This window comes from Bos taurus, chromosome 7 (genome assembly GCF_002263795.3).
Source record: "Bos taurus isolate L1 Dominette 01449 registration number 42190680 breed Hereford chromosome 7, ARS-UCD2.0, whole genome shotgun sequence".
Classification (NCBI taxonomy): domain Eukaryota; kingdom Metazoa; phylum Chordata; class Mammalia; order Artiodactyla; family Bovidae; genus Bos; species Bos taurus.
This window is the reverse complement of record NC_037334.1, coordinates 71,320,270-71,456,876: the sequence shown is the minus strand read 5'-3', so window position 1 is coordinate 71,456,876 and position 136,607 is coordinate 71,320,270. Positions and strand designations below refer to the sequence as shown.

Sequence of the window (136,607 nt, the reverse complement as noted above, 5' to 3'; positions counted from 1 at the left end):
TGTTGGAATTTTCAATAGTATTTCTCCTGCAATTGAGATCTAATCTTACTGCATTGTGGTCAGAAAAGATGCTTGGAATGATTTCAATTTTTTTGAATTTACCAAGGCTAGATTTATGGCCTAGGATGTGATCTATCCTGGAGAAGGTTCCGTGTGCTCTTGAGAAAAAGGTGAAATTCATTGTTTTGAGATAAAATGTCCTATAGATATCAATTAGGTCTAACTGGTCTATTGTATCATTTAAAGTTTGTGTTTCCTTGTTAATTTTCTGTTTAGTTGATCTATCCATAGGTGTGAGTGGGGTATTAAAGTCTCCCACTATTATTGTGTTATTGTTAATTTCTCCTTTCATACTTGTTAGCATTTGTCTTACATATTGCGGAGCTCCTATGTTGGGTGCATATATATTTATAATTGTTATATCTTCTTCTTGGATTGATCCTTTGGTCATTATGTAGTGACCTTCTTTGTCTCAACATATAGTATTAAGAACAGCAGAATTGCTGCGCTGCTGGGAAAATGCAGGTGAGCTGGGTGGTGGTGGTGGGTGGAAATCTGCCTACTCAACTGCTTCTGTTACCTCTTCCTTTGGTTTTTAAGGAATCCTAGAGGTCTGATAACTACAGGGCTAGGTGATCTCTAAGGGACTTTCCAGTCTAGAATTCAATCAATTTTAATTTCTTTTTACAAAACAGCCACATTCTCCTTTTCTCTAGCACTTCCCTAACCATAACCTTCATCACTCCATGTGCACATACCTTCTCTCTGCATACAGGGAAGAAGAAAATGGGCTGTTTATGTGTGTATTTGCTGAGTGAATCTTCTGTATTAGATAGCCAAGATTACTGATAAGACTTAAAGAGCCACAGTAACTCTAGTAGAACCTCCTCCTGCAGGTGCAAAGCTTGAGCCCTCTCCAGGCCACCTATGGCCACTGGTCAGGCTTTTCAGGGCCTCATGGCCCTGAAGTGGAATTACAGAAACACTGGAAGTTCTGAAAGTCCCTAGTCCCTAGAGCCCATGTTTAGACATCCTAAGGATAAACTGCTTCTCTGAGAGCATCATGTGCCATACAGATAGATGTATAATCTGATACTTAAAGGTGTACAAGAGGTACCATCATTTCTATTTACCCACATTCCTTTTTCAAAGAATCTCCCCTTCCTTTTAAACATACTCTTGGAAGTTTTGCTAAAGAGGTACTAAAGGATGCATGTTTGTACTTGATGATCTCTCCCTGTTGCCTACTAGCCTTTGCTGACTGGCCTAGAATTAGTCACCTGACTCAAGTATGACCAATCAGTTCTTCTCTACTGAGACACAGACTCCCTGTTACTTATGCTGATGGACATGGAGCTATATGGGAATATGGCTATGGGACAGTCATCATGCTGGACCATGAGCAATAGTGGAAACCAGCATGCCAAGAAGAGAACATAGTAGATACAAAAAGTGAAAGTACAGATTAGAGAACATGAGGAAGCAGAGAGAGGGGGTGGTAGGTGCTCTCTGATATTGTTCTCATTCCACAAGTCCCTTTAATACTTTCATATTTAGCTTACTTTAGAGTCCTTTGGATGCTTCCTTTAAACCTGAATTTTCAGTTGAACTAGTCAGAATAGGCACACTGGCAATGGAAAATCCTTAATTAAGATAAAAATCTTAATGAAAAAAGTCATGGTACCATCTACCCTGAAAGGGCTTGTTTTATTTACTCAACTGATATTTACTTAACCAAATTGTGTCAGTACTGTGCATACCAGCATGATGGATACAGTGATGAACAAATATTTAGAGATTCAAAATTATCTCAAGTGTGGAATGATTGAAGGAAACACTGGTGAGGAAACAGTTTGACAGTGGTCATCCTTTGTTTGAAGGGAAGTGATAGGAAGAAGAATTAGACTTTGTTGGCCCAGAGGGCAAAAGAGTTGACAGGCAGAAATGAGATGAAGGTTGATGGGGATTCAATACAGGAGAGAACTTTCCAGCAGTTTGGCACTGTCTATAGATAGAACAGTTCGTCTAGAAAGTTGAGTTCTCTACCAAGGGGCCAAATGACACCAGTTTTAAGGAATTTTATAGGGTTGATGCAAATATTAGATGAAAGTTTAGATGCTGCTGCTGCTGCTAAGTCACTTCAGTCGTGTCCGACTCTGTGCGACCCCATAGATGGCAGCCCACTAGGCTCCCCACTTCCTGGGATTCTCCAGGCAAGAACACTGGAGTGGGTTGCCATTTCCTTCTCCAATGCATGAAAGTGAAAAGAGAAAGTGAAGTCGCTCAGTCGTGTCTGACTCTTAGCGACCCCAAGGACTGCAGCCTACCAGGCTCCTCCGTCCATGGGATTTCCCAGGCAAGAGTACTGGAGTGGGGTGCCATTGCCTTCTCCGGAAAGTTTAGATGAGAGGACCTCTAAGATTCGGCCCCAAAGTTCCAGGTTCTTATTTTACCTTGGACCTTTATGGTTTGCATGATTTCAGGTAAGTTATCTAACTTCTTTGAGGTTGTTTTCTCATTTTTGTGATGTTGTTGTTGTGAGAAATAAATGATGTGGCACTTGGTAAAGATCTAGTACTGAGAAGGAACTTGGTAATTGTTTTCTTGATTCTCCTCTGCCACAGGTGAGGTTTTTTCTTGAAATACTTTCTCAACTGTCACTGCCAATTCAGGGATCTTATTTGTTTTAAGCAGCTATAGTTAAGATGATATAGCTATGTCTTGTTCTCCTTGCTTAGCATAGGGCTGTGCACAAAGAAGGGCCTTAATAAATACTAGTAGATGTGACTTAATACGGAGGCTTAGCTAACAGTCCTTATGGCAAAATTTATGTGAGAATTCATGTTCTTTTTTATCCTTTAAAATTAAATACCAAGTCACAAATAGATATAGTATACACACAGAATTCCATGCACAGATATGCATGCATGCACCCAGACTGCACCTAAACAAATGCATACAGCATGCAGACAAGCATGGCCATGCACACTCACTCACACAGTCAGGCACAGACTTTCACTTCCCCCTCCCTATAATCAAGAAGATGGAAGAAGAATCTGCCTGTGGAATGAGTCACAGAGGCGATTGGGATAAAGGGCAGGATTCAGCATCCCTGGGGAATCTTTATTTATAGCCCTGGCTTCTGGAGAGGGGGCTGAAATCATTCCTAAGGAGCTTCAGTGATGGAGAGCGATAAGATAACCAAGAGATGTCATTCCCACCACTGTACTCTCTTAGAGGCAGGTGCCTGTTGCTGCTGGAGCCCACAGAAGTGCTGTGTCACTCAAAGGCTTGTTGTCCACCGGGAGGAGTTGAGCTGACTGTGTTCTAGCTGGGCCATAGGCAGTCACTGGGCCCTTTTTCCTGGTGCACAGACAATCTCTATGCTAATCTGAGCAAATCCTCCCAGCTCCAAACAAACAGAAGCCTCTCTGAGCCTGTAGAAGCCTCTGATCACAGAGGATGCAGTTTAGATTCAAAATGATACAGCCTAATCCACTCACCCAATGGTCCTGCACCTGTCAACACTGTGGTTTCATAATGGGCAGAGCAAGTTCATGGGGGCAAATGCAACACCAGACTCAACCTGCCCTCCCAAGGGCCAGGGAAGGATAAGGAGAGGCAGCTGGCTTTTTGCTGGGCTTTGAGGGACACTGGCAAAGTCCAATGGGAGAGGTGGGCAGGGAGTTCTTTGAGTGCAGACTCTGTCTCATCTCCTGTTGCACTTGAAGCACCCAGAACACTCCTGACAGAGGCAGTATCTAGAAGATTTTATCTAGAAGATCTTAGCTGACAACTGGATACATGCAGGATCTCTTCAGTTTCCTGGTGTATGAGGATGCCAGTTATGGTTCTTGGGTAAGAAATATGCTAGAAAGGAAAGAATATTTTCTAGGGAGTCAGGAAGACCAGGGCTCCAATCCTGTCTCTTCTCCTAGAGGACCTGGGGCAGGTCACCTAAGCTCTTCAATCTTCAGTTTTCTCATCTGTAAAATGGTAACTCACTGATATTGACTATGTTTGGGGGCTATGCTAAGGATTAGAGATGGTACAAGTATGTTACTTATGTGCCCCCTGAGAGAGATGAATTTGAATATGAAGCAGTCAGTAGTACTTTAGTTGAACTAATTGGTCAGATTGTACCTGGCAGAACAGGGACCGCCAAAGTTGTCTGGGACTGTTTGTTCTATGGGCCCCTTACTTCTGAGCCCTCTGTATGGCCCAGAGTCCTGCTTTGAGTGTGGGTTCCCCTCTTAGCTCCCATGGCTCTCAGTTGGCTTACGTGTGAGCCTAAGCCTTTGCTCCTAGCTGAGGTGGGCAATCCCTTGGACTAGATACCTGTTGTCCAAGTGCAGACCCTATGTTCTTCCCTCATATGCTCTTTTTCTTCGTCCCTTACCCTCACATTGGCTCCTGTTCCTGAATGTGGCATAAGTAAGAGCTGTTGCTCACCTACGAACTCTTGATTCAAGTGGGTCCTTCTGGGCCTGCTGGTCCTGACCTCCCCAACATGTCAGGATTGCCTGAGACTAGCCTGGTGTTTGGTCCTGCCAGTTTCCATCTTTGATTCCCAGGCCTAGTTCAGTCTTGTAGTCCTGATGGGACAAAGTTGAAGAGCCCTGGACCTGTTCTTCCAGAATATAGAGAACCCAATCCAGAATTTGAGCCTTGAAGGTTTTCCCAGGGAAAGTCAGAGGGCAACAGAGAGCAGGAAGTGAGTCCAGGGAGAGAAGGAAGAAGCAGGAAGTGGAAGGGAGTCACATTAATGGTATAGTGCCCAAGCTTATCCATGAGACGAAGAGTAGTCACTCCAGCCACCATTAAAAAAAACACTGAAAGAATAACATAGTGATTACTGAAAGCCCAGGCTTTGGAACCAGACAGACCTGAGCTTGAAACCTGGCTCTGTCACTTGCTACCTTGGGCAAGTTGCACCATCTTTCTGAGTTTGGGATCTCTCACTTGTAAAATGGGGTCAGTAATGATACCTGCCTCTTAGGGCTGTTGAGAGCATTAAATGAGACAATGGATGTAAAGTTCTTAGCACACTGCCTGGCATGCAGCAGGCAGTCAATAAGATGGTGGCTGTGATGAGAGACTTGTTCTTTGATCCCATCACTGGTGGCTGCTCAGGGTCATCAGCAGTATCTGATGAGGCAGTGGGTTTGAAGGTATTCAGAAGCCTGGAGAGCATGATGTCAATATAAAGTATAGAAATAATTATTTTATTTCTCAGTTTTTGAAATTTGCTAACTGATGTGCTATTGGACATGGATTGGGCATCTGGCAAATAGTGCATGAAGGACTCCCACGACTAGGCTCCTAGTCTGATATTTTAATATGCAGTGGGATGGAAAGGGCTTTGACAGGGTCTTCCTATTGTCCTGGGGCCTTCTAGGACCATCAACATTGCTCAGTCCTTCCAGTTTAGCAGAGTAGGTTATAAGAGGAGAGGGTACATAGGACCAGGAGCTGAAGTTTTACTTGCTAACCATTTCCCAGAGCCTGGGACTCTGAGGATGCCTGGAACTGAGTGAGCCAAGGAAGAGGTGACAAGGGACCAGGCAACAAGCCCTGATTTATGACCTGAGGCTCTAATTCCAGAAGCCACATCATCAGTTCCTTTGGGAAAGAGCTTTAGCCAGATGAACTGTCCTTCCAGCTGCAGGACTGAGTCCCAGGCCTGCTCCCAAGGGCAATGGGGTTTTACACACCCTTCAGTTCAGTTCAGTTCAGTCGCTCAGTCGTGTCCGACTCTTTGTGACCCCATGAGTTGCAGCACACCAGGCCTCCCTGTCCATCACCAACTCCCGGAGTTCACTCAGACTCATGTCCATCGAGTCGGTGATGCCATCCAGCCATCTCATCCTCTGTCGTCCCCTTCTCCTCCTGCCCCCAATCCCTCCCAGCATCAGAGCCTTTTCTCTTCACGTGAGGTGGCCAAAGTACTGGAGTTTCAGCTTTAGCATCATTCCTTCCAAAGAACACCCAGGGCTGATCTCCTTTAGAATGGACTGGTTGGATCTCCTTGCAGTCCAAGGGGCTCTCAAGAGTCTTCTCCAACACCACAGTTCAAAAGCATCAATTCTTCAGCACTCAGCTTTCTTCACAATCCAACTCTCACATCCATACATGACCACTGGAAAAGCCACAGCCTTGACTAGACAGACCTTTGCTGGCAGAGTAATGTCTCTGCTTTTGAATATGCTATCTAGGTTGGTCATAACTTTCCTTCCAAGGAGTAAGCGTCTTTTAATTTCATGGCTGCAGTCACCATCTGCAGTGATTTTTGGAGCCCCAAAAAATAAAGTCTGACACTGTTTCCACTGTTTCCCCATCTATTTCCCATGAAGTGATGGGACCAGATGCCATGATCTTCGTTTTCTGAATGTTGAGCTTTAAGCCAACTTTTTCATTCTCCTCTTTCACTTTCATCAAGAGGTTTTTTAGTTCCTCTTCACTTTCTTCCATAAGGGTGGTATCATCTGCATATCTGAGGTTATTGATATTTCTCCCGGCAATCTTGATTCCAGCTTGTGCTTCTTCCAGCCCAGCGTTTCTCATGATGTCCTCTGCATATAAGTTAAATAAGCAGGGTGACAATATACAGCCTTGACGAACTCCTTTTCCTATTTGGAACCAGTCTGTTGTTCCATGTCCAGTTCTAACTGTTGCTTCCTGACCTGCATATAGGTTTCTCAAGAGGCAGGTCAGGTGTTCTGGTATTCCTATCTCTTTCAGAATTTTCCACAGTTTATTGTGATCCACACAGTCAAAGGCTTTGTCATAGTCAATAAAGCAGAACTAGGGGAAAGAAAACCTGGAGAGCAAATTCTAGATGAGGTCAGGATGGGAATCAACCCTCCCAATGGCCAGCAGAATATCTGAAACAAAAATGCCAGGCTCCTAACTGTGGAAAGGGGTGATAGAATTCATAACAAGATGATCTTACTGTCAGCTAGGCAAATAAGAAGGGGCAATGGTCCTTCACTTTGTATTCCATCCTTATCTTACAACTCCTACAGATGCCACAGGGGCTGATTCTGCTCAGCCATATTTTAGGTCTTTCCCAGCATCCCAGCTGACATGGAGCCATCTTAGTAGAATCTTGGGATGTCCTGTACGGCCACATCTTTCACAGGTGGTAGGTTTTACAAACACCTACATTCTTCCCTTCTTTTTCGCAGAACTGTGTGGGTAGCGATGTACAAAGTGGACCCTTCTACTAGATATAGGGATGAACCATGTTTGGGCTCATTCAAACATGATAATCCCATTCTCATTTGCTAACCATTAGGTTAGCAGTGGTCATGTGGTCTTGCTCCCACCAATGAGACCTGTGGCAAAGTCTTCTGCAATCTTCTGGAAAGAGTTTTGTCTTTGATGAGAGACATGAGAAACTCTAGTCTCTCTTTTCTTTCCTTTCTATGTCATTCAGTGAGGATGTGGTATTTGGAGCTGTGGCAACCATATTGTCACCATGAGGAGAGAGCAACAAACACTTCAGACAACCTGTCCCAGAGCCTTGAAATTGTTGAGCAACTGATCTAACTCTGCCTCTGCCAACTTGCCAATTTCTGTTAAAGCATTAAAAGTCTTTACTGTTTAAGCAACTTTTAGTCAGTATGTTGTTATATATGTATATGTATCCCAAAGCATTTTAACATACATACATCATGGATACATACATTTTAACATACAATACATACTATTGTATAAATAGTACCTCTTCTCATTTGACCTCCTCTCTTTCCTCTCTGTTCCCTGCCTTAACCCAAGAGACTCAGACTTGGTTGCCTGTAGGAGCCATATAGAAAGGTGAAACAGGCCCTGTGTAAGAGAAGCAAATTGGAGAGTGAGGATTTCTTGTAAAGTGGCTGGGGTCGGTTAACCAGCTCTAGCTGGTAGTGGCCATCAGCAATTCTAGCATGATGTGGTAAGATAATTTTATTTTTCAAGAGAAATCAGAAAACTATATTTTTATGTGTAACTTCACCATTTTATATGTACATTTAAATTTTAAAGAAAGATACTGCATGGACTAAACCAACACATCTGAGAACTAGTCTAGAGGTCTCACATTGTGTCTTGGCTTTGGCCCCCAGATTATATCTCTTCATTGGTTTGATCTCAAGTGTGGGTTGTGAGTGACTGCTTTCTGATTTTGCTGTTGGATGGGGTTGTGTTTGTGGCTTGAAAGATACAGAGATGGGAGATAGAGGATGGGGGAAGTGACAGCAAATGCCATAACCGTTGTCTGCCATCAACACACTACATTTACAAGACCGCAAACCTTCGCCCTGCAGGATGAACTTCCTCTTTTTATACCACTTGTGATTTTACTAAAAGGGTCACTGTCATTCTCTCTACTAAGCCCCATTACCAGAGACCCCCTTCTCTTATCCACACACCACTATGGTTCAGGCTGTAAGGATGGGAGTGAGGAGAATCTGTCCTACCAAACAGTCAAGAGGCTAATAAGGTTAGGGAGTTGGATGCAACCTCCTAGGAAGTTGCCATCCTATATGATATCATTAGTGCTGTGGAGACACAAATTTTATCTGGGAGTAAGCCTCCTCAGTCCCACTTAGCCCAGTAAGTTCTCAGTTCTTTTTAGGAAAAACATATCCCATGGAAAATCCAAAGACATTGTTTGCAGAAAGAGGCTTGCATTGAAGTATCATTCCTCTTCCACGCTAAGAGCATTTTGGGGGTGGGTGGATGTGTTCAAACACATCCTCCAAGCAAAAGTTATGGACATTTTAGACCCTTGCTAAACTAACCTGAGGACTCTCCTCCCCCAAGGCAAGTCCAGAGTTCTTGGGTCTGGTCATGCAAGTGTTGCATGACCCAGGAAGGTGGCTTAATTTAAGTCTACAGGCTATAAAATTGGAAATCTTTGTGTTTTTCTTTAGGTCACCAAATTAAAAATTTTCCAGGGTGCCTCTGTCGAAAGGCATCAGAAAAGAGCTAGCATGGATTTCATGTGGTGCATTGTACACAGCCCAGTGATGCCCTTCGGTGACAGGAGAGGATGAGTCACCACCAGCTTTGGGGATTGAGAAGAAATGTCAATGAAGCCATGAATAATAGGTGCTGTACTGACACCTAAGAAAGTTAAGGGCAGGAATTAGTTGGCAGGGAAGAAAACAGTGTGTGTGGGAGGTTAGCTAGAGTCCTACAGAGCTTCTGCAGCTCACTACCATTTGATTGGAGAGCCAAGAAAAAAGGAAATTTCTTTCATTTTAAAGGAAAAATATGGGTGTTTTGGAGAGAGGGCTCCTTCTTAAAGGTCAGAGAGGCGGACTTGATGTCTTCTAGAATTCTCTTCATCATGGCTGAGAGGGCTGGCAGTCAGAAACCAATGAATTTAAGCACACCTTCAAGCATTTTGCAGAAAGGCAAAGTCCAATCTTGGCCACTTCCAGGCAGACTCTAACATGCAGAAGTGCTAAGGGATGCTAGAGTGGGTTTCAGTCCCTGCCATCAAGACAGTAAGGGATTCTGAAGGCACTTCCTACCCTCTGCAAAGGAAAAAAGCCATGAGGTTAAAGAGCTGGGGGTTGTGCTTCTATAGAAGTTCTGATCAAATGCTTTCCTGGTGATTCATTCTGGAAGGACCAGCAAAGGATGAACACGAAGAAAATGGCCAAGTGCCTCCCCATCTGAGAGTTGTTTCAATTGCTTGTCAGTCTCAATCAGAACAATCTCAGTGAGGGCAGATTTAGAAGCCTGTAGACAGTCTAAGAGGAAAGTAGGTGACATTACCCCTATTGCTTCCACTATAATGGATGTTTCTGCACCATCAACTAGTATGTGTAGATTGAGGGGTTATGGGCCAAGGTGAGAACAATAACAACAGAAATCATCACAGGTTGAGTTCTGTAAAAGCTGGTACAGAGACAGGGTTGGTGTAAGGGACCAACACCTGTGGAAAGGAGATGGACCAACACCTCGGGATTGGGCAGTGGGAGAGGTAGAACTCTGATGTTCATTTGTGTTGTTCTGCTGCACTGTGTCCAAAAAAACCCAGCCTTTATCAGTTACTGGACATGGGCTGCCAGGGAAGGGCACAACTTTGGGCAAGGTGGCTCTCTGTAGCTGAGACAGTCCTGCTTGAGCTGATAGCATTCACAGCAGTGGGCATGGCAAGTCCTTCCATGAAGTGAGAAATGAAGCAGTATATTTCTGTGTCCTTCAAAAAATTAAAATCTCGAATCCAGAGAAGGTCATCTTAAAACAGCCTCTCAGAACCCTAAGCTGCCTCTGTGCTTAGTTGCTCAGTCGTATACAACTTTTTGTAACCCCATGGACTGTAGCCCACCAGGCTCCTCTCTCCATGGGGATTCTCCAGATAAGAATCCACTGAAGTGGGTCACCATGCCCACCTTCAGGGGATCTTTACAACCCAGGGATCAAACCCAGGTCTTTCACATTGCAGGCAGATTCTTTACCATCTGAACCACCAGGGAAGCCCAAGAATACTGGAGGGGGTAGCCTATCCCTTCTCCAGGTGATTTTCCCAACCCAGGAATTGAACTTGGGTCTCCCGCATTGCTGGTGGATTCTTTACCAGCTGAGCTACAAGGGAAGCCCCCAACCTGCCTCTGGAGCAAGGAAATTGGACAAAACAACTGAAATGCCCATGATGGTAGAGAGATCAGACCATGGCAAGAACTCAGGATTTGGATTCAGATAGACTTGGACTCAAAATCCATACTAATACTTACTAGCTATGTGACTCTGGGCAACTAACAACTTTTGCTGAGTTCCATGACCTGCTCTATAAAATGGGGATAATAATACATGTTGGTCCTGGGCCTGTGTGTCCTCACATCCATGCCTTTTCCTCCCTCCCCTGTTCTATGTCTCAGGAACTGATTTCTGCAAGCTGTTGTTTCCATGCCTCTGTGGCAGCTAGCTTCTAGCTGGGTTTGGCCAATGGTGAGGGCATCTGGTCCCATCATTTCATGGGGAATAGATGGGGAAACAGTGGAAACAGTGTCAGGCTTTATTTTTCTGGGCTCCAAAATCACTGCAGATGGTGACTGCAGCCATGAAATTAAAAGACGCTTACTCCTTGGAAGGAAAGTTATGACCAACCTAGATAGCATATTCAAAAGCAGAGACATTACTCTGCCAGCAAAGGTCTGTCTAGTCAAGGCTGTGGCTTTTCCAGTGGTCATGTATGGATGTGAGAGTTGGATTGTGAAGAAAGCTGAGTGCTGAAGAATTGATGCTTTTGAACTGTGGTGTTGGAGAAGACTCTTGAGAGCCCCTTGGACTGCAAGGAGATCCAACCAGTCCATTCTAAAGGAGATCAGCCCTGGGTGTTCTTTGGAAGGAATGATGCTAAAGCTGAAACTCCAGTACTTTGGCCACCTCACGTGAAGAGAAAAGGCTCTGATGCTGGGAGGGATTGGGGGCAGGAGGAGAAGGGGACGACAGAGGATGAGATGGCTGGATGGCATCACCGACTCGATGGACATGAGTTTGAGTGAACTCCGGGAGTTGGTGATGGACAGGGAGGCCTGGTGTGGGTCAGGGCCACATTCATGGGGTCGCAAAGAGTCGGACACGACTGAGCGACTGAACTGAACTGAACTGAATATACATGTTTCATTTGCTATTCTCTCAAATCATCCCACCCTCACCTTCTACAGAGTCCAAAAGTCTGTTCTTTACATCTGTGTCTCTTATGCTGTCTCGTATATAGGGTTCTCATTACCATGTTTCTAAATTCCATATATATATGTTAATATACTGTATTAGTGTTTTTCTTTCTGGCTTACTTCACTCTGTATAATAGGCTCCAGTTTCATCCACCTCATTAGAACTGATTCAAATGCATTCTTTTTAATAGTTGAGTAATATTCCATTGTGTATATGTACCACAGCTTTCTTATCCATTCATCTGCTGATGGACATCTAGGTTGCTTCCTTGTCCTGGCTATTATAAACAGTGCTGCGATGAACATTGGGGTACATGTGTCTCTTTCAATTCTGGTTTCCTCGGTGTGTATGCTCAGCAGTGGTATTTCTGGGTCATATGGCAGTTCTATTTCCAGTTTTTTAAGGAATCTCCACACTGTTCTCCATAGTGGCTGTACTAGTTTGCATTCCCACCAACAGTGTAAGAGGGTTCCCTTTTCTCCACACCCTCTCCAGCATTTATTGTTTGTATATTTTTTGATAGCAGCCACTCTGACTGGCATAAGGTGGTATCTCATAGTGGTTTTGATTTGCATTTCTCTGATAATGAGTGATGTTGAGCATCTTTTCATATGTTTGTTAGCCATCTGTATGTTTAGTTCTTTGGCCCATTTTTTTATTGGGTCGTTTATTATTCTGGAATTGAGCTGTAGGAACTGCTTGTATATTTTTGAGATTAGTTGTTTGTCAGTTGCTTCATTTGCTATTATTTTCTCCCATTCTGAAGGCTGTCTTTTCACCTTGCTTATAGTATCCTTCGTTGTGCAAAAGCTTTTAAGTTTAATTAGGTCCCATTTGTTTATTTTTGCTTTTATTTCCATTGCTCTAGGAGGTGGGTCATAGAGGATCCTGCTGTGATTTATGTCAGAGAGTGTTTTGCTTATGTTTTCCTCTAGGAGTTTTATAGTTTCTGGTCTTACTTTTAGATCTTTAATCTGTTTTGAGTTTATTTTTGTGTATGGTGTTAGAAAGTGTTCTAGTTTCATTCTTTTACAAGTGGTTGACCAGTTTTCCCAGCACCACTTGTTAAGGAGGTAGTCTTTTCTCCATTGTATATTCTTGCCTCCTTTGTCAAAGATAAATTGTCCATAGGTGTGTGGATTTATCTGGGTTTTCTATTTTGTTTCATTGATCTATATTTCTGTCTTTGTGCCATTACCATACTGTCTTGGTGACTGTAGCTTTGTAGTATAGTCTAAAGTCAGGCAGATTGATTCCTCCAGTTCCATTCTTCTTTCTCAATATTGCTTTGGCTTTTCAAGGTTTTTTTGTATTTCCATATAAATTGTGAAATTATTTGCTCTAGTTCTCTGAAAAATACCATTGGTAGCTTGATACGGATTGCATTGAATTTATAGATTGCTTGAGGTAGTATACTCATTTTCACTATATTGATTCTTCCGATCCATGAACATGGTATATTTCTCCATCTATTTGTGTCATCTTTGGTTTCTTTCATCAGTGTTTTATAGTTTTCTATATATAGGTCTTTTGTTTCCTTCAGATCAGATCAGATCAGTCGCTCAGTCGTGTCTGACTCTTTGCGATCCCATGAATTGCAGCACGCCAGGCCTCCCTGTCCATCACCAACTCCCGGAGTTCATTCAGACTCACGTCCATTGAGTCAGTGATGCCATCCAGCCATCTCATACTCTGTCGTCCCCTTCTCCTCCTGCCTCCAATCCCTCCCAGCATCAGAGTCTTTTCTCTTCACATGAGGTGGCCAAAGTACTGGAGTTTCAGCTTTAGCATCAGTCCTTCCAAAGAACACCCAGGGCTGATCTCCTTTAGAATGGACTGGTTGGATCTCCTTGCAGCCCAAGGGACTCTCAAGAGTCTTCTCCAATACCACAGTTCAAAAGCATCAATTCTTCGGCACTCAGCTTTCTTCACAGTCCAACTCTCACATCCATACATGACCACTGGAAAAGCCACAGCCTTGACTAGACAGACCTTTGTTGGCAGAGTAATGTCTCTGCTTTTGAATATGCTATCTAGGTTGGTCATAACTTTCCTTCCAAGGAGTAAGCGTCTTTTAATTTCATGGCTGCAGTCACCATCTGCAGTGATTTTGGATCCCAGAAAAATAAAGTCTGACACTGTTTCCACTGTTTCCCCATCTATTTCCCATGAAGTGATGGGACCAGATGCCATGATCTTCGTTTTCTGAATGTTGAGCTTTAAGCCAACTTTTCACTTTCCACTTTCACTTTCATCAAGAGGATTTTGAGTTCCTCTTCACTTTCTGTCATAAGGGTGGTATCATCTGCATATCTGAGGTTATTGATATTTCTCCCGGCAATCTTGATTCCAGCTTGTGTTCCTTCCAGTCCAGCATTTCTCATGATGTACTCTGCATATAATTTAAATAAGCAGGGTGACAATATACAGCCTTGACGTACTCCTTTTCCTATTTGGAACCAGTCTGTCGTTCCATGTCCAGTTTTAACTGTTGCTTCCTGACCTGCATACAAATTTCTCAAGAGGCAGATCAGGTGGTCTGGTATTCCCATGTCTTTCAGAATTTTCCACAGTTTATTGTGATCCAAACAGTCAAAGGCTTTGGCATAGTCAATAAAGCAGAAATAGATGTTTTTCTGGAACTCTCTTGCTTTTTCCATGATCCAGCGGATGTTGGCAATTTGATCTCTGGTTCCTCTTCCTTTTCTAAAACCAGCTTGAACATCAGGAAGTTCATGGTTCACATATTGCTGAAGCCTGGCTTGGAGAATTTTGAGCATTACTTTACTAGCGTGTGAGATGAGTGTTTCCTTAGGTAGATTTATTCCTAAGTATTTTATTCTTTTCATTGCAATGGTGAATGGAATTGTTTCCTTAATTTCTCTTTCTGTGTTTTCATTGTTAGTGTATAGGAATGCAAGGGGTTTCTGTGTGTTAATTTTATATCCTGCAACTTTACTATATTCATTGATTAGATCTAGTAATTTTCTGGTGGAGTCTTGGGGGTTTTCTTTGTAGAGGATCATGTCATCTGCAAACAATGAGTTTTACTTCTTCTTTACCAATCTAGATTCCTTTTATTTCTTTTTCTTCTCTGATTGCTGTGGCTAAAACTTCCAAAACTGTGTTGAATAGTAGTGGTGAGAGTGGGCCCCCTTGTCTTGTTCCTGACTTTAGGGAAATGCTTTCAATTTTTCACCATTGAGGATAATGTTTGCTGTGGGTTTATCATATATGGCTTTTATGATGTTGAGGTATGTTCCTTCTATGCCTGCTTTCTGCAGGGTTTTTTTTTTTTTATCATAAATGATGTTAAATTTTGTCAAAGGCTTTCTCTGTATCTATTGAGATAATCATATGGTTTTTATATTTCAATTTGTTAATGTCATGTATCACATTGATTGATTTGCAAATACTGAAGAATCCTTGCATCCCTGGGATAAAGCCCACTTGGTCATGATGTGTGATCTTTTTAATATGTTGTTAGATTCTGTCTGCTAGGATTTTGTTAAGGATTTTTGCATCTATGTTCATCAGTGATATTGGCCTGTAGTTTTTCTTTATTGTGGCACCTTTGTTAGGTTTTGGTATTAGGGTGATGGTGGCCTCATAGAATGAGTTTGGAAGTTCACCTTCCTCTGCAATTTTCTGGAAGAGTTTGAGTAGGACAGGTGTTAGCTCTTCTCTAAATTTTTGGTAGAATTCAGCTGTGAAGCCGTCTGGACCTGGGCTTTTGTTTGCTGGAAGATTTCTGATTACAGTTTTGATTTCCATGCTTGTGATCGGTCTGTTAAGATTTTCTATTTCTTCCTGGTTCAATTTTGGAAAGTTGTACTTTTCTAAGAATTTGTCCATTTCTTCGAAGTTGTCCATTTTATTGGCATGTGGTTGCTGATAGTAGTCTCTTATGATCCTTTGTATTTCTGTGTTGTCTGTTGTGATTTCTCCATTTTCATTTCTAATTTTGTTGATTTGATTCTTCTCCCTTTTTTTTCTTGATGAGTTTGGCTAGTGGTTTGTCTATTTTATTTATGTTCTCAAAGAACCAGCTTTTGGCTTTGTTGATTTTTGCTATGGTCTCCTTTGTTTCTTTTTCATTTACTTCTGCACTAATTTTTATGATTTCTTTCCTTCTACTAACACTGGTGTTCTTCATTTCTCCTTTTTCTAGTTGCTTTAGGTGTAGAGTTAGGTTATTTATTTGATTTTTCTCTTGTTTCTTGAGGTAAGCTTGTATTGCTATGAACTTTCCCCTTGCTGCTGCTGCTGCTGCTAAGTCGCTTCAGTCGTGTCTGACTCTGTGTGACCCCATAGACGGCAGCCCACCAGGCTCCGCTGTCCCTGGGATTCTCCAGGCACGAACACTGGAGTGGGTTGCCATTTCCTTCTCCAGTGCGTGAAAGTGAAAAGTGAAAAGGAAGTCGCTCAGTCGTGTCTGACTCTTTGCGACCCCATGGACTGCAACCTACCAGGCTACTCTGTCTATGGGATTTTCCAGGCAAGAGTACTGAAGTGGGGTGCCATCGACTTCTCTGGAACCTTCCCTTTAGCACTGCTTTTACTGAATCTCATAGGTTTTGGGTTGTTGTGTTTTCATTTTCGTTCATTTCTATGCATATTTTGATTTCTCTTTTGATTTATTCTGTGATTTGTTGATTGTTCAGAAGTGTGTTGTTTAGCCTCCATATGTTTGTATTTTTAATAGTTTTTTTTTTTCCTGTAGTTGACATCTAATTTTACTGCATTGTAATCAGAAAAGAGGCTTGAAACGATTTCAAATTTTTGGAATTTACCAAGGCTAGATTTATGGCCCAGGATGTGATCTATCCTGGAGAAGGTTCCATGAGCACTTGAGAAAAAGGTGTAATTCATTGTTTTGGGGTGAAATGTCATATAGATATCAATTACGTCTAACTGGTCCATTGTATCATTTAAAGTTTGTGTTTCCTTGCTAATTTTCCAACATAGCACTGTAAAGGAAGCTCACAGATTCATCGGATGTTCAACTGAAGCCAACAGTAAATGACTTCAAGACTAGAGGAAACACTGGCTCTACTGGATTTCTTGAGAGATGGTATGTCATTCTCCAGAAGGGTTCCTCCTGAAGGGATTTTCAAGGAATGTTGACTATCATCTAGTTGTGATTTTTTCATCTAATCATGCTTTATGCACTGATTTTAGAACCCAAATGTTGAGTAAGATTTGATTCCTTTAAATTCACTTTGCTTAGAATTTTCTGGCATGCTTCAACAGTGGCTCGGCTGGTAAAGAATCCACCTGCAATTTGGGAGACGGGTTCAATTCCTGGGTTGGGAAGATCCCCTGGAGAAGGAAAAGGCTACCCTCTCCTGTATTCTGGTCTAGAGAATTCCATGGACTATATAGTCCATGGGGTTGCAAAGAGTTAGACACAACTGAGTGGCTTTCGCTTTTGCTTTCAACATACCACTTTTTCCAAACAATTCTCCCTTATCCCTCATCTGTGCTGAATTTCTAGTTTCTTAAAATTTGCATAACATTTCCCTCCATCTCCCTGATGTATCTTCACTTACAGGAATTTGTGCTCATATCAGGCTCCCTTGTGGCTCAGCTGGTAAAGAATCTGCTCGCAATGCAGGAGACCTGGGTTTTTTCCTTGGGTTGGGAAGATCCCCTGGGAGAAGGGAAAGGCTACCCACTCCAGTATTCTGGCCTGGAGAATTCCATGGACTATATAGTCCATGGGGTAGCGAAGAGTCAGACTGTGTGACTCACACAACTGTGTGAGTTTCACTTTCACTTTTCAGGCTCCCTTACAGGAGCTCCTTAGGATTGGAATCTACATATCTTTGAATCCTTCGATAGAGATGGATGAATAGATGTATGTATGATGGATGGATAGACTGATGAATTTATAGATTCAGAGAAAAATCAAATGGGAATAGCCAAAGCAAAGAGAACCTGTTTACACTAAGGTGAAGCTTGATACACAAATTCGACTCAGATGGACAAGTGACTTCATACCCTAGCATATAGCTGGTTTTCTTAGCTGACTTAAAATAAGGCCAGGCATTTGGCACCCCTTTAAATTACTGGTGCTTGGATATGTCTTTATTATAACAGGTTCTCAAAGAACTCTTCCCTGCACCTCCCAGTCTAAATGAGTTCCCATCTCCTCTCTTGTATGCTATCATAGCATCCTCTTTTTTTTTTTTTTTCTTCATAGCAATTGTCATAGTTTGAAACTGTATTTGTATTTTTTTACTTTTTGTCTAATATCTTTTGTACCCTACTGGATGACATTACACTCAAGAAAGGTAGGATTCATGTCTGTTTTCCTAACCCTAGTGATTTAGTGTCTAGCTCAATGCCTAACATATACTACTATGGTTAACAATGTTTGCTATTGATTGACTGTGTATTGTGTGTCAGACACTGTTCAAAAGTGTTTTACACAAATCATCTCCTTTCATCTTCATAGCAACTCTATGAGCAGAAACTATTACTATTCCCATTTATATATGAGGAAACTAAGATACAGCAAAGCTAACCTCCCCAGAGTCTCATAGCTAGGAAGTGGCAGAGTTGAGATTTAAACCCAGCCATGCTGGTCCCAAAGTCAGAACCAGTCACTAAATATTTATTGGGTAAATGAATGAACCATGATAAATATTCCTATATATGGTGGGACTTTGGGATTCAGAACTGGGAGAACATTTATACATTTTCTGGCCTGACCCTGTGGAAATGTCTCCTACAGCAACTCTGAGAAGTAGTTCTCCAGATCCTTCTGAAATGCTCTGGTACTGGGGACTCACTAACTTTTCCAGTGGGGCAACTCTAACTATTGGGATGTTCTTCCTTACACAAAGCTGAGATTCACTTCTGTGGAACTTCTACCTGTGGATATTTGTTCTGCCCTAAGTAATTTAAAAGAGTTTTAGTCCCTCCCACATAGCTCGGATAGGAATTTTGAATTAGATGACAGCTTCTGACCCAGAAATAGCTCCAGCTTCTCCCCAAACCATAGGGTATTCAGTACTGGTATCTCTATTAAACTGTGGTGTTCATGTATGGACACAAGGCTTCCAGTGCATGCCAAGTGCAGGGTGGGATTATTCATCTTTTGTATTTCTGGGGATTGGTGTGTTGCTTGTTGAACTGAAATTGGGTGATTTCATAGCAGTAATAAAAATCTCTTTATTTTATAGTTGAAAAATTACCAAACAGTTTTATATGTTCAATTTCAGTTGATTTTCTCTGCAATGTGATACTTTATTTCTGTTTTATTTTGAATCAAAGGTTTAAGGATATTAGTGCTACAAAGAGTGTGAGAGGTACTCTGAGGTCGAAAGAGAATGAGTGGCTTACCTAATGTCAAGCTAGTAATGAAATTAAGATTCCTTTTAAAATTATACTTTTTGGAAGCTTTGTCCTTCTTATCATGATCTTTCATAAACCTGGTGTATTTCCCCTCTTTTGGTTCTTTTCAACATGTTAATTATGGTCAAAATTGTATTGGCGATGAACGTCCTTTAACTGGAGCTGTGGGAACTGATAATTAGAGGAATTTGGCACAGGGATGTTGTGCCCACACAGTTGTGACATCTACTGAATATTAGTCTAAATGTTTCCTCAGGCAATGTAATGTCTAGGCTTATACTTCTGTGTCACCCACAGACTGCATAGGCATCAGGTAGAATTTCAGCCATAAAACTTTGAAGAGTTCTACCAACCAAATCATTTCTGAGTATAGCAATACTACTTCAGTAGGATCCAAGATCTTTACTTTCAAGACTGAAACACTGCTGGAAACACACAACTTTCAACACTGATTACCAACTCCATGTGGGAACTTCCCAAGACCATTTGTCCAAATCCTACTCATTTTTCATGCCTCCCTCAACTTCTATCTGCTCTGACTAGTCTTTCTCAATCCTCTGAACTAGAGTGAAACTTTCTCTCCCATGTACCACCCTAGTCTTTGTATCACTCCAATGAAAGGTATCCAAGTCTGCCTTATATTGTGTATGTTTTCCTGTTTCATTCAGCAATCAGTATTGAGTTTTATTTTTGCCCTCCATTTATTATTATTGTTAGCCATGTGCCAAGCCAAGAACATTAGTTGTCCTGCCTTTTTTCCCTTTATTTCATTTACTCCTTGCAGTGACCCTATGAGATAAATGTTTAGGACACCATGATATTATAGATGAGGAAACTGAAGTTTGGACACTGTCATTTTCCTAAGATTTCATAGTAAGTTTATGCTAGAGATTAGTTTTTGAGTTCTTAAAGGACAGGAACAGAGTTATGATTCTTTATTCCTCCCAGTCCCCAGCATAGTGTTTTGTATACAGTAGGTGTTTAATGACTTTTCTTTCTGTTGCTTATTGCACAGACCCAGAAACCATCACAGCATGTGGTACCACAGAATCAAAGCCAGGTGGATATGTAAGGCATTGGATGAGGTGAAATCAATCCTGACATTTGCACTGAGATATTATGATAGGAACTCTCTGCTACTTTTCAACACGTGACCACAGGAGACACTGAAAATAAAGGGCAGTAGTCTACAGTTTTGATTTCAGTCTTGGGTGGAATAAAAGGCAGAAAATTCTTACTATCTTACTATCTTACTATTCTGACTATCTTACTAGTTAGTCCAAAAATCCTTTCTAAGAAGAGATTCACCTTGGTAAGGAAAAAAAAAGTAACCTTGACAAGTCCTCTTACAATAGAAGCTGGATATATAGTATAACTGTGCCTGAACAAAGAGGAAGGGCATATTTGTTGCTCTGGGAAGGGAGTAGGACATACGAGACAGAGACAGAGAAGGGGTAGTAGAACCAGCAAGATAGTGAATCAGCTGTGCTGGGTTGGGCATGATATAACTATGCTCCATAACTGTGTGATGTCTAGTCAATTCTTGGAAGCTAGCAAATGATTTGTACAGTTTTCTCTTGGAAAATGGGGGAAAGACTGTGCCTTGGGACATGAGAGTAGAATGGTAGCAGTGAATCAAACAATAAGATTCTCAGCATCAGGAAACAGCCAAGATCTCGAGGATGGTTTAAGGCTGAGGAACTGGGAGTTCAAGGCAATGTCACTGAGATCTCAAAAGTTTTTGGGTCAAGCGTCTGTCATTTGGTAATGTAGCCACAAGTGGTCACATGACTAATTTGAATTCAATTGGACAAAGTGTAAACAGACAGTTTTCAAGGACTAACCAGGCACTGTGCCAGACTGGACATCTTCTGTGGACTAACAGGAAGAAATTGTAAAATTGACCTCTGGGAGTGCTTCCCTCAGTTGTTCTGCTGAGAATTCTCTCTCAGTTCTGCTGGTTACTCATTGGTTCCTAAGATAATTAACCCAGATTATTCTTCTAAGAGAAAGGACCTCAGTCTGGGAGCTTTCTGTCCCTCACTTTTCCCCATCAAAATGTGTCCTTTAGAAGCTAAAGGACTTCTTTGAGAGTGTTCTAAGCTTAGACTTGGGGGACCTATGACAAAATCTCTGCCCCAGAGCTTTCTAGCTGTTTGACTCAGGGCAAAGCATTTCACTCTGGGGAGTTGTATTCACTTTAACTCGTCTCTCTATAATGATTTTTACCTATCTGTCACCCCATACACTGTGAGGGTATGCGAGCAGCGTTATCTTGTCTGTATCTTTAGCCCACCTTATATATAGTGCTTGATGGTCAGTAATATTTGTTGTAGAAATGAATTAATGAATGAGCACATAAGTCCTTGCTACTTCAGTGACGCTTGAGTGAGCTAATGAATATGAAAGAAGTTTTAAAGAACCCCATTACTTGCTTGTTTATTAGAAATCTCATAACAGATAGCTGCCACATTGGAAATACTAAAGTTAAACCATTTTATTTAAGGCAATAATATTTGAAAGTTAGCTTTATGGGTTACCTCTGCTGGGGGGCTACTTGTGTCTATGCATGTGGATTTAGGGGAAAAGTATATTTTAGGAAAGGAATTTAATTAACGCAGTAATTAGGGACAGCAGTGATGGGCATATGGAAAAAGAGATTTTTGGACAAGGAGCAGGCTTTCTTGGTTTCTTCAAACAGGAAATAAAATCTGCCAGCTCCAATTGTCTCCACAAATGCCATTACTATAGCATCTTTTCTAAGACTCCTGGAAAAATGCAGTACAGTTGTGACAGGCTATGTCTTTAACTCACTCTCCATTTAAAATGAAGCAAAAGAAGCCCCAAACAAATGACCAAGCCACATAGTGACTGTGGGAATTAGCGATCATCATGGGCTGTGAACCATACAAATTACGTTTTTTCTTTGGGTTTCATACAAAAAAACTTCTCACATTTCAAACTGTGACTGTTTTGCACAAGTGATTTTTTTTTTTTTTTCCTGGAGCACCATGAATGATTTATGATATTCTAATGCCGCATCCCACAAGATTACATAAAGAGAGAGAAAAACAAGAGATTGAGCCAAAGTTTATAAAAAGAATTTTTTTAAAAAGTAGATTTCATCTTGGCTTCAGTCAGATAACATTTTTTACTCACTGAAAGTGCTTGCTCATTTCAAAGTGCACCCTATTTATGCAAGGATCCCCCCACCGATTTCCTCTCACTGTGACCAGCACACTACCATCAACTTTATGTTTGGTTCCCAGCACTGTCCTGTAATGTCCATTTGCCTCCATTCCTCCCTTTCTTCCCCAAAGTGAACTTAGAAGTTGGACTGTATAAAAAGCCTCATTAGGTTGGTTGATGATTCGACAAAAACACTGATGGGAATAATATCTACCCGGCTTGTCACTTCCTTAATTTTGAGCTAATAGAATTTCAGAGTTTGCAGGGGACTGGGACCATCTATTTCTACCTGTTATGTGACAGATAAAGAAACTGATGACAAGAGAGCTGAAGTGACTTACCTGAGGCCACACAGTGAGAGGAGCTCAAGCAGAGAGATGGTGTAATTCAACCTCAGGGTAGTGTGGTCTGTGCATATTGACCAAAAACTCTTATCTCCTTATTCAAGTTGTAACATTGGATATTACTTTTAAACTACAGGGAATTTGGAATTCCTGTTGCTGACTAGCTTGTGAAGCCAGAGTCAGACTAGGGAAGGTGAAAAGGCTTGTGTTGAGGGTTGGGTAGCAGGCTGGGTGGGGTGGGATGGCTCACCAGAGTGGACAGAAGTGGCCAGATCATGGGGATGAGAGCTTGTTTGAAACCTGAGGTCTGGTCAGTGGGTCTCTATACAGTATCCGATTTCAGGGGTAGGTGTAAGATGATCACCTGCAGTTGAGACCAATGTGAGGAGCTAAGGTATGAGAGAGGGCAAGACAGTTGAAATGAGTGGTCAGAGTGTGGGCTATGATGGAGTACTGGGGCCACCAGGTGGGACAAAGGCCAACCATTGACTTATGGGAGTAGGATTGAATCATAAAAAGTTTAAAGTCAAAGACAGAACAGTGGGTGGACTATGACTCCACATATACATAAATCTGTCTAGACCACTGGAATGGAGGGTACCATACATATATTTTCCTGGTTAAGAGCATGGATTTATGAGTCGAAAATCCTGATCTGCTTTTTAACTCTGCCTATTATCAGCTGTATGGTTCAGGGCAAGTCACTTAGCCCCTCTATGCCTTAGTTTTCCCAATAATAGAATAAAACCTACTTTATCAATTTGCTGTTCTAAGATAATGTGTGTAAGACACATAGCACAGTGTCTGGCACATAGTAAAAGTATAAAAAATGGTTGCTATGTATTTTTAAGACATGTTTTTTGAAATAAAATAAACCTGGAGTTGAAACCTAGCTCTGTCACTTGTTAGCTGTGTGCTCTTGGGCAAGGCACAAATTCTCTGAGCCTCAGTTTCCAACCTATAAAATGGGGATAATAATTTGCCACATTGTGGGGATGTTGTAAAAATCAGGTGAGGTAAGATAAGTGGCTCAGCCCAGTGGATTCAAAGAAGGGTAGTTCTAGGGAACTGGAAGCAGCAGGATGAAGTTAAAATGTCAGGTGACAGAGGCAGAGAAATGAAAGGAAGCATGCTCATAAAAATGTTGACAGTGATTTTTATTTTCTTCTTTGTTAGCATCTGTGCTACTTAAAAAAAATTGTGTTTACAGTTAGCCTGTTTTATTGAAAAAGAAAAGAATGGCTAGTAAATAGAAAACTTCAAATCAACAAAACTAAAAGCTACTGCTTGCTTTACAATGTTCTAGTGCTAATATGAAGTAGATAAAGCCAAAGAAAGATAAGTTTAGGCTGCAACAGATATAGGCTTATGTCTAGAGAGTCCTCTCTTAGGTGGAAACCACTGTAGCTGTTTTGGATCAAAATAGCCTCTTTTTTTTTTTTTTCCCAAATCACCTTATCAAGTTAAGTATTTAGAGGTTGTAGACATGATCATAGACAGTAGCAGAGAGATCCTGACTTTTAGTCAATTTGTGTACTGAACTGCAGAATTTTAGAACTGGAAATAATTTCAACCTTGCCAAGAGGCAAGTTTTTGATGACTTTCTCCCTGTCCTAGGCCTTAAGAGGGGTCTAAGAACCCTCTGAGGAGGCTGCTGCAGTGGTATTGCTGCCAAATGATGCTTAATCTCCATCACTCATTTTAATTTTGAACTCTGAACTGCATCACCCTCATTCCAGTAACATCACCTTCTCTCAAAGATGCAGTTTGTTTAGAACAAAGAAATGAATTCAACTTTGCAGGATGGAAAAATATTATACAGAAATTATTAGAGAATAGTGTATTGCATTTCTATACACTAATTATGAATTATCTGGAAGAGAAATTTTTTTAAAATCCCATTTACAATTGCACCAAAAAGAACAAAGCACCTAGGAAAAAACCTGACCAAAAATGTAAAAGACTTATATTCTAAACACTGTAAGACACTGATGAAAGAAACTGAAGATTATACAAACAAATGGAAAGATACATCATGCTCATGGATTGGAGGAATTAATATTGTTACAGTGGCCATACCATCCAGGGAAATCTACAAATTCAGTGCAATCCTTATCAAAATACCAAAAATATTTTGCACAGAACTATGCCAAGTAATTAAAAAATCTGTATAGAAACACAAAAGACCCTGCATGCCAAAGCAATCTTGAGAAAGAACATAGCTAGAGGTATCATGCTCCCTGATTTCAAACTATGCAACAAAGCTACAATAATCAAAATATAATGGTACTGGCACAAAAACAGACGCAGTGATCAATGGAACAGAATAGAGAGCCCAGAAATAAACCCATGCTTATATGGGCAGTTAATTCACAACAAAGGTGATAAAAATAAACAGTGGGGAAAATACAACCTCTTTAATAAGTGGTGCTGAGAAAACTGGACTGCTACATGCAAAAGAAGCAAACTGAGCTACTTTCTCACGCCACAAAAAAAATAACCTCAAAATGAATTAAAGACTTAAACAAAAGACCCCAAACCATAAAATTTCTAAAAGAAAACATAAGCAGGCTGTTCTTTGATATCAGTCATAGCAATATTGTTTTGGATCTGTCTCCTCAGGCAAGGGAAATGAAAACAAAAATAAGCAAATGGGACTACATCAAACTAAAAAGCTTTTGCACAGTGAAGGAAATGGTCAACAAAATAAAAAGGCAGCTTACTGAACGGGAAAAGATATTTGCAAAAGATATGTCTGATAAGGGGTTAATATCCAAAATATATAAACAGCTTATGCAACTGAATTGGAGAAGGCAGTGGCACCCCACTCCAGTACTGTTGCCTGGAAAATCCCATGGACGGAGGAGCCTGGTGGGCTGCAGTCCTTGGGGTCACTAAGGGTCGGACATGACTGAGTGACTTCACTTTCACGCATTGGAGAAGGAAATGGCAACCCACTCCAGTGTTCTTGCCTGGAGAATCCCAGGGACGAAGAAACCTGGTGGGCTGCCGTCCCTGGGGTCGCACAGAGTTGGACACGACTGAAGCAACTTAGCAGCAGCAGCAGCATGCAACTGAATACCAAAACAAACAACCTGATTTAAAAACGGGCAGAGCAACAGAACATACATTATTTCAAAGAAGAGATACTGATGGCCAACAGATTCATGAAAAGATGCTTAGCATCACTAATCATAAAGGGAAATGCAAATCAAAACCACAATGAGATATAATTTTACATCTGTTAGAATGGTTATCATTGAAAAGATCATAAATAACAAGAGTGGGTGAGGATGTGGAGAAAAGAGAAACTTTGTGTGGTATTGTTGATTGGTGCAATCACTATGGAAAACAGTATGAAGGTTCCTCAAAAAATTAAAAATACTGAACTATCATATGATCCAGCAGTTTCACTTCTGGGTATTTACCTGATGAAAACACAAACACTAATTTAAAAAGATATATGCATGTCAATGTTCATAGCAGAATTATTTACAATAGCCAAGATATGCAAGTAACCTTTGTGTTCATCATAGATGAATGGATATATACCCACATATATATATATGTATGCACACAATGGAATGTTATTTGACCATCAAAAAGAAATCTCGCTATTCACTACTAATGGATAAATCTAGAGGGTATTATGCTAAGTGAAAAAAAGTTAGAGAAAGACAAATACTAAGTGATCTCACTTATATGTGGACTATAAAAAACAAAACAAACAATACAAAATGAAAACAGACTCAGAAACAGAGAAAAAATGGGTGGTGTTGCAGAGGAGAGGGATGTGGGAGAGGAGAAATAGGTGAAGGGGACTAAGAGGTACAAACCTCTAGTTTTAAAATAAAAAAGCCACAGGGATGTAATATGCATAAAGAATAAAGCATATGGTCAAAAATATGGTAATAAATTTGAATGGGGCAGATAGTTAGACTTGTGATCATTTCATAATGTATGCAAATATCAAATTAACATGTAGTATACTTGAAACTAACAAAATCGTATGTCAACAATATTTCAATTAAAAAAAAGAATGTAGTTTGTCCAGCATGCTTATGTTTGTACCATTTGGAAGATCTCTGAAGGTCAAAAAATCATCTTTTAATGCTCAACATCACTCATTATCAGAGAAATGCAAATCAAAACCACTATGAGATACCATTTCACACCAGTCAGAATGGCTGCAATCCAAAAGTCTACAAATAATAAATGCTGGAGAGGGTGTGGAGAAAAGGGAACCCTCTTACACTGTTGGTGGGAATGCAAACTAGTACAGCCACTATGGAGAACAGTGTGGAGATTCCTTAAAAAACTGGAAATAGAACTGCCTTATGATCCAGCAATCCCACTGCTGGGCATACACACTGAGGAAACCAGAAGGGAAAGAGACACGTGTACCCCAGTGTTCATCGCAGCACTGTTTATAATAGCCAGGACATGGAAACAACCTAGATGTCCAAAAAAAAAATCATCTTTTAAAAAAAGTCCCAGTTTTTCCCTTAGAGGGGAGATTCATTCATATATTCATATAATCTTTCCTTCAACAAATATCTGATGAGAGTTTATATGCCAGAGACAGAACTAAACAAACAAACAGACATAAAGAAAGAATGAAAAGAAAAAGCACAGCTAAAGGAAAAAAGATTTTATCTAAAATTAGTATAGAAAAAAGGCACTAGACAACGAATTAGGAAATACTGCTATTTTGGTCACAGATATTCTATAAATAACTGTGAGATTTTAGGCAAGTCGCTTCTCCTTCTTTGGGACTCAAATTTTCATCAGTGAAAATGAGGAGTTTGGCAAGTTGCCTCAGTTGGAATGATCCATTGAGCTCTCCTCTTAGGAGAATAGACAGAGATGAAGAGCTAATTTCCTCTGGGGTTCACACTAAACCATTCCTTATTATTTCTTTTCTCTTTCTTGTCAGCAGAGGGAAGTTCCAGTTAGGGTGCTCCAGCGAGACTAAGGTGGAGGGATTTCCCTCTTGCACTGATAAAACTGGTAGGTAGCCCTGGCTGCCTCACCTGGTTTTCAGACTGATATCAAGACTGGAAGGAAAGCAGTTGAACTGGGAGTTTTCAGTGCTGGCAGCAAGAAACCTAGCTGAGTGGGTGCCAGAGGAGTGGGCGCCACGCACAGATCCAAATGTTGCCACAGGAAATCCAAGAACTCCTGGAAGTCAAGGCTGAAATCTTCCCTTCCCACATCTCAATCTCTTTCTCTCTGTCCAAACTGCGAGTTCATTCCAGTTTAGTGGCCTCAGACTTGGCCTTCTAGCAGGAAATTGTGTTTGAAAGTTCTTCAGGATTTTTTGCTCAATACACCTTCCTAGGAATGAGAAGATCCAATTCTACATGGGGGTTTAGAGTCTGGATGTCCAAGATGACAGTCTTTCTGGCAGATGTGGAAAGCAGATTCAGGTGATGGCAACAACCGAAGGTGCTGACATCCCCCTTGGTTGCTAACATCCTCCTTGGCTGCTAACATCCCCCTTGGCTGCTAACATTTGGTTCTGAAGTGATGGGACGAGAATGACAACAGATTTAATCACTTGTGTTCTTGGAGACTGATGAGGTGTCATGACTTAGTGACAGACGGTTTTCTCTTCCTCTGCCAGTCTTGGGGGAAGAGCATCCCAGCTCTCGGCAAGGGCTTCCCAGGTGCTTCCAGGGAGGATCCCACTGACACTGAGCCAATGCTCAGGGTTGTGCCTACCCGTATCGACCCAAAGACTCTGGGACTGTGGCTCCTAGCACTAAGGTCAGCAGAGACCCGGCACCTCAACTGTCTCATGAGTAAAATGGAAGGAATTAAATTAGGGCTTCTCACCGTGGACGCTGAGGCACACTGGATGTTCCTCACAGCTGTCTGTGTGTTGTGAGAGGAGGTGATGGAGCTTCAGTCCTTAAATCAGACAACTTCATTTTAATCTCATTTACACTCTGAACTTTGCTTATAAAATTTCCTTTGAAGAAAATGTCCTCCTTAAAATTTTCTTCATAAAACCAACAGAATAAATGCATTTGTGTAATTTTGTTTTGAGCACCAGCTATATGCCAGGCACTGCTGGAGGCACTGGGGAATCCAGCTAATCGGCCACTATCAGTATCAGTAAGTGCCCCGCTCCTACCCTCAGATTCCTCTTGCTCACCAGCTTCTTACTGCTTGCACCTGTGACTTTGCCTGGATGCTCTCTCAGACTGCATGCTCAGTCTACAAGCAAGGTAGTCTGGGTTCTGATATCTGCAGGAGTAGCCTTTAATTCACAGATGGGAATTGGTAGAAGATACCCTTTGGTGCGGAGCAAACTGAGGCATGCTTTCCATGTTGTCCCAGAGGTCTCCATGGGGAATATGACTCAGTTGCTCACTTACACACCTCGCCTTGGCTGCCTTCCTTTCCATCTTACTTCACTGATTAGGGAAGTAAGCACCCTATGGGTGCTGCTTTGAATCACCTCCCAAATGAAGCACTTGCCCTTGTGTCCTTGACCCAGAGGCTGCCCTGGGAAAAGGGGATCCCAACCTGTCCTTGTGAAGCTTACAACTGTATGTGTGCATCATGTTTATTAGATAGTGGCAGAGGACCCTGTAGTTCGAGTCTAGTCAAGGATACAGAGCCAAGACCTGAATCTGCCTTTGACTGGGGTGAGCCCCAGTCAGCCTTTTAACCAACCTTCTGATTGCAGGTTTCCCTGGAGGCTCAGATGGTAAAAGAGTCTGCCTGCAATTCAGGAGACCTGAGTTCAATTCCTGGATCAAGAAGATTCCCTGGAGAAGAGAATGGCTATCCACTCCAGTATTCTTGCTGGAGAATCCCATGGAAAGAGGAGTCTGGTGGGCTACAGTCCCTGGAGTTGCATAAAATTGAACACGACTGAGCGACTAATACTTTCACTTCTGATTGAACTGCTAACTATTGACTGAGTGTCAAGTATAAGATGGTCTTGCACTGGGCTCTGGGACCAGGAGACAGGGAGCCAAGTGCTGGATGTGGAATTGCACCTTTAATATCTTCCCTTTAAGATCCACTGTAATTCTCTTGATTTAGAAATATGAGAGATATTCATAGTCTGGTAAGAAAAGGAAAGACTTACTCATGGCCAAGTTTGAGAATAAAAGAGTGGCAACAAGAGATAAAGTTTCTTTGGGTTGTATTACAGTTCACAGGTACAAGAAAGATAACATATTAAACAATATTAATTACACCCACATCTGTGTATATATACACACACACTACCTCCTAAAACTGGAGAATAAGTGCACTGGTAGCAAATGAGTACCTGTCTTAGACTTTGGAGACAGAGAGGCTTGGTTCCTTAAGCAGGCTGGTCTGCAGAGCACATCTGATTAGGGGCAGAGTGACACTCTCTAAAGCGCAGACCTAGAAGTCTTTGCAGCCAAAGATGGAGAAGCTCTATACAGTCAGCAAAAACAAGACTGGAGCTGACTGTGGCTCAGATCATGAACTCCTTATTGCCAAATTCAGACTTAAATTGAAGAAACTAGGGAAAACCAGTAGACCATTCAGGTATGACCTAAATCAAATTCCTCATGATTATACAGTGGAAGTGAGAAATAGATTTAAGGGACTAGATCTGATAGATAGAATGCCTCATGAACTATGGATGGAGGTTCATGACACTGTACAGGAGATAGGGATCAAGACCATCCCCATGGAAAAGAAATGCAAAAAAGCAAAATGGCTGTCTGAGGAGGCCTTACAAATAGCTGTGAAAAGAAGAGAAGTGAAAAGCAAAGGAGAAAAGAAAAGATATAAGCATCTGAATGCAGAGTTCCAAAGAATAGCAAGGAGAGATAAGAAAGCCTTAGATAAGAAAGCCTTCCTCAGTGATCAATGCAAAGAAATAGAGGAAAACAATAGAATGGGAAAGACTAGACATCTCTTAAAGAAAATTAGAGATACCAAAGGAACATTTCATGCAAAGATGGGCTCGATAAAGGACAGAAGTGGTATGGACCTAATAGAAGCAGAAGATATTAAGAAGAGGTGGCAAGAATACACAGAAGAACTATACAAAAAAGATCTTCATGACCCAGATAATCACAATGGTGTGATCACTCACCTAGAGCCAGATATCTTGGAATGTGAAGTCAAGTGGGCCTTAGAAAGCATCACTATGAACAAAGCTAGTGGAGGTGATGGAATTTCATTTGAGCTATTCCAAATCCTGAAAGATGATGCTGTGAAAGTGCTGCATTTAATATGCCAGCAAATTTGGAAAACTCAGCAGTGCCACAGGACTGGAAAAGGTCAGTTTTCATTCCAATCCCAAAGAAAGGCAATGCCAAAGAATGCTCAAACTACCGCACAATTGCAGTCATCTCACACACTAGTAAATTAGTGCTCAAAATTCTCCAAGCCAGGAGGCTTCAACAGTACATGAACTGTGAAATTCCAGATGTTCAAGCTGGTTTTAGAAAAGGCAGAGGAAGCAGAGATCAAATTGCCAATGTCCGCTGGATCATGGAAAAAGTAAGAGAGTTCCAGAAAAACATCTATTTCTGCTTTATTGACTATGCCAAAGCCTTTGACTGTGTGGATCACAATAAACTGTGGAAAATTCTGAAAGAGATAGGAATACCAGAACACCTGACCTGCCTCTTGAGAAACCTATATGCAGGTCAGGAAGCAACAGTTAGAACTGGACATGGAACAACAGACTGGTTCCAAATAGGAAAAGGAGTACGTCAAGGCTGTATATTGTCACCCTGCTTATTTAACTTCTATGCAGAATACATCATGAGAAATGCTGGGCTGGAAGAAGCACAAGCTGGAATCAAGATTGCCGGGAGAAATATCAATAACCTCAGATATGCAGATGATACCACCCTTATGGAAGAAAGTGAAGAGGAACTAAAAAGTCTCCTGATGAAAGTGAAAGAAGAGAGTGAAAAAGTTGGCCTAAAGCTCAACATTCAGAAAACGAAGATCATGGCATCTGGTCCCATCACTTCATGGGAAATAGATGGGGAAACAGTGGCTGACTCTATTTTTCTGGGCTCCAAAATCACTGCAGATGGTGATTGCAGCCATGAAATTAAAAGACGCTTACTCCTTGGAAGGAAAATTATGACCAACCTAGATAGCATATTCAAAAGCAGAGACATTACTTTGCCAACAAAGGTCCGTCTCGTCAAGGCTATGGTTTTTCCAGTAGTCATGTATGGATGTGAGAGTTGGACTGTGAAGAAATCTGAGTGCCAAAGAATTGATGCTTTTGAACTGTGGTGTTGGAGAAGACTCTTGAGAGTCCCTTGGACTGCAAGGAGATCCAACCAGTCCATCCTAAAGGAGATCAGCCCTGGGATTTCTTTGGAAGGAATGATGCTAAAGCTGAAACTCCAGTACTTTGGCCACCTGATGCGAAGAGTTGACTCATTGGAAAAGACTCTGATGCTGGGAAGGATTGGGGGCAGGAGGAGAAGGGGATGACAGAGGACGAGATGGCTTGATGGCATCACCGACTCGATGGACATGAGTTTGAGTGAAATCCGGGAGTTGGTGATGGACAGGGAGGCCTGGTGTGCCGCGATTCATGGGGTTGCAAAGAGTGGGACACGACTGAGTGACTGAACTGAACTGAGAAGTCAGGGGGTATTGCACTACAAAGTTCAGTGTCAGCAGCAGAATGGTTCAGTCTAGAACTATTTGCTTCTTAGTTCTTTCAGTATTTACCAGTTAAATTCCACTGGGCGAAGACCTATTGACTTAATAGGGTGAGGCTCCAAAGAGCATTTTTTTCCACTGAGTTCCAAAGAGCCTTGGACCTTCATTACACACAGGGTGCTGTATTTGACTGTCTTCTCTGCAATCACCTTGGCTCATGGCCTTAGGTGATTAAGTTGTATGTTTCATCAGCTCAGAAAGGCAGGCAAGCTATTTTGTGAGAAACTTTGCTAAGCTGCAGGAGAGTATGAAGGTTTGTTGCCTGGCACTCAAACAATCGGTCTGTTTGTTAGTGCAAATAAAACGGGTCAATTCATTTAAAGAAAACAAAGGATGAGGCAGGTTGTGTGGCATGATGCAGACAAAACCACTGGCTGACGGAGAAGTCTTCATCCTTCACAGGCGGCCCAGCCACGTGCAATCTCAGACACTCTATAATTATACTTGGTCAATTTTTTTTCCTTTTTATTTTGAATAAAACAACTTCTGGATTCAACAGCTCAGATCCCAGTTGGCTGGGAAGGATCTGTTTTCTTTTCTTGGCTCCCCCACCTCTCTCCTGTCATCAAGATTATGAATTATCATGTGGCTGGTGGCTGGGGCAGAAGATGGGTGGCTGGTTTGGTTGGAGAGAGGCTTCGAAGCCTGTTTCCTCAGCTCAAATTCCAAGTCCCAGCTGAGCTGAGGCTGTGCCTCCAGGCCAGGAAGCTGTTCCTTTTATTTCCCAGTAGATCCAGGAAGAGGCTGGCTCAGTTGCTAAACAACTCAGAGCTCCCGCCAAGGGGGCAGGGGTGCTGGTGGGTGCCTGCTGTGTGAGGCCCAGAATCTCCTGAGGATTTGGATGAACCCCTTGTAGAGCTCAGCTTGGCTTAACAGTTCCCTCAGCCTTCAGAGACTAGGCCCAAATACCAGGCCCATGCTTCTTCATCATTTGGCTCCTCAGTGACCAGCTTAGTCCAGTCCCTCATTTGGTAGACAGCGAGGAGGCACTGGCTCTCCACACTGGCGGTGTGGTCAGGACCGAAAGCTGGCTCTCCTGCCTTCCCATCAGGCTCTCAGCTGATCCAGAGAAGGAGGCATAACATCTAAGGAAACTAGGGTCTAAAGTGAGCACGTAAGAAAAAAAGTTGTGTGTGGTCAAAATTTTTCTTGACCATCTCTTTGAAGGACTTGCCTTGGCTGGAGACTGATGAAGTCAAAACACAGTCATTTTTCTCCCAATATTGGACCTGACTGCTGCTGCTTCTCAAATGATATAGCTGGCTTACGGTCAGGTTAAATGAAAAATCATGTTTATAATTACTCTCTACATGCTATAGTAATGATGCTACGAAGGGCATGTGGCTACAACAACATAGTCTGTTTGATGCTCTCCCTGGGGTCCAAAGTCAGTGGGAAGGACAGGTGGGACCACCTGTACTATTGTATTATCTATTTGTTTTGATTGTTTGAACATTAGCTGAACTGTGTAATTTTCATGTGGGAGCAGAGTGAGTCCACTGTACACCTCTGTCTTGTCATCTTGAGCTGTGTACTTAATTCTCTATTTCTTTCCTTATACGTAAAATGGGAATAATAAATACTTACCTTATACGGTCCTTGAGAGATTCAAATGAGAAAATGTGTATAGAGTGCATAGAATGTGGGAGACTAAAAAAAAACAAAAAAAACCCCCCAAACACTCAATAACTGCAGGTTTGAGAATGCACGTGATGATAAGCTAGTGATACTTTAATGGTGCTTCAGGGGGTTAGACACTGTACATGCCCAGAATCCTTCTAATTTGGGACTTCATGCCTTCTTTTTTTTTCTTTTCTCCTCACTTCCTCCCTATCTCCTTTAATTTGGCTTGGTTTGCTCTTCCATTATTTTGAAAATAGAAGCCAAAGTACAGGAATATAAGGTGTAGATCCCAGGCACAAGGTACATAATGCATATTAATATTTAAGTGAGATTCTCTATATCCCTGGATGTGAGATAGTATTTTCTTAGCCCATGTCTCAGAGTAGAAGCATATAGGGCTGATGTAACTTTGATCTGATTAAAGACAGAATAGTTGCACTGGGGATAGTAATTATCCAATAACTAATCATTTAGACTAATTGTTATTTACATTTAACAAAAGTTTGGAGGTTTGGGGACAATAAAGGCCAGTCCTGTGTCTGTTTTATATTCACAAGGTATCCTTGGACAAGTCTCTTCACCCTGGGTCTCAGATGTGCTCTTTGTACAACAAAGAGGTTGAATCTTTTACTACTGAACAATTTTCATCAAGCAAAAATCCTACACTGAACTCCAATAAAAAAAAAAAAAAAAAAAGGTTGAAGTGGAGCCTTTCTGGGTGAAGAGCCCATGCCTTGTCTAGAGTTTTTCTAACTTGGGATACTCTTTGTCTCCCTAAAAAACTTCTTATGGACTTTTAAGATACTCTCTGGCACCAAGGAAAAAAGCCCTCTGTCCTCAATGAGTGAAAGTGTTAGTCACTTCAGTTGTGTCCCACTCTTTGTGAATCCACAGACTGTAGCCCGCCAGACTCCTCTGTCCACGGGATTCTCCAGGCAAGAATACTGGAGAAGGGTTGCCATGCCCTTCTCCAGGGGATATTCCTGACTCAGGGATCAAACCCAGGTCTTCTGCGTTGCAGGCAGATTCTTTACCATCTGAGCCCCCAGGGAAGCCCTCGCTAGTCTCAATTAAATGATACATCTGCCCTTAACAGTTTAGAAATCTTCTGGATCCCAGTGAGAAAAGGAATAGATCTAAGATGGAATTCCAAAGGGGCTGTTGAAGAAAACATCTTATCTATCATTTTTGGACTGCTTTCTCTGAAGGAAACACCGTGCTTAGTGTCTTGCAAATGCCAGCTCATTTAATCCTAACAATCTCACTCAAAAGTAGCTACTATTATTATTCCCATTTTACATTTGAGGAAACTGAGACTTAGAGAGGTTGACTAAGTGGCCTCAGGTTACAGAGTTAGGATTTGAACTGGTCTGTCTGTCTCCAGAGCTCATGTTCTTAACCATTTATTCAGCTTCCAGCTGCTGAGGTCAAGGGGATATGCTACAGGCTTGAAGATGGCTGCTCTATTTTATTATCTTGCTCACTGCTTAAAACCAGTAATTGTAATTGCTTAGAAGTAGTCGCCAGATGTAATTTTTGTTAATGGATCTGTGTAAACTTGCATGTTATGGACACAAATAATTCACACCTTGAATGAGCTCGTTCATTGGCGCACCCTCTTCATCAACAGTGAGACCTCCAAAAGAACTGTGATCCGTGTACTCTTGCAGACAGACTGTAGGATGTTTCATAGACAACCCAGTTGTCCTTGAACTGGACAGGAAAGGCTGCTTTCTCTCTTGGCTGCTGCCTTAGCCATCTCCTGTCACTGTCCAAGTTCAGGAGCTCCTCCTCATTTAGTCATCCAATCAGCTTGGAGTCCAACTCCTGGCTGGCCAGGCACCTGTTAATCAGGATGACTTAAGCCAAGAGCTAAGCCAACAGCCGTCTTGATACGTTAAATGATGCAGACAGCCCAAGAAACGTGTTGGCTCTGCACTGTCCTTCTGACTCATCATCCTCTGTGTGACTTGACTCTCCTGTTCCCCTCACCCACTTCTGGGGTGTTTTTCAGTTTTCAAAGCATTGTGAATTCCATTATCTCATTTTATTCCCAAGTCACCACTAGGAGCTAGATAATTCTAGCCCCAGTTTCCAGATGAAGAAACCAAGATCCAGTGGGGTTCCATGAATCGACCCAAATCATGTGGCTAATAATTTGCAGAACAATGACTCAAATCCAGGCTTTTGGTCTCCAAATGATATGTCCTAACTTTGATGTAGTCTATGGAATTTAAAAGTCTCTCTTTTTTTTCTTCCCTAGTTTGACCTCTGACTTCATAAGCTTCAGTCTCTCCATTCATGATCCCATTACAGTGGCTGATAATGTTGGATCCTGGTTATTATTCCTTATGGACAACATAGTGACTTCATTTGTTTTTCAGTTTGATCCTTCATTTTATCAGGCTCCTCCATCCATGGAATTTTCCAGGCAAGAGTACTGGAATGGGTTGCCATTTCCTTCTCCAGGGGATCTTCCCAACCCGGGGATTGAACCCGGGTCTCCGCTATTGCAGGCAGACGCTTTACCATCTGAGCTACCAGGGAGGTCATCTTTTTATCATCCATTCACAAACATTCACTACATATCTACTATGCACCAGGCACTGGGTTCAGGGTTGGGGTTACCAGGAAAACAAGAGGCCATTCTGAGCTCCACCATGTTGGATGCCATTGATTAGGTTCTTCTCTTTCCTTCTTGCCTCCTTCTCCTTCATCCACGCCTTTGATGTTGATCCAAAACAAACAGAAAAGCACAGGAGGAGAGCCTGAGCTGAGAAATGCTTATCTAGAGTACTGCTGAGGGTGAAGCTGAAGTATAGCCTGGGGGTGGGGTTGGGGGGTGGTCACTGCTCATACTTTGTGCTCTAAGCTCTGAAAGGAATGAGACTACTTAGGGAGAGGCCAAAGAGCAGAGGTGCCTGCAGGCTGGATCTGGGGCTCAGATGCTTGTGTGAGGCCTACACTGAGTTTTAGAAAAAATTGAATTAGTCACTGACATTTAAAAATAAAAAAAGTACATAAAAACCTAGGTTTCTGGCTTCTCTTTAATGATGGAAGGAGTGTGTGCTGTGCTCTGTGACTGTGAAAGTCGCTCAGTTGTGTCCAACTCTTTGCAACCCCATAGACTATACAGTCCATGGAATTCTCCAGGCCAGAATACTGGAGTGGGTAGACATTCCCTTCTACAGGGGATTTTCCCACCCCAGGGATTGAACATAGGTCTCTTGTATTGAAGGTGGATTCTTTACCAGCTGAGCCGCCAGGGAAGCCTATTATTAAAAAAAAAAAAAAAAAAAGTACATAAAAATCTAGGTTAGATTTGTGACCACATGGACTGTAGCCTACCAGGCACCTCTGTCCATGGAATTCTCCAGGCAAGAGTGCTGGAGTGGGTTGCCATTCCCTTCTTCAGGGGATCTTCCCCACCCAGGGATCAAACTCGAATCTCCTGTGTCTCCTGCATTTCAGGTAGATACTTTACTGCTGAGCCATCTGGGTAAGATGTGGCAGTACTGGGTCCACATCCTAAGGCAACAGGTGGGTGGAGCTGGGGTGCTGAGGCTCCTTTAGAGGGTTCCACATTTTCCAGGTCCCCACTGTCCCCAGAGGGCCTGGCCTTCTCATTTCCATTACTTGCCATTACCCTGAAGACTTTTGAGTTTGTGATCCTCATAGAGCAATGGGTGGGACGTACAGCTGGGGAATACTCATGCTCCTCGGGTAATGTACTCCTAGGTTGTTCTCTTTTTTCTACTTTCACCTCAAGCTCTTTCTCTTTGCTCTAGGTTCTATTCACAAAACATAAATTCAAGCTTCCTAAAGGGAAGGAAGGACCTCTTCAGAGGTGAAGTTCAGTATGCTGCTTATTGCAGTGGGTATGGGTGGAGGTGGTTTTTCCTACTAATAGAATGAAGCTCATACCCTGCCCTCCAGAGCATTCATCAATAATCAATGCCAAGAATGGTGAAAATTAAAAGACTCCCCCACCCTCACCCCAGTCCTACCAAGTAGAGAGAAAAGATAAAGAGGGTTGGGAGTTCAATGTTCAGTTTCAGAGCCAGTAAGCACTCAGACCATGGCTAGATACCAATTTGTTTTTTGCTCTCCAATTGCCACTGGACTGATTTTCCCCCTGCGATGTAATCTTGTTATGCTGCAATTACACTGGACCATGTAAGTTCATCCTTGTTCTCCAATGAGACAAACACCCTCTTGCCTGCTTTTTTTGCTTTTATAAAAACAATCATTACAGTATTTTCTACTTTAGTCTGAATATGCTTTTATATATATATAAAAGAAAGGAACCCAAAGACATATCTTGCACATGCTCCAAAGAAAACAGTATCTAGGGTTCTGAGTTGCCATTACCATTCAAAATTCAAGCAATTTGTGCCCTGCTTGAATTCTCTAAAACCTCCGAAAATGATATTAGTTCCATTTTTGTGTGCGTGAGCAAAGTGTGTCTCATTGTAGCTGAGGCTTTCCATTATAACAGCGCCAATTCTAGGGCTTCAAAGGGAGTGGCTACTCACTTCAAAGGTGCCTTTTAATTTGCCCTTCCTTAAGACACTATCAGCTTAGTGACTTGAGTACAGTGTGCTGAGCAAAATACTTGGCTGAGAGTTAGGGATCTGGATTTTAGATGTGTGCTGCCTGAAACTTGCTGTGTGATCTCAGAAAGGTCATTTTCCTTCTCTGGGCTTCAGGTCTTCATTTGTAGAATGAATGGGCTGGACTGGATCAGCCTTCCCAAAATTCAGTTGTTCAAGACCCAGTTCCAGTGACTTTTGTCACAGCTCAGTATTGCCCGTTTTATTGTTAGTATACTATTTTTGACTGACATTTAAGTACATCTCTTTTATAACTCATTTCATATTGCTACTAAAAATGGAAAACTGTATCATGTCCCCCAAGTAGAAGAGAACCTTAAAAATAAGCACAGTGAGAACAAAGCTATTATTTTCCAGTCAGAATACTCTTGGCTGCCAAATAATAGTAGTTCCCATTGGCTGAGTGTCCTGAGCCAAGTCTGCTTCTTGTGAAATTGCTCATTTGATCCTCACAGTAACTCTGTGAAAAAGGGACTATTACTCCATTTTACAGATGAATAAATTGAGCCACAGGGAAGTTGATTAACTCGCCCAAGTCTCAAGGTCAGTGTGTCTTAGCTGGGATTCTAATCCAAGCAAGCTGTCCCATGTTGCCTGTCGGTGCGGGCCAGCTGTTTCTGTTAAAAAAGGACATCAGCTAGTGTTGTAGAATGCTAAAGGCATATCTAAAGGAGAGTTTCTCAGTGATGAAATTGGAAGGCATTAAAGAGAATTGAAGGAGGACAATTTGCTCACCAAGTGATTCGATATCCTCTACTCCTTAACTCATCCTGTGTGTTTGCCATCCCTACTGTCTACCTGACTCTTCTGTGATTCACTTGCTCTGTACCTAAACCCTTATCTTACTCATTTTCAATGGGTGAATATCACATTTGGCCCCTAGTTGTTTTTCTTAAATGAGATTTTAGAAGAAAGGCACAAAATGGGATTTTTCACACAAGGCCGCTCCCCTCCATTAGGAACACAAAGGGACTCTGAGATTAGCTGCAATCAGCTAATCCCCATAATAATTGCAATAATGATGTCCCCATAATATTGCAATAATGACTTGGAATATCTCTTAATAGCAGTTAACAAATCCTGGAGGGCGAGTGTGGCTCTTTGGCAATTGTCATTCACATCACTCAACATCTCTTTTCCATCCCGGATTCCTGGGGGATTCAGGGTGGTGGCTGGCAACAGAAGGTAGAGGTGGAGGGACCATGGGGCAGGACCATCTCTGGAGGAGTGTGGAGATGAGTCGGGCCTGAAAGACTGACTCATAGCAGGCCTGGGGCCAGAGTCATGAGAAGTTGATCCGAACATTTGTGCAAAGTGCTCTCTGATGTGCGCTAAAGGGCCCCCATAAATGTGACACATTCCCCATCTTCTAAAAGAAGCAGTGGCAGGCACTGCTGGCAGGTGTAGTGGCCTGAACTTTCTGCCAGAAGTACAAGTCATTGATACTGTCTAAGCCAGCACACTCTGGTCTTCCTCACAGCGTCTGAGGAGGGGGTCCAGTGGCTGGAGTGTGGCAGAGTGACTTCATAGCACAGGGGTTGCAGGTCTGTTCTTATTTGTACCTTAATGACCATAGCAAAAACAGTAATGGAGCCCATGGTGTATATCAATATTGGGCTAAGTGATCAGCGTGCATTATCACATTCAGACCTCACAACAACTCTGTGGGGTAGTACTATTATTATTCCTATGCTATCAATGAGAAAACTGAGCTCTGGAGGTCAGTGAAGTAACTAACAAGTGGTGAAGCCAAGGTTTGAAGCCAGGTAGCCTGCCTTCAGAGCCAGAGCTATTTTTTTTTTTTTTTTTTCAGTTGTACTGTTCAGCGTGTGGGATCTTAGTTTCACAGCCAGGAATTAAACCCATGTGCCCCGGCATTGGAAGCGTAGTCTTAAACACTGGACCACCAAGGAAGGGAAGTCCCAGTGTGTTAGCTGTTCAGTTGTGTCTGACTCTTTATGACCCCTGGACTGTAGCCCACCAGATTCCTCTGTCCATGGAATTCTCCAGGCAAGAATACTGGAGTGGGTAGCCATTCCTTTCTCCAGGGGATCTTCCCAACCCGGGGATCGAACTCAGGTCTCCTGCATTGCAGGCAAGTTGTTTACCTTCTGAGCCACCAGGGAAGCCTGGGAAGTCCCAGATCCAAAGCCTTCTTAATCTGTGATATACATTATTGGGCAGCTCCTAGGGGACTCACAGAATGGAAGGAGATGTTCTCACAGATGTATCTGAAAATGTTTGCTTAGGTCACTGCCATTGAGTGACTCAGATCTAGCCGGGCTTTAGCATTGGATGATATATCAGCAGTTACTTTTCTGCTCTGTAGTTTGGAGGGGCAGCTGATCACAGAATGTGTTGTGTTTTTATTAATCTCTGCTCTGGGATAAGCTCTGGAATTGGAGGTATAAGGACTATCTGCTGTGTGACCTTGGGCAGACAATTTAACCTCTCTGGGCCTTAGTATTTGTATCTGTAAAACAGGGGCAAAAATAGTACCAATCACATAGGGATATTTGGGGGATGAAATGAGTAAATATTTGCCAGGTGCTTAGATAGTGCTTGGCACTCAGCAAGAGTAACTGTCAATAAAGGAAGAGTGGGGACTTCCTTGGTGGCCCAGTAGCTAAGATTCTGAGCTCCCAATGCAGTGGGTCCAGGTTCAATCCCTGGTCGGGGAACTGGATCCCACATGCTGCAACTAGGACTCTGCATGCAGCAAATAAAGATCCTGCATGCTGCAATGAAGATCAAATATCCTTAGTGCCACAACTAACACTTCAGTCAGTTCAGTCCTTTCTGACTCTCTGCAACCACATGGACTGCAGCACACCAGGCTTCCCTGTCCATCACCAATTCCTGGAGCTTGCTCAAACTCATGCCCATTGAGTCGGTGATGCCATCCAACTGTTTCATCCTCTGTCGTCCCATTCTCCTCCCGCCTTCAATCTTTCCCAGCATCAGGGTCTTTTCCAATGAGTCAGTTCTTCGAATCAGGTGGCCAAAGTTTTACTGGAGTTTCAGCTTCAGCATCAGTCCTTCTGATGAATATTCAAGACTGATTTCCTTTAAGATTGACTGGTTGGATCTCCTTGCAGTCTAAGGGACTCGCAAGAGTCTTCTCCAATACCACAGTTCAAAATCATCAATTCTTTTGTGCTCAGCTTTCTTTATACTTCAACTCTCATATCCATACATAACTACTGGAAAAACCATAGCTTCGACTAGATGGACTTTTGTTGGCAAAGTAATGTCTCTGCTTTTTAAAATGCTGTCCAGGGGGGTCATAGCTTTTCTTCCAAGGAGAAAGAGTCTTTTAATTTAATGACTGCAGTCAACATATGCAGTGATTTAGGAGCCCCCCAAAATAAAGTCTCTCACTGTTTCCATTGTTTCCCCATCTATTTGCCATGAAGTGATGGGACCAGATGCCATGATCTTAGTTTTCTGAATGTTGAGTTTTAAGCCAACTTTTTCACTCTCCTCTTTCACTTTCATCAAGAGGCTCTTTAGTTCTTCTTCAATTTCTGTTATATGGGTGGTGTCACCTGTGTATCTGAGGTTATTGATATTTCTCCTGACAATCTTGATTCCAGCTTGTGCTTCATCCAGCCTGGCATTTCACATGATGTACTCTGAATATAAGTTAAATAAGAGGGTGACAGTATACAGCCTTGATGCACTCCTTTCCCAATTTGGAACCAGTCCATTGTTCCATGTCTGGTTCTAACTGTTGCTTCACTAACACTTAGCACAGCCAAAAAAATAAATATATATGTATATTTTTTTAAAAAGGAAGAGTGGCTGGTAGGACCCTAAAAGCTGTGGATCTTGAATACTCTCAGTTTCCTACATTTTCCCTTAGACTTTGCTGTCAGCTTACCCCAAGGAATGTAACCACTTTGCCTACATGGTCCTCTAGAGAATCTCGCTACTCAAAGCGTGCTCCATGGACCAGCAGCAGCAGGATCACCCATGAGTTGTTTGAAATGCATGTCCTACCCTAGACCTACTGAATCATACTCAACACTTGGCGAGACCCCATGTGATTTGTAGACACAATCAAGTATGAGAAGCAAAGCTTTAGAGATTTTAAAAACAAATAAAAGAAGATAAAAATCTCAACTCTTCTCTTTGTTAGAGATTCTGTCCAAAGCACATACTTTTGGTTTTCTAAGCTAGAACCTTTAGGATGATAATACTTCACATATTGGTAGTCCTTTCCAATTTGACTAAAGAATGTCAGGACTCAAGAACAGGAATCTTGCAGAGGATGGGTGGTAGATAGTGGGTGGTGGGTGGAACAAGCCCACCCACTATTGCTTGCTTTGCAGTACCACCCGGTTTGGTATGCAGAGCAGCCAATTTCCATTTTACAGATGTGAAAACTGAGGCTTAGAGCCCTAAGTGATTTTTCAGAATTTCCCTGCCTACCAAATGTCAGAGTCAGGAGTAAGCCCAAGTCTTTTGATGTCCTAATTTAGGGCATTGCAGTTTTCACACTGTTCATCAGCAGTGAGTGAATCATTGCTGATTCTTCCTCCATCTTAGTTACCTACATAGCCTGTCACCAAGTGCTGTGACTTTGTTCCACCAGGATAACTTGGATTCAGACTATCATTGTGATTTCTGGCTCTAGCCTCAGCTAAGCTCTTGTAATGATAGCAATATTTGTTATCACATATTGAGACATTCTGCTCAGATCTTTCTTTGTATTAATTAACTTGTCTAACTCTCCCAGCCACTCTATGAGATGATAATATTATCACCATCTAATCACAGATGATGAAACTGAGGCTCCAAGTGAGGAAGTTGTCCACGATCAAACAACTGCTTGTTTGCTAGGTGGGATTTGAATGTGAGAAGCTGTTCAGGCCTCAGTTTCTGTACTAGGTTTTGAGCTGGTATGTCCCCCCATGGTCTGCTCTTCAAGTCTTAGTAGCACAGGTTCCTGTCTTCCCTCCTCTTCCTTTTGCCTTTCCAGCAAGACTTCTCTTGAATGGCCTATTCCAGTGAAGCTTCCTTCTTTTTGCGTTTTACAACACTCAGAAATTTCCATCACACTTTATTATAAATTATTCATTTAATTTCTTGTCACTCTCATGAGAGTGTGAGGTCTGTGCAGGCAGGGGCTGGCCACAGCTGTTGTTACACCACAGTGACCAGCACAGAGTAGGTGCTCAGTACCTGTGTAATAAGTGAACACAGCTCACTGCATGAGTTTGGTTTCTTCACCTAGAAAAATCATATATGGAGAGAATCCGAAACTACATCTGTATCCCTGGAAGTATGTAAAATAGCTCTAGACCCATGTGGATCATTAATATTTATTGACATGGAGTCATGTTCCTCTCAGTTATTCCTTCACTCAACAAGCATTCACTGACGGCTGAGACAGGCATTGGTATTTAGTTCTTTGGGGTTCTTATCGCTGGCTAGCAGAAGGCATGGTGAGGCATTTGTAATCACTGTGTTTATCACCACCAGGATCCTGTTGGAGATTTCCAGCCAAGGTAAGAAGATACTCTACCTCAGATGACATCTTGGACACAGCTTGAGGTCCTGAGGTCTAGTGGCTCCATTTACCACGGCCTGAATCTGAGCCTGTGTACCAGCAGGGGCCCACAGGGGGTCATAGCCTGTGCCCTAGCCAGCTTCTTGGCAGAAACCAGTGTTGATGAACTACAGGAGGAATTTATGCCTTCGAGTCATAAGCCAACTGACTGGCTGCTACAGATTAGCTAACAGAATAAGTTATTTCAGCCACTTGTGGTTCACCCAAGAGTTGGCGCCAGAGTGGAAGCTGGGCACATCTTCCTTGGAGGGCTGAGGGCTGCTAGAGATAACAGCAGAGCTCAGATGAAAGATTTCTGGGTGGGGCCATCCAGACTCAAGGGTATGTGACTAACTCTTCCGTCTTTAGAGCACAGTCTCACAGTCCATCTCTTGGTTGTCTTCTAACTGCTGAGAAGCCACAACTTCCTCAAAAGAAAGCCCTCAAAGGGTGCATGTAGGTAATTTGGAGGGGTAGGGGCCATGCAGTGAGAAGACCCTCTGGTTGATTCATTGTGAAGGAGCTGGCCTGTGGTCCATTCTGTCCAGAAGTCAATACTGGGTGGGCTTGTTCTACCCACCACCCACTACCCATCACTCTGGAAAAGTCCTGTTCTTGAGTCCTGCCATTCTTGTCTTCCCAGACTAAACGCAGCTGAATCCCTATTCAGGTCTCAGAAGTGTGCCTTATTGCAGTACAGGGAGGAAGGGGTCATAACTGGGGAGCGGGTGAGGGGTGAGTGGAGAGTCTTCTAGGTAGGCCTTTGGGCAATGTGCTACGGATGCCCCACCTCCTGACTCTCAGTCTTTTTAGTAGCCCCCCATCCCTTTTCAAGTCCCTCTCTTTTCTCTGAGCCCCAACCTCTCCCATGGGGCTGAGCAAAAGTTACAAAGAACCTTCTTGCAAATGACAGTTGGCTCAGGCTCAGGTGCAGGCAGGAAGCAGGGGGATGTGAGGCATGAGAGTGACTTGTGAGGCAAGATGATTTATTGGAACAGTAATTTGTTTTTGGACTTCCTCAATTCTTTTCTTCCTTCCCATTTTAAGCAGGTAGTTTGGCCCTTCAGGGCTTCTTGCTCAGAAGCAGAAGCAGAAGCAGCCTATAGCTCATCTGTAACTTGTGAAGAAATATTACTGGGTGTCCTTGGGGGGGTGGCGATGGTGCAGAAAGAGGAGGCAGTGAGCAAGTTGGTCCTGGTATGGAAAGGGAAGAGAGGTCTGGGGCAGGGGCAGGCTGGGGTAGGAAGCAGGTGATGCATCCAGCACATTCTTCAAGAGTGGTGCTTTCTGACAGACCCACACGTATTAGCTTACTTGATTTTTGGCAGAGAGAAGTGTAGATTAGCAGGGAGGTAAATGGCCTTTTCAGAGTCATGAAGACAATTCAGTTCAGTCGCTCAGTCGTGTCCGACTCTTTGCGACCCCATGAATTGCAGAACGCCAGGCCTCCCTGTCCATCACCAACTCCCGGAGTTCACTCAGACTCACGTCCATCAAGTCACAATTAGACACCGTATGAAAAACAAAACTGTATCTCAGCCTGTACTCAGAATTCAACACCAAACAGATTTAAATACAAAAGGCAAGATGGCTACACTTTTAGAACAAAATACAGAAAATATTTTTCAGACTAGTATTAGAAAGAGGGTTACAAACAAAGATTACAAGGTAAACTATAAAGGAAAAATTGATAGGCTTGAATATTTTAAATAAAAAACATCTGTTCTCCAAAAAACATCATTTTAAAAGTTAAAGGGAAAAAAAGCCAACAAATTATAAATGGAAGAAGCCATTTCTAACATATACAACTAACAAAAGATCAGGGCTTCCCTGATGGCTCAGGCAGTAAAGAATCTGCCTGCAATGTAGAAGACCTGGGTTCGATCCCTGGGTCAGGAAGATCCTCTGGAGAAGGGAATGGCAACCAACTCTAGTATTCTTGCCTAGAGAATTCTATGGACAGAGGAGCCTGGTAGGCTGCAGTCCATGGAGTCACAAAGAGTCAGACATGACTGAGTGACTAACACACAACAAAAGATTAGTGTTCCTAATATATAAAGGATTCCTTAAACAAGAAGATTAAAAATTTGAGCAAAATATTTAAAACATATATTATCACAGAAAAGGAAAAAAAGTGGTCAGTAAATATATTTTTTAAAGCTTTCATATTATATAATTGTGGAAAAACAATATCACTATGGATGATAATTCATATTCATCAGATAGAGAAAACTGATAAATCAAGGGTTCACAAGCAGCTGGGAGCAAGGAAACATTTATATGCTGCTGTTTAAAATACCAGCTGTTAAGTAACACCTCAGCTACTAATTAGGTACTACCTACATGATGAAACAAGGACGCAAATACACTGTGCTGCAGCAATTCGCTCCCGGGTTCGTACCCTAGAGAAACTTTTGCACGTGAACTCCAAGGGCTGTGAACAAGAGTCCACTGTGACACTGTCTGAGGTAGTAAAACACTGAACACAACCCAAACGGCCACTCATTCATATGAATAAATAAATTGTCACATAGTCTACACAGTGAAAACTAATTATGGCATGGATTAAGCTTAAGGACATGCTGCTGAGCAAAAAATAATAATAATAAAATTACTAAAATACACACACCAAAAGAGTGGTGCTTTCTGCTGTGTGTGGAGGTCCTTCAGGCCATGTGGACTGGGGCACTTACGGTGGCAACTCCCTAAGGGCATAAGGAGACTTTGTGGGGATGGCAGCTTGGAACCCCAGGAAGATAAGACCCTGGAACATGAGAGCTGGGTCACAGCAGGGCACGGCACAGGGAGCAGGGCTGCTGGGCTTTTAGGACCACTGTAGGATGTGGACCTTGACACTTCCTGTGATTTCCATGATAGGCTGGAGAATGCAGACCATTTTTCTGTTTCCATGGTGTCACATGATTATACTGATTATGCTGTGTTCTTATGCTGGGACGGGATAAGGTGCTGCAAAGAAGACTTGACTTCTCCAAGTTGTGGAGCAAAGAGAACGCTTGCACACTGTTGGTAGGAATATAAATTGATGCAGCCACAATGGAAAACAGTGCGGAGGCTCCTCAGAGTTGCCATGTGATCCAGCAATCTCACTTCTGGGTGTATATCCAGACAAAACTATGATTCAGAAAGATACAGGTATTCCTATGTTCACGGCAGCACTATTTACAATAGCCAAGACATGGAAACAACCTAAATGTGCAACAATAGATGAACTAATAAAGGAGACGTGGTGTGTGTATATATATATGCATATACATACACAATGGAATATTACTCAGTCATAAAAAGAATGAAATAATGCCATTTTCAGCAACATGGATGGACCTAGAAATCATCATACAAAGCAAAGTAAGTCAGAAAGACAAAGACAAATACCATATGCTATCACTTATGTGTGGAATATGACCCAAGCGAACATATCTATAAAATAGAAACAGACTCACAGATATAAAGAATAAACTTGTGGTTGCCAAGGAGGGGGGTGGAGGAGGGAATGATTGGAGTTTGGGACTAGCAGATGCAGACTATTATATATAGGATGGATAAACAATAAGGTCCTATTTATAGCACAGGGAACTATATTCAGTATCCTGAGGTAAACCACAATGGAAAAGAGTATGAAAAAGAATATATATATATATGTATATATAACTGAATCACTTTGCTGTACAGCAGAAATTTACACAATATTGTAAATCAATTATACTTTAATCAAAATTAAAAAAAAGACTACCCCTCAATCTCCAGTATGGCAGATTGTCGGTTCAGAATAGGAAATAAGCATTTAAAAAAATAAAGACAGCAATATTCCTTTCAAACTTGGATTTGACGGTATAGACTTATCCAGGGAAAGAGGATCTTTTCCTTTGACATGATTTCCATCACAACTTGCACATACCCTCTGTTCTTTTGGCATTTCCATTTATTCATTCATTCTATAAATTTAACTGAGAGTCTACTATTTGTTAAGTACTGGGTTAAATGCAGAGAGTTATAATGATACACAAAACTGGCTCCTGCCCTGCTACCCCTCTATCACCCTGGGTCTTACAAGTCTTACCGGAGAGACATTTATTCATCAAATACTTTACAAATATATACGTATATATGTATGTATGTATATATGTACATATATATATTCATCTGGATAAAGACATAAAGATAAATAGATGCTGCTATAAGGGTGAGTAGCAATAGATTTGGGCTTCCCTGGTGGCTCAGACAGTAAAGAATCCACCTACAATGAAGGACACCTGGGTTTGATCCCTGGGTTGGTAAGATCCCCTGGAGGAGGGCATGGTAACCCATTCCAGTACTCTTGCCTGCAGAATTTCCCATGGACAGAGGAGCCTGGCAGGCTAGAGTCCATGGTGTTGCAGAGTCAAACATGACTGAGTGACTAACAATCTAGCAAGCAATAGATCTGTTACAGTCTGGAGTGGTGTTGGAAGTTGTGGTGGGGGGCGGGGTAGGAGAAACATGTTGTGATGTTTGAGCTGAACTTTTAAGACTAGTGTGGTGTATGTGTATGAATGCATGTGTAACTAAGAATGAGTGCATATGTGTGCTATATGTATGTAGATGTGTGTGCATGTATGCGGGGGCATCTCAATGAGAGGGCAGAGCACTCTGGAAGGCTCTAAGGTACAGGAAGGAGCCTGGTGCCTTTAAGGAATGAGAGCAGCCGATGTGGCTGCCAGAGGTGAGTCCAGGGAGGGAGTGAGGAGCAAGGTTACCTAAGGCCTTAAGAGATCAGATTGGGCAGTTTGGCCTTTGTCTTAAGAGTAATGGGAGGCCACTGAAGGTTTTTAAGCTTGGAGGTAATAAGACCTGATTTACATTTTAAAAAGATTATTCTGACTGCTGTATTCAGCAAGGATGATGAGAAAGTAAGAGCCAAAGCAGAGAGAGCAGGATTTTATAAGGAGGTAGATTTAGCTGTAATCATGGGGAAGATGGTCAAAACATTAGTAAATGAAAAATAAAATGAAAGCAAGCTGCAGAAACATACATATGATTCTATTTGTCTTTTAAAAAACACACATGTCTTTGTACATATATATTCTGCACATATATGTGCATATATTCACAGCATAGATGTTTGTGCTAGCCTAACTTGTTTTCAGGCCTTTTCTATTACTAACACTTCGTTGTTGACTGGAAAACACTCTGGACTCGGGATCCACGAGCTTCAACTCCTCCTCCCATTCCTAGCTTTAGTCATGTCATTTAGCTTCTCTGTACCTCAGTGTTCTCATCTGTAAAATGAGGCTGTTAGTCCAGATAAGCTCTAGACATGAATTCCTTCTGCTACTGGATTCTTTTAACTCCAGGTGGAAAGAACAAGGGGAAGCAGGTCACATTATGCAGGCACCTTGCTCACCCCAGCTCTGTTTCAGCAGCGCAGAGCCAGAATGACATTCTAGAAGAGCAACAGCAGGACAGTGGAGAGTGAGAACATCTCACAGGACAGCCTGACAGCGTGAGGAGTGGGCAGCTGCCTTGGCGCTGAGATTTACACTTGCTAGGACCAAAATAGCCCCACCTCCTGGCCCACTCCAGGAAGCTCATTCCTGGTGAGCTTGAAATTCAATACCCAAGGACTGTGCTGGATCTACATTCAGTTATTCCCCTCCAGGATCCCATGAGCCCAGATGAAGTAATTATACTGGCAGAAATGAAAGAAGGGGATGATGAGGGGAAGGGAGGACTGAAGGCCTAGCCAGCCTTCAAAAGGGGAATCTTGGGAGAAACCCTCCATCCCCCAAGACTGGGGTGAGGGTGTGAGCAGCATTGGAACAGGGTGGGAGCATTGTTTTCATAAGGCTATACCTTGGAACACAAGTTTGCAGGATGCAAATAGGTGTTATTCAAAATGGGGATTCCATGGTCAAATAAGTTGGGGACTCACTGGCTTAAATAAGGTAGGGCAAGTTTTTCTACCATAGGACTTAGAGATTGTCAAGATGACTTCATCATGCATGCTTGAGGAGGAGCAAAATAATACACCATGTATCAATCTTTGGCAAAGAATCTGCCTGCCAATGCAGGGGATGTGGGTTCAATCCCTGGGTCAGGAAGATCTCCCAGAGAAGGAAACGGCAACCCATTTCAATATTTTTGCCTGGGAAATCCCATGTACAGAGGACCCTGAAGGGCTACAGTCTATGGAGTCACAAAGAGTTGGATATGACTGAGCAACTAAACAACAACAATCTACCTTTAAAAAAAGCACTTTGCATATATAAACAGGGTATTAAACCCATTATCTTAAAATAGCCTATAATGGAATATAATCCTCAGAAAATACTGAATCACTATGCTGCATACCTAAAACTAACACAAAATTGTCAAGCAACTATACTTCAGTTTTAAAAAGTTATAGGACAATAGTGAAACTGCCTAATCCTTTTACTGGGGATCATTGGAAACCTTTAGAGAGCCTGCCACAGACAAGATGATATTCAAGCTTCTTCAGTTGTAGCTTTAGTATTCCGAGCCTCCTAGAATAAATCCAAGCTTTAGTATCCCTATTTTTTCCCCTAGAACAGAAAACTCAGAAAAACTGGTTTCTAATGGAACTTAATGAAAAAGAGACAATAAGTCTCCACTTGTTGGCTGCTGCTGCTGCTGCTGCTGCTGCTAAGTCGCTTCAGTCGTGTCTGACTCTGTGCGACCCCAGAGACAGCAGCCCAGCAGGCTCCCCCGTCCCTGGGGTTCTCCAGGCAAGAACACTGGAGTGGGTTGCCATTTCCTTCTCCAATGTGTGAAAGTGAAAAGTGAAAGTGAAGTTGCTCAGCTGTATCTGACTCTTATCGACCCCATGGACTGCAGCCCACCAGGCTCCTCCATCCATGGGATTTTCCAGGCAAGAGTACTGGAGTGGGGTGCCATTGCCTTCTCCGCCACTTGTTGGCAGTTGGCAGCAAAATGTTTTTCCCACAGACAGTGATGAGCAATTGGATTAAGGAGTAGTTGCTGTCCTTCAGCCTGGTCCTCTAAACTCATATCACATATATCTTATCTGGTTTTAGAGAATTGTGAGACTGGTGGCTCTGGGGAATGTAGACATGGTGAGGCTGGGTTTCAGCAGAACTTCGGGAGCATCTCTTTTGGATGAGATGAGGCATAGGACTAGAATGGTTTATTTATTTGTTTTTTTGCTGAGGGAGCAACTGTATCTGGCAAGTAAGAATGAGAAGGTTGAGGTTTGCCTCAAGGCTCTACACTCAGGCTCCCCCCACTGGGTCCATACTTACAGCAGCATTTGGGTTGAACCATGGTTGATCACATCTATCCCTGATACCAGCCCAGGAAGGGTAAAGAATACACAGTATGATGGAATTGGGAACTCTAAGCAAATCATCAAGTAAGAATCATGGGTAAAATCAGCAGAATTAAGTTGAACAGAAGTAAATATGAAGGTACAGTATTTAGATTCCAATAATCAAATATATAGAAAGAATATCAGGGAGATGCAACTTGATAATTGTTCTTCTGTGGAAAGATTATAAATCCTGGAAGTTTGGTTGAGAATGAGTTTAATATTAGCTAATATAAAATGACTGCTAAAAATATGATGAGGCTGATTATAGATTTCATTACTAGAAGTATAGTTAAGTATGGTTTCAAGTCTATAGACCTGCATGGGCAGCAGGATTAGAGAATGAGAGAGAGAGAGAGACTGAGGCAGAGAGAGTAAAATAGTGCAGGGGCTTTGCTTACCTTGCTACTCAGTGAGTGTGTATGCTTCAGAATAAGAGCTGAGATGCGCTAGTTTCATTTCCTTTGTGTATCTCTAAGCATGAGTACTTCCTTGTGTTGAGTCTGATTGTACTCCCTATAGGTACATATTACAATACCATGTATTTAAATGCAAGTGTTCCCTGAATGGAACAAATGATCATGTGATCAAACAAAGAGCAATGATTCATTCTAACATTGGTGGAAAACTGAAGGTGTTAGATTTCTTGAGTGGTGACAATGTGTCCAATATGGCCTCTGTGTTCCAGGGTAATTTAGGAAGCACAGCCTACTTTGTGTGTAAGCTATGGCTCACGTGGTGCAGGATGGACGGGTGTGACGGCTCTGCTCTAGTTTGAGAGGAACACTGACAGGTCCTGGTTCCCAAGGGGGAAAGTGAAATCGCATTCGAAGAACTGTTGAGGGAAGTGGGATGTTTTGCCTGTAGAATGGAAGCTGGAGAGGATTATGAAAACTATCTTTGATTATCTGAAGGACTGTAACGTGCCTGAATTTGCTCCTTCTGTACTGCTGTGGAACCACAATCAGAGACAGTTTGTGGGAGTCATATATGACCCAGTGTATTCTATCAATTTAGCACCTGACAATTCTGATAACAATTTAGCACAAAAAGAGGAGTAGATAACTTTCACAAGGTAGTGCGCTTCCTGTCCCTTAAGGGAACCGAGAAGGAGCTGAAGGACCATGTCTCTGAGATGTTCATTCACAGGAGGCTTTTGTTAGCCAGCAAGCATCCATCTCCCCTTCTTTTGGTTATCATAGCTGATTTTCCTCTAGAAACTCCTAACATGTTTTGAGTGAAGTAATTTTAACTTGGCATCAGGCATGGGCCTGTAGATTCAGGTCTGGCAACTCATCCTCTGGCCGTACTGAATGGTTAGGAATGGGCATGTGACCTACCTTTGGCCAAAGAGAATTGGTGAGCATGAAGCATATCCATGTTTTAACTGGGTTTGAAGCAGAAAGAATAAAGTCAGGAGAAGATAGCCCACTTGACACCATAGGAAGCTTGAGAATGGAAAAATCATGAATGGGAGCAGAGCCACCAAGAGATGGAGACAGACCGGGTCCGGATGACCGTCAAACCACGAATTTAGCAGCAATCCTTCAGGATCTATCTGTTACATGAGCCAACACAGCCCGTTTTGTAGGAAGACAGCCTGAGTAGGGTTTTTTATAACTCACAAACAAGAGTCCTTGATAGTTATAGTATATCCCATGAGGTTATTGCCTAAGATTCTTCACGAGGAGAATTACAATGTTATTCACCCATCCATCTCTCAGATGTATCAGTGCAGGAGATAAATGCCATCATAAGACTCATAAGCAAGAAATACAATGCAAGCAGCGGGGCACTCCTGGGCACAGAGCTAGAGCCAAATCCTCAAATATTTCTGGATACATCTTCTCCAGTTGAGGTTGACAAGACAGGCTGGGTCCTGTGTGGAGCTTCATTGTTCCTGCTAAGAGTTTAGATTTTATTCCAAATGTGATAAAGAAAGAGTTGAAAAGTTTTGGCAAAGAAAATGATGAGGTCTGATTTAATGATGGCAAAGACTCCTCTGGCTGTTGTATGAATGGATCATGGGGGCCAGGGAAGGGATGAAAGCAGAGAGCTAAGCAGAGAGGCTTCTGTAGTTGTTCTGGAGAGGAATTAGGGTGTGGGCTCTGGTGTTAGGTGGAAGTCATGAAAAGTGGTCGGATTAGGGATGTGCTTTAATGTGAGAGGGCTTCCTGTGTAGCTTAGTCAGTAAAGCATCTGCCTGCAATGTGAGAGAACTGGGTTTAATTTCTGGGTTGGGAAGATCCCCTGGAGAAGGAAATGGCAACCCACTCCAATATTCTTGCCTGGAGAATCCCATGGACAGAGGAGCCTGGTGGGCTACAGTTCGTAGGATCCCAAGAGTCGACACAACTTAGGGCTATCTTTCTTCTTTTCTTTTTTAATGTGAGAACTGACAGGACTTGCTAATATTAACAGATTAATGTAGAGTGTGAGGGGAAAAGATGTGCCAAGGATGACACATTTTTAGCCTGAGAACCCAAGTGACTGAGGTGCCATTTAAGCTATAAAGCACTGGGGGAAGAGAAGAATTTTTTAAAATGGAATTCAGGGAGGGAAATCAGGAATTCTGCTTTGGATATATTAAGTTTGAAATGCCTAAAAGACATTAAGAGTGAGAAGTTAGATAATCTGAGTGTGGAGTTCAGAGGAATGCTGAGCAGAAGATGCATGTTTGGGAGTTAGCATATGGATAGTTAGCTCAGCTGGTCAAGAAACCTCCTGCAAGGCAGGAGACCCCCGTTCAATTCCTGAAGTGAAGTGAAGTGAAGTGAATGAAGTCGCTCAGTCATGTCCAACTCTTTTCGACCCCATGTACTGTAGCCTACCAGGCTCCTCCGTCCATAGGATTTTCCAGGCAAGAGTACTGGAGTGGGGTGCCATTTCCTTTCCCAGAGGATCCTCCTGATTCCTGGGTCAGGACATTTCCCTGGAGAAGGGATAGGCTACCTACTCCAGTATTCTTGGGCTTCCCTGGTGGCTTAGACAGTAAAGAATCCACCTGTAATGTGGGAGACCTGGGTTCAATCCCTGAGTTGGGAAGATCCCCTGGAGGAGAGACTGGCAACTCACTCCGGTATTCTTGCCTGGAGAATCCCCATGGACAGAGAAGCCTGGTGGGCTACAGTCCTTGGGGTCACAAAGAGTCAGACACGACTGAGTGACTGAGCACATATGGGTAATATTCAAAGTCACAGGCAGGACTGGATGAGATCATCATGAGAGTAAAGATAAAAGCTGGAGATAAGAGGACCCAGGGCAGAGCCTCAGGACTCCTTCAACATTGAGAGATCAAGAGTATGTGGCAGTAAAAGAAATAGAGAAGGAGGTCCAGAGAGTTGGTAGAAAAGCTGGGAGAGGATGGGGTCCCAGATATCTGTGGAGAAAAAGGAGGGGTGATTGACTATGTCAAATGCCCCCGGTAGTTTAAATAAGAATTGCTAGCAGGGGCTAAGGATCAGCAACCCATTGGGTTGGCATTATGGAGGTGGCTAGAAAGGTCCGTCTAGTCAAGGCTATGGTTTTTCCAGTGGTCATGTATGGATGTGAGAGTTGGACTGTGAAGAAAGCTGAGCGCTGAAGAATTGATGCTTTTGAACTGTGGTGTTGGAGAAGACTCCTGAGAGTCCCTTGGACTGCAAGGAGATCCAACCAGTCCATTCTGAAGGAGATCAGTCCTGGGTGTTCATTGGAAGGACTGATGCTAAAGCTGAAACTCCAGTACTTTGGCCACCTCATGTGAAGAGTTGACTCATTGGAAAAGTCTCTGATGCTGGGAGGGATTGGGGGCAGGAGGAGAAGGGGATGACAGAGGATGAGATGGCTGGATGGCATCACCGACTTGATGGACGTGAGTTTGAGTGAAATCCGGGAGTTGGTGATGGACAGGGAGGCTTGGCATGCTGAAATTCATGGGGTTGCAAAGAGTCGGACACAACTGAGCGACTGAACTGAACTGAACTGAGTGACCTTAGAGGGGAACATTTCTGTACAGCAGAGGTTTGGAAGCCTGGCTGAAGAGGATGACAAAGACAATGCATGGGTAGGGATTGAAGGTGGTAGGTAGAGGCAATTTTTAAAGGAGGTTTGCTCTGGGAAGTCAGAGGAAAGAGGGTGGCCACTGGAGGCAGATGTGGATGCCAAGGTGATGGGGAGATATTACAGACAGCCCGTAGGCTTAGGGAATCAGCCAGTGAAGAAGGAAAGCTTGTTCACAAAGGAGCACATGGGGAGAAAGATGTCAGCAAAGGCCCTGAGGAGGAAAGAAGAAATGCACAGATGGAGGTGTTGGCCTTAGTAGGATGATCAGTGGAATCTAAGATCTGCAGCCCAGAAGTTAAAGTAAGAACTGACAGCCCTGTTAAGCCTTCTTTTCTGGCCACAGTGTGCTGCTTAGGGTGGAAGGAAATTGGATTTATTCAGGGATGGGGTTCTGCCAGGAGGTTAGGACAGAGTGGGTGTGTGGTGAGGAGCTGAGGGTGTGTGCAGGGGGTGACAACACAGATCACAGGGAGGGGAAGGAGGGAGGTAAGGAGCTGCAGGTGTTGAGCCGAGCATTATCCCAGCCCAGTATGAACACAGCTGTGTGAACCTCCTGAGGAGTCTCTGTACCTCTGTCTTTCTTTTGGGATATGTGGGCCATGTGTTGCCAACTTACTGAATCTAAATCTTTGGAGATGGGCCTAGTATCTATCATGAAGCAAGGGCCCCAGTACTCCCAGTCTCACTGGGGTTGAGAACTAATGCCTCTAGAGTAGCAACTTGCTTCTAAAAGGAACCTCCACTTAATTTTGTGTTCTAGGTCAAAGCAGCTGCTTGGTTTGGAGAAATTGCCAGGAAATTTTGATTCTTCCTTCTAATCAGCACTCAAAAACAAACCCCCCAACACCGCCCACCTTTTTTTTTTTTAATTTTGATTTTCCTTCCCTCCTGAAAAGCTATCACTGACCACTGCCCTGACAGTAGAAATTCCTGAAAGATGTTAATATTTGGTATCTGGAGGTTCCTGGGGTGTGCCGTGTTTGGCTAAGAAAGCCAAGCTTTGTGGACTCATGAATAAACTCAAAGGACATATTCTACTTTCCTTGAAAGTTTATTTCCTAACAGGAAAATCATCTGTTTTTCCACCACGACCCTCAGCTCCACAATATATGAAAGAGTGTTAACCCCTTCCCTTTGGCCATGAACACAAGGCATTTGGCTTCACAGAGATATCCATTATACTCAGAAAGTAGCAGGATACATGCTCAAATAGATTTGTTCCTCTTGTCAGTGGGTCAACGCCAGTTGCTATGAGAATCGTCGTCTTTGTTCTACTAATGGCCCAGCTCCCCTGATATGCTTTAAGTTTCAAGTTTCTTTTCCAGTCAAGGCTCTTTCCTGTCCCAGGGACTTTGCATATGTCACCACCGATATTGCAAATCTCCTCCCTGCATTCCCATTTCTCAGGGCTGGTTCTTTGTCATTCTTCCGCCCTCTGTTTAAACTCGTCTCCCCAAGGAGCTTCCCTGATTACCATGTCTACTGCAGGGCTTCTGACCACTGCTACCTCCCTCATTCCTTTTCTTGGCACCATATTTGTTTCACTTATTGTTCTTGTTACCTTCTGTAGTTATTATTTATTTACTTGGTCATTACTTGATCATTTACTTGATCATATCCTCTAATAGACTGTAAGCAATAAGAGGGCAGGGAGTGTCTGCTTTTTCCCTCATTTTTTCCCCAGTGACTGGCACATTATGGGTTCTCAACTTGTTGATTGACTAATTTGAGTAACCCTAACACAGGGAGTGGTGTGATTAAAATACATTTTGGTTCCTACTCCTTCTGTTCCAGTTAGGATTAGGTTCAGTGGCAGGTGACAGAAATCTAAAAAAAGCAGAGGCTTAAACAATATAGGACCTTATTTCTTTCTCTGGTATGGTGGCTCCTAGGCAATCAGGAGCTCAGATTCTTTTCAGTTTTCAGCTGTTAGGCTATGGATATGGCCATTGTATTCAAGGTCAAGATGACAGCTAGAGCTCCAGCCATCACATCCATATTCCAGGGAGAAGTTTACAGGAAAAGGTGAAACATATGATAGAAAAAGAGAGCCCATGCCACTTGTCTTTTAAGAAAGTTCCCCAGAAGCTGCCACCACACATTTCTGCTCCCATTTCACTGATCAGCACTTACTCACATGGCTATATCTATCTGCAAAGGAGCCTGGGAAATGTAGTATGTTTTAAGGACACATTTTTGCTCTAAAAGAATTTGGAGGTTTTCTTAATAAGGATAATGATGAATATAGATATTTGGGTAGGCAAGTCTTGGTCTCTGCCATAGTCTCTTGCCCGGAAACCTTCTATGCCTCCCTAAAACTGAAGTTAAGAGTTCTTAACTAGGGTTGTGCTTCAGAAACATTTTGGAAACTTTTCCAAAGGACATATGCTTGGGCTTCAACCTCTGAGATTTAGCAGGTCTGGGGAGTGGTTTGTTGTTTGGGCTTCAGGGGATCAATCATATCTTTCCCCAACCCCATTGCGAGCCTGAATTCTGAACCATATGAGGAAACACAAGAATCAGGCAAGCCAGGAACATAAATTCACCTTTCTTCTTTAAGAGGCTGATGGAGAACGCTGTTTTTAGTTGTACTGACCAATAGGCTTTCTAGCACTTCCATTCCTGGATAAGACAGACTTATCTCTGCCTATAGGCAGAGGACTGCCATGTGCCTCCTGGACAGAAATCTTGGCCTATGATGCCATGGAAGAGAACATGCCAGAACACAGGTGGTCTGTGGGCTGGCAGGCCCATGAGGTCTAAGCCACCCATACTCATTTCTTCCTCACAAACCCAACTCACGGATCAGATGATTTGTGCCTATTTCCCATCCTCCTGCAGGGGAGACATCAGTAAGGAGTGGGGTCAAGTGGCCAGGAAGGTTTCTCAGGGAAAGCTGAGGAATAAGGGACAATATAAAACTCTAAAGTATATTATGGGCTGCCCTGGTGGCTCAGCAGTAAAGAATTCGCCTACCAATGCAGGGGACACGGGGTTTGATCCCTGGGTTGGGAAGATGCCCTGGAGTAGGAAACGGCAATCCACTCCAGTATTCTTGCCTGGGAAATTGCATGGACAAAGGAGTCTGGAGGGGTACAGTCCATGGGGTTGCAAAGAGTCGGACATGATGAAGCAACTAAATAACAACAATAACAAAACGACATTATAAGGCCCAAGTTCCTTGATAAAGCATCTGAGCAGCTTTGTGACCTTTATGGGACCTACATTTCCAGCTTTACCTCTTCATTCTTTATATTCCCTCTGCTACAACATTTTATTCCCCCCAGTGGCTTTACTTCTGCTACTTTTCTGTCTGGAAGGCCTTTCCTTTTCACCTTGCGTTTTGGACTCCATTCCGCTTCAGAGTCTGGTGTCATTGATTGCCAGGTCTCTATCAACCCCATCATACAATATCCATCTCCCTGCACTCTGTGTTCCATGACACCTTGCTTATGCCACGGATACCACCTTCTCATTTTTTACCCATGTGCACCTATGGCAGACACTGCTAGCTGCCTAGTGGATAAACAAGAGGGAGGCTTGATTGGAAGGACACAGAGTAAGTCAGGGGGCTGGGAGGCATGGAGAAGATGAAAGGGGGGCTCTATGTGTTTGGAGCACCTTGGTGACTGTCCCGTTTAGACCTGACATGTGCTTTCTGGTCATCATTGGCCTTACCACGCCCAGCATTGCGTACACTGGGTCTGCCTCACATAATTACATTGTTTGCCTGGTCCCTGTAGGTGTTTAGCATTGTGAGTCATGTTCTACAGCCTCCCTGGGCAGTGGTGGAGCCCACTTTGTCTGAAATAGCTTCAGAAACAGAGAAATGCTCTCGTATGGGTCAGCCCATTGCCTCGTAGACACAATTTGTCTCCCTGTAACTTGCACTCAGTGGCCCTAGTTTTATCTCTTGGGGCTGCATAGATTTTATTGTCTCTTCCACATGAAAGTTCCTCCGACATTCAAAGTCAGGCATGTCGCCATTGTTTCAACCTCCTCTCAAAAGTAAGCATTCAGTAACTGTCAGCTGTTTTTATGAATGATGTTAATAATGTTATAAATGATTGTTAAATACCAGATATGAGCATTTAACAAATGAATAAGGCTGGGTCAGCAAAAGGAAATGAAAGTGTCACAGTTTATGGGCATTTTAGAAATTGTTAGCCCAGGGTTAATAGACGGCCTCACATGTTCACTGATAATTGGAGGTAGAGCGTGGTTGCTTGGAGCACAATGCTGATTCCCAGGCCACATCTGGGCCTCACTGGGAAAGGATTCTGGAATGGATTAGTGAAGGCTGCCAGGAAGAGGAAAGAGGAGATGGTAGAGGGGTGTCAGTCATTTGCCATCTGGGAATTTTACCCAACTTCAAGGGTTTAGAAATGTGGACAAGTTTGAATGTGGATCAAGGTGCAGTATGGGACCTAGAATTCCTGGCTTTGGGAGTCTTCCTTCTGCCCAAGCTGCCTCAATGTTGTTGGTGTCTATCAGAAAAATTCAGAGTCTAACGAAATACTTATTAGGAACTTAGTGGTCTTTTTGATTGTTGTTCCCTCATTTTCTCACCTGCTAGCTGTCTCAGCTACCATCTCCAAAGGCTGCCTTTTAATCTGCCTATGCATCTCTTTCCCTAGTTAAATAATAAAGAATCATCCTGCTTCTTCCGCTGCCATTCTTTTTGGAAAAGCACAATAATCAGTCTTTAATGAGCTTGTGACTCTGAACCAAAGTATAATAATTTTGGTGACTCTGCAGCTTCCGCTCATGGAAATATATTTATTTTAGAAGCTGATGACCTGTGGGAAAAGACTATTATTCTAAATATCATGATGAGGTCATGGGAGCTGATAGAGGGCTTGGGGAGAGGGGGAGGAAAGGGGAAGAGAACCAGTGAAAATTAGAATTGCATATGAATGAAAATAGACTACTTTCTATTCTGAGCAAGAAACACTGACTTAGTGATTCCTTATGGGTGTTGAAGAAAAATGCACACAGATGGGAGACGTTTATTGAGGCTAGCTCAGCCCTTTGCCTAGGGTTCCATCAGGTGACATGAGAGATGGCAGTCGAAGTCAGCCTTAGGTCCTAGGATGGAAAGCAACTGGGTGCTACAACCCAAGACTAAGATAGGACTAGTAAATGGGGTATTCAGTGACCTGCTTCATATCTTTATAACAGACTTGTTCCTGTACCAAAATTAACATAAAGTACCATACTTTATATTCTATAAAAGCTAGATGAACCAAAACAAACTACTGAACAAATAAGAGTGCGTAGTTACCTGTAATGCTATCCCTCACTTATTTTGACTGAGTGAATTTTATACACACACACACAAACGTATTTTGTAATATACCTAATTTTTACTGTCAGTATGTTATAATCATTTTCCTTGGTCAGTAAATCAGATCTGTGATGTTTATTGGACATTCACTAATCACCTTCCAAACAACTACTGCTATCTTCTCATTTCTTTACAGACTGAAGAGTTTCTAAGCCACGTGGTTTGGATAAGTCATTCTACCCCCAGTTCCAGGGTAAACTTTGATCAGATCAAGCCAGTCAGCTTATCTTATTATCCAGACCTTCGCGACTGGTTCAAGGATGGGCACCTGATCCAGTTTAGATCTAAGAAGGGACATCTGCTAAGGATTTCTAGGTTAGAAAGTGTCTCTCTCTTTCATGGAAACTTCTGGAACTGGTTCTATCTCCTACCTCGGGCGGTGTGGCATAAGAAGGTAGGATTAGAAGTCCAGTGGTTGTTGTCATTAACAGGAGGGTGAACTAGCTGAGACAGAATCTATAGAGAGCGGAATGGAAAGAAGAGCAGAAAACATGAACCAGAGCCTGGATGCCCACAGTATCCTCTGGATCAAACCATGCCTAAGGCTCATGCCACCTCTATACTTTTCAGTAAATTGAGTCAATAAATTTAAGCTTGTTTGAGTCATACTATCTATTACCGGCAATCCAAAGCATCCTAAATAATACAAGCATTTTACATAATGGTATAATATCCCATTACATACATGTGTTAAAAGCATTGTTATGCCTACTATTCAATTTAATCTTTAAGCCATCTTATGAAGTAAACAACTGTCTATTTGTCAAGTGGATAACTAAGGCCTACAGTGAACAACTGAGCTATCCAAGATGACACAGCTGGTGAGTAGAACCAGGGCTTCTGACTTCCTGAACAGAGCTTTTAATACAATAACATCTCAAGGCAGAGGGATTATGGACCAGTGAATAGAATAATTCTGAAGGATGGGGCCACATTAGTAGGTTGACAGGTAGGATGTAAAAGTGATCAGTCATATCAACCAGCTGCACTTCGAACTTGAAACCTAGGATGTAAGGCATGAAAAGGTTCGGAGATTAGAGTAATGGTTCTCAAACTGGCCTGGGGACCCTGGGGAGTTCCTCAGATGTTTTCAAGAGGTTTATGTCAAAACTATTTTCATAATAATGTTAAAATGATATTTGCTCCTCTTCTATTCTTATTCTCTCATAAGTACACAGTAGAGTTTCCAGAGGCCACAGGACATGTGACACTCAACAAAAAGAATGCAGAAGGAAATATGAGAATCTAGCTATCTTCTGTTAAGCTAGATAGGAAAGAACTTTGCAGAAATGTCAAACAATGCCACTCTTCTTACAAGTTATTTTTGTTGTTGTTTGGAAAATACAATTATTTCTTTAAAAATATTTTATGTTTATGTGAACACATAGTACTTTTAATGTTCTTGAAAATAAATTTATAAATATTTTTTTTTCAGTTTTAACTTTGAATACAGTAGGCGTGGATAGATATAACCTACACAGACAAGCATAGTTTAGGTCCTCAGTATTTTTAAGAGTGTAAAATCATTTTAAGGATATAATGTTTGAGAACTGCTGGGTTAAAGGATAACTGCAATTTTCAATTAAACTTCTTTCAGAAGATTCATTCGGGCAAGCCTAGTTTCTTTTTGGCTTCTGACACCTAGACTCCAGGAACAAAGTTCAATGTGAATTGGAGATTTAGCCACTGATGGGTTGTATGATCAGCATGGTTTAAACCAATTTATACAACTCTGGCCAAAAGTTCCTTTTGGGATCAGAATGAATTTGTTGCCTACTTTGACCAAATTGACTAGAAATTGACTGGCTCTGTTCATTACTATGTAGATACATAAAGCAACTGGGGAACAGGTGTCACTCTGGTGGCAAGTAGCAGAAGGTGACTCTGCCAGAGAAGCTGTTTACTGAAAGGATCTTGGGAGCTGTCAGATTTGTTAGGAGAAAGGGAGAGCCAGGCTTGAAGCTAAGCTTCTAGGAGCAGTGAAAACATCACTTTGTAGACCTGGACTGAGAGGGACCGCTGCCCCTGCTGTGGTGGAAGCACCACCAAGACCTCAAGGAAACCACACTGACCCTCTTCCAGAATGCCAACCTTGTAAACATTGTCATCCCAAAACTCAGGCTTCTTGCCACCGTTCTGCCAGCAAAATGGATCTCCTGGAAATCTCTTTCCTTAAGTTCCTCTCTTTGGAATCAAAGTTTAAAGGAGTGTATCTGATTGGCAGAACCCGAGACATGTCTTTATTCATGTTGCAAGAAAGGCTGGAATTTGATTTGAGATTTCTAAGTTCTGCTTTGGAGGAGTAGGATGCACAGGCAAGAAATGATCCCAAACATAGCAAAAAACATTTAAGAAGAGCTAAGAAGTCAGTCAGAACACAAAACTGATGCTTGCAACCCATGTTGTAAGATGTCATACAGTTGTGGCTACATGGAATGTTCCAGGGTTAGGCAGATCTGGGTTCTAATTCTGGATCAAATTGCTGCTACCAGCTATAGGATCTTAAGAAAGTCACTTAAATTTTCAAAGCCTCAGTAATCTCACCTGTATCTTTGGGTAGATATGAAATTAAGTTAATTTCCTGGATGAAATGACACATAATATAATATTGTGTATACCCAGTAGGTACCCAGAAATTATAGCCATTAATATTACCAGTCTTCAGAATCTGTACCAGCCAAACACATTTCCCCCCAAAGTGGTAAGAGGAAGCTGGTGCATAAGGAAACCAAGGGACTTGTATAAAATTTGAGCAAGAACTCACATTAGGATGTGTTTCTGAGATCAGTGATTCTGGGTCCAGTTCCCATCCCAGTTTCTAAGCCCCATCACCTCTTTCTGCAATCAAAATGTGGCAGAAGTAATAAACATCTCATATTAGTCAGTTATTTTGGGGTTGGAATCTTTAAGGTGAGCTTTACTTATCTTCCTTATTCTTTTCTGAAGTTTTTAAAAGTGAACTGAGTTTATATTATAGTATACAAATGTATTATAGTATATAATAGTATTAAAAATAATTTTAAAAAATTTAAAAATAGCTATAAAGCCATTTTTTTTTACTCTGGGGAACAAGGATCTGTCTCAGTTTAGGTTCCCCTCAAAGTTGAGCCTGAAATGAGGGTTTGGGATTTGGGGGTAGTTTATGTAGGAGGTGATCAATTTCTAAGTCCTGGTTTTCTAATGAACTAGAGGTGTTAATCTAGATGAGAATGTTGAGTGTTACAGAGATTATTTAAATTGTAGGGCTCCATGCTGAAATGAGTGTGGAGCTGCTGGGACAAAAAGGTATTTTTTTTACTGCAGGACTTCTTAGGGCCTTTGACCTTCTAATTACTGAGAATCTCTGAGAGGGACTTATAACACCAGTCCCCACTGTTTCCCTAGAGAACTTTGTGGGATTAATACTCTCATGAATATTACACTTTGAGAAATGTTGCATGATCTCAGAGGTCACTTCAAACTATAAAGTTAGTGATGTCTATGATCTCATTTCATCTTTCTCCCAAATCAGCAGGTTGGGGAAGCATATTGAAAATCACTTATCAAAACTAGGAAGCCAGCTAGGGGTATGTGCATGTGTGCTCGGTTGCTCAGCTGTGTCCAACTCTTTGCGACCCACCAGGCTCCTCTGTCCAGGGGATTTTCCTGGCAAAACTACTGGAGAGAGCTGCTGTTTCCATCTCTAGGGTATCTTCCTGACCCAGATCAAATCTGATTTGACACAAATCAAATCTGTGTCTCCCACGTCTCCTGCATTGCAGGCAGATTCTGTACCACTGAGCCACTGGGGAAGCTCCAGTTAGGGGTATAGCCAGACTCAAATTCAGATCATTTGAGACAACTTTTTTCCTACTGTGTGAGAACGGGAGATATTATGGGTTGGCTTGTGTTCCCCAAAAGATATGTTAAAATTTAACCTCCATACTTTAGAATGTGACCTAATTTTGAAAAGAGCTTTTATAGAGGCAACCAAGTAAAAATGAGGTCATTAGAGTGAGCCCAAATCTAAATGACCTGTGTCCTTATAAGAAAAGGAAATTTGGACATAGGTGCTCATAGATAGAAGATGGTGTGAAGATACAGGGAGAATGCCATGGAGGAGGCAGAGACTGGATCTATGATGCCACAAGCCAAGGAATCCTGGGGCTACTGAGACAGGCTGGGACCTGGGACCCTTTCCTAGAGTCCTTGCTCCTGGACAAACATCTCCCTGGAGCACCACAGTACAAAGAAAGGGACTAAAAACTGCATGCATGCACAGCTGGAGTGATTACGAACAATAAGATACAAAAAGGCTACAAAACCAACCTCCACTTCTGAGCAAAAGCAGGGTACGACGCATGGTATCTGCACATAGCCCCATTAAAGGGATGGGCAGACCACCTAAGCCACCCCTGTGGCCCAACTCACCCATCTGCTCCTACCTTCCTTCCACTTAAGGAACCAGCTCACTTCTCTTCATGGAGTGAATAAAGGAAACTGCTACTTGTTTTTGGTCTCTCATCATGTAGCACAGCTCGCAATAAAACCGTGCCTGAATTCCTCATCTGGCCTGTTACCAATTTCTATTGATTAGAGAGTCCAAGGACCAGAGTCAGTAACACTATCAGCTCAAAGAGGCCAGAAGGATCTTTCTCCTATACATTTCAGAGGGAGTATGGCACTGCCACCACCTTGATTTTGGACTTCTAGCCTCCAGAGCTGTTAAGTAATACACTTCTATTTCTCTAAGCTGCCTAGTTTGTGGGTATGTGTTACAACACCTCTAGGAAATGAATACAGCAGATGTGATATGAGCTCTAGAATGATGCTTTCAGGCTACTGTCTGTCAGACCCAGATCTGAGCAGGGAACACAGCAGTGCATAGTCAGCCTGTAGGGAAATCTACTGACCTTAATCTGTGGGAGACAGTGCTTCTATTTAATGGCTAAGAACAAGGAAATCCTCCATGTTTTCCTTGGACCCAGTCTCTCTCCTTCCCTGTCTTCTCACCTTGGCACCAAATGAGAGCTCGGAGGCTCACAAACTTTTTATAAACAAACAGAGTTCCTTTAATGTTCACTTTCCTTGTGTCTGGGCAGGGCTGTTTCTCGGTGCTGGGCTGCTGGGCTGTGGAATGTGACTTGTCTCTGTGGAAGAAGCCAAGAGTGAGTTTTGCTAGCAGAGCTGGCAGAGACAGAGCTGCCCGCAGTGCAGACACCTGTGACTCCAGTCCATTTGTGGAGACCTCCTGTGTACTCACTGCCCCAGGCAGGACTTGAACCTCTGACTATGTGAGTCAGTTCTGCATAAATGTGATAAGACCTTTTGGTTATGTGCCCCAAACAGGTTTCTGAAGTTTTAGGAACAGAGGATTAAATCCCTACATTGACTATATAAAAGGTAGGGCAACTCCATTTTATTGATCAGCAAACCAAGGCACAAATGATGAAAAGGACTTTTTCCAGGGTCAAAGAACTAATTCATGGCAGAGTTGAGACTCTCCTGAAAAAAGAGCTGCATGTGGGAGGAACTATGTTTACCTGAGAAACTGCAGCTACAAGGCAACGGGTACTTGGTGGGTAGAGGAAGGGGCAGCACACTGAGAAATAGGAGATTGGGGGGGCCACAGAGACCCAGCTTTGGAGTCAGAACCAGCTGTGGACCTAGGTTCTGCCAAGTACTAGCTGCAAGTTGCTCTCTGTGCCTCAGTTTATCTGATAAATGAAGAAAATAGTTGTACCTACTTCACTAAGCTGTTCTGGCCATCAGATGTCAGGATACATGTATTTAACTTGGTGTCCACTGTGTGGGAATCATTAGATAGATCAGGGGTGTTTTGGTGGTGGTGGTCATTAACACCTCTAGTCATCCTGCACCTCTACCTGGAGCCAACCTGGTGAATGCTGGCCCCTTTGTGGAAGGTAGGCTCAGTTTTGGAAAGAAGATGACCATGCTGATGAGGAGTTGGGTGTGTCTTCAAGCCAAGAAAGGCCCTCGGCTGCTCATGGGAGCTGGGGAGCCAGGGTATGCAAGCCTGCAGAAGTCTATTCCTGTGGCTTACTTTGCGGGCCTGTGAACAAAACAAAGCAAAACCTGGTATGAAGTTTCCAAACTGCTCTCAAGTGCGGCCAAGGCTGGATCTGTTTTCTGAGCCACATGAAGGCAGTTTCATCTCCCAGTCCTTCCAGAGGCAAAGCCTCCTGACACTTGGAACTGGAATCCATCCTGAGTGACTGCTGGACAGAGCTTGTGCTCCCAGCGGGGCTTTTGGCTCTTGCCCCTGCATCCTTCAATGCTGAGCCATACCAAAAGGTGGAGACATAGGGTTGGGATAAGATCCAGAAGATCAGCTCTGATAAAGGTGAGTGTTAGTCCCTTGGGTATTGAATAGGATGGTGAGTCCTCACTCCTTGCCTATTCTCCAGCATAGGTCTCAGTGATACTTTTTGCTTCTGAGTCTCCTATGGCTCCTCATGACCTCTGCGCTATAGGATGAACTTAAAATTCAAGACCCTTTAAGAGCTGGCTTCAATCTTCCTCTGCAGCCTGGCCCTTTTTGGGCCCCACATTAACCCACACTCTAGCCATATCCAGGATTTGCAGTTCCTCTTTTCCAGACCATCTCATGACAGAGCATAATTGGAGCCTTCTCAGAAGGTTCCTCCCTGTCCATCAGACAATCACCATCTGTGATAATCACTTCATTTCACATTCTACATGGCACTCAACAATATCTGAAGTTATCCTATGTATTTGTGTACTTGTCTAAGCATGTCCCTCGTGGCTCAGTTGGTAAAGAATCCTCCTGGAGCACAGGAGACTGCCTGCAGCACAGAAGACCCAGGTTTGATCCCTGGGTCTGGAAGATTTCCATGGAGAAGGAAATGACAATCCTTTCCAGTATTCTTACCTGGGAAATCCCATGGACAGAGAGGAGGCTAGTGGGCTATAGTCCATGGGGTCGCAAAGAGTTGGACATGACTTAGCAACTAAACCACAACCTAAGTCCCCCACCAGAAAGTTAGTGCCATGAAAGCAGGACTCCTGTCTTGTTAACCCTTACGTCCTAGTGCTTAGGGTCATGGCAGGCAGTAGGAAGCTTTCAGCCTTGGTAGATGAGTGATTGAAGCTTCTGTTCTTTCCTTCTCATCCTCATCTAGTCATCCTTCGCTACTAGTCTAAATTTTACCGCTGAGGCCTATGTAACTCGTTCCTTTTTTGACTCCTCCTAGCACTTGATATAATCTGATCAACTTTTCTACTCTGTTGTGCATTTGGATTCTGCAGGTATTGTGTTGATCTTTTTGCCCTATCACAATCTCTTCGAGGACAAGGACTGAGCTCTACTCCTGGATATAGTTCCTGGTTTCCTCCCACAGTCCACATTGCATAGAGTGCTGCTTGGATCTTTGTTAATGCCTGTTACCTTGAATTCCACTTTGACTGCCTTCCACAGTATGGACAGGGAGTTTCCTTCTCCTTCAGTATCTTCAAGGTAGAGACTCTGCCTTTTGCAGACTAGATTTCACATCCAGTGAATTTTCAAGCAGACAGGCAGTTGTTAAGGCAAGAGATTGTTGAGTCAAGCTATTGTTTGAGCTCCTCTAAGTGTATATTCTCAGCAGAATCAGAGAACTTATGAAAGGATAAGTAGAGCACTGAGAAACTTGCAAAATTCCATGCTGTCAACGAAATGTGGTTTCTGGTCCCTGCTCAATTGCTCCTTTAAGCTGGCTCGAACAATGTTCTGAGATTCTCTTTTTACTAGAATAATTCCACTGAAGAATAGTAAGTATTACATTCAAGAGAGTTGAGCCAGAAGGGATCTCAGAAATAATCCAGCCTGACTCTCCTTATTAAGAGATGAGGAATCTGAGGCTTCCGGAGGGGTTGTGTCCAACATCACACAGAAGTCAGGGGCAAATGTGCGATGCACAGGCAGGCCTCCTGGGCTGTTTTCAACTCAAGTTTAGTCCGTTTGTCTCCACAGCTCTATTGATACTGTCACATAACATATTTCTTCATCCACATTGCAGGTTTTAGTCTTTTTTGCACCCTGGCAGATGAAATGGGGACTTGCCTCCATGTTCTGAATGCAAGGACATCAGGAAATCTTCCTTGTTTTCTTTCTGCCCCAGTCTCCCACCCTGGCTAGTCACTGCTGCCAGAATCATGCCATAAGAGACAGTTCTACTACTTCATGTCTGGACATGATCTGCCTTTAGGTCAAAGGTTCAACCTCAAATGCCTATGGGGGCTAAGAAGGTAATATGAATGGTGAGTTGGCACTGGTGGGACAGAGGCAATTGTGGCTCCACCCCAGCCAGAAAGGCTATATCTTCTGTGTTGCCAAAAGAAGCTACAAACAAGGATGTTTTTTCCCATTGGAACTCTTCTGAGTTTTAAGTAATGGCAACAACAACAGAAAAAATTCAAGTACTACCTGGCCAAAAAACAAACAAAAAGACCTCTCCCAGCTAGTCTTGATCTTTTACAGAGAAGCCATGCATAGATTCTTTCTAGTTTGGGAGAGGTCAGAGAAATGAAATATATCCTCAGGGAGCAAGTTTAGGTGGCACATGCAGGACCTGTAGTAGAATGGGGAGAATGAGGCACCCAAGGTACAAAAAGCACTGAACTTGCATGACCTGAAGAAAGACTGTCATCTTTAATTTTGTATCCTGTGTTCCTCACTTACCTCATCCTACCTCCAGCCTTGAGCATGACAGGGGTGGAGTATAGGGGAGAGAGGTGATATGAGTCAGGGGAATCATGTCTATAGGTGAGGCTGAGTGAAGACCCCAGGAAGTGAAAAAAGTGGCAGGAAGGCCACTCAAGGCCAGTTTTGCAAGCTGTGTGATGCAGCTCTGATTCCTCTGCTGTGGAGGGGGCTGGGTAGAGTGTGTCCTATGCTAACATCACCACTGTTTGCTTCCACGCTATTGCCAGACCTTCTGGAAGCCTTGACTCAGTCTTGCCCCAAGTGACCTCAGTGGAAAGTGTGAGAAAGCAAGAAGCAGCAGTTGTTTTTATCTCTAAATCAAGCAAAGAAAACAGTTGTGCACATTGCCGGGGTCTCAGGCCTCAGCCTTCTAACTCCCTGGGAGCCCCTGGAGTTGCTGGAGACCATTCCTGGCAGGAAGGGAAGGGGTGTATCAGTTAACCCAGAGGCCCCAGGAGTTTGCATAGGCCTCTGCCTCCTAGGAGCTCCCTGGGGGCAGGGCAGAACTGTTGCCCTTGAGGTGTCTTCCTGCTTAATTTTGAAGAAGGGGAGGCTGGGCCTTTGCAGAACACAGACTCCCTGCCTCTTGAGCAGTGCCCAGCAGGAATCTGGAGAAGCCAGACTCTGAGCAGCTCCTCCTGCTGCCTCTTTGGCTTTCCAGCCATACGTCTGTGGTTTGGACCTAGCATTGAGGACAGCTGGGTTTGTTTTGGTGTTCAAACCAGGGGGGAGGGACAAGATTTTAACATCAAAAAAAATAAATTGTTTTCAAGAGAGAGAGAGGGCTTCCAGCGGGAGCACTTGAAGGTTTCTAACCTCGCCTGCTCCCTACCAATGTCAGAGAATTAATGCCTGATGAGAGCCAGCAGTTAGCAACAGCCCTAGAGAAATGAATAAGCAATGTCATAGGAGTTGGACCAATTATCCCTAAGATGTTGGGAGAGTCCACGTAGCCTTTACAGTGGGGGTCTCTGGGACCCCTTGTTTACCTGGATCTTTTCTACTAAGAACTGTTATTAGGAACTGTCTGTTCTTAGTAACTACAGGACATGTCTGGGTCTCCTAAGCCTCGGGAGGCTGCTTGAAGAGGTTCAGGGGGAGGAGGGCCTCGTGGGGCTGGAGAGATGTGACAGCTGTCTGCAAATGCTGGATGCTGGAGAAGCTGTCAATTGGAAACAGCAAAAAATAGACTTCTCTGGGACCCCAGACTATATAATTAGGACCCGATGTGGGGTAAAGCAGACTTATCTTTCTGTTAATATAAGCAAAACAACAACAACAAAAACCTTGTGATTTTTAAAAAATGAATCAGGGATGTCTGCCAGTTGTTGTGTCTGGTCTCACTTGCCTCCTCAGAGAAGATTTCCATGACCTCCTCCCCCTCTCCTCCTCCACTACATTCGACCCTCCCTCAGTAATTCTGTGCCATCAATCTGCCTATTTCCCTCAAGTAACTTATCAGAGTTAATAAACTGTGCCTACTGCCTATTCACTTGTTTGATTTCTGTCTACCTGTCTGGGAAAAAAGCTTTATGAGGGCAGAAATCTTGTGCCTCATTCATCCTTGCTTCCCTAGTGCCTAGCATGGGGCCTGGTGCATAGTAGGAACTCAATAAACATTAGTTTTACCCAAGGCAATCTACAGATTCAATGCAATCCCTATCAAAATTACCAATGGCATTCTTCACAAAACCAGGACAAATCATTTTAAAATTTATGTGGAAACATTAGATTCTGAATGGCCAAAACAACCTTAAGAAAAAAAGAACACAGCTGGAGGAATCATGCAACCTGACTCTAGACTATACTAAAAAGCTACAGTAGTCAAAACAGTATGGTACAGGCACAAAAACAGAAATATAGATCAATGGAACAAGATAGACAGCCCATAAATAAACCCATGCACTTATGGTCAATTAATTCATGATAAAGGAGGCAAGAATACACAATGGAGACAAAGTGGCATCTTCAATAAGTGATGCTTGGAAAATTGGGCAGCTACACATAAAAGAATGAAATTAAAATAGTCTAACATCATGAAAAATACATTAAAATAAACCCAAAATGGATTAAAAACCTAAATGTAAAACCCCAAACCATAAAACTCCTAGAAGAGACCATAGGCAGAACACTATTTGACATAAATCATAGTAATTTTGGGGGGGGTTTGTCTCCTAAAGCAAAGGAAATAAATGCAAAAATAAACAAATAGGATCTAATTAAACTTAAAAGCATTTGCCCAGCAGAGGGAACCAAGGGCATAACGAAAAAAGTCTACTGAATGGGAGGAAATATTTCCAAATGATATGACCAATAAGGGGTTAATATTCAAACAACTCATCCAACTCAACATTAAAAAAAATCAACCCAATTAAAAAATGAGCAAAAGAATTGAATAGCCATTTTATCAAAGAAGAAATACAGATGGCCAGTAGACATATGAAAAAATGCTCAACATTGTAAATCATCAGAGAAATGCAAATTAAAGCCATATGAAATATCACCTCACACTTGTCAGAATGACTATTAGCAAAAAGAACACAAAGAATAAATGTTAGAAAGGACGTGGAGAAAAGGGACTGTTGGTGGGAATGTAAATTGGTGCCACCTTTGTGGAAAAGATTATGGATGGATGTTCCTCAGAAAATTGAAAATAGAACTATCACATGACCCCAGAAATTCCACTTCTGGGTACATATCTGAAAAAAAAACCCTACTAATTCGAAAAGATACATACACTCATATGTATAAATATGATGATGCATATAGCATTATTTACAATTGCCAATGGAAACAACTTAAGGATCTACCGACAAATGAACAGATAGAGATGTGGTATGTGTGTGTGTGTGTGTGTGTATATATATATATATATATATATATATATATAGTGGAATACTACTCAGCCATACAAAGGATGAAATTTTGCCATTTGCAACAACATGGATGGTCCTAGAAGATAATTACGCTAAGCGAAATAAGTCAGATATCACTTAAAAGTGGAACCTAAAAAATAAAACTAGTGAATATAACAAAAAGACTCACAGATACAGAGACCAAAGGAGTGGTTACTAGTAGGGAGATGGAAGATGGGAGGGACATGATAGGGTTAAAGGATTAAGAGGTACAAACTCTTATGCACAAAATAAATAAGGTGCAAGGATATATTGTACAACACATTTACAATAGCTATAAATGGAGTACAACTTTTAAAAATTGTGAAATCACTGTTGTATACTTGAAATTTACATACATATATTTTGTACCACATGCCTCAATTAAAACCAGACCAAAACCCATTAGGTGATTGACTGAATGAAGAGTGAACACACTTCAGGAAGAAATAAATTCCCCACCACTGGAAAGATTTAGGCAGAGGATGGGTGGTCAGTAGCCAGGGATGCTAGAAAGTCCTCTACTGGTTAGTCAGACTAGCTGCTGAGGCAAACAGACCCAAACCATATAATGGTTCAACCATCTAAGTGAATTCTTTTTGCTTTATGTCAAGTTTCAGTTGGACAAAACTTTTGATGGGTAGGCATAACCTCTTTCGGGGCTGGTTCAGGGACTCAGGGCTATTCCATCTTGTGGATCCATCATCTTCAATACAGTAGTTCTCACCATATCTGTAGTTTCACTTTCCTCAGTTTCAGATTTCTATTGTCAACTATGGCCCCAAAATACATGGAAAATGCCAGAAGTAAACAATTTGCAAGTTTTAAATTGCATGCCATTCTGAGTAGTGTGATGGAATATCACGCTGCCTGGCTTTGCGCCACCTGGGATGTTCATCCTCCCTTTGTCCAGTGTATCCTGCCTATTAGTCACGTAGCAGCCATCCTGGTTCTAAGACTGACTATCATAGTATTGCAGTGCTTGGGTACATGTCACCCTTATTTTACTTACTAATCCCAAAGTGCAAGCGCGGTGAGGCTGGCAATTTGGACGTGGCAAAGTGAAGCCGTAATACTTCCTTTAAGTGGAAAGGTGAAGGTTCTCTACTTTATAAGGAAAGAAAAAAAAATCACATGCTGAAGTTGCTATGGTTTACGCTAAAAATGAATCTTCTATCCGTGAAAATGTGAAGAAAGGAAAAGAAATTCATGCTAGTTTTACTGGCACACCTCAAACTGCAAAAGTTATGGCCACGGTGTGTGATAAGTGCTTAGTTAAGATGAAAAATGCATTAAATTTATATGATAAGAGCAAGGTTTGGGTCATGGCCCAGAAGAGAGAGGGGATGAATTTGGTTCATAAACCATCAGGCTGCGCTGTGCCTACCTGGGCAGAAGGTGGGCACGGATCTTTTCTCAGAGCCTTTCCAGTCCCAGCGTTTGTGTTGAAAGGTTTAGGTTTGCTTTTCGTGACAGCTTAGCATGTAAGGAAAAATCAGGCACTTGTCACCTGTCTTTCTTTAAATTTTAAAATCCTCTTCCTTTTGCTCAAGAGTTCTCCTAAGCATTTCTGGTGTGTCATCAGGGACAGTGAGGACATTTGCTTAGGCAACCATAAAAACGCCCAGTTCAAACAAGCCTGTCTAGGAATCCCAGCTTTATCACTCCCTAGGTATGTGGCACTGGACAAGTGATTCAAATTCTCTGTCCCTCCACTTTCTTCTCTGGAAAATTAGGACATTAACAATAATAACACCTATTTCGTAAGACTGGGAGTTTTAAAAGAGCAGAGGTGTATACGATTCCTGGTGCATTCACGCCAGGCTGTTGCCCCAGGTGTTTTACTTTTATCATCTTTTTAAAGTTCTCACAAGGATTCTATGACATACAGACTGCTGTTAGTCCTAGTTTTTTTAGAGGACAACACAGAATCATTGAGCGATAAAGCAATTTGCCTAAAGTCATGCAGCTAATAGATTGGGAATGTGGACTTGAATGAAGTCATCCAATTCCAGAGTCTACAAGGTATGTAGAAGACGACAGCAATCATGATTACCAGGAGGATGACTTTTTGTTGTTATTATTCACTCTAGAGCCAGTCCTAGGCTTACTTATAAGTCAGGATCTGCAAAACATTTCACAGTCGATAAAATGCCTTTATGGCTCTTAGCTAGATAGCTCTTCACAATGATTCTGAGGTATAATCACTATGGTAGTCCTTTTATAGGTGATAGAAATGAGCCTCAGAAGTCATGAGTCACTGGCCCGATGTCACACAGCTAGAATCTGGTGGTGGTGGCTCTCAAACTCTGATTTTTAACAAAGCCATTGCCTTGGTTAAATTCAAGTTAATATTGTTTAAGTACATAGAATGGTGCCTAGCACATAGTAAGCATGATATCAGTTCAGTTGAGTTCAGTCACTCAGTCGTGTCCGACTCTTTGCAACGCCATGAATCGCAGCACGCCAGGCCTCCCTGTCCGTCACCAATTCGCAGAGTTTACCCAAACTCATGTCCATCGAGTCAGTAATGCCATAAACATTGATTAAATGAATTCGTTAAATAAATATCGAACACCAATGATCTCCTCAACAAATATTTCTTTAGTACTTGCTACCATCTGGAAAGTGAGGGGGGTTGTAGCTGTGAGCCTGGATCTCTTGTCCCTATCTCCCACCCCACCCCACTCACCTTGTGTTCAGTGCTCTTAGGCTGCTTCTTGACTGGGCTAACCTATTTCTGTTCACCTTCTCCCCTTGCTCTGGCCTGCGCTTTCTGGCAGCTCCCTATGATCTGGGCTCCTTCCTACAATTAAAAAAAAATCTGGATTCTCATTGTTCCTGTTTTTCAGGACTCTGCTTGCTATAGTCCAACAGAATGGTCTTCTAGAAGGGGTTGTTAACTAACACTGTGATCCTCATGGGTCACAGTGCCCTCTCACATAACTTTTTTATAGGGGGCTTCAGTTAACCCGAAAGAATGATTAGTAGTGGAATTTCAGGCCTATGCATAGGCCAAGGGGGAGACATTTTTTAATGAGAGGGCCTGAAGTCACAGCACAAGAAACTTGTTGAAGCCAGAGGGCCAACTCTGCTCAGGGTTTCACATGCAGTCCATTCTGACTGGAAGATTGATGCAGCTTCTCTTTCACTCTGCCCTCTTTCATAAAAGTTCTTCCTTAAACTGCTTCAGAAGATTCCTAACATTCCTTGTCAAATGGAGCCCCAAATGATTTCTAACTCATGTTTTTAATGGAACAGACCCAGAAATTCCTAAACAATGAGGAGATAGAATTGAGAAACATGTGTACACTTAGTCAACAAGTTTATTGAGTCTTTAGTATATGTCAGGTAATGTTTTAGGTGCCGAGGAAGTGAGAACAAGCAAGTAAGCCATGGCTCACAAGAGCTTTGAGATGGCCTGTAAAACATGGTTCTGCCTTTTAAACTAGGTGATACCCTAAAGTATCCTGAGCTTTGAGACCTATGATCACATGACATGACAACCTATGGTTTTGCTAGTTCAAAGAGCTCCTTCCTTCTACAAGTAAAAACATCATGAAAATGGGGTATGTCTGAGACTCCTGGTCATATTCTCTATCTCTTCTTTAGTCACCTTTAGGAATAGAACTTCTAATTTATAGCTGGGAGTTTGGCTACAGGGGAGAAAGACTGTACTGTCCATCTTCTTTTGCAGTGGAAGGTGGCCATGTGACTAACTTCTGACCAGTGAGATGTGAGCAGAAACACCCATGCAATTTCTTCTGGCTGTGCTCTTAAAGTGAAGGGATATGCTCCCTCCTATTTCCTATTCTGACTCTGAGGGTAAGGATCTGGTGATGAGCCATCATGGGCCATGGGGACAGTGGAGCAACAAGATGGAAGAAGAGACATAAATATCTTTTTTTGTTGTTTAAGCAACTGATATTTGGGAGTCTCTATCGTAACATCAAAGTAGCTGTCAATTAATGAAAGAGTGGAGTTAAATTTTTCCATTATGATTATTGATTTGCTTATGTATTTCTTTGACTCTGTTCATATTTATGTCTTTTGAAGTTTTTTATTAGGCATTTACTTATTTATTATGCTTTTGAACTGTGGTGTTACAGAAGACTCTTGAGAGTCCCTTGAACCACAAGGAGATTCAACCAGTCAATCTTAAAGAAAATCAGTCCTGAATATTCATTGGAAGGACTGATACTGAAGCTGAAGCTCCACTATTTGGCCACCTGATGCGAAGAACTGACTCAATGGAAAAGACCCTGATCCTGGGAAAGATTGAGGGCAGGAGGAGAAGGGGACAACAGAGGATGAGATGGTTTGATGGCATCGCTGACTTGATGAACATGAGTTTGAGCAAGCTCCAGGAGTTGGTGATGGACAGGAAAGCCTGGTGTGCTGCAGTCCATAGGGTCACAGTCAGATATGACTGAGTGACTGAACTAGTTATGATTACATGTATTTTTGATGAATTGACACTGTTATCTTGAAAGGCCCCTATTTATCTCTGGTATAACTTTTTTGTCTCACAATATGTTCAATTTTCATTTAATATAACCACTCCAGCCTTTTTATGCTTACTGTGTGCATGGTATAGTGATTTGCTCCATGGATGTGCATAGGACGTCCATCTACTTTCAATCTATATATGTTTTTACGTTTAAAGTATGAGTTGCAGACAGTATATAGTCTAGTTTTGATTTTACATCTGTTCTGATAATTTAGTTGGAGTATTTAGACCATCATAGTTCTAAAAATAAAGTTTGTATTTTAAAACAGTTTAAGAATTACAGAAGAATTGCAAATAAAATTCAGAGTTTCCATAAACGACATATGTAGTTTCCCCATTAGTAACATCCTACATTAGTAGCTCATTACCTTTAATAGAATTATTGACTTGACTAGATTTCAATCTACCATTTCAATGTTTAATTTCTGCTTTCCCCTCTGTTTTCTATTCTTTTTCTTTTGAATTATTTTAAATTTAGAATTCTCCATTTCTCTATTGGATTTTTAGCTATATGTGTTTGTACTACATACAAAGTTCCCACTTTTCAAAGTTTAGTTAGAGTTAATACTGTGCCATGGCATATAAAATGCAGAATACTTGCAATGATAGTTTTATTTACCTCCCTGTCATCTGTCATCTTTTATGCTATAGTTGTCATGTGTAGTCTATCTACTTATGTGATAAACCCAGCAAGACAATACTATAGTTTTTCCTTAAACTGTCACATGCAATTTAAAGAAATTAAGAGTAAAAAATAGCATTAATATTTATTCAGAGATTTACCATTTCTCATGCTCTTAATTCCTTCCTGACTTTGAATTTTCCTCTGGCATCATTTGCTTTTATGTTTTATCATTTTGTGTAATACAGTGCTCTGGCAAAAAACTGTCTTAATTTTCTTTTACCTGAAAATTTCATTTTCATCTCCTTTTTAAGAGGTTGGGTATAGAATTATGTCTATGGATATAGCAATATAAATTGATTGCTTATTGCTTGCAGCATTTTAAAGCAGCTGCTCCCCTGTTTTCTAACCATCGTGATTTCTGATAAGAAGTTTGTGGTCATTTGAGTCATTGGTCCCTTGCATGTATGTGTGTATATATAATGTTTTGTTTTTTGCCAGCTTCCTTAAAGATTTTGTATTTGTTTTCTAGCAACTTCATTATAATCTGTTAGGCATTTCCCCCCCTCTTCTGCTTGGATTTTGCTGAGTATTTTGAATCTATAAATTTATGTTTTTCAACAAAATTTAGAAAGCTTTCAGTCATTATTTCTTCACATTTTTTTATTCCATATTTTCCCTCCTTTTCCTTCTGAGAATCTAGTTACACATACATTAGATCTTTTTGTCTAACCCATAGTTTCCTGAGGCCATGGTCAGTTTTTATCTTTTTGTCTTTTCTTTAGCTGCATCATTTTTATTCCTCTGTTTTCAAGTTTACTAAATGTTTTTTTTGTCAAGTTCATCCTGGTTTTAAATTCATCCAATGGCTTTAAAAAATTCAAATATTACATTTTTTAGTTCTAGAGTTTTTATTGGGTTTAAAAATATTTTCCATTTACCTGCTTACTTTTCCTTGGAGAGGCAATGGCACCCCACTCCAGTACTCTTGCCTGGAAAATACCATGGACGGGGGAGTCTGGTGGGCTGCAATCTATGGGGTCACTAAAAGTCAGACATGACTGAGCAACTTCACTTTCACTTTTCAATTTCATGCATTGGAGAAGAAAATGGCAACCCACTCCAGTGTTCTTGCCTGGAGAATCCCAGGGACAGGGGAGCCTGGTGGGCTGCTGTCTCTGGGGTCGCACAGAGTTGGACATGACTGAAGCGACTTAGCAGCAGCAGTGGCGGCAGCAGCAGCTTACATTTCCTATTTTTAAAATTCATTATAAGTATTGATATATTTTTTTCTCATTTAAAAGGTTATATTAGCTGCTCTATAGTCCATGTATAATTCCAACATCTAGGTTATCTTGGAGTTTAATCATGTTTAGAAAATGATACACATTTTCTTGGTTCTTCATTTGCTGAGGAATTTTGAATTAAATCCTAGATATTACAAATGCTACATAGTGATGATTCTGGCTTGTCTTATATTCCCTGAAAGAGTGTAGATGCTTTTGTTCACTGGAAATTAACTTGGTTAGACTAAAATTAGGCAAATTCTTGCCTGTGATGAGTGACAACTCAGATTTTGGTTCAGATCTGGCTGAAAGATTCTATATGTCTGCTTTACTCATGCATGGTGTATGAGTTAGCCAGACACTAGGGAAGAGTTTTTACATATAATTTGGGGCACCCCCTTTTCTGTTCCTCTCTTTTCTGAGTTTATCTCTGTGTCTAGCAGCGGTGTTTACCTAGTCTCTGTCCTCTGGTTCTTCAAGTTAGAAAGATGGTAGGTTTTCTTTGGGGGTTTTAGCTGCTTCATGTTGTACTGCTACTTAGGTCTCATTTGAGGCTAAAGCTATAAAAACTGGAAATTCTGTACTAGCCTCTCTTTTCCAAGTTTTGATTTTCTTCTGAACAGGCCTCCTTTTGTTAATTTCCTGGAGCCTTCTGAGAGTAGTTTTTAAATACGTTCTCCAAAGTTTATAGTTGTTTGAATTATGGTCAGTCTGTTAGGAGTTTAATTTGCCACACTGAAATGGAACACTGGAACTTTTTCCAGAGTATTAACTTTTTATACATATGTTTAAAACTACATGAAAGAATCTAAAAATTCTGAACTTATATTATTGAATATCAAATTAATAGCATATTGTACAGACATAAAAATGACTTAAGATTAAGTAACAACTAAGAAACATATTTATGATTAAGTGAAATTTTCATTATGTAAAATCAGATCTCCGCTTTGACTATAGCTTTGTAAGAATTTGTGAATATGTGTAAAAAAGAAGTGGTAGGAAAAAAAAAGAAAATGTTTTATTTTTAATGTATTCTTTATTTTTTTAAAAAAAGGTATCTCTGTTGCCCTTGAAATAAATTTCAATGCAGTTAAAAATAAGTCAGAGAGAGAAATATTAGGTTCCAACCGTATACTGAATTTTGAACTGAGAATTGGAGGAAAAGGAAGATGAAACAGATTCTGATTCTGGGCTGACTAAGACTTCCAAGAGAAGGGTGGAAAAGCAGAGCCCAGCCACAGGCCGGAATCCACGTGCACCTTGGAGCTTGGAACTCACCCTTTTCCTTCTGAAACTCAAGTCCAGTGCCCTCATGGGAAATGTAACTTCCTGCTTTAAAGACAAGTAGCTCAGAGCAACTTCAAAAGCCACAGACTTTAAATGGGCCTTGCAAAGCACAGTGATAAGTTTAGGGCACTGAATCAGAAACATATGGATAAATTTTGCCTGAAACTACACAAAGACTTTAATACACAGAGGAAAACATTCTCAAGGGAACAAGCATATTTTAGCATTCCTTACCTAAATCCCAAACATTTGTTAGATGCTTTTGAATAATTTCCTTGAAAAACAAAGCCAATCCCCCCTTCCCCAAGCCCTTCTGAGTCTTAGAACTTGAAAAGCTGAAGTATTATGTCTTTTCCATAGCTTGTCTCCAGCCACTCATTCTATATATCAAAGGATTTTCCTGGTATAATACTGCTTCAGAGAGGTAAAAGGAAAAAGATCTGTGTCCTGCCATTTACCACCTTTGGGAACTAGAGTAGTTTATTTTACTGGTACGGGCTTTAGTTTCCCCATCTATAAAACAGGGCTATTATATCTTCTATGCAGAGTTGTGGATGAGAGATAATATGCAATGTCTCTGTATAAAATGTCTGATACATAGTTAACTCTTAATAAGTGGCTGGCAGTTGCTATTACATTGCTAGATAAATCTGTCCATTCAACATAGGGTTTTACTTATTCTCTAAACATATAGTAATAATTTTTTCTAGTTAAACTACTATTTATTGTTTGCATTAATAGAAGGGAGAAGATAGAGACTGAGCTAGGAAATTGATTAAATATGCAATTTTTAAGTCATTCAGTTCAGTCACTCAGTTGTGTCTGACTCTTTGTGACCCCATGAACTGCAGCACGCTAGGCCTCCCTGTCCATCACCAACTCCTGGAGTCCACCCAAACCCATGTCCATTGAGTCAGTGATGCCATGAACAAATTCAGACTGAAATTGAAGAAAGTGGAGAAAACCACTAGACCATTCAGTTATGACCTAAATCAAATCCCTTATGACTATACAGTGGACGTGACAAATAGATTTAAGGGACTAGATCTGACAGACAGAGTGCCTGATGAACAATGGACGGAGGTTTGTGACATTGTACAGGAGACAGGAATCAAGACCATCTCCAAGAAAAAGAAATTCAAAAAAGCAAAGTAATTTAAGTCATTAGAACTGGGTTAAAAATTTGCCTCTACTAGATATGGGCTCTATGACTAAGTTAAAGGATCTAACTTCTTTTATCTATAAAATGGAAACAACAGCACTTACCTCTTAGTGTTGTGAAGATAAAATAAGACAAGGGATTAATCTCTAAAATTTACAAATAGCTCATATGGCTCAATATAAAAAAAACAAAGAAACAAACAATCCAATCAAAAAATGAATGGAAGATCTAAATAGACATTTCTTCAAAGAAGACATAAAGAAGGCCAAGAGGCACATGAAAATATGCTCAACATGGCTAATTATTAGAGAAATGCAAATCAAAACCACCAAGAGACATTACCCTGCACCAGTCAGAATGGCCATCATCAAAAAGTCTACAAACAATAAAGGCTGGAGAGGTTGTGAGGAAAAGGGAACTCTCCCACAGTCTTGGTGGGAATGTAAATTTGTATAGCCACTATGGAAAACAGTATGGAAGTTCCTTAAAAAAACAAAAACAGAGCTCCCATATGATACAGCAATTCCACTCCTGGGCATGTATCTGGAGAAAAACATGGTTCAAAAGGATACATGCATCCCAGTGTTCATTGCAGCACTATTCAGAATAGCCAAGACATGTAACAAACCTACATATCCATTTACTAATGAATGGATAAAGAAGATGTGGTATGCATATATACACACATATACATACTATGGACCATTGCTCAGCTATTAAAAAGAATGAAGTAATGCCATTTATAGCAACATGGACGGACCTGGAGATTATCACACTAAGTGAAGTGAGTCAGAGAAAGACAAATATCATATGATATTGCTTACATGTGGAATCTAAAAAAAAAAGGTACAAATGAACTTATATACAAAACAGAAACAGACCCACAGATTTAGGAAAGAATGAATTTATGGTTACTGAGGGGAGGATAAGAAGGAGGGACAGATATATATATATATATGAATCCTAAACTCCCAATCTGTCCCACCTTCTCATCCTCCCCTCAGTAACCATAAATTCATTCTTTCCTAAATCTGTGGGTCTGTTTCTGTTTTGTATATAAGTTCATTTGTACCTTTTTTTTTTTTAGAAGAGGTGGCAAGAATACACAGAAGAACTGTACAAAAAAGATCTTCATGACCCAGATAATCACGATAGTGTGATCACTGACCTAGAGCCAGACATCCTGGAATGTGAAGTCAAGTGGGCCTTAGAAAGCATCACTATGAACAAAGCTAGTGGAGGTGATGGAATTCCAGTTGAGTTCTTTCAAATCTTGAAAGATGAGGCTGTGAAAGTGCTGCACTCAATATGCCAGCAAATTTGGAAAACTCAGCAGTGGCCACAGGACTGGAAAAGGTCCGTTTTCATTCCAATCCCAAACAAAGGCAATACCAAAGAATGCTCAAACTACCACACAATTGCACTCATCTCACATGCTAGTAAAGTAATGCTCAAAATTCTCCAAGCCAGGCTTCAGCAATATGTGAACAGTGAACTGCCTGATGTTCAAGCTGGTTTTAGAAAAGGCAGAGGAGTCAGAGATCAAATTGCCAACATCCACTGGATCATGGAAAAAGCAAGAGAGTTCCAGAAAAACATCTATTTCTGCTTTATTGACTATGCCAAAGCTTTTGACTGTGTGGATCACAATAAACTGTGGAAAATTCTGAAAGAGATGGGAATACCAGAACACCTGACCTGCCTCTTGAGAAACCTGTATGCAGGTAGGAAGCAACAGTTAGAACTGGACATAGAACAACAGACTGGTTCCAAATAGGAAAAGGAGTACGTCGAGGCTGTATATTGTCACCCTGCTTATTTAACGTATATGCAGAGTATATCATGAGAAACGCTGGACTGGAAGAAGCACAAGCTGGAATTAAGATTGCTGGGAGAAATACCCATAACCTCAGGTATGCAGATGTACCACCGTTATGGCAGAAAGTGAAGAGGAACTAAAAAGCCTCTTGATGAAAGTGAAAGTGGAGAGTGAAAAAGTTGGCTTAAAGCTCAACATTCAGAAAACTAAGATCATGGCATCTGGTTCCATCACTTCATGGGAAATAGATGGGGAAACAGTGGAAACAGTGTCAGACTTTATTTTTTGGGGTTCCAAAATCACTGCAGATGGTGATTGCAGCCATGAAATTAAAAGATGCTTACTCCTTGGAAGGAAAGTTATAACCAACCTAGATAGCATATTGAAAAGCAGAGACATTACTTTGCCAACAAAGGTCCATCTAGTCAAGGCTATGGTTTTTCTAGTAGTCATGTATGGATGTGAGAGTTGGACTGTGAAGAAGGCTGAGCGCTGAAGAATTGGTGCTTTTGAACTGTGGTGTTGGAGAAGACTCTTGAGAGTCCCTTGGACTGCAAGGAGATCCAACCAGTCCATTCTGAAGGAGATCAGCCCTGGGATTTCTTTGGAGGGAATGATGCTGAAGCTGAAACTCCAATACTTTGGGCACCTCACGTGAAGAGCTGACTCATTGGAAAAGACTCTGATGCTGGGAGGGATTGGGGGCAGGAGGAGAAGGGGACGACAGAGGATGAGATGGCTGGATGGCATCACTGACTCGATGGATGTGAGTCTGAGTGAACTCCGAGAGTTGGTGATGGACAGGGAGGCCTGGCGTACTGCGATTCATGGGGTCGCAAAGAGTCGGACATGACTGAACGACTGAACTGAACTGACACTGCTATATTTAAAACTGATAACCAACAAGGACCTACTGTATAGCACAGGGATCTCTGGTCAATATTCTTTAATAACCTAAATGGGGAAAGAATTGAGGCAACTGGGAAGCCTTTAAAAAGAAACATACATGTATATGTATAACTGAATCACTTTGCTGTACACCTGAATCTAACACAACATTGTTAATCAACTATATACCATATAAAATAAGAATTTTTTAAAATCACAATTATGTAAACTGGCATAGTACCTGGATGTAGCAATTGCTCTTAAAACAGTAACTGTCATCATCATCATCATCCATGTTCTATTAGATGGCAAATATTTTTTCTCTCCTTTCTCCTCTTGATCTTAAATACCCCAACATAGTTCTACATCAAATCACCATCTATACTACACATAAGATACATAAATATACTACATTTTTGGGTTCTTTCATCCTTTTTGGGTCAACTTAATATTATTATTCATAACTGGAAGCATTTGCAGTTAAAGTTAGTGGGAAACATGGTGTTTAACTACATATTCATTACAACTAAATTCATTATTACAATAGGATTAAAAGTTTTGATGGTATAGTGAAGGATCATTGAATGAGTCAGTTTCATATTTCTTAACATGAACCTTGAGATTCTCAGACCCTCTTTCTACAAAAAGAGTAGGCAATTCCAGGCATAAATTTGCCATCTGTATCTACTTGAGAGGTCTGTTGGAAGCAGTTACAGCATGCAAATGTCGAAAGGCACTTTGGAGGCAATCTTTTGATGGATATTTATTGATCACCTGCTCTGTGTGCAATACTATGCTAAATGCAAGACATAAAAAGGAAAATCTGTAGGTACAGTCCCTAAGCTCAGGAAGCTCACAACCCAGGCAGGATATTAAGGGGTACTAAAATGAAAAATTTCCCAAGGAGTAATATCTTCACTTCACTTCACTTCAGTCACTCAGTCATGTCCGACACTTTACAACCTCATGGACAGCAGCATGCCAGGCCTCCCTGTCCATCATCAACTTCCAGAGTTTACTTAAACTCAAGTCCATAGAGTTGGTGATGCCATCCAACTATCTCATTCTCTGTCATCCCTTTCTCCTCCTGCCTTCAATCTTTTCAAGCATCAGGGTCTTTTCAAATGAGTCAGTTCTTTGCATCAGGTGGCCAAAGTATTGGAGTTTCAGCTTCAGCATCAATTCTTCCAATGAATATTCAGGACTGACTTCCTTTACGATGGGTTGGTTGGATCTCCTTGCAGTCCAGGGGACTCTCAAGAGTTTTCTCCAACACCACAGTTCAAAAGCATCAATTCTTTGGCATTCAGCTTTCTTTATAGTCCAACTCTCACATCCATACATGACTACTGGAAAAACCATAACCTTGACTAGACGGGCCTTTGTTGGCAAAGTAATGTCTCTGCTTTTTAATAAGCTGTCATAACTTTTCTTCCAAGGAGCAAGCATCTTTTAATTTCATAGCTGCAGTCACCATCTGCCGTGATTTTGGAGCCCAGAAAAATAAAGTCTGACACTGTTTCCCCATCTATTTCCCATGAAGTGATGCGACCAGATGCCATGATCTTAGTTTTCTGAATGTTGAGCTTTAAGCCAACTTTTTCACTCTCCACTTTCACTTTCATCAAGAGGCTTTTTAGTTCCTCTTCACTTTCTGCCATAAGGGTGGTACATCTGCATACCTGAGGTTATGGGTATTTCTCCCAGCAATCTTGATTCCAGCTTGTGCTTCTTCCAGCCCAGCATTTCTCATGATGTACTCTGCATAGAAGTTAAATATGTGGGGTGACAATATACAGCCTTGACGCACTCCTTTCCCTGTTTGGAACCAGTCTGTTGTTCCATGTCCAGTTCTAACTGTTGCTTCCTGACCTGCATACAGATTTCTCAAGAGGCAGGTCAGGTGGTCTGATATTCCCATCTCTTTCAGAATTTTTCAGAGTTTGTGGTGATCCACACAGTCAAAGTCTTGGCATAGTCAATAAAGCAGAAATAGATGTTTCTCCGGAATTCTCTTGTTTTTTTCAATGATCCAGCAGATGTTGGAAATTTGATCTCTGGTTCCTCTGCCTTTTCTAAAACCTGCTTGAACATCTGGAAGTTCATGGTTCATGTACTGTTGAAGCCTCCTGACTTGGAGAATTTTGAGTATTACTTTACTAGCGTGTGACATGAGTGCAATTGTGTGGTAGTTTGAGCATTCTTTGGCATTGCCTTTCTTTGGGATTGGAATGAAAACTGACCTTTTCCAGCCCTGTGGCCACTGCTGAGTTTTCCAAATTTGCTGGCATATTAAATGCAGCACTTTCACAGCATCATCTTCCAGGATTTGAGATAGCTCAACTGGACTTCTATCACCTCCATTAGCTCTGTTCATAGTGATGCTTCCTAAGGCCCACTGTTGCATTCCCCAATGTTGCATTCCAGGATGTCTGGGTCTAGGTAACTGATCACAGCATTGTGATTATCTGGGTTGTGAAGATCTTTTTTGTATAGTTCTTCTGTGTATTCTTGCCACCTCTTCTTAATATCTTCTGTTTAGGACCATACCATTTCTGTCCTTTATTGAGCCCATCTTTGCATGAAATGGTCCGTTGATACCTTTAAATTTCTTGAAGAGATCTATAGTCTTTCCCATTCTATTGTTTTCCTCTATTTCTTTGCACTGATCACTGAAGAAGGCTTTCTTATCTCTCCTTGCTATTCTTTGGAACTCTGCATTCAAATGGGTATATCTTTCCTTTTCTCCTTTGCTCTTCACTTCTCTTACAGCTATTTGTAAGGCCTCCTCAGACAGCCATTTTCCTTTTTTTACAGTTCTTTTTCTTGGGGATGGTCTTGATCCCTGTCTCCTGTACAATGTCACGAACCTCCATCTATAGTTCATCAGGCACTCTATCAGATCTAATCCCTTGAATCTATTTCTCACTTCCATTGAATAATTGTAAGGGATTTGATTTAGGTCATACCTGAATGGTCTAGTGGTTTTCCTTACTTTCATCAATTTAAGTCTGAATTTGGCAATAAGGAGTTCATGATCTGAGCCACAGTCAGCTCCCAGTCTTATTTTTGCTGACTGTATAGAATTTCTCCATCTTTGGCTGCAAAGAATATAATCAGTCTGATTTCATTACTGACCATCTGGTGATCTCCATGTGTAGAGTCTTCTTTTGTGTTGTTGGAAGAGGGTGTTTGCTACGACAAGTGCATTCTCTTGGCAAAACTCCATTAGCCTTTGCCCTGCTCCATTCTGCACTCCAAGGCCAAATTTTCCTGTTATTCTAGGTGTTTCTTGACTTCCTACTTTCGCATTCCAGTCCCCTATAGTGAAAAGGACATTGTTTTTTTGGGTGTTAGTTCTAGAAGGGCTTGTAGGTCTTCATAGAACCGTTCAATGTCAGCTTCTTCAGCATTACTGGTCAGGGAATAGACTTGGATTACCATGAAATTGAATGGTTTGCCTTGGAGATGAACAGAGATCATTCTATTGTTTTTGAGATTGCATTCAAGTACTGCATTTCAGACTCTTTTGCTAACTATGATGGCTACTCCATTTCTTCTAAGGGATACTTGCCCAGAGTAGTAGATACAATGGTCATCTGAGTTAAATTCACCCATTCCAGCAGAGGACATTAATTGACTTGGCCTAGGGAATAAACAAGAGGAAGACCTACTGGTGGTTTACATGAACTATCTCATTTAATTCTTATAAACATCCTATGAGCACAAGTGCTTCATTATCCCCAGTTAACAGATGAAGAAACCAAGACCTAGAGAGGTTACATAATCTCGTCTACTAAAAGAAAATGAAACAGAACAAACCAGGGAGCTGGCTTTATGATTAGAGGTTCAAAGTCAGACAGAAATGATCTTTCTAGTTTAGGGGGAGAAAGGATAACAAACTTTTCCCTTTTACCCACGTGTAAAACGGGTTAACAGGCACTAACGGGATTTACCACAGGAAATATATCTTTTTATGGTTAGAATATCATAAAAATGTTACAGTTCAATTTAGACCTCTAAGCTCTTTCTTCTTGTTGTGACAACTTCCCTAAATTGAGTTGGCTTCTAAGAGTACTGCTTTGAATGTACTAAAACATATCTTACTTCACATAATAAAGCACCATGAAGCCTACATGCAGATCATTTTGTAATAATGTTATAGTGACAAAAATCAACAAGTTTCTCGTCAGAACATCTTGGTCATTAAAAATACATTAATAGCTCATTATTCAAGACACTGTACTAATTCTGCTCACTTCCTGTTGAAACTTACTAAATACTAAGAGCCTAATCAACCAGAAGTAGTGTTCAGTGGCCACAAAGAGATGCTCCATTAAAGAAAAAAAGAATTATGACCAAAATGGTAACTATAATACATTATATTTATCTGGCACTGAGCTCCTCTAATGGTTGAATGGCTTTGTAATTCACACAGAAAAGGGCTGAAGATGTAAAGTGTTCAAAAGTAAAATTAAAGATAGCAGCAGGCAATAAGGTTTAAGAGCTTTTCAGAACTCTTTAGAAAAGAGGGTTTGTTAAAAGTGCTTTTGAAATGGTTTTCCTTTTTCTGTTTTTCACCCCACTGTCTTGATATATACATATCTAAATGATCAGAAATGACTATGATCCACCTTGCAACCAGAATTCTCTACTACATAAGAACAGTATGATTTTGGGCATTCTCAACACTTTATTCGGCTTCCAAATGACTGTCAGATTTTAGGTGTCATTCTTTGGTTCTCAGTAAAATCATATTGAAATAATATGTCATATTTTTCAGGGGTTCTACTAAGATTTAAGATTAATGTATAGTCCCTGATGCTGGAAAAGATTGAGAGCAGATGGAGAAGAGGGTGTCAGAGGATGAGATGGCTGGATGGCATCACCAATTCAATGAATATGAACTTGGATAAACTCTGGGATATGGTAAGGGACAGGGAGGCTTGGTACGCTTCAGTCCATGGAGTCGCAGAGTCAGACATGACTGGGTGAGTGAACAACAAAATGTGGAATATAGGCATATTGTAGACACTCAGTAAATGGTGGTATTACTGTTCTTATTCCAAATAGATGAGGCCTTTTATGGGTGGGGGTTATATTTTGTTCTACTTTGTATCCATAGCACTGGCACCATGCTTGGCATATGGTAGATATTTAGGATATGTTTGTCGCACTAAACTGGAGTCCCAAATTTGAAGCAATAAGGTCCTGTTGAACATCATAGTATCTTGTTCTCTGTGGGTATCCCCCCCAATGTTTGCTTTTGACTACTCAATAACAATGTAATGATTATTGATTAAATATTGAGTTCTGTTTTTACCCTCAAGGAGCTTAAAATTAACATATGAAACAATGAGAGAACACAGCCTGTGATAGCTCTTCATTTCTCTTCTCTGTCCAACATCCATTTCCTCTTTTCCTGGTAACGCACCTTGATTTTCCTTGCTGGAAATGACACTGTACACTCCACGCTATTAGGAACTATACAGCATTCTCCAGAAAATATATACTATTAAAGAAGCCAAAACTATAGTCATTTCTACCATGTGGAGTTACTCAGGCCAGATTAACAGGAGTATCGTATTCTTGTGGCTACAGCAAATGATTCAGACATGGGCAGAAGGTTATCTGAAGCTTTAAAAAAATGTACCCTCTGAACTGACTCTTACAGAAGTTACAGACTATTCTGATAAGCTCAAGGGATATTATCAGCAGAATATACCAAAACACAACAGGCTGTAGGATGTTTAGAGACTTAAACTTCTTGAGATGCCCTAGTTTCCTATGGACAATGCTCTTGGGTTGGTGGTGATGAAACTTGCCCATCAGGCACGAGGTCCTTATAGTCTCATGAAGTTCCCAATGAGGCATTAGACTGTAAAACCAGAGCATTGTGGTTGCAAAAATTGACTTTAGCAAGTCTTGTCAATTTCTTAGTTCGCCACTAACACATAGCATGCTTCATTGTGCACAAGTCTTATAATAATAATCAAGTGTCCCTATGCTGGCATGACAATTATCTAATGATGACAGTCATCTCCTGGGTCTAAGAGGAGGTGAACACAGCAGGCCAACAGCAAGCATGTACCCAATCAGACCCAATGAAACTCCTACATGGGAATTCTGTGGAACTGCTGGGAAAGAGGAAATCTGCTTCTTGCTGTCACTGTTAAGAGGACAAGATTCAATGTGGAGCTGCTGGCAGCCTTTTTGTATTGTGAAGTGAAGCGTTTGAGAAAGGAGCTCACCCAGAGGAAGCGGGAGATGGAGAAAACCTTGCTGAGTCCTGATCCTGTCATCTGAGCCTCAGGATCCAGTCATGACTGAAGTAAATTTACCCCTGGACTTTTCAGTTTTAAGCTGACAAGTTTTCCATTTTTGTTTTCACTTAAATTGTAAACCATCATTTGCAAGCTACAACACAAACAAATGTGTGACTCAGATTACAAATGGGGTGATTTCAGAGGACGGAGCAGAAATTATTCCTAGAATAACTAGGTTAACTTGTTGAAGCATGTGGAATATAGACTGCCCCTTTGCAAACTGGAGAGTATTTGGGTTAGTACAAAAGGGAGGATTTCTATGTGCTGGAACAAATTTTATAAAAACAACTTAAAAGAGAATAAGCAAAGAAAGGGAATGTGGAAATAGTCCAATGACAGAAAGGGCACCAGAGGGTCAGTGTTCTAGTCCTCACTCAGCTACCAGCTAACCTTATAGCCTTAGAAAGACTGCTTTTCCTTTTCAGGACTCAGTTTCCCCTCATGTCAAGCATAGATTTGGACTCATAGATCTCTAAGATTTTCTCCAACTCTGCATTCTGTAGGTCTATGAATTCTTAAAAGGCTGTTCATAGTCCTGTATATTTAAATATCTCCACAGAGTAACTTATATGCTCTCAGAATATAGATTCTTCTTGGTCTTTTGTCTTCCTGTTTACCTGCTGTGTCTTGTCCACTTGACAAAGAGCAATCTCTTTCCTTCATGTTCTGAATGATACGGAAATAGACAAGCTACATTCGCCAAAAAGCCATGACTTTCAAGCTTTGAAAGCACTTGATTGTGCCCGGAGAAAGCTCCTTTCTGAGTGAGGGTGATGAAAGCGGTGGGAAGGGGCCGCCTGGTTAATTGCACCTCTGTGGAGATTAAAGCACAAGCGAGGGATTTGGAGGAACTCTGCTCTCTCTGAGCCGTCTTCCTCTGCCCTCTTCCCTTTCTGTGGAGAAGAGCTTTGGCACCAAGGTCTAAATTAAGATCCAAGCTGTATTATATGCAAAATAGATACTAAGCTAGCTTATAACTGTGCAGACTATAGCATCTATTAAAATAGTGTCCTATATCCCCCGAAGAAACATTTCCATGTTCATAATCCAATGAAGATTGACACCAATTCTCACCAGGGCTTGCATTCTTGGTTGGAGCGTGTTCCAGCTTAAAACCATTCCAGGAAGATGTGTAAAAATAATCAGAACTCTTCAGGCTGGATTTAAAAGGGAGACTTATACAGGTATGGATCTTTGAATTCTAAATCCCCAAGTCATTATCTAACACTGTTATACAAACTTATTTATTAATTGTGAATAGACACATTTATTTATTTACTGTCTGCCACCACCTTGAAGACAGCAACTTCATCTTCTTTACCATCTTCTTTACCTGAGCCTAGCACAGACTAATTGATCAATAAATGTTTATTGAATGATCAAATTTTACGTAGTAAAGGATTTATGTGAGCTCTTTAATTAACTAGAATCATAAATAGTTGTTATCAGAATTTGGTGAGAAAACCACAGATACCACAAAGAGCTGATATAATTCAAGCTTAAAGCAAAGACACCTGATATAGTATGTACCTTCACTGTAGATAAATGCATTGTATTAATCTGAATTTTGAAAAGAGTTCATGGTATTGGTGTTCAGACAACCCATCTTTGATCTCTCTTAGCTCCTTAATTTTGCATATGCTGCTGCTGCTAAGTCGCTTCAGTCGTGTCTGACTCTGTGCAACCCCATAGATGGCAGCCCACCAGGCTCCCCCATCCCTGGGATTCTCCAGGCAAGAACACTGGAGTGGGTTGCCATTTCCTTCTCCAACGCATGAAAGTGAAAAGTAAAACTGAAGGTGCTCAGTCGTGTCAGATTCTTAGGGACCCCATGGACTGCAGCCTACCAGGCTCCTCCATCCATGGGATTTTCCAGGCAAGAGTACTGGAGTGGGGTGCCATTGCCTTCTCCAATTTTGCATATAATGTATAGCAAAAGACTTGTTTTCTTAGATGCTCGAGACTCCTATCTAGAGAAAACTCTGGCGTTATTGACACAATACTTGGTTGGCTATGCTTACTTGGCCAGGGAGTTCCTGCAGGCCACAAATGTTAGCCAACCTCAAGGCTTTTGATAAAGGGCCAAAAGCTGCACCCAAGCTGCATTTTGCGGCCCTGGGGGAAGGAGAGAGACAATTAGCCAGATAGGGTGGGATGAGGGAGAGGGTGAAATGTGAGCTGTGACTCCTCTCATGACCCCTCAGGATTGTTTTTCAACTCACTAAACCTGTGGACTCCTAGGTGCAATTTCCTTTTATTCTTTTATGGATGCATAAGACCTGGATTTCTCATCTGGGAATGTTGGTGTGGGATGGACAGAGAGAGGACTTGCAGAACCAAAGTCAAAAATGCCCATGAAAAGAGATACCCTTGAGGATCTGGAGAAATTACAGTCTGCCACAGACAGTGGATGGGGAGATGTTTGAGTTGAGGTTATTTAGATGTCTGAAAGATGGCTGGTTTCAGTGCCACTGGGGCTGCATGCAACTGAAGAAGCTAAGGCAACAAGACACTGGTAAAAAACAAACAGACACAAGACAACAAAGAAGATTCTGGTTCTAGAGCCAAATAACCTGTATTTGTGTTAGAATCCCAGTTGTCATACTCAAGTCATAATAAGCCCTTTGAGCCTCCATTTCCTTGGCCGCTACCTTAGAAGCTCGTCATGAAGGTGACAGGAGATGAAACTTACCAGCTGTTAGCACAGAGCTCTGTAGGAGTTCATATTATTTTGAGTTTAAGATATTTGCCCAAAGCATCCAGACCAAAAACGAAAACAAGGATAAGAACCTGGCCCTCTTGCCACCTCATTTACTGCCCTTTTCCCAAACTCTGAGGCTCCATCCATATTTTCAAGGTAACAGCACAGATGGAAGTGCCAGCTCTGTGTTTTTTAAAGGCCCAGCTGCTTACTTGATAGAAAACATCCTGCCCAATGTGACTTTATGAAAGTGAGAACAACACTACTACTTTAAATAATAGCAGTGAATTATGACTTCCTGTGTATTTATTAGGACAACACTCTAAATGGGAAATTGTTGTGGTATCCTTGGGGAGAGGAAGAATTCCATGGGAATCCCATTGTCTTCTCCTATTAGGGCTCTTTGCTGGGGAGAAGTCACATTAATCATCTGACATCTAACATGACATTTAGAGTCTTGTTGAAGTTGTTTGCAGTGCTGATGGGCCACTGGCTGGAATCGCCTGATCGTGGAGCTTCACTGCAGCAGTGAACCAAGGAGGGAGTCCAGCTGGATGTGGAGTCCAGCAGCCTATATTCAAGAACCAACTCAATTTTTTGTGTGGACAGAGGAAGATCATTGCCCATCTCAGGGCCTCAGTCAATACAAGCAAATGGTTAAAAGGTTTGGCTTACACAAATTTTAAGAGTCCTTCCATCTGTAGTATCACATTATTCTAATAATTGAAGCCATTTTCATCACTAGTCGAAAGGGAAGTCATTCCTTTGCTGACATTTGCTTTATGTGCTATTTGTATTGGGTCTCCATATGTCCATGTGCTAGCTGCACAGTAGACAGAAAAAAATCTTCTGTTTTCAAAGTGAAATTCCAGGCAGCTGAGCTCTCAGTTAATTTCCAGTTGTCAGCCTTGTCTGCCAATCAAGATCCTTCTTGTCACCCTGTGCTCTGCCCCTGGCATATGTTTGGGCTTGTCCAAGGGGATTCAGACTTACGTGGAATTCACGTCTTCTTCGAAGGCAACAGACTTCTTAGAGCTGCAATGACGAAAATGTGGAGCTTGGTGTATGAGAAACTGTGGTGCTTTTAGCTGCTGTCATCCCCTTCAGGGAAAACTTTATTTTCTTCTGGCCAGCAGTTACAGGAAGAATGGACCCTGCCTACCCAATCAGGGATGGAGATGAGTCTCAACTGAGAGTTAGCAGGGGTTAGTCTGCTTCCAGTTTGTTAGTTTGTCTTTACTCCTGGTCTTAAATGGAAGCCCAGAGTGCTTCGTAGGGCTCCTCATTCTAATGTCTGTGAACTTCACCTTTGTCTCTCCAGCTCTGTGAGAGTTAGTTTTTAGCTTCTGACTGGCTGCCTTCTGCTTGGTTTCCTGACCTTTCACTCCCACCCAATTTAGGATGCAGCAAATTCCTTAAGGTAAAAAGCAGAGCAAAATGCCAGGCTCACTTCTCTTGGAGTCTCTATTTCCTGGAATCTCATGCCCTCAAGTCCTGGCTGCCATGGTTGTTCTCTGATGCCATCAAACAGACTCTTTTTTTTTTTTGTTATTTCTGTCTTTGAATTTAATCTAGCTTTCATAGTTCTTTTTAATTAAAAGTGATGGGATAGTTGGTCAAAATCAAGGTGCTCTATCATAATGGGAAGCAGAAATTATATAATGAGTTAATTTTAACTATAACCTTCAAGAGGCAATTGCCTGCATGCTCTGGTGGAAGAACCTCTGAGTCATATCAAACCCAGTTTAAATGCTAATGCTGACTTTCATTCATTCATTCAAGAAATAATTATTGAGTGCCAACAATATTCCAGGTACTGCATACTAGAAACTAGAGAGACAGTGGTGTACAAAACACAAAATCTCTATTCTTATAAAGCCTCCTTGGGAAATATATACATTAAATAATACACAGACACAGATTATAGTAAGATCTTAGAAGAAAAAGAACAAGATGCCTAGTCAGAAAATAACAAGGTAGAAATAATTTAGAGGGAGCTAGTAGTCAGGGCGGAGAAGGCAATGGCACCCTACTCCAGTACTCTTGCCTGGAAAATCCCATGGATGGAGGAGCCTGGTGGGCTACAGTCCATGGGGTCGCTAAGAGTCGGACACGACTGAGCGACTTCACTTTCACTCTTCGCTTTCATGCATTGGAGAAGGAAATGGCATCCCACTCCAGTGTTCTTGCCTGGAGAATCCCAGGGAAGCCTGGTTGGGCTGCTGTCTATGGGGTCGCACAGAGTCAGACACGACTGAAGCGACTTAGCAGCAGCAGCAGCAGTAGTCAGGGAAAGTCTCTCTGAGGAGTAATACAGGATGAGAGCTGAAGGCTACAGTTCAGTTAGCAGGATCAAAAATGCAGATGTTGGGTGGGTGGGAGCATTCCAAACATAAGGACCAGCATATGCAAAGACAGTGAAATGGTGAAGTCTGATGAACAAGAATAACTAAAAGTAAGTGAACCTGGATGAAACACAGAGATCAAGGATGAGATGAGGTAGGATTGGAGCAGGGACTAGAACTGCTGGCCTAGGAAAGAGTTCAGGTTGCACCTCAGGAGGACTGGGGAGCCAATGTAATATTTTCAAGCAGGAGAGTGATGCAGTATGATTTATTTAATGAAGATTATCCTGGCTACTCTGAGGAAAATGGATTTGTGTTGGGGTAGGGCAAGAGTTAGGAAAACCTGATGCAAAAAGATTGTGGTGATGCAGCTGGAGATGACAGTGCCCTGAATGGCAGTGATGTCAATAGAGATGAAAATAGGTGATGAATTAGAAATATTAAGAAGGAAAATGTCAGTAGGATTTGGTGATGGATCAGACTGGAGGGTAGAGGAGAATGAGGAATCAATAATGACTCCCAAGTTTCTGACATGACAAACAAAGCGGTCATTTGTGGATCTGTGGTCACTATATCAATTTGTCATAGCTGCTGTAACAATGCATCACGAACCAGGGGGCTTTAACGACAGAACTCTATTATGTCACAGCTCTGGAGGCTAAAAGTCTAAGATCAAGGTGTTGACTTGGCTGGCTCCTTCTGAGGGCTGTGAGAATCTGTTCCCTGCCTTTCCCCCCAGCTTCTGGTGGTTTTCTGGCAATCTTTGGCGTTCCTTGGCTTCTAGACGCTTCACCGCACTCTCTGCCTTCATCTTTATGTGGTGTTTTCCCTCTGGGCATGACTCTATGTCCAAACTTCCCCTTTTTATAAGGATACCAGTCATATTGGATTAGGGCCCGCTCCAATGACCTCATCTTACTTACCTAATTACATTCCCAATGACGCTTTCCAAATAAGGTCACATTCTAGGGTACTGCAAGTTAGGACTTCAATGTGTGTGTTTTGGGGGAAGATGTCATTTAACCCAAGTAGTCACTTAACATCTCTGTGCCTCAGTTTTTTTACCTGCAGACTGGGGACAAAAATATTTACCTCGAAGTGGTCTTATGAGGAATAAACAAGAAGATATATTTAACCTGCCAAGAATAGTATTTGACACATAATGGAACTGAGGAATTGTTAGTCCCCTTCTGCTCTGTTGCCTAATCCAGATAGCATGGAGAACTTGAGATTAGGAGGGAGGAAAATCTATGAGGATGCCTCCTGGGGCATTTGGGGGTTTCAAAGTATCCCCAAATCATGCTCTGTTGGTGAATGCCTCCAAAACAGGGCAGGCCTTGATTCCCTGGGAGTAGCCAGGAGTGGCAGAATGATTAGGATGCTACTGCCCAGGTCAGGGAAACAGCACTGGCCTGAGAGCTGGACCCCAGAACTCTAATGACTGTGTGAATAACCTCAGCCAGGTGCCTGCTTCTTCTGGGCCTGAGATTTCTATTCAAATTATCAGGCACTATTTATCTGTTGGCTGAACACACAATGAATGAGTAAGTCACAAACCACTTACAGCCCCTGTGCTAGATGGTTTATATCCACGCTCTAATCGAATGCTATCAGTAGCCCTATGAAACTTCATACATTGGGAGCCTTGTACTCCGAGAAGTCAACCATTTGTCTAAGCTGACCAGGTCTGTCCTCCCTTATCATTTGGGTTCTGAACTTCCCTGTTCCCAGGCCTTAATATTCCAACACTCCACACATTCCTGCCAACATGCTCACACTTCTTTCTTTTTCTGCCTCTGATGCCCCATCGATGAGGTGGGACCCTGGAACAGCCCAGGCACGTGACATGAGGGAGGAGACCCGGAACCCAGAACATGGCTGCTGCATGGCTTCACAGCCTTGCCCAGGAAAGCCCATTAAACATGAAAGGAGAAATTACAAACTGCAATCAGAGGCACATGAATCAGAGATTCCTTCCCATTCAATACTTTGACTTACTTGTCACTTAATTTGAGTTCAAATCTATATTTTTGCCTTCGTCTTTCTGTAACAAATTTCAAAAGAGATGGGAGAAGTAGGCGCGGAGATGGAATCTTCTCTTTCTGGACAAGTAACTAGGCTTGTTTACTGCAAACTGACTTTACGCTTAAGTAATTTCAAGCCTCCTCCTTCTTGTTTGCCCTAGTAATATTAATTCTGATTTCTTCTGCCAATATTTGGGCTGTCTCTGTAAGGATGAGGAATCGTGTGGTGATTCAGAGGCAGAGACCATGGCAGTGTCATTTGAATACCAGAACCCAAAAGTTGCTCAGATGGGGTCCCTAGTACAGGATGTGGCTGTAGGGGATATACGATCCTCATCGTGCTTTCTTTCATAATGGATGGAGGAAAGGCAAAAAGGACAGTAAGAAAAGGACAGCACCATGGGTCTGATCTAGGGTACATCAAAAGCTCAAATCTGCAAAGGGAAGGTAAACCAATCTGGAACTTGCCTTTTCTGGGGGGTATTATTCAAAATATATTTTAATGGAAACATTTTCTCACCATCTTTAAATGAAGATGATTTGCCTTTTAAATCTGAAAGTGCTCCAGCATTAGGACTTACCTGCTTCCTGGACCATAAATGCCATGCACTGCTAACTCCCATGTTCCTGAGGCAAGCATTACACACGTCCTCCTCTGCTGGAAGTCCTTGTGGCAACTTCAGGGCTTTGATTCTTATTATTAAATGTTTAACCACTTGCAGTTGTGTATTCACTGAAGGGATGTTCTTGTGAACTGGAGGAGTAGATGTTTTTTCTAATCTAAACATCTTTATTGTAATCTTTTCCCCCAGCAGATGTCCTTTCCTGCTTCTTATTCTGGTAACAATATGAACTTTATGAAGGTGCTATGGATCCCCACCATATTTTTCATGGTCTGCAGGTGAAGGCTGAAAAAATATTATCTGGAATTCTTGACCTGATAAATTTGTGATGAATCAAGTTTGTACAGATGAGAGACTCCACACTTTTTGTCACTGTTTGTAGTCGGTCTGCTGGCCACTGACCTGAGTGTAAAATCCCTGCAGTGAATATGGTGATTATTCTCTTTAGAGGTCACTGAAGGAAAGCCAAACAGATGAAGGACCTTGTTCTCATAGTATTAATAATAGTATCCACTCTTTGAGGATTTGCTAAGGTAGGTATTGTCATCACCCCCATTTTGTGTGTAAAAAAATGAAGCTCAGTGAGGTTACAGTATGTCCCAACTCACTCCTCTGGAGAATGGCACACATGGGATACAATTTCAAACTGTCTAAACTAGAGCTCTTATACACTTGACTACTGTATCGACAATCACATTTGCAAAGTAAAGTCCTCTAAGGTCCTAGGACAGCTAATGGGCATCTTGGGCAAACAGCCCTGTTCAAACCACGGTCATTCACAGCATTTATGATGAACCATCACTGTATTTAACACACATTTAAATGCATTATTTCACTTAATTCTCACAATGTTCCTAATGAAGTGGGTACTTTAATCATTCCCACTTTATACGTGAAGAAACTTAGGTTCAGAAAAAAAAAGTGACATCCTTGTGCCATGCCGCTAGTAAATGATATAGCTGTATTTTATTTTCTTTATTCCCCTCTCTACATCAGTGACTTAGAATTTTTTTTTTTTATCAGCTGGAGATTTAAATTGGGGGCATTTTTAAGAATCTAAAGCAATGATATTTTATAAGTAAGCATTTGCAGTCTCTTCCTCTGTAGGAATATATTCTGAGTGAGTTTTTCTTTAGCATTTTAAATCCACACGGCCCTAATAATCATACATTTACTGGCAGGTACAAAGCTTTTTGCTAACTCTAATTCTCTTCCCCTCAGGGCTCAGATCACATCATTCTGTCCTCAGATCCTTTGAGGACTGGCAAACCCAGTGTGGTTCAAATGGAACCCTTTGCAATGTCTTCCACTTACCTGAACCCTGGGTCTTTCCTTCTTTTGAACAACCCTCCCTCCACACCAAACTACTGTCTACTGCTTTGCACCTTCATTCTTGGACTCTCACTTATGCCCTCCACCCTAAAAGCCTTTGTCTTCATCCTTCCTTCTGTAAATAGTGTTTAATAATGCACTGGAAAGAAGCTCACTGTCCCTTAAAACCATGGTCAGATTATTGCATCCTTGCCTGGGGAGGGTCTCTCATTTCCCTCCAAAGGAGCTGAGAAATACAGAAAAGAGAAATAGCTAAACACGCTGAGTGATTATGGGTTAAAGGAAAAGTCAGCACAATCATTTCCTGGTGTACATGGTAAAACCTCGAGTAAATGAAAACAGCAGAATGGGGAATTCTGGGTAACAGAATTTTCTGGATATTTCAGGATTAATCTTTCTATGGTCTATCTACTTTCCTGCTAGCACACCAGAAAAAAATGACTCTCTGTGAATTGAAAACTTTCACAGTCCAGACGTCATGTCCTGGGCAGCCATAACTTCCACAGTTCCTTAGGCAGACCCAAGCCTGTGATTTCTTTCCCTTGTAAGACATGCTACATCTAAATAATTTTGTCTTCTTTCTTTATTCCTGGCAACTGCTTTCTTTCCTGATTTTCAGCCAAAAAGTTTGTTAAAAATTAAAAACATTATTTAGTTTGGTATTTCTAATGTTGAGAGGGCAGGACTCCTTGCCTCTGTTCATTCTGCCATCTTGACTGAAGTTGATCCTGCGTCTACCAGTATCTAGTACTCAGCCATCAGGACATCAATTATAGTGGAGGGCTCTCTTATTTTGTAATATTTGTCCAACTATTTATTTCACTGAGGTGAGCAGGAAGAAAAAGTAAGGCACCTTCTACTTAATTCTTTTAATCCTTACAGAAAACTAGAGATAAGCACTTATTGTCTTGAACTTAGAGCCTGGGGAAACTGAGGTTCAAAGAGATTAAGTAAGTTGTCCAAGGTCAGTGAGGAACTGGCTAGGAGAGGATGTGAATTTAAGATTCTCTGCCTTCAATGCAGTTGCTTTTCCCACTAACCTCTGCTGCCTGAGATACAGTCCAAATCTGAAAAACAAATTCCTCCCAATTTTAGCAGTCCTTCTTCCCTTAGGTGGTGGCCTTGAGCAAAGGTGGGCCATTGGGAAAGGTACATTCTAAAGGCCTCATCCCCTCAAAGGGTCTAACTGCACCAACATGGTCACTGAACAGCCACATCTAGAGCATCCCTCCCTTTCATGAACTGGTCCACCTGCTCTCCTCCCTCCCCAGCAAATAAACTTCCATTCACTAAGGTCAACCTGGGAGCAATTTTATTATCATCTATAATATGAGTTCATTTCCCAAACCAGTGATGCTTGGCTATGCAGCATGGCCAAATCTGGTACATTTCTGAATTTAATTTACCTCCTTGTTTACAGGGACTCAAAATTCCACACAGTAATATATAGTGCCCAAAGCACATTATCATTCCTATGGTTTTATTTCCAGGAAGTTAAATTAATAGTACTTTTTAAAAGCTCACAATTACTGAGCACTGACATGCCAGGAACCAAATTTGTCTACATTCATGTTCTAGTTTATCCTCACAACACTTCTATATAACAGTCATTTCATTATTTCCATTTTAAAGCCTAGGAAACTGAGATTAAGTAACTCATCCAAAGTCACATACCCAAGAAGTGAAGGAGACAATCTGAATTAAGAGCTCAAATACACAACTTCTAGTCTTTATTAGATTTTAAAGTGTTCTTCCCATTTTTCAGGCGTCAAGAGACATGTTTAAATTCACACATCAGCAGAACAAGGAGTAGATCCAGCCTGGGGCTTAACTTTATGGATGGGGCTTTTCTGACATAATCACACAGTCTTGTAAAGAGGGGGAGACTCAGAAATTCAGTGACTCCCTGAAACGAAATGGATTTGGATGAAGCCTCCAGGCCCAGCCTCCTCCCCGCCAAGGTCTGGAGGATGCCTGAGGTCTTTCCTCAAGCAGTTGGCCCTCCCTGTCCACAGCTCTCTAAGTGAGCCCACTGGCTCTGTGCCCGCGCCCAGGCCAGGGATTTATGGCCTTGGACTGCCCTCACACCCCTGAAGGCCCTCCCATAGCCTCCCGAGCCTGGACTGTGGCTGAGGCCTGAGGACCTGGCTCCCCTAGAAGGCACTGCTATCTGTTGGCCAGGTACCAACTGTGGGTGGGGTGGACTAAGACCGGGGCAGGAAAGGAATGAGCAGAGACAGCTTGATTCTGCACCCTGACCTTGGCATGGAGAGATGCTTGGGGGCATTTGAATCCCAGTGACCAGCCCCAGAACTTTCAGGGATTTTAGATTCCTGACTTGGCCCTGAATAACACCCTGCTGAATCTGCAGATGCCTCCATTGCCCAAAGGCCCAAGGATGACGCAAGTCCTCTCCCACAGAGACCTCCTATCCCACAGGAGGTCTGGGCCCTGGGCCCTCCATGCAGGGAGAGTGTGCCTCACTCCTGGAGGCCAGCTGAGGCTGGAAGGACAGCTGTGGTCAACAACACCCAATTCCCAAGGGCTGATGGTCTTGTTTTATGCTTTAACTCCCCCTCCTCCCCACTTCCTTAAATTCTTATCTCTTCTCTCTCATCACAGAGCCAACACATCCTGGGTTCAGATACCAGTTCCACTTATAATCAGTCATGTGTCTACTAGAAAACTATTTAACCTCTCTGTGGTTCAGCTTTTTTTAACCTGAAAAGTAAGGTTGCCAAAATCTTTTACACTTCTAAGAATTAGAAATAGAGTGTGCTAAATACCAAATACTTGATAAATGGCAATAATGATAATAACTTAGTATTACTATTACACAGTGTAGTAAGGAAATTCGGAGAAGACAATGGGACCCCACTCCAGTACTCTTGCCTGGAAAATCCCATAGACGGAGGAGCCTGGTAGGCTGCAGTCCACGGGGTCGCTAGGGGTCAGACACAACTGAGCGACTTCACTTTCACTTTTCACTTTCATGCATTGAAGGAAATGGCAACCCACTCCAGTGTTCTTGCCTGGAGAATCCCAGGGACGGCGGAGCCTGGTGGGCTGCTGTCTATGGGGTCGCACAAAGTCAGACATGACTGAAGCAACTTAGCAGCAGTAGCAGCAGCAGTAAGGAAATTAGCTAAAGGGGTTTCAGTTTATCTCCGAGTATACCTACCAGATGTGTAGGACATTAAAGCTCAAGACTTTTAGGAATAAGCCCTTGAATCAAGGTTCAAAGGCTTCTAAGAATAAAAACAACGACTTAGAATGAATAGAATGCTGGATTTCTAATTAAAAAAATAGATGTGCAACAAGCAACAAAATTTTACTGTAAAGCACAGGGAATTATAGTCAATATCTTGTAATAACCTATAATGTAAAATAATCTGAAAAATAATACATGTGTACATGTATAATTGAATCACCTTGCTGTGCACCTGAATCACTGTAAGTCAACTATACTTCAATAAAATAAATATATTAAGAAAAAATATGGGCATTACAGTTATGGAAAATATTGCAGAGACTGCATGAGGATCGATTACACATCATCCTATGCATGTGCAGATTTTGGGTCTCTCTAGGTCCCCAGATACGAGTTCTTTTATCTGTCACTGCACAATATGCATATGCTCACAGGCCACTCCCACTTTGGGCCCTTCAATCTTGAAGAGAGAAGAGAAATGAATCATAAGTTCACTGCTCAAGCTCAAGAAAGAGCAAGAAATCTGCTGTGATGTTGGATAGGCTCAGCATCCCTGTCAGCAGAAGACCCTATGGCTGATGGAACTGACTGCGGGGATGTAATGAAAGTGCCCCCTGGGGGCAGTCTTTGGGGAAGAGTGGGGAACAGTCCCTTGCAGGTCTTTTGCTGTCCCAGAGTAGAGTCTACCCCATATCACACTAGTCCCCTCTTCTCTAACCAAATGGCTGTGTGTCACACGCTAGGAACAGATAAGTAGATCCGAAACTAGGAGTTCAGAAGGCTAGCTCTCCAAGCTGGGAGATTTCACCAGGTCAGGGAGCAGGGCGCTATAGCATCAAGTGCAGCAGGCAACAAACAGCCTAAATGTTCTTTATGTTTAAGACTAATTATTCAAAATTGGGAATGCGGCGCTAGAGTGAAAAAAAAAAAAAAAAAGACAGAGAGGGAGAAAGAAAATAAGCCTCTTATCTAAAATTGAAATCCTTCCCCTGACGAAGCACAAATCTGGAACTCATTCTCTGCCGCAGCAAGCCACGGACTAGCTCTGTACCAGGACCCTGCCCAGCCACCACTGCACCGCAGTGACTGAACTCAGGCTGCGCTGTGCGAGGGGCTGATAGAATTTTTTTGCCCATAGATATTCCTGCCAAAGTTAGTTTTCAAGCCATGGTTCATAAATATACAGTATTCCAGCAAAAAAGTACAGAATGTCCTCCTGGGGTTGACAAGCAAATAGTTTTATAAATAACCCTCTTGACACGTGCAAGATGTTAGCATTTTTGAGGTTTGGTAGGGGCAGACGCAAATTTCATTGCTCGATTCAGGCTGGAGCCACTCTGGACTTGGACATTACCTCTTGGGGGACGATGGAAATGTTTTTCTTGGCTTGGGAGAGTTTGTGCTGCTTGTCAGCACTGAGGACAAATGCCTTTCCTCAGAAATTTTGGGCCAGTGGGATGCACAGGTGAGCCTGACCACTTCTGCCAGTGAGGGGACCTGCATTGGGGCATCAAATACATGCAGTCCCTTATGTAGGAGGAGGGCTGGGCTGAGCCACGATGTTGGCTGCTGTGAAGGCGCTGAGTGCCCAGTCGGGCAATGTATACATGAAAGAAGGGAATGGTTCTAGAGAAGCCTCTTATTTTGACAGTAATTTTATATTCTTTTTAAACTTGTAAATTTGTTGCAGATCCTGGAGTGGACCAGATAAACACTGAGTCTAAGGGGATTTTAGTACCAGAAACACCAGTGGATCTTAAAGTAGTTTGTGGGACAGATTGAAGTTTGTCAAATATCCTTTGCATACTGACCCTATCACATTGCTAGAATTTCCACCTCTGAAGTCTACTGGAGTCCAATCTATTTACATGCAGAATGTTATGTGGACTTAATGAATGAAGACATTACACACTTGAGTTTCTCAAAGTTACTTATATGGTGCTTTAAAGTTTTCCTAACCCTCTCATCGACAGTTGCAATTGGACCCCAGCATAACCCTGTGAGATAAACAGGGCAGGCACTACAACATCCATTTTGCAGATGGAAATTCAGAAGCCAAGTGAAAGAAGGAAAATTGCCCAGGGATCCTAGATAGTAAATGGCAGAACTGGAATTCACATTTGAGCCCTCAGCCTCTTGAAGCTCTGTCAACAAATGGCTTGGTTTATCAGACATTCTAGGAAAGCAGAGAGCAGGGCCGGGAGAAATGAGCCCTAGGACAGGAAGATTTTGATGAGGGAGAGACAATGAAAGGAAGGCTCATGCTGGGGACCCTGTTCTGATGGGAGACCCACGGTGTCCGACTTTCATTACCCCTTAAGGAGGCGTTGGGAAGACAACCAGTCACATCAGTAACCTCTTGCTCCAACTCTGTGGCTGAAGCTGGTGACAGACACAATATCACCATGATGTTCTGAGGTGTGAGAAGCGCCTTTGCAGCTCTGAATCATAATATATCGGTGGACTACACAGCAGCCTGGTTCTGTAGGTGGTTCTGATTTTCCCCATGAAGACAGGAGCTTTCTAAATTTGTTAAAGCAGAGTAAGAAATGTCTCCATCCTCTTACTTACTAGGTGTACTGTGTTTCTGTACATTGACTAAAAGGTATAAATCAGCTTGCAATGAATGTTAAGATAAAGATAATAGTAGTAATCACTGACATCTGAGAGCTGAGCTAGGTAGCAGTGCCTCAGTTAAGCACTTGATGTATGTACCCAATTTATTGAGTGGTCTGAACTCAAAGGAGGCACAACCAAGAAGAGGATTTCTTTAGCCCTCCAAATGCTGCACCCACAATGCTCTGCAGGCCCCTTGATGACATCTTGGACAGTTCCATCTGTTGCTTTCTCATCAGTTTAAGTTATGAAAACAAGTTCTGTTTTATTTGTTTACACTCAATTCAGGTGTTAAATGGTCTCCTCGACATGAGGTCAAAACTTCAATATGTCAGGACTTCCCAGGTGGTCCAGGAATTAAGACTCCCAGTGCAGGGGCCCAGGTTCCATCCCTGATCAGGGAACTAGATCCTACATGCCGCAACTAAGAGACTGCAGGCTGCAACTAAAGATCCCACGTGTGGCAGCAAAGATCCCATGTGCTGCAAAGCCTCGTGCAGCCAAAATAAATAAATATTTTACCCCTCAATATCTCAATATCTCATTTCATTCAATACTGCCTCTCCACCCCACAACTCTAACGATAGGGATCTGCAGTGGGGACTGTGGGGCAGTGTTATCTTTTTTCACATATCCTTACCTTTCTTTCCTATCCCTGTGACTGGTTGGCTTTCTCAGAGTCACAGTAGAGGTGGGGATGAAGGGAAAAGGGACCCCTTACAGGACTGCTTGAATCAGTGCCCTTTGGCAGGTGCCTACTAGGTGTTCTCATGGGCACACTTGTAGATTCTCAGAGGCCCTGGTTGTGCACTCAAGCTGCTCTCCTGCGACATTCTTGGCTCTTGCCCTGGTTGTCTGCCCTAGAGCCTTTTACTGAGGGCCCAGGCCCTGCTGGCTTCTGCAGCATTCCCTTGGCCCATGGGACACTCATGGATTCTTGCCTTAGCAATGGGCAGGCTGTTGTCTACCAAGTCCTGTCTCCTAGCCTGAGTGTGCTGTGTGTCTCCAACTAACCTCCGGTCTTTTGTAAACCAGCCTCATGACCATGAATACTACCAAAAGGATGCCATGCTGCCCCAGGAGTCCTCCCACTGTTATCGGCCCTAGCCCCAGGATAGCACTGGACTCTGTGATTCTGCACCTTTGTGAAGACATGGTCAGGTGTAAGTGTCTGCCTTAGCTTCTTCCAGGCACCTCTAACCTCTGCAAATATTTCTCTTGGCTGCACTCTCCCCTCCAAGACATTTGGGTTATGAAGGGTCAGTCCTGAGCTGGGGAGGGAATATGGAACAAAATCTCTTTCTAGACTCTTTCAGCACCTTTTAAACTTCCATTCTTTTTTTCCCTTGCTGGTTCATGGGGTTACTGTTGCTGGATTGTTTCTGCCCCAGGGAACTAGCACCCCTGTTTAGCAGACAGGAGTAACTTACATTATTCAGTGTGGGAGATTTAAGTGAATTTTAGAGACAAAAGAAATTTAAATTTAACATCCTATCTAGGTACCTAAACATTACAAAAACACATGCCAGCTAGCTCTAATTATTTCCATTTTAAAATGAGGATACTGAGGCTCAGAGAGTTGCACAATTTGCTAGACAACATACACAGCAAGGCAGCAGAAGAATCCGGACTGGGTCTCACTCTGGTCTGTCTGACCCCAAACCAGTGCTTTTACCATGGGACATGAAGACAGTGAGAAAGTCATTGGCCAAAAAGTCTGAAGACACAGCTAACAATAAAAGTGAGAAGAACAAATCTCAAATCTGGGTCCTGTTTATACTTGTTTTCTTTCAAATAACTGTCCTGTGTTAGTCCAAATAACAATATTCAAAAGCCTTGATTTCGGTTGTCTATAAGCAATGGCAGGGCCAGAGCAGCTCAGTTAATCTTGTGAAAACTCAATCTCTCTGGCCTTAATTGACAAGCACAAATGGTGGTGATGAAGGTAAGGGAGCCAAGTGCAAATAACAATGCCATTAGAGGTGACAGCAGAAGTGTGATTAAAGAACGAGCTAAGCAGAGCTCCCTGTGTGATGTCAGTCCTCTCACTGATCTCCTGCTTGTAGTCAAATGAATAATTATACTCAACCTGTGAACACAGAGTTTCCCTTTCAAAATGCATTCACATTTGTGACTTTTAACGTGGCCTCTGCAATAAGGCAACTGGAGCAGGGATTGTATTATTGCCCCGTTATCACCTAAGAAAGCTGAGACCTGTGAAGACAGATATCCCAAGTGCCCCCAGCAGGTAAGTGGCAGGATAAAGACTCAAGGCCTTTGCTCAGGCAACAGTCCTCAACAGTGTGTTCAAAGAGGCCTGAAGAAAAGTGACTATCCTTGGCTGCCTGCAAAGCTGAGTTCCTGCCGACTGCCTCCACGGGCACAGTGAGAGCTCCTTCCACCTTCCTGAGTCTTGCTTTTGTTCCATCTCCTTGTCTGCACCCTCATGGTAAATTCTCCCCACCCCCCAGGAGAAAACAGAAGACAAATCATGGGCTAAAAACATAAGGACAAACTTGATCCCATCCTGTCTGTCTTTAGGGGACCCACAGACCTTGCCTCCCAAATTCCCTTTCCCTCTGAATAAACAATAACTTCAGTAGTAAATCCTGTTTGTTGAGCACTTACTTTATGTTAGGTATGGGGTTCAGTATCTTACAAGCACATTTTCCTTTCTCCTATCAGGTCTACAGCATCTGCTTTAAAACTTTTGAGGCCAGGTGTGTTTCAGAAATCAGAGTTATTTCTTTCTTTTTAAAATTTTGGCTGTGTAGGGTCTATGTTGCAGCATGCAGGCTCTTCACTTCAGTGTGAGGGTTTAGTTACCCCGTGGCATGTGGGATCTTAGTTCCCCGAGCAGGGATCGAACCCATGTCCCTGCATTGGAAGGTGGATTCTTAACCACAGGACCACCAGGGAAGTCACCAAATCAGAGACTTTAGTTTTTTTGAAAAGTAGATGGTACACCTGCTATACATTATTCTAAACCCAAGGGTTTGCAACAGTGTTTAGTTATCAAACCCATTCAATATTTCTGTAATGAAACACAGAAATAGTCATAGAAGCATAAAATAAAACTTATAAACAGCCTCATGTCAGTATAGGTCAGCTTTTGCCAGCAGGTCAGAGTATGCCAAACTTAGTGAAGGAACTTGAAGAATCCAGAGCTCTCTGGACTGTGAAATCACAGATGACAAATGGTGGATCTGTATTATTATGCTCACTTTACAGCTGTAGATACAGATATTCAGAGAGTTTCTATAACTCACGCAAACCACAGAACTGCTGAGTAGCAGAATTTGAATACCAACCCAGGCCTCCTGATTCTAACACCTGCTCCATCAGCCTTCAAGGAACATTTGTCTCTGGAAGCATCAGACACAGAAACTTTCACCAACAAGCAGCTGTAATTTCCACTCATCAAGGGCAGAGGCAGCAGAACCTTCGGAATCCCTCAATCCAGTTTTAAGAATAATCTACCACGTCTGAACACCGTTTGCTCTAAAATCCTTGCTACTCAGGGATGGTCCATGAACCAGCAACATGGGCATCACTGGGAGCTTGTTGGGAATGCAAGATCTCAGGCCTCAAGGAAGACTTCTGGATCAGAAATGCAGGTAAACAAGCTCCTTGAGTTGTTTGCTGGCACAGACTAGTTTAAGCAGCTCTGGCCTGAAGCTTTTTTCTCATATGTTCTTATTTAATCCTCACAATAACCCCATGAGGTAGGTGCTATTGTCATCTACCTTAGACAACTGAGGAAAATGAGGTCCAGAGAGACTAATAATTTGCCCAAGGTCACACAGCTGGTAGGGGTTGGCCTGACTCCAGGGCCTCAGCTGTTCACCACTGTCCTTTTTCTTGCAGGGAGGAAATGAGGCTCAGTACACACTCAAGGACATTCGATAAGCCCACTCCCGACTCCTTGCGACCCCATGGACTGTAGCCCACCAGGCTCCTCTGTCAGTGGCCAGCAGAGTTGTTTACACTTTTTCTCATTTTCTTCCTCCTGGACACATGTCTCTTCACTTCCTTATCCCACTTCAACACAAGCAGGGCGATGTGACGCTCCGGCCAGTGAAACATCAGTGAAGATGCTATGCGTCATTTCCAGGTTGGTGCATTCAGTTGTCGGTGCCCAACAGCGCAACACCCCCGACCTCTATAATGATCCTGGACGCACACGGGGAGATAATGCCTTTATCAGCCTGGGTCCCTGACTGATTACAGGGAGAGACTGTAAACCCACCAAACCCACCCACACTGGACAGATGGTATGAATGTGAAAAAAAAAAACCCACTGTGCTTTGAAGCCCTGAGATTTGAGGGGTTGTTTGTTACCCTGGACTAACCTAGCCTATCCTGGCTCATCCTGACTCATCTTCCTCCCCTCTGGAAGGACTGATTTATGCTGCAGGAATGCCAGCCAGCAGCGCTGTGGGTGGGAAAAATGTACCTGTTTTTATGTACTCAAGCTAATAGCCTCTTTCTCCCTTATTTCTTGTGAGAGTTCGTCTCCTTCTCCTCCTTTCTTTCTTGGTGCCAAATTTATTTCTGATTTGTTTTCCTTGTTGAACCTCTACAACTCCTTATTTTCCAAGGCTATTTTTAGTGGCTCCATTCTACCCTGAAGGAAATAGTTCACATCTTGGTGCCCAGGGCTTTTTTAGCTCCTTTTAATGGGAGAGGATAGTACATATCAACAATTCTTTTAGCCACCATGTCATTTCCCCTAAGAGGTTCAGAGAAGAACAAAATGTCTCCATCAGATGAGTTTTGGTTATTAGTTTCCAAACTCCTCAATGTACACAATAATCCTCTTTGGTGCAAATGATATTTTAACTTTCCATTGTTTCTTTCCTTTTGGAGGTGAATCCTATGTTTTCTCTACTTGGTGATTTCCCCTGCTGACTGAATCGGACTTTGGGAGTCTATGTCTCCCATTGAGAAAGGCATGTGGATACTGGGGAGAGGAGACAAGGGAGGGAGAGACAAACCGGGAGAGCAGGATTGAATACCTGTTCCCAGCAACATAGACGGTTCCAGCAACACAGATGGTCCCCTCTGTAGAACAACTAACCAGTAGGAAGCTGCTGTGTAGCACAGGGAACTCAGCTCAGTGCTCTGTGATGTACTAGAGGGGTGGGGTGTGGGGGGCAGGCTGAAGAGGGGGGGATATATGGATACTTATGGTGGATCCATGTTGTTGTACAGCAGAAACTAACAGCATTGTAAAGCAATTATAATGAGGTGGATGAAACTGGAGCCTATTATACTGGAGAAGGCAATGGCGACCTATTCCAGTACTCCTGCCTGGAAAATCCCATGGGCAGAGGAGCCTGGTAAGCTGCAGTCCATGGGGTTGCTAAGACTTGGACACGACTGAGTGATTTCACTTTCACTCTTCACTTTCATGCACTGGAGAAGGACATGGCAACCCACTCCAGTGTTCTTGCCTGGAGAATCCCAGGAACGGGGAGCCTGGTGGGCTGCCGTCTAAGGGGTTGCACGGAGTGGGACACGACTGAAGTGACTTAGCAGCATACAGAGTGAAGTAAGCCAGAAAGAAAAACACCAATACAGTATACTAATGCATATATATGGAATTCAGAAAGAAGGTAATGATAACACTGTATGCAAGACAGCAAAAGAGACACAGATGTATTGAACAGTTTTTGGACTCTGTGGGAGAGGGTGAGGGTGGGATGATATGGAAGAATGGCATTAAAACGTGTAAAATATCATATGTGAAACAAATTGCCAGTCCAGGTTTGATGCATGATACAGGGTGCTTGGGGCTGGTGCACTGGGATGACCCATAGGGATGGGATGGGGAGGGAGGTGGGAGGAGGGATTCAGGATGGAGAACACATGTACACTCATGGTGGATTCAAGTCAATGTATGGAAAAACCAATACAATATTGTAAAGTAAAATAAATAAATTAATTAAATTTAAAAGAAAAAAATGAAAAAAAAATCTGACTTCTACAAGCTCATTGAGAGATTTATCTACAGACAATTTGAGGGGACAGGTGCTTGGGAGGCTTTGGGTTGGTGGCTATGTATCCTATTTACTGAGTCACATATGTTTGTTGTAACTCATCCTCGTTCATCTAAAAATCATCTATTAGAAATACAACTAAAAACAATATTCTCCATGAATGTTTATAGCAACTTTATTCATATTTGCCAAAAAGTGGAAATAAGATGCCTTTCATGTGAATGGATCAATAAACTGTGATACATCCAGACAATGGACTATCACTATCCATCCATGAAGATACACGGAGTAACTCAAATGCATGTTACTAAGTGAAAGAGGCCAATAGGAAAAGGCTACCTATTGTATGATTCTAATTATATGATGTGGTGGAAAAGGGAAAACAATAGAGACGGTGAAAGGATCAGTGGTTGCCAGGGGTCCCAGGGGATGGAAGGATGAATAGGTAAAGCATAGAGAATATTTAGGGCTATGAAACTGTTCCACATGATACAGTAATGGAGGATGTGTTAGTATACATTTGTTAAAACTCATAGAATGCACAACGCCAAGAATGAGCCCTAATGTAGGCTATGGACTTTGATGATAATGATGTATTAATACAAATTCATCAACTGCAATAAATGTTCCACTCTAGTGTGGGATGTATATAGTTGAGGAGGCTGTGCATGTGTTGGGGTAGGGTATACATGGGAACTCTGTGTTTCTGCTCAACTTTGCTGTGAACCAAAAACTGCTCTAAAAACAAAGTCTATTTAAAAAAAAATTCTCTTTCATATTTCTGGAGAAAATTGTGTCCCTTTGAGCAAGGCAGAGGGGAGAAGTCGAAACTCCACTTCTTCTATGGATTTGCCATTTTTAGTGTCTTCCATCTTACCAGGAAGTCTGGTCAGGACTAAAGAAGCCTCAGTGAGGAAGGGCTTAGGCCCTGGACTGGATAATAAGAAAGAACAAGGCTCTGTTTATAAAAAGTTGTGACCTATTTCTTGTCCAGCAGTTTCAGCCAGACTGCTTTGTTGTCGTTGCTGTTGTTCAGTCGCTAAGTTGTGTCCGACTCTTTGCAAGCCCATGGACTGCAGTGTGCCAGGCTTCCCTGTCCTTCACGATCTCCTATAGTTTGCTAAAACTCATGCCTATTGAGCTGGAGATGCCATCCAACCATCTCATCCTCTGTCACCCACTTCTCCTGCCCTCAATCTTTTCCAGCATCATGGTTTTTTCCAATGAGTTGGCTCTTCGCAGCAGGTGGCCAAAGTACTGGAAAATCAGCTTCAGCATCTGTCCTTCCAAAGAATATTCAGGTTTGATTTCCTTTAGTATTACTGGTTTGATCTTCTTTCAGTCCAAGGGACTCTCAAGAATCTTCTCCAGCATCTCATTTCCAGGAGATGCTGGGGAAGGTATAGCTCTGTATTTCTTCTGTTGGGGAAGACATGGTCATGATGGCTTACAGAGACTAGGTAGGAAGTTAGGGGGAATCAGGCAAAGGGGTAGCATGTATCAAAGGAACATCAAGAAGAGAGAAATCCAAGCAGACCAGACATGAGGAGTCAAGAAATACATGGAATTTGGATGGCAGGAGCTCAGAAGCCAGGCAAACAGATTGGGTAATGGATAGGAGACAAGAGCAGCTGACCAGTGGGAAAGCCTCTTATCAACTTTTTTCTACAGGGGAGCCATGTGAAATGGAGACAGCCACCCTGGGGAGTGGTGGAGGCTGTTCTTCTTACTGAAGAACAAGTAAGGCATCTCCCTGTGGAGGCGGGGGAAGTGCTCAGAGTGCAGGATGTTATGGGCTCACCACTGGAACAAGTGACAATGAGTTTAACCAGTTATCACAAAGTCTTCCAAAACCAGCCACTGAACGGAGGGTCTCCACAACTTGGGAAGGAGAAGAGACAGGTTAAGAGACAAAGACATAAGTGTCTCTCTTAGACCACAACTCTGTCTTGTGCTTATTACCTGCAAAGAAATCCTTCCTCCTTAGTTCCAGTTCTATTTAAGTTAACTAGACATCAAAACCTTTCCCTATGATAGTTTGTGAATATTTTAAGAGAACATCTGTTGACACTTAAAGTGAATAAAAACAAAAGGAGCAGCCCAGTCGTGAAAAGCTGTAAAAACATAATTGACAGTTGAGCTCATATGTCACCAAGGAAGCTGAAATTTACTGGACTCGTGTTTAGATAGTAGAAACACACTAACGGTAATAGTAGTAGTTGTTGCTGTAATAATAATAGCAATAATAAAAACATGTCAGTAACTGCTGAACATCTCTGCTATGGTTCAGAGATTTGTGGCTGGGCAGGTCTGGATGGGGTCAATTATCTGGACTTGCCTGTGCTTTTCTAGCTTTCTTTCCACTGTGTTATAATCCACCTTCAGCACAGGATCTGGTATAGTTTACACTACTGTGCTAAAAAAATGTGATTGTCAATGTGATGCTTGTTTTAGGGGAGGTAATCTCTAAATCTTATTTTAACATGGAATGAGAGTTTAAATCTGCTGATGTTGGACTTTAAGGTTAAGGGGGGGTGGGTTAGGAGTGGTATTTGGGTGTGTGCAGCCAGGATATTGGGGCTTTTTAGGGGTTCTCTCACAGTTCTTGAAATCATACTTAACAAGTGAAAACCTTTGCAAACTGTAAAGGATCACTAGATGCCAAAACAAATTATTTTTCTTATTTCAGGTGACCAAGAGCAGATGTTGACACCAGGGAAAGACCAGAGGGAACTGGAGGGGTGATGGCCAAAAGGTGAGTTATTAACAATTTCCAGGCATTACAGTACAGAAGTTAAGAAACAGCTGTTCTCTGTAACCACAAAAGCCAAAAAATAAGTATTACAGAGTGCAGGAGGCGAAAGTTAGGAAAGATATAAAACAATATTAACTACAGGAGGGAGTAGGAAATAGTGTTCATTTGTGCAGTCATTCAGCAAGCACTTATTAAGCACCTCCTATGCAACGGGAACTGGGGTAGGTGTTAGTGTTAATAACTCAGTCATATCTGACTCTTTGTGACCCCAGGGACTGTACCCTGCCAGGCTCGTCTATCCATGGGATTCTCCAGGCAATAACACTGGAATGGGTACCCATCCCCTTCTCCAGGGGATCTTCCCGACCCAGTTTTCCCACACTGCAGGCAGATTCTTTACTATCTGAGCCACCAGGGAAGCAGGGTAGGGGTAGGTGTTGGGAGTATAAAAACATAGGGAAAGCCTCTGCCCTCATGTGCTCACAGAATCATGAGCTTGCTTGACTGTAAGTTGCTAAGGGCAGGAGCACAGCCGCACAGTCATTACATCCCCAGATATATGTTTTCTTCCTAGAAGACACCTCATAGATAATCTGCATGAATAGCTGAACTAAGACTGAACCAGTAGACAGGACAAGGAAGTCATTAGGTATCACAGATCCTTTTCTCTAGCTGGCAGCTGATGTATTTCTGCCTGAAGGCAGGAGGGTGGCTGAAGGAGATCTATGTGTAACTGAAGCCTCCACTTATCGTTAGGCCCAATTCCCTGGACTGCTGATTTTGGAGAACCTTGCCCGGTCTTTGGAATAGGCCAAGTTGAACAAGTCAGACCTGAAACTTCACGAACTCTCCAAGTTGAGTTCTTGGGCCGAGCATTTATATTTAATTGTGTGTTGTCACCAGTCATCTGCTGCTCCAAGAATACAGAACACTGCTTCCAAAGCAGATACCTTTTTTGGAGCTGCACTTCCCGAATCTTGACAACTAGAGTCAAAACGGCGCCTGGCAGCATAGCTGACAACTGCACACAGGCGAGTGGTTGGAATCACTCGACTCAAAGATCTGGAAAGCTTCCACCTCCCTGCATGCCTCTGTGGAAAGAGACAGGTTGGTGTGGCTGCCACAATGAACCCACACACCATTTGCATCTGGCTGGACGTCCACCGGGTAGAGACGACAGCTCTGCTTATGAATCCCAACCTTCTCCTTTCTGCATATCCTAAGCTATCCCCAAGTCCCTTGAAGCCCACCAGAAGATGCCCACACAAAGGCCTTTCTGCCCACAAGAGCTCTTCCCTGTTGCTTTGCCTTCCTTTCTTTTTCACATCTTGATAAACCCTTCTCATCTCATATTTATCAAATGCAATCACAAAGGGACCATTTAATTAACAGGCTGCCGTTATGTGGAAGATGAGTTGGAAGCTTAAAACCATTTAAGAAACCTCACACTGTTCCAGACGACAAAAACAGTGGGACACGCCATCTGGGAGGGAGCTTCCGCCGAAGTAGGTGCCAGCATTTCCATGATTAAGAACCTAATATACCATCATAGTACGTGGTGCCATTTGGTTAGAAGAGACAGCCTTGTGAGCGAGTGTTCTTAGGTCTGGCTTGCTTGGATGCAGCCAAATCACTCAGCACCAAAATATTTGCTCTGGCAAGCGGCCTCAGTTTATACGGCTCTTGTGTCTATTCTACAATAGACTCTATGTGGGCTGGGTACATTGAAAGAGCTCAATTAAAACTTGCTGAGGCATTTGTTGGCTGTGACTGGCATATGTTGATGGTATGGTCGGTCTGTGCTATGAAGATTTACCTGACTGCAGGTAAATCAACAGTTTGTTACGAGGCTAATTGATTTTTGACATGAGGACCAGAAAATTGTTTCAGAACAAAACACCAGACTTGGCCCTCTACCATCCTTAATCCTATCTCCACTACTTTATCCTTTAACTTATTCTATTGAGCACTGACTATGTGCCAGGTATTTCATCCTCCATCCATAGGAGGATGAAATAATAAAGATTATATAGTAACTTCCTGGGAGAACTTACATGATTCCCTGAAAATATAACAGCTAGTACTTCCCCTGTTTATGCAAGAAACAAATTTTCATTATGGGAAATTAAGAAAACACAGCAAGCAAAAATTAAACAATAGAAATTATCCATAACCTTTAGAGGTAAGCTTCTGTGAGCAAACTCTGTACATTTCCTTCTAGTCTTTTTTCCCCTTTATATTCTATGCAGGAAGTTCCTGCATTTCTTCTCTTTCAGGCCATTCTTAGTTTCATTTCTATGTTGCTGATTACCCTCAAGGGCAGAGCCTTTTTACTTCCCTTCTGGCTATCCATGTCCTATTTTGTACTAACTTCTGGCCATTCTTCTGGGAGACTACGCTCATTCCCATTATAGAGACTGTCATTTGGACTGTCTTTTAACAACTGTCTTAACAACCTCTGGACACAGGCAAATCATTTAACTTCTTTGAGCCTCAGGTTTCTCTTCAAGACACTGGACTAGAAACTTTCAGAGTCACTGTCAAAGTTAAATGAGGTCAGGTGAATAAAGAACAAGGTCAGTGAGTGGTGTGTCTCTGTTTCCTCTCTGGTTCTCCGCACACCCAGAACTCTTGGGGTGTGTTGCTACAATTTTGCCCATGTTATACACACTTCAAGGACCTCCACTGATGCTAGGATACACTCCACAATCATTATGTTGGTTCATAAGACCCTGCTGACCAGCCTCTTATTTTGTCTCAAGCTCCCCTGATTCTCCATCCCAGTCACCCTAATCTTCTTCCTCTTGGAGAGGTTTGCACACACTGGTTCCTCTGCCTAGAACACTCTCCCTCCCTTCTCTGTCTTGTTACCTATTTATCCTTCAGACTCTTGTCTCAATTGTAACACCATTAAGATTTTTGCCTGGGCTCTCCAGGAGACAGCAATTCTCTCCTTCTTTTTCATAGTATGTGTGTACACATGTGATAAATCGCTTCAGTCATGTCCAACTCTTTGCAATCCTGTGAACTGTAGCCCGCCAGGCTTCTCTGTCCAGGGGATTCTCCAGGCAAGAATACTGGAGTGGGTTGCCATGCCCTCTTCCAGGGATCTTCCCAACACAGGCATTGAACTCATGTCTCTTACATCTCCTGCATTAACAGGTGGGTTCTTTACCACTAATGCTACCTGGGAAATCTGCCTTTTCATAGTACCACATACCCATTCATGGGTCTAATTCATTTATTTAGGTCTCTTTTGTTGCATTAATATTTTCCCTTTCATAATTAGTCTCCATGAGGGTAGCCCATATTCTTATTTGTTCTCACTGAATTTCTAGTGCCTAATACAGAACCTGCCACATACATAGTAGGTACGCCATACATACTGTTGAAGATTTAAATGATTTTGTTTACTAGTTGCTGGTACCAATGAATGGTAGCCTTTTAAGGAACAGGTCTGTGCTTCTGGTTTCATGGTGTCATTGTGGGCTACTTCATTCATAACCTAGACCTCGCACAGACATTTAAGCCTAGCAGGATCATGCTGCATTAGCCCTGCTCCTGTGCATATTTCCCTGGCCTCTCCAGAGGGTCTATAAAGAGCTGGATGAGGTTCTACATCATCCATCCTCTTTCCAAGATGGTTCCTCTTTCTCTCTCCCCTTCCCCTTTCAACAGAATGTCTATCAACCAGGCACAGCTTAAATGCCTCCTCCACCATGAAGCCTTCCATGGTGTCCCTTTTGCATCAGCATGGCATTTTTTCTGCCCTCTTTGGCACAAAGAGAACCGATATCACTCTGCTTTTTGTAAAAGAAGCTGACTGTGTGCCAGATTGTTAGTTTGTCCATCCTCTGGCTGAGTCCCAAGTCCTTCGGAAGTTTCCCTTCCCACCCTGGCTCTTATTTCCTATTTCTCATCACTGTAGCTCCTTTGTCCTCATTGCATATATGTATACTGAACGCTTGTCAGTTCTTCAAACTCAGGTGATCTCCCACGTTTCTGGGCTTAGGCACATGCTCTCCAACTGAAACTCTTTTCCACCTCCTGTCCATTTGCCTAACTTCCAGTTACCCTCTAGAGCTTGGCATCAGGGTCGCTTCACTAGGGTCCTGGGTCCGGTTGGGTGCTCCCTCTCAGTGCTGTGTCCCTTGAGCACTTGACGTGGCATTTCTACCTTGTTCACCCATCTTCCCAAGGTGGTGTGGGCTCCACGAGGGCAGGAGTCAGTCAGGGTTACCTTGCTCACCTGGAGCAGAGCAGGTGCTTAATAACTACTTGGTGAAGGAATTAAGTTACCATAGTCACCTCTGTAACCCTCATTCTGTTCCCTCTGCCACTGTGCTCTGTGGAGTAGGGCTCAGAAATGTCTGTGGAATAGAAAGGGATGATTTGAGTTCCCCCAGGTAAGCACCCGCAAAATGGCACAGAAAGAACATTCGTGTGTCTGCCCAGCAAGGTCCATGCTTATCCATCTCAATGTCACCAGCACAGGCCTGGGGACACAGCAGGGGTTCCACAGTATCTGTCAAACTACAGTTTTACTGAATAAACTGAGAGACTTGGTTGTACCAGTGGTGTCACATCTGGCAAGTTCCTTTCTCTCTGGCCTTAGTGTCCTGATCTGCAAAGGAGAGATGATCAGGTCACCTCCTTTAAGGGCTGTTTTAAGGATTAAGTGAATTAAGAGTAAGAGCGTGCTCAGGAGTGCGGAATGTGAGCCACCTGCCATTTGCAACCTGCCACACGTGGTTCTTCATCTCATGAAGACAGACTCTGAGCTCACAGTGGTGGAACCCAGGCTGGGCGGCCAGACTGAGGCAGAGGAGTTGCTGCTGGCCCGGAGGACTCCAGGCTCCCTCCCTCCCAACCCCTTGCCAGGGTCCTAGCCACTGTGCTTTTGATACACACCCGGCCGCAGCAGCCTGTCACCCTGGGTGCTGCCACAGGCCTCCACTCCCATCCCTGCACAGCCTGCGCTGATGCCTATGTAAGTTTCTGTGGTGACTCACGGCCTTTTCTTTAGAAGCGGCGCTGGATGTGCATCATAACTCACCGTGGACCCCCGAGAGCCAGCTGCATTGCCCAGCCTAGGTCAATGTAGATGAGTAGGCAAAGGGCAGGTGCTCTGCCGCTGGGTGTGGGGTGGGCTGGGGAGTGGGGGTGCGACCCCAGCCCTCACCACTCTGCATTGCCCTGCAGGTCACAGCAGCACAGCCTACCCGTGGGTCCTTGAAGCTCCGGGGCAGCTGGGATACTGATGAAGGATGCTCACCCCTCGGGAGCGCCTTGGCAGGGTCGGTTAGTAGGACTTCAAGGCCTCAGAAATGAGGAAGTATGGGCTACAGTGACTAAGGGGAGAAAAGCAGCCTTCTGTGCATCTGTCCATCTGTCAATCATCCGTCCAGTTATGGGCCCAACCACACTTCCCATCCATCTGGGCCTTCCCTACACACTTAGTCACCTAAGACTCTTACTCCTACCTACCCACCCATCTATCCATCCATCCATCCACTCATTCATCCACCCATCCACCCATTCCATCACTTATCCACCCTTCTGCTCCACCACTCAACCATTTGCTTTCCCACCTAGGCATTTGACATGCTAATCACCTAAGGTCCTCCCTTTCCATACTCACCACCAGTAACGCACTCATTTATTTACCTCTCACCCATTTATTTGTCTCTGTCCCTCTTTCCATCCATCTACCTGCTCATTAATTCAAATTAGCATCTCAACTCTTGCAGAATTCAGAATCAGCATGGTTTGAGGTGCCCCAGGAGAAAAACCCTTGCCCTTATTTTTCTCAGAATTAAAGAAATATGTGTGCTAGAATCCTATTACAGCAGGATGCTAATAGTAATAAAATAATAGTAGCTAATATTTATTGAGCACAGTTTGCCAAGCAATGTTCTAAACTTCACAAGTAGTATCTCATTGGATCCTTGTACCAACTCTGGAGGTAGGTACTATAAAATTATTATATCCAATTTTCAGATGAAAGAAACAGAAGCTCACAGAAGAAGAGTCTGTAGCTCTACAACTGTTAAATGACCAAACAGACACGGAAACCAAACTCTGATCTGAAACCAGTACTTCCAGTTGCTTTACTGGCATTTGTTACCCAGGAGAAGAACACATTAAAAGGAGTTAAGTTGAATCAGCCTTGGTTTTGTTTTCTGTAAAAGTATTTTCAGAGATAATGTATATATTCAGCCTTGTACCCATTTGCAAGTATTAATATGTGTGATAAACTTGTTACTGGCCAGAATTATAGAATAAGAGTGGGATCCAAAGGAAATGAGACATATCTATTATTATTATCATGCTCATTATAGAACAATTAAAAGTAATTTTTAAAATCTCTTGTCATTCTATTAATATTGTCTAGAAGTAACAGATGCCAACATTCGGCTTGTGTTCTTTAAAATGGTTACTATCCATATACACAGATGTATGTGTATATATTTTTTCTTTGCAAAAATTGGATATTATACACATTTTTTTTAAATGTAGTATTTGCCATGGACATCTTTCCATGGTTTACCATACTTTTAGGAAATCTATAAAGAAAAAAAAAATAAGCTGCCTTCTTGATTGCTGTCCCTCTTTTGGTAATTTCCTCCTCACCTCCTCTTTCTGTTTCTTCCCTTCCTCCTCCTTGATACTGGTGAGAGGTCCTAGTTGTAGGCAAAAGAACCCACTCTAGTAAGTTTAAGTAGAAGCAGGTTTAGCTGCTGTATAGCACAAGGAGCTTAGTAGTTCAGTGCCCTGTAATGATGTTGAGGGTGGGATGGGGTGGTGGGAGGGAGGCTTAAGAAGGAGGAGATATGTGTATACACATAGCTGATTCATGCTGATTCATAGCAGAAAGTAACACAACACTGTAAAGCAATTATCCTCCAATTAAAAAAAAATAGAAGGAGGTTTATTAATAAATAGATCAACAGTGTTTATTACTATTCTTGTTGTTAGAGGATTATTATTAAATAGTTCATATAATTATTGGGTGGGCTGACTAGAACACAACTCTGCAAACGATAGGATAGAAGTGGGCCTCCAACAGAGCTGCAAAATGAGAAACTGCCACCACAGCCACTGACTCTGGAAGTATGCTACCATCACTGGCAAAATGCACATCTCTTACTCTGTCTCTCTCCTTCGTTCACTTCCAGATCAAAGTATTATGCACATACATCTAATGGGTCTAACTTAAAACACATCTGAATCTTAGCTAAAAGGGAGTCTGAAAAGCATCAATTTTAGCTTTCCAGCTTTGGCACACTAGAGTGAGGTTGAAGAGGACATCAAATGAGCCCATCTACAGGACTCACTATGGGTTATTTTACTAGAAGAGCTAGTAGGGCTCTTCCTATTAAGCACCCTCATTTTTTATAAAACTGCTGTAGGGAAACTGAGGCCCATGGGGGCAACTTCCTCATAAGTTTTTATTGAAAGACAGCTAGAGGGACTTCCCTAATGGTCCAGAGGCTAAGATTCCACCTGCCAGTGCAGGAGACACGGGTTCAATCCCTGGTCTAGGAAGATTCCACATGCCGTGGAGCAACTAAGCCTACATTCTAGAGTCCACAAGCTGAGTCTATCGCTGCAACTACTGAAGCCCATGTGCCTAGAGCCTGTGCTCCTAAACAAATAAAGAAAAAGGAATATATCTAGAACCCAGAATTGAAGCAGGATCACATTGTGGGACCTTGAGGACACTAGGGATCCATCATCCCTGTGTCCAAATCGAAGACATCAGACGATTGGATTTACCCTGTATTCATTCATCACCACCCCTGTCAACATTTTACCTGAAAATTCATCATTAAAATCCCCAGGGTTGTCAGAATCAGGGGAGCTTATGTGTTAAATTGTTATAATTGTTGCTTACATCCTCTTTACCTATCCTCCTTGTTTCTTGGCCAGGCTAACATTACAGGATGTCCATATATTCAACAACCTTACAAAGTTGGTACTACTTTCTCCATTTTAAAGAGAAGGAAACTGAGGTTTGGAAAGGTGATTTAATTCCTGCAAGGATAAATCCACTAATAAGCAGTTGAGTTGGGAGTAAAGCCCAGTTGTACTAACAGCCTATTCTCATGAAGCTCTGTATTTGTTAAACACATTTATCTGGCAGGCTCACTCCAACTCTTCTTATCTTTGTGAATGCTTTCCCCTGTTGTTGTACAAACTATTCCTTGCATCTAGACTAAACACCTTGATCTCTTTCTCTTTGGGGGTTAGGAGTTGGGAGGAGGGCTTATTCATTCTGAATAAAAAATAAAAGCATTTGTAAATTATAACTGCCAACTCAACCATAGTGAGATGAAAAAAAAAATAGTCATAGTTGCTTTGTTACAATTTCTTTATCAGATATTTATGGAGGGTCTTCTGTGTGCCAGCTACTGTGATAGGCACTGAGATACAAAGTTGAGGATGAATTAGATACAGACCCTGATCTCATGGACAATATGTGCTAGCAGTAAAAAGAGTCATCAGACAACTGCAATAGAGTAGGACACCTGCTGAGCTATGATGGGGTATGCAAGTTTGATGTGTAAACACAGAGAAAAGGCACCTAACCTAATCTGGAGGTTAGGTGTATTAGTCAGTACCAAAATAATTCTGCATAACAAATCACCCCAAACTCAGTGGCTTCAACAAGCATTCATTTACCCTATGAGTCTTGAAGTTAGCTGGTTGGTTCTTCTGGTCTTGATTGGGCTCGTTCAAATATCTGTGTTTGGAGGGAGGTTCAGGAGGGAGGAGACGTATGTATACTTGTGGTTGATTCATGTTGTGTGGTAGACACCAGCATGATATTGTAAAGCAATTATCCTTCAATTAAAAACAAATTTTAACAAATTTGTGATCAGTTGCAGGTCAGTCAGTTGGTAAGTTAAGGATTTTGAGATGGATTATCCTGGAATATCTGAGTGGATTCAATGCAATCACAAGGTCCTTATAAGAGCAAGGCAGGAGGGTCAGAGTCGGAGGAGATATGACCAGAGAAGCAGAAGTTGAAGTGATTCAGAGTCATATGCCAAGGTGCAGACACTATAGAAGATTAAAGCTAAGAAAACAGATTCTCCCCTGGATCCTCCAGAAGGGACACACCTCTGCAGACACCTTGATTTTAGCCCACTGAGACTGATTTTGGATTCCTGACATCTAGAATTTTAAGATATTGATAGTGAACCTGTGTGCTTTAAACTATTATGTTTGTGAAAATTTGTTACAGCAGCAATAGGAAACCAATGCAAGAGGCTGGTGGGATATCCAGATAGGAATGGATAGAAGCTGAGGAGAGAAAATCTGAGATGGGGAATTGAACATAATGGAGAATCACTGGCAAATGGACTGGACTATAGCATCGGATCTTCCAGTAAGACAGCATTGAGTGAGAGGTGAGGACAGCCTGGAAAAAGCTCAATTCAGGGGAAGCCTTTGAAGGAAAGTGAAAAAGAGGATCTGGAGAAATGTGAGGAAATCTAGTGATGGGAAACCTGAGAGTAGAGTTTCGGGAAGAAAACCCTTCTTGTGCATCATCACAGAGCAAGCTTGCTAGATCCGATCATCAAGAGCAGAGTCTTGGTGAGAGCAGTTTCAGAGGCAGAACAGGAGTGGAGCCCATCTGACTGCAGGAAGAAATAGTGGGGGGTGAGGAATTGAAGACATAAGCAGAGACAGGTTTCTTAGATCATTGGCTTTGATGGGGAAAGAGATAGGATAATAGCTAGAAAAGGAGGGGGGATCAAAAGAGGACTTTATTTTTTTTTTTTAAGGTGAGAGAGAGCTGTAAGTTTAGTTCCTTCTGGGAAGGAGCCAGCTAGGGAGCTAGGAGTGGCTGAAGATGAAGGACAGAGGGAGAGTTTATGAAGTAGTCAGTTCTCTCAGGAGGTATGTGCTGGGTGTGGGATCCAAAGTGCCAGAGGGATTATCCTTAGATTGAAGGAGGATGATCCTTCCATCAGGGAAGGAGGCAAAGACAGCGGTAGGGGAGTGAAGGTATGTAAGTAAGGGTCATACAGGGGACAGTTTTCCATGTGCTGGTTAAAGCATGCCAACATCTTAGGACAATTCCTTTCTGACTTGCTATAGTGAACTGCCACCAAAATGCCACTACTCAGATCAAGAAAATAGAATTCAGAGGGAACAAACAGACTGGGCTAGTGGTCAGTGGATCATAGAAACCAAAGTAATGGCTAATTTTTTTTTTTTTTTATCTTAAGAGTCATAACACCATAAAATATAGGAATTGCCATACTGGGGCAGACCCATGGTCCACTTAGACTGAAACTCTGCTGCCAACAGAGGTCCCATGGGATGGCACCCAGAGGGCACAGTCGTGATGTACTCGATCTTGACCTTGGTTTAAGAGACAGAGAAACCATTTCTGTCCTGACGTCAACCATAAAGGTTAGGTATATCCCAGCATCCATTTATGGCTCTGTCATGCATAAATACACCCAAACCCTCTCCAACTTCCTGCACCATCCCCCTGGGGGTTATGTGTTTCATTAGTTTATTTCCCACTGTGTGACACAGAACTTTAAAAAAAAAAATCTATTCCTAGCTTATTTTGCTTAGGGTTTCAAGGATGGCATCAAATATAATAATGCAAATGAACTACATTTAGCACATCATAAAACCTGACACATTATAAATGATTCATAAAGGTTAGTGATGATGATAATGATAAAGATAAAGTGAAGTCGCTCAGTCGTGTTCGACTCTTTGTGACCCCATGGACTGTAACCTGCCAGGTTCCTCCATCCATGGGATTCTCCAGGCCAGAATACTGGAGTGGGTTACCATTTCCTTCTCCAGGGGATCTTCCTGACCCAAGGATTGAACCCAGGTCTCCTGCACTGCAGGCAGACGCTTTACCATCTGAGCCGCCAGGGGCTCCTAATGATGTTTCAATTCTCATTAACCCTGTCTGCTATGCATTATCAACCCCTTTCATAGAAGGGAAAACTAAGGAAGGCTCTGTGAAGTGACTAGACTTGATAAAGGACATCAGAGGAGAAAAACAAATTGGAGATCAGAGAGCAGTTCATTGAAAAGTTGAAGCTTGGGGTGTGGACTAGAGGCTTAAGGAAAATCAGCTTGCAAACATCCTCCCTTGCCTCCTATAACCCCCACCCCCTGCCCCTGGGGCTACATTTGCTGGTCATCTTCCTTTACCATAGGTGGAGAGTCTGAACCCAGCTCAACCAAGCCCTGGGGCCAATCAGCCTGACATGGATCCTTCAGGATCAGAGAGCAAAAGGATCCATCTTATTTATTCTACCCTCGTGATGGAAATAGCCCAAAAAATGTCCTTGTGCTTACTAAGCTATTTCCCAGCCAAAGCCAGCCAGAGAATGTTAATTATCTCATTCCTTTTTCTCCATCCTCGGTGAATTATTGACTTTCAGGGCATGCTGTCTTTAATTGTGAGGTATTCCAGAATGAGCAGGTTATCAAAAATGTGCAGGGGGGAGAGCTTCGGTTCAACCCTGGGAAGCTAAGGTGGGGAAATTTATCCTTCTTTATTTACATAGTAATAGGATGAGATTTTGCCAGCTGGCTAATGGATTCTTAAAGAGAAACAAGCTTCCTGTGGCCTAGTTAGAACGATTGGTTGCCTTGCTACCACATAAAACACTAGATCAAGAAAGCAGTGGCTCCTTTTTTCTAGAATAGTCTTCTGTTTAGGGGACTATCTGAATTATTTGCATGGGAGAGGTATTTGTAATTTATAGTGGGAGGTGGAATGGTAGGGTGGACATAGCTGCTGTATGGTTTAAATGCATCAGCCCTTGACTCTGTAACCAAACAGCTATTGGGACTCAGATGGTGCATTTAATCACCCCCAAGTCTCAGTTTTACTATCAATCATGCAGGGATGGTTATCATTTGCTCTAAATCACCTTAGCAAGTTTGTTGTAAAGACAAGATAAAAAGAGTTGGTTTTAGAGTGCTGAATGATTGTATTTTGTATCTCTGAGATGCTCATGTGATTGTCCAGAAAGCAAGAGACAGGTCCTAATCGCATTTAAAAATAAACCTTAGCATTTTCTAAGTACTCCAAATAACATTCATGCCAGAGGCTGCTGCGGTGGTGGGGGGTGGGGGGGTGGGGGATAAGTCACGTGATGAATGTATTAGATTGTGGAGCAGCCAGAGAAGGGCTGTAGTGTTTCACTCCAAAATCAAGGAGAAAGGATCCAGTCCAGAGACATCCCCAAACCTCTCTCACTGAAGCCATTGGTTTCTCTTCCCTAGAGATGCCTGGAAACCTCTCTGGGTTCTTCCTACTTTGTCTTCTTTACCTTTTTGGTCTTTTAATTGATTCAATACATGTTTATTGAGCACCTCCTATGAACCAGGCACTGGGCTGGGCAAAGGGGAGAAATTCAGCTTGGGAGAAGGGAAGAATTTAAACCAACCCACAAATAAATATGCAATTACAAAAGGAGGTGGGACTATGGGCTTTGAGAGAGAAGGTATGGGATGGGGGCAATTTACATTGGAGGGTGAGGAAAGACTTCTCTGAGGTCCTTACATTTGAACCAAGGCCCTAGAGATGCACTGGTCAGATGCAGAGCAGGGAGAAGAGCACTCCTCTCAGAGGGAACAGCAATTGTGAGTGGGGAAGAGCTTGGTGTTTTGGAGGACTGAAAGCAGTGGGGTGGGTGTGGGTGTGACTCTGTGTGTGCGTGTGTTTGTGAATGTGGCATGTGAGATCATGTACATTCAGGCGCATAGAGAGGGAACGGTGGGCTCAGCTGAAGGAGAAGGGGTGAGATAGGCTCTGCTAGCTGTTTCTGTTTAATCCTGGGCAAGTTGCATCAGCTCCTTGAGCTTCAGTTCTCTCCTTTGCAAAGGAGAATGGGTAACAGGTAGCTAATGAGTCATCCTGAGGTTCAAGGGTCTCTGTGATAGACTATAAGACCCTCTTCATCTGGCCCATGTTACTTCTTGGACCTTATCTTTGACTAGTCTCCCCTTCCCTTTCTCAGCTCCAGACAAGTGACCTCTTTTCTGGCCCTCATACATACTAGGCACATTCTACCTCAAGGCCTTTTTACTCACTGTTCTCTCTGTTGGCAATGCTCTTCATCTGCAAGTCTTACTCCCTTACTTTCTTCAGATAGTTACTCAAATATTGTGTTCTCAGTAAGACCCTCCTGACCACTTTATTTAAGAAAATCACCTCTATTCTGTTCTAAACATCCATCCCTGCTCCCTGCTTTATTTTTCTCCATAGCACTTGGCACCATCCAGCCCACTAAATATACTTTGTACATTATCTGCTCTCCCCATAAGAGTGGGAGTTCCATGAGGACATGGAGTTTGTCCATTTTATTTATTGTGTGTCCCAAGCATCTGAAGAGAGTGCGTGGGATATATTACTACTACTAAGTCACTTCAGTCGTGTCCAACTCTGTGTGATCCCACAGACGGCAGCCACCAGGCTCCCCTGTCCCTGGGATTCTCCAGCAAGAACACTGGAGTGCATTGCCATTTCCTTCTCCAATGCATGAAAGTGAAGAGTGAAAGGGAAGTCGCTCAGTCGTGTCCGACTCTTAGCGACCCCATGGACTGCAGCCTACCAGGCTCCTCCATCCATGGGATTTTCCAGGCAGAGTACTGGAGTGGGATGCCTAGGTGCTCAATAAATAATGCTGAATGTTTGTAAAGATATGTGATAAGTAAATAGAACAGTTGCATTACTTTTAGCCTTTTTTTTTTTTTTTTTGCCTCAAGGTCTCATTCAAGTTCCATCTCCTCCTTAAATCCTTCTCTAACTTCCTTCCCCAGGCCATCAGGATCTCTCTCCTCTGGTCACTTCTAGTACTTTCAATCCTTATCTCTTCTATGGGCCTTATTATTGAATGCTTTATGACATCTGCTCTGTCATCTTTTTGATATATAGGCTCATCTATCTACCTACCTACCTACCTACCTGACTTCTAACCAAGACTTAGAGCTATGAATTCTAGAAGTTTAGAGTGGGGAGGGATCTGAGTGACCCCTTTCTACAGTTTTACATAGCAGGACAATTTTTGCAAGCTCCTGGAGGCACAGGTCTTATGCTAAATTTCTCTGAACCCTCTTATTACTCTATTCAGCAAGTGTTTGTTGAATGTTGCTGTGTGCCACGTCATGGATTTGGTAGTGTGCTATGCTGGTAAACCTGATATAGTTTGAACTCTCAATTCCGGACATGTTGGAGCTCTGCACGGTAGACAGTGAATAAATTGTGCTAAAAAGATGAAAAAATGAATGAGGGTTCATAGCCAATTTGAAATTGACTGTGGTAAAATGACTTACAAATAATTAGATTGCCTTTATGAATTATAGGATGTCAGTCTTTTTAGAGGAGTACATACTACTCCATGAAGATTTGGGATGGATAGAGCTGTGGAAGGTCCTTGAATGATATGAGAGGTACTGCATTAAAATTCTCAAGAGGGCCAGAAGAGGGAATTGGATTAACCTCTCTGTGGGAGACCCCCAAGAAAAAGCTTGGATGATGCAGGGGTAAGGGGTATGTGATGGTTACTATTGGCTTAGAGGTGAGTCAGCTCTGATGTCAATAAGGTGAAGGTGAAGGATGCTACATTCTGGCGTCTAAGATCTACTTGGGAAGACCCAAAGATCCACAGGAGGTTCTAACCATCTCATTGGGGACCTTTTTCTCTAGAGGACAGAATTCTCTTGCTGTCTTGCAAGTGATTGCTTATGGAAAACACTTTTATGCTTGGCAATAGCACACACTGTCAGGTTCATTTATTTCGCTTCCAGTATGCTTCCCGAGGGGGACGTTGTACTGCCAAGTGGCTCTGCTTATGTGCCAGGTTCCAGTGGCTTCCAGCACCTGGGGGTCTGATTTCCAGTGATGCTATACTCCATCACTCAGCTTGAGAACATCTTAATTTAGCACAAAGTGTGACTGCCAAGGCTGAAAGCTGCTAAGGGCAAAGAGTTGTTAGTGGTGGTCACTGCTAGTTGCACATGTGGTCAATCTTTGGATCTTGGTTCTTTAGAGTCTGCTACACATTTGGCATTGTTTATCATTCCAACACTGTATCGTCATCATCATCATCACCCACCACCACCATCATTATCATTATCATCAATCACCATTATAGATTAAACCCCATCAGATAGGTTTGTAATTATCCCATAATAGGGGCAATTTTCTGGGTGAAGAATTGCTAATCAATGAAATCTACTTGGCCCTTCCACAACCTCCAAAATGTTTGTCAGCCAAGAAGGTGCTTCTATGCCACCAAAATCAAACTGGAAATCACAATTCTGAAAACAGTGCTATAAAACTGGCTGCTGCTGCTAAGTTGCTTCAGTTGTGTCTGACTCTGTGCAACCCCATAGATGGCCTCCTACCAGGCTCCTCTGTCCCTGGGATTCTCTAGCCAAGAACACTGGAGTGGGTTGCCATTTCCTTCTCCAATGCATGAAAGTGAAAAGTGAAAGTGAAGTCGCTCAGTTGTGTCCAACTCTTAGCAACCTCATGGAATGCAGCCTACCAGGCTCCTCCGTCCATGGGATTTTCCAGGCAAGAGTACTGGAGTGGGGTGCTATTACCTTCTCTGATAAAACTGGCAGATGCAGAAATGAAATGTGAGGGAAAAGTTGTGGGAAGATTTAAAAAAAGAATCTGAACTAAGAATCAGATGGCCTGGGCTCTAGTTCAGGGATTTTGTTTTAATTTGGGGATTCCCATAGAGAGAGACAGTAATTCAGCTTCTTTGGGTTAAAGTAATGCTTCTGTCTACTGGGATCAATAATTCTTACCCTACTCTACTTCAGAAAATTGTAGTAGGAATTGACTAAGTTAATGGATGGGCAGGTTTAGGAAGAACAAGTAAAAGAGGATAGTATGAAATGTTCTTTGTGAAGCATGTTAGATGTCACAGTCAAGATGTTATATTGGAGGGAGGCTAAGGACTCTAACACTAAAGACTCTTGGTTATAAATGATAGAAACTCAACTCACAATATATTAATCAAGAAAAAGGATTTGATTGGTGTATGTACTAAAAAGTCGACATTTGGAACTTGCTTTAGGCACAGCTGGATTTAGGACCCTGTCTCGTGTAGTGTCTTCTTTTTAGGCTTTGTGTGATAACAAGGGAGCTGAAGGAAGTCCAGCCCTTCAAGTTCAAGCCTGGTGGGGGAAGTGTGAATGGTTCTTTCTTCCTGGTCTTACAAGTGACGTTCCTCAATGAACTTCAAGTAAACTTGATTAATTTGGTGTGGGTCACATATCTATTTCAAAGTAAACTCTGTGCCTACTAAATGCAGTTGACTTAGGCCTCAGTGCTAGGATACAAGTTTATCTCTGGAGTAAGGAGTGGGGAGCCCAGTGTATATCACAGTATGAAGATTGAGGGGAATATAGTGATGTTGGGTAATCAAAATATTTCAAATGTCTACCAGGATGTAGCCAAGCAGAAACTCTTTATTTTATTATTTTTTTTAATTTTATTTTTTAACTTTACAATGTTGTATTGGTTTTGCCATATATCAAAATGAATCCACCACAGGTATACATGTGTTCTCCATCCTGAACTAGAAAAAGATTTTTCTAAATCAGTCATCACTACCAGGAAATTGTAATCTATTAAAACTAAAATCTCCTTATTATCTTACTAATCTTGACAGGTAATGTGTTTACATCTCACATATATGTGCCATGTATTTTACATCTTAAGTTTTCTAGAAAGTATCCAAACTCACCCATCATTTTCCCCTAATGACATAAATGACTAAGGCCATAAGTCATGTCTTCATGCTATCTCCACCACCCTAATTCAAAGCACTCATTTGGCAATTAACCGTGCAGTGACTATGATATAGTTGGCATTATTACTCATGTTATTTTAACCCACAAAATTTAAAAAAAAAAACTTTTAATGAGTTCGTGGATTGTCTTCCCATCCAGATAGTGGTTTCCTTGAAGGCAGAGACTATACGACACGCTCCTTTGCCTAATACTGTATGCTCAAAAACTTGTTTTCCTTTAAACTTTCTAATTAGAGCTATCTCTAATAAACAAAAGTACCATGTAAATACCACTAGAATTTTAGGCAAAGAAACTCATTTTCATATTGAAAGTATAACCATGAAAGCTTAATTTGGTGACTATTGAATGGTCAACAGTATCTTATCAAGGGTATAGAGGTACCCTTGATAAGACGGCAATATTATCAAGGGTACTTGATAAGTGTTACTCATTTTTCCAGATCCATGGAAGCCTCAATTAATTAATCACACCACTCTTTAAATCCGGATGTGGTTTTAGAATCTGGATGTTCCTTAGCACTTTAGGAGGGCATTACCAATTGATTAAAGTGTTGGCCCAAGAATAAAACCCATTTGTCATCCTTTAAGTCCTGCTTTATGCCTTAGGTGGTTGGCCTCTTTGCCTGAATTAAGAGCTTTAAGGGGTGTACACATGGAGCTAGACAGGATAAAAGAGATATTTGCTCAGTTAGCCAGAGCAGTCAGTTCAACTCAGCAACTGCAGGTAACAGAGGACAGAGCCAGACCACCTTCATAGAGGACATTAAACTAATATATACTCTGTATTACCACATAAACCTGAGTACTAAGATGAAGTCTCTTTTAGTCTCTAGTAGGACCAAATTTTCTTTGATGCTTAACAGTCAGATAAGATGTATTCATTCATGTGAGCTTGTCTGAGAAAACTCACTCACTCATTGACAAATCTGAAGCAGAAATTACCATGTGCTGCACTATCCCAGGGAGATATCTTTTAGAGGGAATCAGAGGAGTTTTTTAAAACTGGTCTTTCCAGGAGGTATAAAACTTTTCCTGGGAAATGAAGCATATATGCAGGGAAGGACAGGTGAGACTATTGGGGTGGACAGGATGGTAATATTTTTTGTAATATTTGCAAAGGAAGTAAATGAGTATGACAAAGTATAGTTTGTAATTGAGGAACAATGAGTCATCGACTGTGGCTATGAAGTCGAGTTCATGAACAGATGTATATCAAGAGGTAAAGTTGGAAGAAATAGAATGAGATTCTATTTTGAAGAGCCTTAAATATCGTATTAAGGAGATTGGATTTATCTTATGAACAATAGGAGCCAATCATATTATTAAGTAGGAGAGGGGATGGATTGGGAATTAGTAGATGGGCTTGGGTGCAGTGCAGAGTATGGCCAGGAAGACCAGGGAAATGCAGGGAAAAGCCATTGCATCTGTCTAGATAAGCAATGATGAGGCTCTGTACCAGGACGGTGATCATGCTGTAGGGACAAGGAGGGGAGAGAATTAAAAACAGACATTAAGTTTATGAGATGCCTAAAGGGCAGGATGGGAATCACGGAAATTAAGATATCTGGACTTGATGGTTTTAATTGAGCTAGAAAACACAGGCGGAGGCCTGTTTTTAGGAAGGAGCTAGTGAGGTTTGAGGTATGTAAGGTTAAGATTTTAACGGGACACCCAATTGGAGATGTCCAGTTAATTGTTAGGTGTGCCAATTTAGAGCTTGCAAGGCATGATGAAATTGGCAGTAGATATTTGGAATTCAGCATCAATGAGACAAAACCACAAGAGTGGATAAATTGACATACAATGAGAGAAGGGCTGAAACATAGCCCTGAAAACACCAACATTTGTGGTGATTAAAGGGGAAGAATTCTCAAGGAGAGTAGTTATAGAGTAATTACAGAGACAGGAAGAGAAATCGTGTCCTAAGACTACAGAAAATTCCAAGGAAGAGGGAACTACCACTGAAATAAGATTGGAAGAGGGAAAATTTGCTACAGTTGTCAGGTTTAATAATAAAAATATAGGCTGTCCAGTTAAATTTGCATTTCAGATAAATTATACATATATAATTGGAGTGAAGTGAAGTCACTCAGTCATGTCTGACTCTTTGGGACCCCATGGGCTGTAGCCCACTACGCTCCTCTGTCCGTGGGATTTTCCAGGCAAGAGTACTGGAGTGGGTTGCCATTTCCTTCTCCAGAGGATCTTCCTGACCCAGGGATCGAACCCAGGTCTTCCGCACTGTAGGCAGACGCTTTACCGTCTGAGCCACCAGGGAAGTTTATACATATATGTGTATGTGTGTGTGCACGTGTGCACCCAAATGATGCATTTAACTGGGAATTTTGTATTTTATCTGTGAACTCTACTAGTTGACCAAAGGATGACTGGAAATCATTCGCTTTGACAATCAGGAAGCCATTGATGTGCTCCACATGGGCAGTTGCACCACAGAAGTGTGAATAAAATCTGAAAATTGGTGAGCTCGTGACAAGGAAATGAAGATGGTAAGGAAATGACGGTGGTAAGGCAGCAAGATTAGTGAGGGAGTCAATTTTGTGGAGGATATTGGTGTTCAAGGAAGGTGAGAAATGGTAAAAGTAGAAAAGTAGTCTGAGAAGAGAGGATCAGGGAAGATATTTTTTGTTTTATTTTAGAAAAAGAAACATCCATGCTTGTAGGCTGACAGGGAAAAGAAGTAGAGAGGAAAATGAATGAAAGAAACAAAAGAGAGGAGATAAACTGATGGAGTGGGAGTCTGAAGGAAGATGAAGAGAACTTTGCCTAAGATCAGCCTTGGACAGGAGATGCAGCTGCTTTTCTGAGTTGAGAGGCAAGGAGGGAGGATGAACTCTGGTATAACTAAATCTGGAAATGTAGGGGAGAAGTTGAAGGAATTCATCTTACAGTTTCTCTTTTTCTTTGAGATCTAGGAAGGTTCATAGTTTTATGACAGCTGGTAGAAGGGCTTCTGTGAGATTAGGATTTTGAATCTGAAGTGTGTGCATTAGTCATTCAGTCGTGTCCAATTCTTGGTGACCGCATGGAGCCCACCAGGCTCCTCTGTCCATGGGATTCTCCAGGCAAGAATACTGGAGTGGGTAGCCATTCCCTTCTCCAGGGAATCTTCCCGACCCAGAGATCAAACCCAGATCTCCTGCATTGCAGGCAGATTCTTTACCATCTGAGCCACCAGGGAAGCAAGGAAAATAATAAAAGAAAATATCTTGAGTGCTAGAAAGGGGAGAGCTTCAAGGCATGGGTCTGAAAAATCAGTATCTGCCAGTGAGGCTAAAACAGCCTGGAGTGGATAGATAGGAAATGTGTGATGGATAAAAGGGCATCAGATTTGGAAGTGGACAGGTCTGGGTAGTGGTCTTGGCTCTATATTTATTTAGTACCTTTTACTAGATTATGGCGTACAGAAACATTTCCTTCTTTCTCATATTACATGGTAGTGGCTGCAGGTCAATTGTTATACCTCTTCTTCAGGCAATGGTACGGTTCAAATCCATTTCATATTCCAGGATTCATGTAACCAGAAAAGTAGCTTTTGGGGCATAACTCCTCATGGTAAAGGACAAAGGAGCAAAAAACCAATTTGAAGCAAGCCATCACATTAAAATTTTTTTCTTGGATGATTTATGTCGTGTTCACTTAGGTTTTATCGGTCAAAGCAAGTCAAATGGCCAAGCCGATATGTATGGGGTAGGAAATAATATACTCCAATATGGAGAGAGGGAAATGAATATTTACAAAGAATAATACAACTATCACATCATCTAAAGATTTTATAACTTTGGTCAAGCTACTGCAGCTTTATGGGTTTCAGTTTCCCCATGTGTAATACGGTGATATTAACACCTGTTTCCTACGGTCATTAAAGGATGAAATAGATTAATGTGTCTAAAACCTAGTACAGTGTCTAGTACATAATAGTTGCTTTGTACATATGAGATTGCCCTGCCTTGGTACTGAAACTCTACAAATCCATGACCATAGGAAATCAAATTAAACTTTCTGCTCTATATTTTCCTTCTCCCAACTGACTGGGTGAACTGTAAGACCCTTTCTGGCTCTAAAATCTGTGATAAAAATCTTATACCAAATAGTCAAATAGTCTCTTACCTCTGAAGAACCCCCTGGCTTAAGAGGAAACTACAGGTTAATAAATAGTTTAATTTGGTTTATATTTCCTTGGCTCAGCCAGTTACCAGGGGCAGAAAGAAGACTTGCTCAAATAAACCTAAGAAATCCATAGGAACCAAAGTGTATGGTAGACCATCTCATCATCCATTAGCGACACTGTTTAAAGTTTAGATAAAGGGTGATGTTTTACAGAGAAAGGTCAAGATAGTCTCACTTCTCCTAGAGGAGTTTAAACACCTTGAATAATAAGCTTTGTTGGTGAGATGTGAAATCTGAACAGCAAATGAGAAAATAGTTGAAGAGGAGGCATTGGAAATGCCCGGGTGCTTCCCAGGTACTACCTGCTGCTTTAAAAACATGCAAAAGCCTTGAAACAGTGTCTGACAGAACCTCTGGAAACTACCCACTATACATCACTGACTGCTTCACAGAGTGGAAGCAGATAGAGACATGTTTGAACAATGTTTAAGTGACCAATTATATATATATATCAATTAGTATTATGGGTGGCTACAAGGTACAGAGACCAGACCACAATGGCCTATATAAAACAGTTATTTTCCCAGGTAGCCATCTTTTGAAAGTAGATAGGCAACTATTTTTACCATGGTATCAATGTCATGGGATTTTCTTTTATGCATCAGTCTAGAATAAGGTTGGCGTGGAACATTTTACTAGCTGGCAGATTGAAATTTAAGCTTAAACCCAAGGATTTCACAGGTGTAGCTTAAGGAGGTTGACCAGATGGACAATTTAAATATCTAGCTTTAAAACCAAGCTGAGTTAACTGGTCAACTATCTAAGTACCTACCACAGGTCCTGTTCTGATTTGGGTTTGTAAATAATAGAACAAAACACAAGGTTCAGTCCAAGTTTAAAGGAAAACAGAGAACATACAGAGGAAAGAGATTGTTACATTTAGGGAAAAGTTGGTAAAAAAAAAAGTCCTGACAATTTTTCTCATCTTTGTCCAAATCTTATTTTTAGTGGAAAAGCTACCACATTCACCTGTCTCTCCAGTTTATCTAGTCTTGACATAGCAGTTAAAATGATCTTTAATAAACATTAATCAGGTATCACTTCTATGCTTAAATCCCTCCAATACTTCAATTGCATTAAGAGCAAAATCAGACTCCTCACCCTGACATAGTTGGTGGGCCAGCCCTTCCTCTCCAGTCCTATCCTGCACTACTAAACTCTCATCCTCTTTGCTGTGGCTACATTGCTCACTAGCCTAGTTTCTACCTCAGGGCTTTGGATTTGTGATATCCTTCACCAGGCTTCTCTTTCTGCTGAGGAGAGGCTTGTATCTTTTTGACACAAATGTCACCTTCCAACAGATCTTTCCCCCCATCACCTTATATGAAGCAGCCCTCCAATCCTCCTATTCATTCTATTCCATTATCCTATTTTTGAAATGATTACTATTACTGTCTGACTGTATCTTATTTACTTGTTTGTTGCTTCTCTATCCTTCATAGAACTTATAGCTCTCTGAGGGTAGAGCCTGGCACATGTATTACTAGGTAAGTATGTGCAAAATAATTTCATAATAAACTGTTTCAGGCTCTAATCATTCAGAAAAGAGGGATATTCCATGAGCCCTCAATCATGGAACTCTTCATGGAGGAGAAGCCAGTGGGTTGGGTTAGACTTGGAAGAAAGAAGCTTTGGATTAGAGGTACCTAAAAGTGAAGCCATGGGTGAGGCTTGTGGGTATGACCTTTGT

At 42.1% G+C, this 136,607-nt stretch overlaps 1 long non-coding RNA gene across 1 annotated transcript; it reads left to right on the top strand.

The window, feature by feature from the left end:
- Nucleotides 1-16,353: 16,353 nt before the first annotated feature.
- Nucleotides 16,354-113,904, top strand: LOC132345784 (uncharacterized). Its single transcript, XR_009495335.1, has 2 exons — nt 16,354-16,747; nt 113,835-113,904. It is a non-coding gene; the product is annotated as an uncharacterized lncRNA (long non-coding RNA).
- Nucleotides 113,905-136,607: the final 22,703 nt, after the last annotated feature.